The following is a 115818-nucleotide window of genomic DNA, read 5'->3' as shown; positions in this document are numbered from 1 at the left end:
TCTCTCTGACTCAACACGTAGGGAGAACATCTTATCTGAGCTCTCTCTCTCTGACTCAACACGTAGGGAGAACATCTTATCTGAGCTCTCTCTCTCTGACTCAACACGTAGGGAGAACATCTTATCTGAGCTCTCTCTCTCTCTCTCTCTGACTCAACACGTAGGGAGAACATCTTATCTGAGCTCTCTCTCTCTCTCTCTGGCTCAACACGTAGGGAGAACATCTTATCTGAGCTCTCTCTCTCTGGCTCAACACGTAGGGAGAACATCTTATCTGAGCTCTCTCTCTCTGGCTCAACACGTAGGGAGAACATCTTATCTGAGCTCTCTCTCTCTGACTCAACACGTAGGGAGAACATCTTATCTGAGCTCTCTCTCTCTGACAACACGTAGGGAGAACATCTTATCTGAGCTCTCTCTCTCTCTCTGACTCAACACGTAGGGAGAACATCTTATCTGAGCTCTCTCTCTCTCTCTGACTCAACATGTAGGGAGAACATCTTATCTGAGCTATCTCTCTCTGACTCAACACGTAGGGAGAACATCTTATCTGAGCTCTCTCTCTCTGACTCAACACGTAGGGAGAACATCTTATCTGAGCTCTCTCTCTCTCTGGCTCAACACGTAGGGAGAACATCTTATCTGAGCTCTCTCTCTCTCTGGCTCAACATGTAGGGAGAACATCTTATCTGAGCTCTCTCTCTCTGACTCAACACGTAGGGAGAACATCTTATCTGAGCTCTCTCTCTCTGGCTCAACACATAGGGAGAACATCTTATCTGAGCTCTCTCTCTCTCTCTCTGGCTCAACACGTAGGGAGAACATCTTATCTGAGCTCTCTCTCTCTGACTCAACACGTAGGGAGAACATCTTATCTGAGCTCTCTCTCTCTCTCTGGCTCAACACGTAGGGAGAACATCTTATCTGAGCTCTCTCTCTCTCTGACTCAACACGTAGGGAGAACATCTTATCTGAGCTCTCTCTCTCTCTCTCTGGCTCAACACGTAGGGAGAACATCTTATCTGAGCTCTCTCTCTCTCTCTCTGGCTCAACACATAGGGAGAACATCTTATCTGAGCTCTCTCTCTCTGGCTCAACACGTAGGGAGAACATCTTATCTGAGCTCTCTCTCTCTCTCTCTGACTCAACACGTAGGGAGAACATCTTATCTGAGCTCTCTCTCTCTGACTCAACACGTAGGGAGAACATCTTATCTGAGCTCTCTCTCTGACTCAACACGTAGGGAGAACATCTTATCTGAGCTCTCTCTCTCTCTGACTCAACATGTAGGGAGAACATCTTATCTGAGCTCTCTCTCTCTGACTCAACATGTAGGGAGAACATCTTATCTGAGCTCTCTCTCTCTCTGACAACACGTAGGGAGAACATTTTATCTGAGCTCTCTCTCTCTCTCTCTGGCTCAACACGTAGGGAGAACATCTTATCTGAGCTCTCTCTCTCTGACTCAACACGTAGGGAGAACATCTTATCTGAGCTCTCTCTCTCTGACTCAACACGTAGGGAGAACATCTTATCTGAGCTCTCTCTCTCTGACTCAACACGTAGGGAGAACATCTTATCTGAGCTCTCTCTCTCTCTGACTCAACACATAGGGAGAACATCTTATCTGAGCTCTCTCTCTCTCTGACTCAACACGTAGGGAGAACATCTTATCTGAGCTCTCTCTCTCTGACTCAACACGTAGGGAGAACATCTTATCTGAGCTCTCTCTCTCTCTGACTCAACACATAGGGAGAACATCTTATCTGAGCTCTCTCTCTCTCTGACTCAACACGTAGGGAGAACATCTTATCTGAGCTCTCTCTCTCTCTGACTCAACACGTAGGGAGAACATCTTATCTGAGCTCTCTCTCTCTGACTCAACACGTAGGGAGAACATCTTATCTGAGCTCTCTCTCTGGCTCAACATGTAGGGAGAACATCTTATCTGAGCTCTCTCTCTCTGACTCAACATATAGGGAGAACATCTTATCTGAGCTCTCTCTCTCTGACTCAACACGTAGGGAGAACATCTTATCTGAGCTCTCTCTCTCTGGCTCAACACGTAGGGAGAACATCTTATCTGAGCTCTCTCTCTCTGACTCAACACGTAGGGAGAACATCTTATCTGAGCTCTCTCTCTCTGACTCAACACGTAGGGAGAACATCTTATCTGAGCTCTCTCTCTCTGACTCAACACGTAGGGAGAACATCTTATCTGAGCTCTCTCTCTCTCTCTGGCTCAACACGTAGGGAGAACATCTTATCTGAGCTCTCTCTCTCTGACTCAACACGTAGGGAGAACATCTTATTTGAGCTCTCTCTCTCTGACTCAACACGTAGGGAGAACATCTTATCTGAGCTCTCTTTCTCTGGCTCAACATGTAGGGAGAACATCTTATCTGAGCTCTCTCTCTCTGACTCAACACGTAGGGAGAACATCTTATCTGAGCTCTCTCTCTCTGACTCAACACGTAGGGAGAACATCTTATCTGAGCTCTCTCTCTCTGACTCAACACGTAGGGAGAACATCTTATCTGAGCTCTCTCTCTCTCTCTCTCTGACTCAACACGTAGGGAGAACATCTTATCTGAGCTCTCTCTCTCTCTCTCTGGCTCAACACGTAGGGAGAACATCTTATCTGAGCTCTCTCTCTCTGGCTCAACACGTAGGGAGAACATCTTATCTGAGCTCTCTCTCTCTGGCTCAACACGTAGGGAGAACATCTTATCTGAGCTCTCTCTCTCTGACTCAACACGTAGGGAGAACATCTTATCTGAGCTCTCTCTCTCTGACAACACGTAGGGAGAACATCTTATCTGAGCTCTCTCTCTCTCTCTGACTCAACACGTAGGGAGAACATCTTATCTGAGCTCTCTCTCTCTCTCTGACTCAACATGTAGGGAGAACATCTTATCTGAGCTATCTCTCTCTGACTCAACACGTAGGGAGAACATCTTATCTGAGCTCTCTCTCTCTCTGACAACACGTAGGGAGAACATCTTATCTGAGCTCTCTCTCTCTGACTCAACACGTAGGGAGAACATCTTATCTGAGCTCTCTCTCTCTCTGGCTCAACACGTAGGGAGAACATCTTATCTGAGCTCTCTCTCTCTCTGGCTCAACATGTAGGGAGAACATCTTATCTGAGCTCTCTCTCTCTGACTCAACACGTAGGGAGAACATCTTATCTGAGCTCTCTCTCTCTGGCTCAACACATAGGGAGAACATCTTATCTGAGCTCTCTCTCTCTCTCTCTGGCTCAACACGTAGGGAGAACATCTTATCTGAGCTCTCTCTCTCTGACTCAACACGTAGGGAGAACATCTTATCTGAGCTCTCTCTCTCTCTCTGGCTCAACACGTAGGGAGAACATCTTATCTGAGCTCTCTCTCTCTCTGACTCAACACGTAGGGAGAACATCTTATCTGAGCTCTCTCTCTCTCTCTCTGGCTCAACACGTAGGGAGAACATCTTATCTGAGCTCTCTCTCTCTCTCTCTGGCTCAACACATAGGGAGAACATCTTATCTGAGCTCTCTCTCTCTGGCTCAACACGTAGGGAGAACATCTTATCTGAGCTCTCTCTCTCTCTCTCTGACTCAACACGTAGGGAGAACATCTTATCTGAGCTCTCTCTCTCTGACTCAACACGTAGGGAGAACATCTTATCTGAGCTCTCTCTCTGACTCAACACGTAGGGAGAACATCTTATCTGAGCTCTCTCTCTCTCTGACTCAACATGTAGGGAGAACATCTTATCTGAGCTCTCTCTCTCTGACTCAACATGTAGGGAGAACATCTTATCTGAGCTCTCTCTCTCTCTGACAACACGTAGGGAGAACATTTTATCTGAGCTCTCTCTCTCTCTCTCTGGCTCAACACGTAGGGAGAACATCTTATCTGAGCTCTCTCTCTCTGACTCAACACGTAGGGAGAACATCTTATCTGAGCTCTCTCTCTCTGACTCAACACGTAGGGAGAACATCTTATCTGAGCTCTCTCTCTCTGACTCAACACGTAGGGAGAACATCTTATCTGAGCTCTCTCTCTCTCTGACTCAACACATAGGGAGAACATCTTATCTGAGCTCTCTCTCTCTCTGACTCAACACGTAGGGAGAACATCTTATCTGAGCTCTCTCTCTCTCTGACTCAACACGTAGGGAGAACATCTTATCTGAGCTCTCTCTCTCTGACTCAACACGTAGGGAGAACATCTTATCTGAGCTCTCTCTCTCTCTCTCTCTGACTCAACACGTAGGGAGAACATCTTATCTGAGCTCTCTCTCTCTCTCTCTGGCTCAACACGTAGGGAGAACATCTTATCTGAGCTCTCTCTCTCTGGCTCAACACGTAGGGAGAACATCTTATCTGAGCTCTCTCTCTCTGGCTCAACACGTAGGGAGAACATCTTATCTGAGCTCTCTCTCTCTGACTCAACACGTAGGGAGAACATCTTATCTGAGCTCTCTCTCTCTGACAACACGTAGGGAGAACATCTTATCTGAGCTCTCTCTCTCTCTCTGACTCAACACGTAGGGAGAACATCTTATCTGAGCTCTCTCTCTCTCTCTGACTCAACATGTAGGGAGAACATCTTATCTGAGCTATCTCTCTCTGACTCAACACGTAGGGAGAACATCTTATCTGAGCTCTCTCTCTCTCTGACAACACGTAGGGAGAACATCTTATCTGAGCTCTCTCTCTCTGACTCAACACGTAGGGAGAACATCTTATCTGAGCTCTCTCTCTCTCTGGCTCAACACGTAGGGAGAACATCTTATCTGAGCTCTCTCTCTCTCTGGCTCAACATGTAGGGAGAACATCTTATCTGAGCTCTCTCTCTCTGACTCAACACGTAGGGAGAACATCTTATCTGAGCTCTCTCTCTCTGGCTCAACACATAGGGAGAACATCTTATCTGAGCTCTCTCTCTCTCTCTCTGGCTCAACACGTAGGGAGAACATCTTATCTGAGCTCTCTCTCTCTGACTCAACACGTAGGGAGAACATCTTATCTGAGCTCTCTCTCTCTCTCTGGCTCAACACGTAGGGAGAACATCTTATCTGAGCTCTCTCTCTCTCTGACTCAACACGTAGGGAGAACATCTTATCTGAGCTCTCTCTCTCTCTCTCTGGCTCAACACGTAGGGAGAACATCTTATCTGAGCTCTCTCTCTCTCTCTCTGGCTCAACACATAGGGAGAACATCTTATCTGAGCTCTCTCTCTCTGGCTCAACACGTAGGGAGAACATCTTATCTGAGCTCTCTCTCTCTCTCTCTGACTCAACACGTAGGGAGAACATCTTATCTGAGCTCTCTCTCTCTGACTCAACACGTAGGGAGAACATCTTATCTGAGCTCTCTCTCTGACTCAACACGTAGGGAGAACATCTTATCTGAGCTCTCTCTCTCTCTGACTCAACATGTAGGGAGAACATCTTATCTGAGCTCTCTCTCTCTGACTCAACATGTAGGGAGAACATCTTATCTGAGCTCTCTCTCTCTCTGACAACACGTAGGGAGAACATTTTATCTGAGCTCTCTCTCTCTCTCTCTGGCTCAACACGTAGGGAGAACATCTTATCTGAGCTCTCTCTCTCTGACTCAACACGTAGGGAGAACATCTTATCTGAGCTCTCTCTCTCTGACTCAACACGTAGGGAGAACATCTTATCTGAGCTCTCTCTCTCTGACTCAACACGTAGGGAGAACATCTTATCTGAGCTCTCTCTCTCTCTGACTCAACACATAGGGAGAACATCTTATCTGAGCTCTCTCTCTCTCTGACTCAACACGTAGGGAGAACATCTTATCTGAGCTCTCTCTCTCTGACTCAACACGTAGGGAGAACATCTTATCTGAGCTCTCTCTCTCTCTGACTCAACACATAGGGAGAACATCTTATCTGAGCTCTCTCTCTCTCTGACTCAACACGTAGGGAGAACATCTTATCTGAGCTCTCTCTCTCTCTGACTCAACACGTAGGGAGAACATCTTATCTGAGCTCTCTCTCTCTGACTCAACACGTAGGGAGAACATCTTATCTGAGCTCTCTCTCTGGCTCAACATGTAGGGAGAACATCTTATCTGAGCTCTCTCTCTCTGACTCAACATATAGGGAGAACATCTTATCTGAGCTCTCTCTCTCTGACTCAACACGTAGGGAGAACATCTTATCTGAGCTCTCTCTCTCTGGCTCAACACGTAGGGAGAACATCTTATCTGAGCTCTCTCTCTCTGACTCAACACGTAGGGAGAACATCTTATCTGAGCTCTCTCTCTCTGACTCAACACGTAGGGAGAACATCTTATCTGAGCTCTCTCTCTCTGACTCAACACGTAGGGAGAACATCTTATCTGAGCTCTCTCTCTCTCTCTGGCTCAACACGTAGGGAGAACATCTTATCTGAGCTCTCTCTCTCTGACTCAACACGTAGGGAGAACATCTTATTTGAGCTCTCTCTCTCTGACTCAACACGTAGGGAGAACATCTTATCTGAGCTCTCTTTCTCTGGCTCAACATGTAGGGAGAACATCTTATCTGAGCTCTCTCTCTCTGACTCAACACGTAGGGAGAACATCTTATCTGAGCTCTCTCTCTCTGACTCAACACGTAGGGAGAACATCTTATCTGAGCTCTCTCTCTCTGACTCAACACGTAGGGAGAACATCTTATCTGAGCTCTCTCTCTCTCTCTCTCTGACTCAACACGTAGGGAGAACATCTTATCTGAGCTCTCTCTCTCTCTCTCTGGCTCAACACGTAGGGAGAACATCTTATCTGAGCTCTCTCTCTCTGGCTCAACACGTAGGGAGAACATCTTATCTGAGCTCTCTCTCTCTGGCTCAACACGTAGGGAGAACATCTTATCTGAGCTCTCTCTCTCTGACTCAACACGTAGGGAGAACATCTTATCTGAGCTCTCTCTCTCTGACAACACGTAGGGAGAACATCTTATCTGAGCTCTCTCTCTCTCTCTGACTCAACACGTAGGGAGAACATCTTATCTGAGCTCTCTCTCTCTCTCTGACTCAACATGTAGGGAGAACATCTTATCTGAGCTATCTCTCTCTGACTCAACACGTAGGGAGAACATCTTATCTGAGCTGTCTCTCTCTCTGACAACACGTAGGGAGAACATCTTATCTGAGCTCTCTCTCTCTGACTCAACACGTAGGGAGAACATCTTATCTGAGCTCTCTCTCTCTCTGGCTCAACACGTAGGGAGAACATCTTATCTGAGCTCTCTCTCTCTCTGACTCAACACGTAGGGAGAACATCTTATCTGAGCTCTCTCTCTCTCTGACTCAACACGTAGGGAGAACATCTTATCTGAGCTCTCTCTCTCTGACTCAACACGTAGGGAGAACATCTTATCTGAGCTCTCTCTCTGGCTCAACATGTAGGGAGAACATCTTATCTGAGCTCTCTCTCTCTGACTCAACATATAGGGAGAACATCTTATCTGAGCTCTCTCTCTCTGACTCAACACGTAGGGAGAACATCTTATCTGAGCTCTCTCTCTCTGGCTCAACACGTAGGGAGAACATCTTATCTGAGCTCTCTCTCTCTGACTCAACACGTAGGGAGAACATCTTATCTGAGCTCTCTCTCTCTGACTCAACACGTAGGGAGAACATCTTATCTGAGCTCTCTCTCTCTGACTCAACACGTAGGGAGAACATCTTATCTGAGCTCTCTCTCTCTCTCTGGCTCAACACGTAGGGAGAACATCTTATCTGAGCTCTCTCTCTCTGACTCAACACGTAGGGAGAACATCTTATCTGAGCTCTCTCTCTCTGACTCAACACGTAGGGAGAACATCTTATCTGAGCTCTCTCTCTCTGACTCAACACGTAGGGAGAACATCTTATCTGAGCTCTCTCTCTCTGACTCAACACGTAGGGAGAACATCTTATCTGAGCTCTCTCTCTCTCTCTCTGACTCAACACGTAGGGAGAACATCTTATCTGAGCTCTCTCTCTCTCTCTCTGGCTCAACACGTAGGGAGAACATCTTATCTGAGCTCTCTCTCTCTGGCTCAACACGTAGGGAGAACATCTTATCTGAGCTCTCTCTCTCTGGCTCAACACGTAGGGAGAACATCTTATCTGAGCTCTCTCTCTCTGACTCAACACGTAGGGAGAACATCTTATCTGAGCTCTCTCTCTCTGACTCAACACGTAGGGAGAACATCTTATCTGAGCTCTCTCTCTCTGACTCAACACGTAGGGAGAACATCTTATCTGAGCTCTCTCTCTCTGACTCAACACGTAGGGAGAACATCTTATCTGAGCTCTCTCTCTCTCTCTCTGACTCAACACGTAGGGAGAACATCTTATCTGAGCTCTCTCTCTCTCTCTCTGGCTCAACACGTAGGGAGAACATCTTATCTGAGCTCTCTCTCTCTGGCTCAACACGTAGGGAGAACATCTTATCTGAGCTCTCTCTCTCTGGCTCAACACGTAGGGAGAACATCTTATCTGAGCTCTCTCTCTCTGACTCAACACGTAGGGAGAACATCTTATCTGAGCTCTCTCTCTCTGACAACACGTAGGGAGAACATCTTATCTGAGCTCTCTCTCTCTCTCTGACTCAACACGTAGGGAGAACATCTTATCTGAGCTCTCTCTCTCTCTCTGACTCAACATGTAGGGAGAACATCTTATCTGAGCTATCTCTCTCTGACTCAACACGTAGGGAGAACATCTTATCTGAGCTCTCTCTCTCTCTGACAACACGTAGGGAGAACATCTTATCTGAGCTCTCTCTCTCTGACTCAACACGTAGGGAGAACATCTTATCTGAGCTCTCTCTCTCTCTGGCTCAACACGTAGGGAGAACATCTTATCTGAGCTCTCTCTCTCTCTGACTCAACACGTAGGGAGAACATCTTATCTGAGCTCTCTCTCTCTCTGACTCAACACGTAGGGAGAACATCTTATCTGAGCTCTCTCTCTCTGACTCAACACGTAGGGAGAACATCTTATCTGAGCTCTCTCTCTGGCTCAACATGTAGGGAGAACATCTTATCTGAGCTCTCTCTCTCTGACTCAACATATAGGGAGAACATCTTATCTGAGCTCTCTCTCTCTGACTCAACACGTAGGGAGAACATCTTATCTGAGCTCTCTCTCTCTGGCTCAACACGTAGGGAGAACATCTTATCTGAGCTCTCTCTCTCTGACTCAACACGTAGGGAGAACATCTTATCTGAGCTCTCTCTCTCTGACTCAACACGTAGGGAGAACATCTTATCTGAGCTCTCTCTCTCTGACTCAACACGTAGGGAGAACATCTTATCTGAGCTCTCTCTCTCTCTCTGGCTCAACACGTAGGGAGAACATCTTATCTGAGCTCTCTCTCTCTGACTCAACACGTAGGGAGAACATCTTATTTGAGCTCTCTCTCTCTGACTCAACACGTAGGGAGAACTTCTTATCTGAGCTCTCTTTCTCTGGCTCAACATGTAGGGAGAACATCTTATCTGAGCTCTCTCTCTCTGACTCAACACGTAGGGAGAACATCTTATCTGAGCTCTCTCTCTCTGACTCAACACGTAGGGAGAACATCTTATCTGAGCTCTCTCTCTCTGACTCAACACGTAGGGAGAACATCTTATCTGAGCTCTCTCTCTCTCTCTCTGACTCAACACGTAGGGAGAACATCTTATCTGAGCTCTCTCTCTCTCTCTCTGGCTCAACACGTAGGGAGAACATCTTATCTGAGCTCTCTCTCTCTGGCTCAACACGTAGGGAGAACATCTTATCTGAGCTCTCTCTCTCTGGCTCAACACGTAGGGAGAACATCTTATCTGAGCTCTCTCTCTCTGACTCAACACGTAGGGAGAACATCTTATCTGAGCTCTCTCTCTCTGACAACACGTAGGGAGAACATCTTATCTGAGCTCTCTCTCTCTCTCTGACTCAACACGTAGGGAGAACATCTTATCTGAGCTCTCTCTCTCTCTCTGACTCAACATGTAGGGAGAACATCTTATCTGAGCTATCTCTCTCTGACTCAACACGTAGGGAGAACATCTTATCTGAGCTCTCTCTCTCTCTGACAACACGTAGGGAGAACATCTTATCTGAGCTCTCTCTCTCTCTGACTCAACACGTAGGGAGAACATCTTATCTGAGCTCTCTCTCTCTCTGGCTCAACACGTAGGGAGAACATCTTATCTGAGCTCTCTCTCTCTCTGGCTCAACATGTAGGGAGAACATCTTATCTGAGCTCTCTCTCTCTGACTCAACACGTAGGGAGAACATCTTATCTGAGCTCTCTCTCTCTGGCTCAACACATAGGGAGAACATCTTATCTGAGCTCTCTCTCTCTCTCTCTGGCTCAACACGTAGGGAGAACATCTTATCTGAGCTCTCTCTCTCTGACTCAACACGTAGGGAGAACATCTTATCTGAGCTCTCTCTCTCTCTCTCTGGCTCAACACGTAGGGAGAACATCTTATCTGAGCTCTCTCTCTCTCTCTGGCTCAACACGTAGGGAGAACATCTTATCTGAGCTCTCTCTCTCTCTGACTCAACACGTAGGGAGAACATCTTATCTGAGCTCTCTCTCTCTCTCTCTGGCTCAACACGTAGGGAGAACATCTTATCTGAGCTCTCTCTCTCTCTCTCTGGCTCAACACATAGGGAGAACATCTTATCTGAGCTCTCTCTCTCTGGCTCAACACGTAGGGAGAACATCTTATCTGAGCTCTCTCTCTCTCTGACTCAACACGTAGGGAGAACATCTTATCTGAGCTCTCTCTCTCTCTGACTCAACACATAGGGAGAACATCTTATCTGAGCTCTCTCTCTCTCTGACTCAACACGTAGGGAGAACATCTTATCTGAGCTCTCTCTCTCTCTGACTCAACACGTAGGGAGAACATCTTATCTGAGCTCTCTCTCTGGCTCAACATGTAGGGAGAACATCTTATCTGAGCTCTCTCTCTCTGACTCAACATATAGGGAGAACATCTTATCTGAGCTCTCTCTCTCTGACTCAACACGTAGGGAGAACATCTTATCTGAGCTCTCTCTCTCTGGCTCAAAACGTAGGGAGAACATCTTATCTGAGCTCTCTCTCTCTGACTCAACACGTAGGGAGAACATCTTATCTGAGCTCTCTCTCTCTGACTCAACACGTAGGGAGAACATCTTATCTGAGCTCTCTCTCTCTGACTCAACACGTAGGGAGAACATCTTATCTGAGCTCTCTCTCTCTCTCTGGCTCAACACGTAGGGAGAACATCTTATCTGAGCTCTCTCTCTCTGACTCAACACGTAGGGAGAACATCTTATTTGAGCTCTCTCTCTCTGACTCAACACGTAGGGAGAACATCTTATCTGAGCTCTCTTTCTCTGGCTCAACATGTAGGGAGAACATCTTATCTGAGCTCTCTCTCTCTGACTCAACACGTAGGGAGAACATCTTATCTGAGCTCTCTCTCTCTAACTCAACACGTAGGGAGAACATCTTATCTGAGCTCTCTCTCTCTGACTCAACACGTAGGGAGAACATCTTATCTGAGCTCTCTCTCTCTCTCTCTGACTCAACACGTAGGGAGAACATCTTATCTGAGCTCTCTCTCTCTCTCTCTGGCTCAACACGTAGGGAGAACATCTTATCTGAGCTCTCTCTCTCTGGCTCAACACGTAGGGAGAACATCTTATCTGAGCTCTCTCTCTCTGACTCAACACGTAGGGAGAACATCTTATCTGAGCTCTCTCTCTCTGACAACACGTAGGGAGAACATCTTATCTGAGCTCTCTCTCTCTCTCTGACTCAACACGTAGGGAGAACATCTTATCTGAGCTCTCTCTCTCTCTCTGACTCAACATGTAGGGAGAACATCTTATCTGAGCTATCTCTCTCTGACTCAACACGTAGGGAGAACATCTTATCTGAGCTCTCTCTCTCTCTGACAACACGTAGGGAGAACATCTTATCTGAGCTCTCTCTCTCTGACTCAACACGTAGGGAGAACATCTTATCTGAGCTCTCTCTCTCTCTGGCTCAACACGTAGGGAGAACATCTTATCTGAGCTCTCTCTCTCTGGCTCAACACATAGGGAGAACATCTTATCTGAGCTCTCTCTCTCTCTCTCTGGCTCAACACGTAGGGAGAACATCTTATCTGAGCTCTCTCTCTCTGACTCAACACGTAGGGAGAACATCTTATCTGAGCTCTCTCTCTCTCTCTCTGGCTCAACACGTAGGGAGAACATCTTATCTGAGCTCTCTCTCTCTCTCTGGCTCAACACGTAGGGAGAACATCTTATCTGAGCTCTCTCTCTCTCTGACTCAACACCTAGGGAGAACATCTTATCTGAGCTCTCTCTCTCTCTCTCTGGCTCAACACGTAGGGAGAACATCTTATCTGAGCTCTCTCTCTCTCTCTCTGGCTCAACACATAGGGAGAACATCTTATCTGAGCTCTCTCTCTCTGGCTCAACACGTAGGGAGAACATCTTATCTGAGCTCTCTCTCTCTCTGACTCAACACGTAGGGAGAACATCTTATCTGAGCTCTCTCTCTCTCTCTCTGACTCAACACGTAGGGAGAACATCTTATCTGAGCTCTCTCTCTCTGACTCAACACGTAGGGAGAACATCTTATCTGAGCTCTCTCTCTCTGACTCAACACGTAGGGAGAACATCTTATCTGAGCTCTCTCTCTCTCTCTCTGGCTCAACACGTAGGGAGAACATCTTATCTGAGCTCTCTCTCTCTGACTCAACACGTAGGGAGAACATCTTATCTGAGCTCTCTCTCTCTGACTCAACACGTAGGGAGAACATCTTATCTGAGCTCTCTCTCTCTCTGACTCAACACGTAGGGAGAACATCTTATCTGAGCTCTCTCTCTCTCTGACAACACGTAGGGAGAACATCTTATCTGAGCTCTCTCTCTCTGGCTCAACATGTAGGGAGAACATCTTATCTGAGCTCTCTCTCTCTGACTCAACACGTAGGGAGAACATCTTATCTGAGCTCTCTCTCTCTGACAACACGTAGGGAGAACATCTTATCTGAGCTCTCTCTCTCTGACTCAACACGTAGGGAGAACATCTTATCTGAGCTCTCTCTCTCTGACTCAACATGTAGGGAGAACATCTTATCTGAGCTCTCTCTCTCTGACAACACGTAGGGAGAACATCTTATCTGAGCTCTCTCTCTCTGACTCAACACGTAGGGAGAACATCTTATCTGAGCTCTCTCTCTCTGACAACACGTAGGGAGAACATCTTATCTGAGCTCTCTCTCTCTGACTCAACACGTAGGGAGAACATCTTATCTGAGCTCTCTCTCTCTCTCTCTGGCTCAACACGTAGGGAGAACATCTTATCTGAGCTCTCTCTCTCTCTCTCTGGCTCAACACATAGGGAGAACATCTTATCTGAGCTCTCTCTCTCTGGCTCAACACGTAGGGAGAACATCTTATCTGAGCTCTCTCTCTCTCTGACTCAACACGTAGGGAGAACATCTTATCTGAGCTCTCTCTCTCTCTCTCTGACTCAACACGTAGGGAGAACATCTTATCTGAGCTCTCTCTCTCTGACTCAACACGTAGGGAGAACATCTTATCTGAGCTCTCTCTCTCTGACTCAAGACGTAGGGAGAACATCTTATCTGAGCTCTCTCTCTCTCTCTCTCTGGCTCAACACGTAGGGAGAACATCTTATCTGAGCTCTCTCTCTCCGACTCAACACGTAGGGAGAACATCTTATCTGAGCTCTCTCTCTCTGACTCAACACGTAGGGAGAACATCTTATCTGAGCTCTCTCTCTCTCTGACTCAACACGTAGGGAGAACATCTTATCTGAGCTCTCTCTCTCTCTCTCTGGCTCAACACGTAGGGAGAACATCTTATCTGAGCTCTCTCTCTCTCTCTCTGGCTCAACACATAGGGAGAACATCTTATCTGAGCTCTCTCTCTCTGGCTCAACACGTAGGGAGAACATCTTATCTGAGCTCTCTCTCTCTCTGACTCAACACGTAGGGAGAACATCTTATCTGAGCTCTCTCTCTCTCTCTCTGACTCAACACGTAGGGAGAACATCTTATCTGAGCTCTCTCTCTCTGACTCAACACGTAGGGAGAACATCTTATCTGAGCTCTCTCTCTCTGACTCAACACGTAGGGAGAACATCTTATCTGAGCTCTCTCTCTCTCTCTCTGGCTCAACACGTAGGGAGAACATCTTATCTGAGCTCTCTCTCTCTGACTCAACACGTAGGGAGAACATCTTATCTGAGCTCTCTCTCTCTGACTCAACACGTAGGGAGAACATCTTATCTGAGCTCTCTCTCTCTCTGACTCAACACGTAGGGAAAACATCTTATCTGAGCTCTCTCTCTCTCTGACAACACGTAGGGAGAACATCTTATCTGAGCTCTCTCTCTCTGGCTCAACATGTAGGGAGAACATCTTATCTGAGCTCTCTCTCTCTGACTCAACACGTAGGGAGAACATCTTATCTGAGCTCTCTCTCTCTGACAACACGTAGGGAGAACATCTTATCTGAGCTCTCTCTCTCTGACTCAACACGTAGGGAGAACATCTTATCTGAGCTCTCTCTCTCTGACTCAACATGTAGGGAGAACATCTTATCTGAGCTCTCTCTCTCTGACAACACGTAGGGAGAACATCTTATCTGAGCTCTCTCTCTCTGACTCAACACGTAGGGAGAACATCTTATCTGAGCTCTCTCTCTCTGACAACACGTAGGGAGAACATCTTATCTGAGCTCTCTCTCTCTGACTCAACACGTAGGGAGAACATCTTATCTGAGCTCTCTCTCTCTGACTCAACACGTAGGGAGAACATCTTATCTGAGCTCTCTCTCTCTGACAACATGTAGGGAGAACATCTTATATGAGCTCTCTCTCTCTCTCTCTGGCTCAACACGTAGGGAGAACATCTTATCTGAGCTCTCTCTCTCTCTCTCTGGCTCAACACATAGGGAGAACATCTTATCTGAGCTCTCTCTCTCTGGCTCAACACGTAGGGAAAACATCTTATCTGAGCTCTCTCTCTCTCTGACTCAACACGTAGGGAGAACATCTTATCTGAGCTCTCTCTCTCTCTCTCTGACTCAACACGTAGGGAGAACATCTTATCTGAGCTCTCTCTCTCTGACTCAACACGTAGGGAGAACATCTTATCTGAGCTCTCTCTCTCTGACTCAACACGTAGGGAGAACATCTTATCTGAGCTCTCTCTCTCTCTCTCTCTGGCTCAACACGTAGGGAGAACATCTTATCTGAGCTCTCTCTCTCCGACTCAACACGTAGGGAGAACATCTTATCTGAGCTCTCTCTCTCTGACTCAACACGTAGGGAGAACATCTTATCTGAGCTCTCTCTCTCTCTGACTCAACACGTAGGGAGAACATCTTATCTGAGCTCTCTCTCTCTCTGACAACACGTAGGGAGAACATCTTATCTGAGCTCTCTCTCTCTGGCTCAACATGTAGGGAGAACATCTTATCTGAGCTCTCTCTCTCTGACTCAACACGTAGGGAGAACATCTTATCTGAGCTCTCTCTCTCTGACTCAACACGTAGGGAGAACATCTTATCTGAGCTCTCTCTCTCTGACTCAACACGTAGGGAGAACATCTTATCTGAGCTCTCTCTCTCTGACAACACGTAGGGAGAACATCTTATCTGAGCTCTCTCTCTCTGACTCAACACGTAGGGAGAACATCTTATCTGAGCTCTCTCTCTCTGACTCAACATGTAGGGAGAACATCTTATCTGAGCTCTCTCTCTCTGACAACACGTAGGGAGAACATCTTATCTGAGCTCTCTCTCTCTGACTCAACACGTAGGGAGAACATCTTATCTGAGCTCTCTCTCTCTGACAACACGTAGGGAGAACATCTTATCTGAGCTCTCTCTCTCTGACTCAACACGTAGGGAGAACATCTTATCTGAGCTCTCTCTCTCTGACTCAACACGTAGGGAGAACATCTTATCTGAGCTCTCTCTCTCTGACAACATGTAGGGAGAACATCTTATATGAGCTCTCTCTCTCTGGCTCAACACGTAGAGAGAGAGAGATGTGGAGAGGGAGAGGTGTAGAGAGGAGGTAGAGAGAAAGAGACTGTGTGGTTACGTGTGTGCATGCGTGTGTTTGTCTGTGTCTCTGTGTCTGTGAGAGAGAAAAAGAGAGACAGAGAGAGAGTGAGACAGAGTGAGAGCTGAACGAGTCAAATGGATAAATGTCAGTCAGTGCTTCATCAGCTCACAGCGTGCTCTCCCTCCCCAAATGCCATGTGTAAGTCACACATCCAGGGACGTCAGCCAGCCTCCCAGAACACTGTAATAAGATTACGGCTCTGCTGCATGCCACCGTGTGTGTGTGTGTGTGTGTGTGTGTGTGTGTGTGTGTGTGTGTGTGTGTGTGTGTGTGTGTGTGTGTGTAAGGTAACTCAGTATAAACTAGACTGACACAAATCCAGGCAAATAAGCTCTGTTACTCACATAAAAACAGATGAGGTGAAAGTAGGCATCAGAATAGTTTTCGTCTACCTGTTTTTAGTCTCCTGAGTCAATATATATTAAGACAGCCTCTATACACTACCGGTCAAAAGTTTTAGAACACCTACTCATTCAAGGGTTTTTCTTCATTTTTACTATTTTCTACATTGTAGAATAATAGTGAAATACATCAAAATTACAAAATAAGACATATGGAATCATGTAGTAACCAAAAAAGTGTTAAACAAATCCAAATATTTTTTATTTGAGATTCTTCAAATAGCAACCCTTTGCCTTGATGACAGCTTTGCACACTCTTGGCATTCTCTCAACCAGCTTCATGAGGTAGTCACCTGGAATGCATTTCAATTAACATTTCAATTGTGCCTTCTTAAAAGTTCATTTGTGGAATGTATTTCCTTCTTAATGTGTTTGAGCCAATCAGTTGTGTTGTGACAAGGTAGGGGTGGTATACAGAAGATAGCCCTATTTGGTAAAAGACAGAGTCCATATTATGGCAAGAACAGCTCAAATAAGCAAAGAGAAATGACAGTCCATCATTACTTTAAGACATGAAGGTCAGTCAATGCGGAACATTTCAAGAACTCTTAAAGTTTCTTCAAGTGCAGTCGCAAAAACCATCAAGCGCCATGATGAAACTGGCTCTCATGAGGACCGCCACAGGAAAGGAAGACCCAGAGTTACCTCTGCTGCAGAGGATAAGTTCATTAGAGTTATTAGCCTCAGAAATTACAGCCCAAATACAGTCGGGCAAAAAAGTATTTAGTCAGCCACCAATTGCGAAAGTTCTCCCACTTAAAAAGATTAGAGAGGCCTGTAATTTTCATCATAGGTACACTTCAACTATGACAGACAAAATGAGAAAAAAAAATCCAGAAAATCACATTGTAGAATTATTTATGAATTTATTTGCAAATTATGGTGGAAAATAAGTATTTGGTCACCTACAAACAAGCAAGATTTCTGGCTCTCACAGACCTGTAACTTCTTCTTTAAGAGGCTCCTCTGTCCTCCACTCGTTACCTGTATTAATGGCACCTGTTTGAACTTGTTATCAGTATAAAAAGACACCTGTCCACAACCTCAAACAGTCACACTCCAAACTCCACTATGGCCAAGACCAAAGAGCTGCCAAAGGACACCAGAAACAAAATTGTAGACCTGCACCAGGCTGGGAAGACTGAAAATGCAATAGGTAAGCAGCTTGGTTTGAAGAAATCAACTGTAGGAGCAATTATTAGCAAAATGATAACAAGGGGTCAAAATGGGGGTCAGAATGATCACAAGAACGGTGAGCAAAAATCCCAGAACCACACGGGAGGACCTAGTGAATGACCTGCAGAGAGCTGGGACCAAAGTAATAAAGCCTACCATCAGTAACACACTACGCCGCCAGAGACTCAAATCCTGCAGTGCCAGACGTGTCCCCCTGCTTAAGCCAGTACATGTCCAGGCCCGTCTGAAGTTTGCTAGAGAGCATTTGGATGATCCAGAAGAAGATTGGGAGAATGTCATATGGTCAGATGAAACCAAAATATAACTTTTTGGTAAAAACTCAACTCGACATGTTTGGAGGACAAAGAATGCTGAGTTGCATCCAAAGAACCTTACCTACTGTAAAGCATGGGGGTGGAAACATCATGCTTTGGGGCTGTTTTTCTGCAAAGGGACCAGGACGACTGATCCGTGTAAAGGAATGAATGAATGGGGCCATGTATCGTGAGATTTTGAGTGAAAACCTCCTTCCATCAGCAAGGGCATTGAAGATGAAACGTGGCTGGGTCTTTCAGCATGACAATGATCCCAAACACAACGCCCGGGCAACGAAGGAGTGGCTTCGTAAGAAGCATTTCAAGGTCCTGGAGTGGCCTAGCCAGTCTCCAGATCTCAACCCCATAGAAAATCTTTGGAGGGAGTTGAAAGTCCGTGTTGCCCAGCAACAGCCCCAAAACATCACTGCTCTAGGGGAGATCTGCATGGAGGAATGGGACAAAATTCCAGCAACAGTGTTTGAAAACCTTGTGACTTACAGAAAATGTTTGACCTCTGTCATTGCCAACAAAGGGTATACAGTGCCTTGCGAAAGTATTCGGCCCCCTTGAACTTTGCGACCTATTGCCACATTTCAGGCTTCAAACAAAGATATTGGATATTTCAAACTTTTTTAACAAATCAAAAACTGAAAAATTGGGCGTGCAAAATTATTCAGCCCCTTTACTTTCAGTGCAGCAAACTCTCTCCAGAAGTTCAGTGAGGATCTCTGAATGATCCAATGTTGACCTAAATGACTAATGATGATAAATACAATCCACCTGTGTGTAATCAAGTCTCCGTATAAATGCACCTGCACTGTGATAGTCTCAGAGGTCCGTTAAAAGCGCAGAGAGCATCATGAAGAACAAGGAACACACCAGGCAGGTCCGAGATACTGTTGTGAAGAAGTTTAAAGCCGGATTTGGATACAAAAAGATTTCCCAAGCTTTAAACATCCCAAGGAGCACTGTGCAAGCGATAATATTGAAATGGAAGGAGTATCAGACCACTGCAAATCTACCAAGACCTGGCCGTCCCTCTAAACTTTCAGCTCATACAAGGAGAAGACTGATCAGAGATGCAGCCAAGAGGCCCATGATCACTCTGGATGAACTGCAGAGATCTACAGCTGAGGTGGGAGACTGTTCATAGGACAACAATCAGTCGTATATTGCACAAATCTGACCTTTATGGAAGAGTGGCAAGAAGAAAGCCATTTCTTAAAGATATCCATAAAAAGTGTTGTTTAAAGTTTGCCACAAGCCACCTGGGAGACACACCAAACATGTGGAAGAAGGTGCTCTGGTCAGATGAAACCAAAATTGAACTTTTTGGCAACAATGCAAAACGTTATGTTTGGCGTAAAAGCAACACAGCTCATCACCATGGACACACCATCCCCACTGTCAAACATGGTGGTGGCAGCATCATGGTTTGGGCCTGCTTTTCTTCAGCAGGGACAGGGAAGATGGTTAAAATTGATGGGAAGATGGATGGAGCCAAATACAGGACCATTCTGGAAGAAAACCTGATGGAGTCTGCAAAAGACCTGAGACTGGGACGGAGATTTGTCTTCCAACAAGACAATGACCCAAAACATAAAGCAAAATCTACAATGGAATGGTTCAAAAATAAACATATCCAGGTGTTAGAATGGCCAAGTCAAAGTCCAGACCTGAATCCAATCGAGAATCTGTGGAAAGAACTGAAAACTGCTGTTCACAAATGCTCTCCATCCAACCTCACTGAGCTCGAGCTGTTTTGCAAGGAGGAATGGGAAAAAAATTCAGTCTCTCGATGTGCAAAACTGATAGAGACATACCCCAAGCGACTTACAGCTGTAATCGCAGCAAAAGGTGGCGCTACAAAGTATTAACTTAAGGGGGCTGAATAATTTTGCACGCCCAATTTTTCAGTTTTTGATTTGTTAAAAAAGTTTGAAATATCCAATAAATGTTGTTCCACTTCATGATTGTGTCCCACTTGTTGTTGATTCTTCACAAAAAAATACAGTTTTATATCTTTATGTTTGAAGCCTGAAATGTGGCAAAAGGTCGCAAAGTTCAAGGGGGCCGAATACTTTCGCAAGGCACTGTATAACAAAGTATTGAGATAAACTTTTGTTATTGACCAAATACTTATTTTCCACCATAATTTGCAAATAAATTCATAAAAAATCATACAATGTGATTTTCTGGATTTTTTTTCTCATTTTGTCTGTCATAGTTGAAGTGTACCTATGATGAAAATTACAGGCCTCTCTCATCTTTTTAAGTGGGAGAACTTGCACAATTGGTGGCTGACTAAATACTTTTTTGCCCCACTGTAGATACTTCACAGAGTTCAAGTTACAGACACATCTCAACATGAACTGTTCAGAGGAGACTGTGTGAATCAGGCCTTCATGGTCGAATTGCTGCAAAGAAACCACTACTAAAGGACACCAATAAGAAGAAGCGACGTGATTGGGCCAAGAAACATGAGCAATGGACATTAGACCGGTGGAAATCTGTCCTTTGGTCTGGAGTCCAAATTTGAGATTTTTTTGTTTCAACCGCCGTGTCTTTGTGAGACGTGGTGTGGGTGAACGGATGATCTCTGCATGTGTATTTCCCACCGTAAAGCATGGAGGAGGAGGTGTTATGGTGTGGGGGTGAACGGATGATCTCCACATGTGTATTTCCCACCATAAAGCATGGAGGAAGGAGGAGGTGTTATAGTGTGGGGGTGCTTTGCTGGTGACACTGTCTGTGATTTATTTAGAATTCCAGGCACACTTAACCAGCATGGCTACCACAGCATTCTGCAGCAATACACCATCCCATCTGGTTTGGGCTTAGTGGGACTATCATTTGTTTTTCAACAGGACAATGACCCAACACACCTCCAGGCTGTGTAAGGGCTATTTTACCAAGAAGGAGAGTGATGGAGTGCTGCATCAGATGACCTAGCCTCCACAATCACCCGACCTCAACCCAATTGAGAAGGTTTGGGATGAGTTGGACAGCAGAGTGAAGGAAAAGCAGCCAACAAGTGCTCAGCATATGACTGTTGGAAAAGCATTTCAGGTGAAGCTGGTTGAGAGAATGTCAAGAGTGCAAAGCTGTCATCAAGGCAAAGGGTGGCTAAAATGTATTTTGATAACACATGATTCAATATGTGTTATTTCATAGTTTTTATGTCTTCACTATTACTCTACAATGTAGAAAATAGTCAAAATAAAGAAAACCCCCTGGATGAGTAGGTGTGTCCAAACTTTTGATTGGTACTGTATGTTTGTATTACGGTGTCCATATTAGGGCAGCCTCAGTCTCAGCAGTACTTTTAAGTAAGATGCCAACAATCTTGTCTACATAGACTAAGAAAATCTAGGGTCTGGGGATGAAAGGTTGAGTTAATTCTCACATGGGGAGTCTTCCTTCACGTCCTCTTTCAGAAGAGGTCATAGTGACAAGCACCCCTAACACACAATGGTAGTCTATTGTCAAACGAGAGTTATGTTCCATTCACAAACTTTGAGGCGTATTCCAACAACATCGTTGCACTGAAGAATACTGTTATATACACTATATCCTGTTTACTTCACATAATGGGCCTTGTGTAAATTGGTGACCCCAAATGAGAAAGACACAGGGTATATCCTACATGTACTGCTGCTACATGTTGGTTCCTTCAACAAACTCTCACAGTCTCACGTCACAATTAGACTTTCATCATTTTGAAGTTGTTCCAAACGCACAATGTTGAAGTGGTTAAGGTTAGACATGAACTTTGAATGATTAAGGGTAAAGGTTTGAGATAGGCTTAAAACAAAAATCTCAAAAACAACTTTCTATCATTGGATTCGAACATGCAACCTGTTGCACTAGAGGGAGGTTAGTCATTAACTCCAAACGGTTAACGTAAGGGTTAAGGTTTGGGACAGGCTTAAAACAAAAGTCTCAAAAATTACTTTTATCACTGGGATCAACTTTCTGCAACAGTATCAGATGCTTACACCCCCATTCACCATCCCCAACACCCAAACAAAACGAAACCTACTTAAAAGGTAACAGCGCTCACAATTGCCCCTAGTGGCCTTTTCCACGTCATTTCCAGACTTCCTCAGACATGGATGGATGTCGAATGCTGACTTGTATCAAGGGTGACCTGGTACCTTCAAAGCAACTCCAAGGTCTGTGTTTGTCTTTCTAAATTCTTTGGTCTACTACTTTAGTCACACGTAGAGTATATGGTTAATGTGTAGGCCTATAACCGAATATAGCCTGGTTTCCCTGTCTATTCGAGGAGCCCACGAAAACGACTAGACGTTTATGCTCTAACTTATTTTAGTAGACAGTCCGAGATGAGCCGATTACCATATTTATTTAGCCTCGAATAAATAGCTCACCTTTCCAACGTATATATGGCTTGAGTGACAGGGAGGGAGAGCCTATTGTGGTCCAATGATTTGCATATCTCCTCCTCTTACACACCTTAACCTGTCAAATCGCCCCTTTGGCGGGATCGTCAAAGCCATTTACCTTATATAGCCACGCACGAAGTTGATTGACAGTATGTACACGCCCCTCCACTCGCTACTCTCCTTCCCGTTTGTCTTGCGATGCCTGTAGCCTACTACCATCCTGCCCGAACATTTTCCTACGGAAGCGGAGCGCTGGGGAAAAGCCTAGTGGGGATGAGCAAGGTTACTACCTAGCAATATCCTACGGATACACATGGAGCCTCCATCATCTCTGCAAGTTTGCGTGTATCACCAAGTCTAAACTCGTTCATTAGAGTCTCCAGCAAATAGTGAAACTATATATTTCATTCTTTCGGATCTGTTTATGTTTCTTTCTATGCATTATATTTCCTGAAAGGACTGGCATGAACGTGGATTTGGACATTTGATTAGGCGCAGCCGGATTCCTTTTTTTCGTGGAACAGTCTCCTTTCTGCGCTCCGCATACAGAGCATCACCATGGACGTTTTGGCGAATCACGGTATTTTTCAGGAACTCCAGCTCGTGCATGACACAGGCTACTTCTCTGCGATGCCTTCGCTGGAGGAGAACTGGCAGCAGGTGACTCGAGTTTCGATCGTTAGCTATATTAATCGTTAACTGTAGCTATATTGCTGATGGTGGTTTGGCAAAGCCACCGAAGTGCGCCCGAATCACTGACATAGGCGTCAACTTTCCTCCAATATCTTGCATCACAAGTTCAGAGAGAGAGGTACTATAGCCTAAATATAATAGTAACTTGTAAAATAGATGAGTTTATGAAAGGAAACCGCTGCGCTATTGCAATTAAATCTTCATACTAGGCAATTAAATGTGCACGATGTATTGTTACGCTATTGTTAAGAATATTACCCTGTGTGATTAACTTGAAGCATGTAGTCTAATATTAACAGTGTCGCAATGTAAACTTGTACTAAGTATGATTGTGTTATGATATTAGATCATACCAGCGGAGTGCTGTTCTGTGTTGAGCCGAGCGCAGGTTGTTATTCGCTGCCGCTAATGTATCCTTCACCCGTGCGCATGGTCTCAGCTGTCAACAGCAATTAGGGAAAAGCGGTCATAATTTCGACAGGGATGATGTAGATCTCTGAATAATAAAACCAGTGCTTTGTACATAAATAATACATCTGCTTCCGTCGGATTACTTGTTTTGAAACCCTCGGCGGCATGAGGCGAGGAGGTTCCCCATTCAAATGCATAATGTATTAACGCAGATGTATAGGGTTGCCGTTCGAGATAAGCAAGTGGTCTTTTTACAAGATGCTGTGGAAATGGGGAATAGGAAGAGGGGGATTATAATGGGGGAATGATGTGGTCCAGGAGTCAAGCCTCGAGGTTTCCGAGTCACATTGTGTCATAGTTTTTATAAGCACAGGCTCTATGGTGAAATGTCACGCCGGGGGACACATGGTGAAACCAACCTACTCTCCGTAGGGCTGCAGGCGTTATTCAACTCTGGTCTGCTGGGAAGTAAACTGTTTCACTTACTATGCAAGAAAGACAACATATACACGTTCAGTTTTCTCTGTATGCATAAAGTCTCGATGTTTCTTGTTTTACGCGGTGCGTGTAAAGGCATTTAAAGAACCACGCGGTTTCCATGCAGCATGCCATCCACCTGCGCTGATGGAAGCAGTTTTGGATGATCGATTTCGCCACCAGCATCGCTGGGCTGCAGACAACAGCAGTGCGTGGTCATTTGATGCTGGCTACTTGTGCCAGTAGAGTTCTTGTGTGTAAATGAAGGCTAGTGGTCCATGACCATGGCTTTACCCTCTCTAGTCACCTTCTTATTTGGCTTCCTGCTGTCAGCCACTCAAACATCCAGACTTAACTCAAGATCACTGTCCAATCACACACCAGATATTACTGCAGGCATTTGAAACACTATGTAACCATTGATAAATGTCATGTTACTGTATTACTGACATGGCTCTGCTCTGGTCTGGAGAATACAACCTGTCATCAATCTGAATCCTGGTCTGGAGAATACAACCTGTCATCAATCTGAATCCTGGTCTGGAGAATACAACCTGTCATCAATCTGAATCCTGGTCTGGAGAATACAACCTGTCATCAATCTGAATCCTGGTCTGGAGAATACAACCTGTCATCAATCTGAATCCTGGTCTGGAGAATACAACCTGGCATCAATCTGAATCCTGGTCTGGAGAATACAACCTGGCATCAATCTGAATCCTGGCCTGGAGAATACAACCTGTCATCAATCTGAATCCTGGTCTGGAGAATACAACCTGGCATCAATCTGAATCCTGGTCTGGAGAATAAAACCTCTCATCAATCTGGTAGAATCCTGGTCTGGAGAATACAACCTGTCATCAATCTGGTAGAATCCTGGTCTGGAGAATACAACCTGTCATCAATCTGGTAGAATCCTGGTCTGGAGAATACAACCTGTCATCAATCTGGTAGAATCCTGGTCTGGAGAATACAGCCTCTCATCAATCTGGTAGAATCCTGGCGTAGGGGAATAAAGCCTCTCATCAATCTGGTAGAATCCTGGTCTGGAGAATACAACCTGTCATCAATCTGGTAGAATCCTGGTCTGGAGAATACAACCTGTCATCAATCTGGTAGAATCCTGGTCTGGAGAATACAACCTGTCATCAATCTGGTAGAATCCTGGCCTGGAGAATAAAACCTCTCATCGATCTGGTAGAATCCTGGTCTGGAGAATACAGCCTCTCATCGATCTGGTAGAATCCTGGTCTGGAGAATACAGCCTCTCATCAATCTGGTAGAATCCTGGCCTAGGGGAATAAAACCTCTCATCAATCTGGTAGAATCCTGGCCTGGAGAATACAACCTGTCATCAATCTGAATCCTGGTCTGGAGAATACAACCTGTCATCAATCTGGTAGAATCCTGGTCTGGAGAATACAACCTGTCATCAATCTGGTAGAATCCTGGTCTGGAGAATACAACCTGTCATCAATCTGGTAGAATCCTGGTCTGGAGAATACAACCTGCCATCAATCTGGTAGAATCCTGGTCTGGAGAATACAACCTGTCATCAATCTGAATCCTGGTCTGGAGAATACAACCTGTCATCAATCTGAATCCTGGTCTGGAGAATACAACCTGTCATCAATCTGGTAGAATCCTGGTCTGGTCTGGAGAATACTACCTCTCATCAATCTGGTAGAATCCTGGTCTGGAGAATAAAACCTCTCATCAATCTGGTAGAATCCTGGCCTGGAGAATACAACCTGTCATCAATCTGAATCCTGGTCTGGAGAATACAACCTGTCATCAATCTGGTAGAATCCTGGTCTGGAGAATACAACCTGTCATCAATCTGGTAGAATCCTGGTCTGGAGAATACAACCTCTCATCAATCTGAATCCTGGTCTGGAGAATACAACCTGTCATCAATCTGAATCCTGGTCTGGAGAATACAACCTGTCATCAATCTGGTAGAATTCTGGTCTGGAGAATACAACCTGTCATCAATCTGGTAGAATCCTGGTCTGGAGAATACAACCTCTCATCAATCTGAATCCTGGTCTGGAGAATACAACCTGTCATCAATCTGAATCCTGGTCTGGAGAATACAACCTGTCATCAATCTGGTAGAATCCTGGTCTGGAGAATACAACCTGTCATCAATCTGAATCCTGGTCTGGAGAATAAAACCTCTCATCAATCTGGTAGAATCCTGGTCTGGAGAATACAACCTGTCATCAATCTGGTAGAATCCTGGTCTGGAGAATACAACCTGTCATCAATCTGGTAGAATCCTGGTCTGGAGAATACAACCTGTCATCAATCTGGTAGAATCCTGGTCTGGAGAATACAGCCTCTCATCAATCTGGTAGAATCCTGGCGTAGGGGAATAAAGCCTCTCATCAATCTGGTAGAATCCTGGTCTGGAGAATACAACCTGTCATCAATCTGGTAGAATCCTGGTCTGGAGAATACAACCTGTCATCAATCTGGTAGAATCCTGGCCTGGAGAATAAAACCTCTCATCGATCTGGTAGAATCCTGGTCTGGAGAATACAGCCTCTCATCGATCTGGTAGAATCCTGGTCTGGAGAATACAGCCTCTCATCAATCTGGTAGAATCCTGGCCTAGGGGAATAAAACCTCTCATCAATCTGGTAGAATCCTGGCCTAGGGGAATACAACCTGTCATCAATCTGAATCCTGGTCTGGAGAATACAACCTCTCATCAATCTGGTAGAATCCTGGCCTGGAGAATACAACCTGTCATCAATCTGAATCCTGGTCTGGAGAATACAACCTCTCATCAATCTGGTAGAATCCTGGTCTGGAGAATACAACCTGTCATCAATCTGGTAGAATCCTGGCCTGGAGAATAAAACCTCTCATCGATCTGGTAGAATCCTGGTCTGGAGAATACAGCCTCTCATCGATCTGGTAGAATCCTGGTCTGGAGAATACAGCCTCTCATCAATCTGGTAGAATCCTGGCCTAGGGGAATAAAACCTCTCATCAATCTGGTAGAATCCTGGCCTAGGGGAATACAACCTGTCATCAATCTGAATCCTGGTCTGGAGAATACAACCTCTCATCAATCTGGTAGAATCCTGGCCTGGAGAATACAACCTGTCATCAATCTGAATCCTGGTCTGGAGAATACAACCTCTCATCAATCTGGTAGAATCCTGGTCTGGAGAATACAACCTGTCATCAATCTGGTAGAATCCTGGCCTGGAGAATAAAACCTCTCATCGATCTGGTAGAATCCTGGTCTGGAGAATACAGCCTCTCATCGATCTGGTAGAATCCTGGTCTGGAGAATACAGCCTCTCATCAATCTGGTAGAATCCTGGCCTAGGGGAATAAAACCTCTCATCAATCTGGTAGAATCCTGGCCTAGGGGAATACAACCTGTCATCAATCTGAATCCTGGTCTGGAGAATACAACCTCTCATCAATCTGGTAGAATCCTGGCCTGGAGAATACAACCTGTCATCAATCTGAATCCTGGTCTGGAGAATACAACCTCTCATCAATCTGGTAGAATCCTGGTCTGGAGAATACAACCTGTCATCAATCTGAATCCTGGTCTGGAGAATACAACCTCTCATCAATCTGGTAGAATCCTGGTCTGGAGAATAAAACCTGTCATCAATCTGGTAGAATCCTGGTCTGGAGAATACAACCTGTCATCAATCTGAATCCTGGTCTGGAGAATACAACCTGTCATCAATCTGAATCCTGGTCTGGAGAATACAACTTGTCATCAATCTGGTAGAATCCTGGTCTGGAGAATAAAACCTCTCATCAATCTGGTAGAATGAGTGTTAAATCCAGGCTGACATAGGCCTGGTGTAGTTTCAAAATGTTGTACTCTAGAGACACAGCCTATTGTACTTACAATGTATATGCTTTCAATATTTCCTAGATGTTTGTGTGAGTAAATGAAAAATGTCTCAAGGTCTGGAGTTGACATCCCCAGACCAGATAAGTCATTATAACAGACCTGTCTACCTGACGGCAGCCACTCAGGGACAAGCGACTGGCATTGTCCACCTCCATGGAGAAATATTGCCTGTATAAAACACATCAAACTCTGCCTGGCACATGGAACAATGTTGTCTTAATGCTGTGGCCCACAGTAGACATGTGATGCTTTAAGTGATGCTGTGATAGAACCTTGGTTTTAAAGGGCACTGCATGTTAGTCACCACTGGCATTGTGGTGGTGTTCCCTACTCCCTGTCTACAGGGCATAAATCAGGTGGTTATGGCATCAGCTGCTAGGCCTACACGAGGTGAGACTGCCCGACCATAGAACATGAATAGGACGTGCAATACAATACACAGATTCAGTACCCAACCATAACCTGAATAGGAGCACATTGCCTATTTTGTCACATGACTGACCAGCTGTCTTGATAGAATTTTTAGAGTGTTTTGTTATTCCCTGTCTACCCAGTTGGTAGATGTAGAATTATCACTGGCCACATCACATGGACCTCATGGCTACACTGTAATACTACAGCCACAACACAAGGGCTGGCTGACATTGACCTACAGACAGTCTGTCTGCCCTCCAACACACTCACTTTGTCCTTCAGGGTTCACTCACAATAAGGGATGTCTAGTCAGTACTCAGGCAACATGGCCGAATATCACTCTACTGTATCAGAGATGTGCTTGGTTTCTAAATGTAGTGAAAGGGATATAGCATGTCTTTATAGAGGAGCTGTGTGTGTGTGTGTGCATGTGTGTGGAGATCTCCAGCAACCTGGCAGGTAGCAGTGGTGGTTGATGATAATGAGAGGAGGGAGAGAGAGAGAGCGCAAGAGGAGAGGAGATGAGGAGAGGGCAGGAGAAGAAAGCGGAGAGGAGAGGAGAAACGAGAATAGAACAGGAGAGGAGAGGAGAAGAGGAGAAACGAGAAGAGAACAGGAGAGGAGAGGAGAGGAGAGGAGAAACGAGAAGAGAACAGGAGTGGAGTGGAGTGGAGAGGAGAGGAGAGGAGAGGAGAAACGAGAAGAGAACAGGAGAGGAGAGGATGGGAGAAGAGAGGAGAGGAGAAAATTGGAGGAGAGAGGGAGAGAGAGTAGAAGAAAGAGGAGTGAGGATAGGAGAAGAGGGTAGGAGAATAAAGCAGAGGAGAGGAGAGGGAAGGAGAGGAGAGGAGAGGAGAGGGGAGAAACGAGAGGAGAAACAAGAAGAGAACAGGACAGGAGAGGAGGAGGGGATAGGAGAGAGTAGAAGCAAGGAGAGAGAGTAGAGGCAAGAAGAGGAGAGAAGGGAAAAGGTAGAGAGGAAAAATGAGAAGAGGAAAGGAGAGGAGAGAAGACGAGGGGAGGAGAGGACTGGAGAGGAGAGGAGGAGAGAGTAGGAGGAGAGGAGGAGAGAGTAGGAGGAGAGGGAGTACAGGCAAGGAGGAGAGGAGGAGAGGAGAGGAGGAGAGTAGAAGCAAGGAGATGAGGAGAGAGAGTAGAGGCAAGAAGAGGCTGGGAGTGGAGAGAGTAGAGGCAAGGAGATGAGGAGAGGGAGTAGAGGCAAGAAGAGGCTGGGAGAGGAGAGAAGGAAAGGAGAGAAGAGGAGAGGAGGACAGTGAGATAAAGGAGAGAAGTGCCAAGCATGCACATTTGCTACTGCAGGGTTTCACATTTCACAGTCCACTGGGCCAAGCCTGCAGGAGCAGATAGATGTAGAGATGTAGAGATGTAGAGATGTAGAGATGTAGAGATATAGAGAGTCAAAGAAAAAGAAAAGCATGAAGAGACAGACATGGAGCTGGACTGACTGACCGGCTTTCCCTTTGACTGACCAGGGAATCTGCCCCGGAGTGTCTCTTGTGTTATCCTGACCCTGTCTGCAGCCAGCCGGCTGCGTGCGTGAGTGAGTGTGTGTTGTAATCCTCAGTAGGGCCCCAGCTGCTTTCTCACAGCATGCAGACTGGAGGAGGAGAGCACTTACACTCTCCCTCTCTCCCTCCTTCCCTCTCTCCTTCTCTCCTTCCCTCCCTCCCTCCGTCTCTCCCTCTCTCCTTCCCTTCCTCCTTTTCTCCCTCCTTCCCACCTCCTTAGCTCGTTCATATGAAATGAAGAATCAACTCCCAATGGGATTGTCAGACGGCAGCACTCTGGTTAGTGTGTAAGAGGACGTGTACGCACACACATAAACACACAAAAACGCAAACACAAAAACACACACACACACAAACACACACACAAAAACACACACTCGTGTGAGGACATGACCTCTGAGACTGTGTTTCTGATAAGCTCCAGTGTGTTGTGAGTGCATGTTCTGTATGGGGAGATACAGGATATATCTAGCTTATTCTATTTCTGTCTTCACCACCAAGCCAGCAGTCCTCTCTAGCTTATTCTATATCTGCCTTCACCACCAAGCCTGCAGTCCTCTCTAGCTTATTCTATGTCTGCCTTCACCACCAAGCCTGCAGTCCTCTCTAGCTTATTCTATTTCTGTCTTCACCACCAAGCCTGCAGTCCTCTCTAGCTTATTCTATGTCTGCCTTCACCACCAAGCCTGCAGTCCTCTCTAGCTTATTCTATGTCTGCCTTCACCACCAAGCCTGCAGTCCTCTCTAGCTTATTCTATGTCTGCCTTCACCACCAAGCCTGCAGTCCTCTCTAGCTTATTCTATGTCTGCCTTCACCACCAAGCCTGCAGTCCTCTCTAGAATGGCCATGTTTCCTTGCTGATGCTGATTGGTTACTGGTATAGGAGCAGTCTTCAATTCAGCCGTTCACTTATGGAGGGATTCATTCAATTCAATTCTAGTATTTTTCCATACATTTTTCCTTCATTTCTCAATTCGTAGTGAGAAAACCCTGAAATGTTGTCAGACGTGCAGTAACTTGTATGATAAATCACTATCGTCATCTGATATGATGCAGATCTCTACATTTCAAAGTAATGAAGCGACGTAATAGCAATTCTATGAATCCACCTCAAAGGAATCGGCCAGAAGAAAGAGGTTGGTGAGCAAAGCTTTGTCCCAGGAATCCAATAGATCATCAGCATGTGGAGGAGAGGACAGAGATTGTCCTGAGATGACATCACTCATGACACACTCTTTATGAAAGGAGCTTCATGTGGTTGAGCGTCATTTCTCAGGAGGGCGTTACGCAGCGCTCAGGAGCCACTATCTTATGACTGAGCGTCATTTCTCAGGAGGGCGTTACGCAGCGCTCAGGACACACTATCTTATGACTGAGCGTCATTTCTCAGGAGGGCGTTACGCAGCGCTCAGGAGACACTATCTTATGACTGAGCGTCATTTCTCAGGAGGGCGTTACGCAGCGCTCAGGAGACACTATCTTATGACTGAGCGTCATTTCTCAGGAGGGCGTTACGCAGCGCTCAGGAGCCACTATCTTATGACTGAGCGTCATTTCTCAGGAGGGCGTTACGCAGCGCTCAGGAGACACTATCTTATGACTGAGCGTCATTTCTCAGGAGGGCGTTACGCAGCGCTCAGGAGACACTATCTTATGACTGAGCGTCATTTCTCAGGAGGGCGTTACGCAGCGCTCAGGAGACACTATCTTATGACTGAGCGTCATTTCTCAGGAGGGCGTTACGCAGCGCTCAGGAGACACTATCTTATGACTGAGCGGCCATTTCTTAGAAAACAGGAGGACAGAATTCAAGAGGAAATAGGCTTTGGTGACCTGGAGCAGAATAAAATAAGAATTTCCATCTCAGATGGACTAATGAAGTTCTATTCTAGTTGCTGTATCTAAGTCTAATACAGTTATTCTAGTTGCTGTATCTAAGTCTAATAGAGTTATATTCTAGTTGCTGTATCTAAGTCTAATACAGTTCTATTCTAGTTGTTGTATCTAAGTCTAATACAGTTCTATTCTAGTTGCTGTATCTAAGTCTAATACAGTTCTATTCTAGTTGTTGTATCTAAGTCTAATACAGTTCTATTCTAGTGGCTGTATCTAAGTCTAATACAGTTCTATTCTAGTTGCTGTATCTAAGTCTAATACAGTTCTATTCTAGTTGCTGTATCTAAGTCTAATACAGTTCTATTCTAGTTGCTGTATCTAAGTCTAATACAGTTCTATTCTAGTTGTTGTATCTAAGTCTAATACAGTTCTATTCTAGTTGTTGTATCAAAGTCTAATACAGTTATATTCTATTCTAGTTGTTGTATCTAAGTCTAATACAGTTATATTCTATTCTAGTTGTTGTATCTAAGTCTAATACAGTTATATTCTGTTCTAGTTGCTGTAGCTAACTCTTGTATCATCGTCGTCAGACACTTGCATGACAATGAATTGACAGAGAGGAGCTGGTTAAATCTAACACAGACTGGACCACTAGGCTAATCTAATGTATATAAACTAACACAGACTGGACCACCAGGCTAATCTAATGTATATAAACTAACACAGACTGGACCACCAGGCTAATCTAATGTATATAAACTAACACAGACTGGACCACCAGGCTAATATAATGTATATAAACTAACACAGACTGGACCACCAGGCTAATCTAATGTATATAAACTAACATAGACTGGACCACCAGGCTAATATAATGTATATAAACTAACACAGACTGGACCACCAGGCTAATCTAATGTATATAAACTAACACAGACTGGACCACCAGGCTAATCTAATGTATATAAACTAACATAGACTGGACCACCAGGCTAATATAATGTATATAAACTAACACAGACTGGACCACCAGGCTAATCTAATGTATATAAACTAACACAGACTGGACCACCAGGCTAATATAATGTATATAAACTAACACAGACTGGACCACCAGGCTAATATAATGTATATAAACTAACATAGACTGGACCACCAGGCTAATATAATGTATATAAACTAACACAGACTGGACCACCAGGCTAATATAATGTATATAAACTAACACAGACTGGACCACCAGGCTAAAATAATGTATATAAACTAACACAGACTGGACCACCAGGCTAATCTAATGTATATAAACTAACACAGACTGGACCACCAGGCTAATCTAATGTATATAAACTAACACAGACTGGACCACCAGGCTAATCTAATGTATATAAACTAACACAGACTGGACCACCAGGCTAATCTAATGTATATAAACTAACATAGACTGGACCACCAGGCTAATCTAATGTATATAAACTAACATAGACTGGACCACCAGGCTAATCTAATGTATATAAACTAACATAGACTGGACCACCAGGCGAACTAACACAGACTGGACCACCAGGCTAATCTAATGTATATAAACTAACACAGACTGGACCACCAGGCTAATATAATGTATATAAACTAACACAGACTGGACCACCAGGCGAACTAACACAGACTGGACCACCAGGCTAATCTAATGTATATAAACTAACACAGACTGGACCACCAGGCTAATCTAATGTATATAAACTAACACAGACTGGACCACCAGGCTAATCTAATGTATATAAACTAACACAGACTGGACCACCAGGCTAATCTAATGTATATAAACTAACACAGACTGGACCACCAGGCTAATCTAATGTATATAAACTAACATAGACTGGACCACCAGGCTAATCTAATGTCTATAAACTAACATAGACTGGACCACCAGGCTAATCTAATGTATATAAACTAACACAGACTGGACCACCAGGCTAATCTAATGTATATAAACTAACACAGACTGGACCACCAGGCTAATATAATGTATATAAACTAACACAGACTGGACCACCAGGCTAATATAATGTATATAAACTAACATAGACTGGACCACCAGGCTAATATAATGTATATAAACTAACACAGACTGGACCACCAGGCTAATCTAATGTATATAAACTAACACAGACTGGACCACCAGGCTAATATAATGTATATAAACTAACACAGACTGGACCACCAGGCTAATCTAATGTATATAAACTAACACAGACTGGACCACCATGCTAATCTAATGTATATAAACTAACACAGACTGGACCACCAGGCTAATCTAACGTATCTAACACTGAACAATAGAGTTCAGAGTGCAATTCAGACCCGATACAAAGACTGACAGCAAGGAGATTCTTAATGAGATTCCTATTGCACTGTCAGGGAGAAAAATGACATTCATACAAGCATTAGAAGGCTGTTGCCAAAAGCAAGCCCTCATTATTCAACTGGCATTCAAGCACTCCACTGTGAATCACTTCATAATCATCATTTTGTGTGTGTCTGTCTGTGTCACCCTCTGACCTCAGAACACATCTTTTAAGTGATCGGACCACAATGCACTCTGCCTGCTCCTCCAAGAGGTGAGCTCGTCATTCAACAAGCGAGAAGATGATTGCGAGTGATGGGTGGGTGATGCATTGAAAAGGAGGCGACGGAGAGGTGGAGTGTTGATGAAGTAAAGAAGAGGATGGAGGGAGGAGACGATGCGTTCATTTGTCTGGCTCGTCTCATTCAGAGGAGTGACTGTCACGTCAGTAGCACCCTCTTGGAGAGACGATGAGAGGAGAGGGGGGAAGAGGGGATGAGGAGGAGGAGGAGGAGAAAAGGGGAGGGAAAGCACATCTTTATGTATGGATTCTGTCATCTCCGCGCTGGACGAGCACGTCGAGCATATCTGGCAACCCTGCCCTGGGGGGATTTGATTAACAGTGGGGAGAGGGAGCCAGTCATTTATTCTCACACCAGACTCACACATGGCCAGGCAATGACTTTCACATCATTTGAGTGGAGATGGGAAGCTGTTACAGTGCTTTAGAGTGATCCGACATGCCTCGTCGCAATTCATCCTGACATTGCAACCAGAGCGAGAGAGAGGGCTCAGACATTTCCGACATGTCCTTAAAATTTGGCATTTTGGCAATTCTTATATCCTCTCTCGGTCTCAGTCTGTCTTCCTGCCTGTCTGTCTTCCTGCCTGCCTGTCTGACTGCCTGTCTCTGTTTCGTTCTCTCTCCCTGTCTGTCTCTCACACTCAGCATCGGTGAGGAACTGGAAGACTGAGAAGGTTCATCATTGTTGTTATCTAAGACCATGGAGTTTTGTTCCAACTGAACACAGTGTACCAAGGATACATGGTACTTTACTTGTCTGCCCTATTCTTCTATAACCTTTTACCCCAGACAAACGTCAGTGGAAGGTGTCCTAGCATGCCAAATCAATGATCAACCACTGTTGACAACCACACATAAAATCAACCTCAGATCTCTCTAGTCTAGCAACACCTGTTGCTAAGCAGCCGGCACCGAGCACCAGGCAGGCTTAGGATCATTTGTTTGTTTAGTCTGGAACAATAATCCCACCTACCCATGGAACATCGAGGTCTAGAGAAGGGAGATGTCAAATCTGTTTTCTCCATCCTCGTTTATTCCATTCCTCACCTTTCTGGTAGTGGATTGGAGGAGAGGATCCCAGGACCCTGCCCTCTAACCTCCTCCTCCTATGCTCTTTGAGAGAGAGGAGAAGAATGGAGGAAACAAGGACAGAGGAAGCAAGGATTGACATCTAGTAACAGCCAAAGAGTCCTTTACTGTGACGTGGAAGGAGAGAGTTAAACAGTAGTGCACTTTAGATCAGAAGTAGTGCACTAGATATGAAAAAGGATGCCCTTTCAGATTCCCCCAGAGACAGAATGGGGAAGCCTTACAGACAGGAGCATAGTGCAGGATAAACGTCTGTGGCTTAGGCACGGTTCAGCCTCTGTCATATTGGTAGTTACCCATGGATGACGGTGAGGGAGATTGGGATATAGAGTTACCCATGGATGATGGTGAGGGAGATTGGGATATAGAGTTACCCATGGATGAGGGAGATTGGGATATAGAGTTACCCATGGATGAGGGAGATTGGGATATAGAGTTACCCATGGATGACAGTGAGGGAGATTGGGATATAGAGTTACCCATGGATGATGGTGAGGGAGATTGGGATATAGAGTTACCCATGGATGACGGTGAGGGAGATTGGGATATAGAGTTACGCATTGTTGACGGTGAGGGAGATTGGGATATAGAGTTACCCATGGATGAGGGAGATTGGGATATAGAGTTACCCATGGATGAGGGAGATTGGGATATAGAGTTACCCATGGATGATGGTGAGGGAGATTGGGATATAGAGTTACCCATGGATGACGGTGAGGGAGATTGGGATATAGAGTTACCCATGGATGATGGTGAGGGAGATTGGGATATAGAGTTACAAATGGATGACGGTGAGGGAGATTGGGATATAGAGTTACCCATGGATGATGGTGAGGGAGATTGGGATATAGAGTTACCCATGGATGATGGTGAGGGAGATTGGGATATAGAGTTACCCATGGATGACGGTGAGGGAGATTGGGATATAGAGTTACCCATTGATGATGGTGAGGGAGATTGGGATATAGAGTCACCCATGGATGAGGGAGATTGGGATATAGAGTTACCCATTGATGATGGTGAGGGAGATTGGGATATAGAGTTACCCATGGATGAGGGAGATTGGGATATAGAGTTACCCATGGATGAGGGAGATTGGGATATAGAGTTACCCATGGATGAGGGAGATTGGGATATAGAGTTACCCATGGATGAGGGAGATTGGGATATAGAGTTACCCATTGATGATGGTGAGGGAGATTGGGATATAGAATTACCCATGGATGAGGGAGATTGGGATATAGAGTTACCCATGGATGAGGGAGATTGGGATATAGAGTTACCCATTGATGATGGTGAGGGAGATTGGGATATAGAGTTACCCATGGATGACGGTGAGGGAGATTGGGATATAGAGTTACCCATTGATGATGGTGAGGGAGATTGGGATATAGAGTTACCCATTGATGATGGTGAGGGAGATTGGGATATAGAATTACCCATGGATGAGGGAGATTGGGATATAGAGTTACCCATGGATGATGGTGAGGGAGATTGGGATGAATGAGAGAGTGAGGGACTGATCACATGAGAGTACAGTGCAGTAATGGGAACAAGGAGGCATGTGGTTAGGTTCAGAATGTTAAGTGACCTTGGCTTCCTTTACTGAGAAGAGGTAGGATGCTGAAGATGTGGTGGTTTTGAGTTGCCCAATAAGAGGTGTGTGTGTGTGTGTGTGTGTGTGTGTGTGTGTGTGTGTGTGTGTGTGTGTCTTCAGCTCTGTGGCCCAATATGCAAACCCAGCGGTATTTCCATATGCTCTGAGTAATCATTTCCTCAGTTCCAACACGACCTGGCCACTCTCCAGTCAGCCAGTGTGTGTCAGGACCTCGATGTAATGTCCTCCCCCCTCCCTCCCTCTGCTGTCTCTCACTCAGAGCAACGCAGGCTGCTGGCTGGACCCGGCTACTGGAATACAATATGCACCATCAGCTGTAGTGCATCAGTGGTGGTTAGGCTACGGCTATACTATAGACAGTAATGCCAAGGCTTTAGCTCAGAGGGCTAAGTTCAGACCTAGATTCGAACCCTGGTCAGTTACATTGTGGTTCACCACAATAGCAGCTACAGGCTAACTCTGCTGGGATTGGAGGAGAGGAGGGTGGCTGGTTTTACAGAAACTAATGCTAGGCTGCTGAACTGGCAAATGGTCTCTATTTAGTCTGGAGACTATCTTCTCCCCCGGTGATTTGATGAATCCTAGGGCATTTCATTCCTCACTGTCTTCTTCTGACATCAGTGGCCTGGTTTTGATCAGTACTATTGGTCTGTCTCATTGCACTACCAGTATAGACCTATAGAAGGCCTATATTTGGCCAAAGAGGACCCCATTCAAGCAGTTGATCCTATTTACTGTAATCTTGTGACCCCAGTCCCTGTCCTGCAGCCATTGTAGAGCAAATGTATGTCTATGATGTTCTGTCTCCCAGGCAATATACAGTAGACTGCATCCCCCACCTCTCCCTGGCCCACTACTGTAGACTCTTGGCCTAGATAGGCCATAAACACTTGGTTATAAAAAGGAGGAAATTAATTACCCAGTCAAACAAATGGCTTCGGTGTAACGTTGGGCGCCTCAGACAGTTCCAACAGGGGGAAGTTATTTGGGTCGCTAGATATTTTAGTCCCGGTGATGTTGCCGGGAATACCTTAGGGAACAGACTGGGTTTTATAAGAGAGACCATCAATAATTTTGGACTGTGTTTGTGTGTGTGTGTGTGTGTGTCTGTGTGTCTGTGTGTCTGGAGGGGGAGGCGGTGTGTGTGTGTCTGTGTGTCTGGAGGGAGAGGCGGTGTGTGTGTGTGTGTGTGAGAGAGAGTGAATGAGAGAGGGAGCTATAGCAAGGCAGTGATCTGTGTACATTATTACCTGTATGCTTCTACATGCCCTACTGTATAATGATGTGTTCTTGTCGTAGCCGGCTGGGACCACTCTGTCTATGAGGTTCAGTGGAGCAGGTCCCAGGTGTCTGCTGGGACCACTCTGTCTATGAGGTTCAGTAGAGCAGGTCCCATGTGTTCACTTAAATCGCAACTAGTCGTATTTATTTAAGCCTGAACTGGTGCAACCAGTGAACCCATAGCCAAGGGACTGTGGGCCGGTGTTTTCCTTCCAAACAGTCCCCCATAGCTCCAACCAACCAGGCAACATCAAGCACAACTCTGCACACAGTCCATTATGGGAAGCGTTCATTCAAACACTACCTCAAGCACATGTGACTGATCTCTGTGTGCAAAGTGAATGGCGCTCTCTCGGTGAGTGGTGAACAAACACAGGTAATACTAGCCCAGATATGGCTCGTAGAAAGGTGAGTTGGGGAAAGGTTGTGTTTGGGTTGAGATGAGGTCGTGTGCTACATGACTAATGTGGGTAACAAAAGATCCCTGTACCATGAAAGAGTTGTTTTGTCTTGAGATGGTTTAGATTGGATGGGGCTCTGGGACGGATTATTCTACCTATATGATTGTATTAATGGATAGATCCAATCCAAATCAGATCAGATTGTATTTGTCAAATGCGCCTGATACAGGTGTAGACCTTACCGTGAAACTCTTACAGACAAGCCCGTAACCAACTATGCAGTTCAAGAAATAGAGTTAAGAATATATTAGCTAAATAAACTAAAGTAACTAAATAAAATAACAATAACGAGGCTATATACCGAGTCAATGTGCGGGGGTACAGGTTAGTTGAGGTACTATGTACATGTAGGTGGGGGTAAAGTGACTTTGCATAGATAATAAACAGCGAGTAGCACCAATGTAAAAACAGGGGTGGGGGGGGGGGGGGGGGGGGGGTCAGGACGGTGCAGCTGTAGAAATTATCTTTATAATCTGGGGACCCATGCCAAATATTTTTTGCCGCCTGATGGGGAAAAGGTTTTGTTGTGCCCTCTTCACGACTGTCTTGGTGTGTTTGGACCATGATAGTTTGTTGGTGATGTGGACACCAAGGGGCTTGAAACTCTCGACCCGCTCCACATACGGCCCTGTTGATGTTAATGGGGGTGTGTTCGGCCCTTCTTTTCCTGTAGTCCACAATCGGCTCCTTTGTCTTGCTCACGTTAAGGGAGAGGTTGTTGTCCTTGCACCACACTGCCAGGTCTCTGACCTCCTCCCTATAGGCTGTCTCATCGCTGTCGGCGATCAGGCTTACTGTTGTGTTGTCAGCAAACTTAATGATGGTGTTGGAGTCGTGCTTGGCCACGCAGTCGTGGGTGAACAGGGAGTACAGGAGGGGACTAAGCACGCACCCCTGAGGGGCCCCTGTGTTGATGATCAGTGTGGCAGATGTGTTGTTGCCCTTATCAGATAAACTTCAGTCTCACCTTTCATACTATACTGGACTAATTTCCTTTTAAATGGGACCTGCCTGCCAAGCTTGAACCAATCAAATACGAGCTTACAAAACAGGCTTCCAGGCCTGAACCAATCAAACACCGGCTTACAAAATAGACTTCCAAGCCTGAACCAATCAAATAGAGGCTTACAAAACCGAAATCCAGTCTCTTGTTTATTATTACAGTGTCTGACTCATACTATGCCCTTCGTCCATGTGACAGACAGCTCACGCGTGCACACACACACTCACTCACACAACACACACACACAGAAGCAAAAGTCTGGTTGTAGTGCTTCTATCTTCACTAAAAAGATACTCAGCTATTATGAAGAGGCTCGGCTATTAGGAAGAGGCTCGGCTATTAGGAAGAGGCTCGGCTATTAGGAAGAGGCTCGGCTATTAGGAAGAGGCTCGGCTATTAGGAAGAGGCTCGGCTATTAGGAAGAGGCTCGGCTATTAGGAAGAGCCTCTGTTATAAAAACAGGTTTAGTTATAGGGAGGAAATTGGGATTAAAGTGCTTGCACTCTGTTTCAGTATTTCACTGAGGAGGCAGACTCTGGGCAGAGAGGGGTTAGCAGGTTCAAGCAGAGTAGCGTGCTTCCTTCCACGGCACAGTCCTCAATCAGCACAGAACACTAAACAGGCTTTTCTTCCATTCTATCTCTGGAGGAAAGCCCACTGCAGTGGCAACAGAGAGGTATGTTGTTCAATATTTAAGCAGCTTGGCTAATCTGTGTTCCTGAGGTTTGTTTTAAAAGCGTTCCTGTGTGAATGAAGACGGGGGAGAACGACACATTATCTCTTCCTTCTGGCTCATACACCCTCCCAGTTAATTCTGGGGGAGGGAAGTTGCGCTCACACACACACACACGTGTAAACAATTTTGACCTCATGAACTTTAACCCCGTCACCTGAGGCCCTAGCAGGGTAGGGTTACCTGCTTTCGAAAGATCCCGCCTTTTTTCCCTATTGAACCTTAAAACCTCTTAAGTCTACCCCTTCCTTTTTCGAACATTCTGTTAAAAATCGCGCAACTTTTCAGCGTCCTGCTACTCATGCCAGGAATATAGTATATGCATATGATTAGTATGTGTGTATAGAAAACACTCTGAAGTTTCTAAAACTGGTTAAATCACGGCTGTGACTATAACAGATTGTGTGTTTCATTGAAAAACGCAAGAAAAACTGCTCTCTGAAAGCTAAAAATAATTTCCATAAGTCACTTTCATGGGTTGTTAAAAGGGGACAAAATTTAATATCGACCTGCATGCAATTCATACAAATTCCACACGATGTCGCCATTGTCGTCATTTTCAATGGAATTTTTTGTTGGAAAATCCAACTATCTGGATTCCGTTTCTTCCGGTCTCCACCAGGATGTTTTCAATGTGGACATTGGCAGCCATTGATTTGCAGACGAGGAGCTATTGAATATACATCGCCCTGTAATCATTTTGATAGATTATAAACGTTTACTAATACCTAAAGTTGGATTACAAAAGGATTTCGAAGTGTTTTGTGAAAGTTTATCGTCTACTTTTTTAATTAAAAAAAATGACGCAGCGTTTAAAAACAATGTTTTTTTCTGAATGACACAGCTTCCATAGAAAGCTATTTTGGGTATATATGGACCGATTTAAACGAAAAAAAGACCCAATAGTGATGTTTATGGGGCATATAGGAGTGCCAAGAAAGAAGCTCGTCAAAGGTAATGAATGTTTTATATTTTATTTCTGCGTTTTGTGCAGCGCCGGATAAGCAAAGTCTTTGTTTACGTCGCATTCAGGCATTTTGAGGTGTTGCATGCTATCAGATAATAGCTTCTCATGCTTTCGCCGAAAAGCATTTTAAAAATCTGACTTGTTGGCTAGGTTCACAACGAGTGTAGCTTTAATTCAATACCCTGCTTGTGAATTTTGATCAAGGTTTGAGTTTTAACGAGTACATTTAGCATTTAGCGTAGCGCATTTGCATTTCCAGGTGCCTAGTTGAGACATCTGCGTCTCAAGTAGGATCAAGAAGTTAATTAACTTCATTGGAAGCTTATCTCAATGCTGTAATCAGTGGTTGGTGGAGTTGACCCTCTTGACCCCTAGTTAACCTCAGTGGGGGCATATCTCAATGCTGTGGTTGGTGGAGTTCACCTTCTTGACCCCCAGTTAACCCCATTGGGGGCATATCTCAGTTATAATCAGTGGTTGGTGGAGTTGACCCTCTTGACCCCTAGTTAACCTCAGTGGGGGCATATCTCAATGCTGTGGTTGGTGGAGTTCACCTTCTTGACCCCCAGTTAACCCCAGTGGGGGCATATCTCAGTTATAATCAGTGGTTGGTGGAGTTGACCAAATGCCGCCACTGAGGTTAACTAGGGGTCAAGAGGGTCATCTCCACTGATTACAGCATTGAGATATGCCCCCACTGAGGTTAACTAGGGGTATATATATCTCAATGCTGTAATCAGTGGAGATTACCCTCTTGACCCCTAGTGAACCTCAGTGGTTGGCAATAATCAGTCCCATGACTGGCTGTAAAATAACCTTTCACAACCCCTTTCTTCAAACACTGCACATCTGTAGACATCACACCTCAGCCCTCACTACCAGACTGTGTTTGACCTTGGCAAATCGTTTACATGTTAGTCCTTTAGCAGATGCTCTTATCCAGAGCCACTTACAGGAGCAATCAGGGTTAAGTGCCTTGCACAAGGGCACATCTACAGATTTTTTAACTAGTCTGCTCGGGATTTGAACCAGTGACCTTTCTGTTACTGTCCCAATGTTCTTAACTGCTAAGTGCCTTGCCGCCCGTAGCACCGTGCAGCAAACAGAAACAAAACCTAACAGGTCCTATCTGTACAGACCCAGTTTAGCCTGTTCTCCATTCTGGACGACGTGACTTGGGTGCCCATTCTGTATCTGCACCAAGCCTGTATGAAGAGGAAGCTGACTTTTTCCAGTTCGCTGTTCCCTTTATCTCTCCCCTCTCTCTCCTCTGCCTCTGTTATCCCCCCCCCTTTCTCTCCCTCACAGCTCTTTTGTTTCGCCAAACTCATTTCCAGCCGAGTGCCATTCTCTCTGCCCTGTCATTGTGTGTGGTAATGAAGATTAGCTAGCTTGTGGCTCACAATGGGGTACCCAAATCCAGCATACAGACGACTCCAAATCCCCCCGCTAACTGTTAACCCTGGTGTAAAACGCTTGTCTCCCACCCAACCCCTATCCTAACCCACTCCAACCCTTTCTGTGAGCGTGGGGGGGGGGGGGGGGGGGGGTGTAATACTTTCGGCCGGTTCACTGGTTGAATGGGAATGGCTGTTTCCTGATTAGATTAGCGTGGATTTGGCCGCTGAGAGGGGACCTCTTGGCGAGTCACTACACCGATAAACAGCAGCTCAACCAAAGCCAGTTAAAGAGACAAGGATCCTCTCCCCAGTGAGCTCCACTACCGTCACGCTAGTCTCTCCAGTCACTGGGATAATCCACTGGGCTTGGCTCCTCTCCCCACAACTTCTCTATTTCCCCAAAACTATCTCCTCTCCCTCTACTCTTTTCTCCTCTCCCCCTTTCTCTCTCTTGTCTCCCTCCTCCTCTCCTCTTTCTCCTATTTCGCTCTTCCTCTCCTGTCTTCTAATCTCTCCTCTTCTCTCATGTCTTCCCCTTCTCCTCTCCTCTCATTGTCACCTTTGCCTCTCGTCTCATCTCCTCTCAAGTCCTGACACTCTTCCCCCTATCCTCTCTCTTCCTCTCCTCTCATTTCCACCCTCTGTTCTCACTCGTCTGCTCCTCCCTTCCTCTCATCTCCCCTGTCCTCTCCATCCTCTCCTCTCATTTCCACCCTCTGTTCTCACTCGTCTGCTCCTCCCTTCCTCTCATCTCCCCTGTACTCTCTCTTCCTCTCCTCTCATTTCCACCCTCTGTTCTCACTCATCTGCTCCTCCCTTCCTCTCATCTCCCCTGTCCTCTCTCTTCCCCTCCTCTCATTTCCACCCTCTGTTCTCACTCGTTTGCTCCTCCCTTCCTCTCATCTCCCCTGTCCTCTCCATCCTATCCTCTCATTTCCACCCTCTGTTCTCACTCCTCTGCTCCTCCCTTCCTCTCATCTCCCCTGTCCTCTCCATCCTCTCCTCTCATTTCCACCCTCTGTTCTCACTCGTCTGCTCCTCCCTTCCTCTCATCTCCCCTGTCCTCTCCATCTTCTCCTCTCATTTCCACCCTCTGTTCTCACTCGTCTGCTCCTCCCTTCCTCTCATCTCCCCTGTCCTCTCCATCCTCTCCTCTCATTTCCACCCTCTGTTCTCACTCCTCTGCTCCTCCCTTCCTCTCATCTCCCCTGTCCTCTCCATCCTCTCCTCTCATTTCCACCCTCTGTTCTCACTCGTCTGCTCCTCCCTTCCTCTCATCTCCCCTGTCCTCTCCATCCTCTCATTTCCACCCTCTGTTCTCACTCGTCTGCTCCTCCCTTCCTCTCATCTCCCCTGTCCTCTCCATCCTCTCCTCTCATTTCCACCCTCTGTTCTCACTCGTCTGCTCCTCCCTTCCTCTCATCTCCCCTGTCCTCTCCATCCTCTCCTCTCATTTCCACCCTCTGTTCTCACTCCTCTGCTCCTCCCTTCCTCTCATCTCCCCTGTCCTCTCCATCCTCTCCTCTCATTTCCACCCTCTGTTCTCACTCCTCTGCTCCTCCCTTCCTCTCATCTCCCCTCTCCTCTCCATCCTCTCCTCTCATTTCCACCCTCTGTTCTCACTCCTCTGCTCCTCCCTTCCTCTCATCTCCCCTGTCCTCTCCATCCTCTCCTCTCATTTCCACCCTCTGTTCTCACTCGTCTGCTCCTCCCTTCCTCTCATCTCCCCTGTCCTCTCCATCCTCTCATTTCCACCCTCTGTTCTCACTCGTCTGCTCCTCCCTTCCTCTCATCTCCCCTGTCCTCTCCATCCTCTCCTCTCATTTCCACCCTCTGTTCTCACTCGTCTGCTCCTCCCTTCCTCTCATCTCCCCTGTCCTCTCCATCCTCTCCTCTCATTTCCACCCTCTGTTCTCACTCCTCTGCTCCTCCCTTCCTCTCATCTCCCCTCTCCTCTCCATCCTCTCCTCTCATTTCCACCCTCTGTTCTCACTCCTCTGCTCCTCCCTTCCTCTCATCTCCCCTGTCCTCTCTATCCTCTCCTCTCATTTCCACCCTCTGTTCTCACTCGTCTGCTCCTCCCTTCCTCTCCTCTCCCCTGTCCTCTCCATCCTCTCCTCTCATTTCCACCCTCTGTTCTCACTCGTCTGCTCCTCCCTTCCTCTCATCTCCCCTGTCCTCTCTTCCTCTCATCTCCCCTGTCCTCTGCTCCTCCCTTCCTCTCATCTCCCCTGTCCTCTCCATCCTCTCATCTCCCCTGTCCTCTCCATCCTCTCATCTCCCCTGTCCTCTGCTCCTCCCTTCCTCTCATCTCCCCTGTCCTCTCCATCCTCTCTTCATTGCCAGGACACACAGGCATTTTCACAGCACGTCACAACCAAATTAGACTGCTGATCAGAAGAATACATTTGGTTTGCTTTTCTGAGGCACTGCATGATGTTGCCTCAGTAATTCTCCTAAACTTTAATTACTTTTCTTCTAGAAGGATTTACATCTCGAAGCAGTCTGTCCATTTACTGTAGAATGTGTCAGAATGTATACTGAGTTGTTTACTGACAGTTGTATACTGACAATCGGTTGTTTACTGACAATAGGTTGTATACTGACAATAGGTTGTATACTGACAATAGGTTGTTTACTGACAATCGGTTATACAGTGAGGGAAAAAAGTATTTGATCCCCTGCTGATTTTGTACGTTTGCCCACTGACAAATAAATTATCAGTCTATAATTTTAATGGTAGGTTTCTTTGAACAGTGAGAGACAGAATAACAACAACAAAATCCAGAAAAACACATGTCAAAAGTGTTATAAATTGATTTGCATTTTAATGAGGGAAATAAGTATTTGACCCCCTCTCAATCAGAAAGATTTCTGTCTCCCAGGTGTCTTTTATACAGGCAACGAGCTGAGATTAGCACACACTCTTAAAGGGAGTGCTCCTAATCTCAGCTTGTTACCTATATAAAAGACACCTGTCCACAGAAGCAATCAATCAATCAGATTCCAAACTCTCCACTGTGGCCAATACCAAAGAGCTCTCCAAGGATGTCAGGGACAAGATTGTAGACCTACACAAGGCTGGAATGGGCTACAAGACCATCGTCAAGCAGCTTGGTGAGAAGGTGACAACAGTTGGTGCGATTATTCGCAAATGGAAGAAACACAAAAGAACTGTCAATCTCCCTCGGCCTGGGGCTCCATGCAAGATCTCACCTTGTGGAGTTGCATTGATCATGAGAACGGTGAGGAATCAGCCCAGAACTACACGGGAGGATCTTGTCAATGATCTCAAGGCAGCTGGGACCATAGTCACCAAGAAAACAATTGGTAACACACTACGCCATGAAGGACTGAAATCCTGCAGCGCCCGCAAGGTCCCCCTGCTCAAGAAGCACATATACATGCCCATCTGAAGTTTGCCAATGAACATCTGAATGATTCAGAGGACAACTGGGTGAAAGTGTTGTGGTCAGATGAGACCAAAATGGAGCTCTTTGGCATCAACTCAACTCGCCGTGTTTGGAGGAGGAGGAATGCTGCCTATGACCCCAAGACCACCATCCCCACCATCAAAAATGGAGGTGGAAACATTATGCTTTGGGGGTGTTTTTCTGCTAAGGGGACAGGACAACTTCACCGCATCAAAGGGACGATGGACGGGGACATGTACCGTCAAATCTTGGGTGAGAACCTCCTTCCCTCAGCCAGGGCATTGAAAATGGGTCGTGGATAGGTATTCCAGCATGACAATCACCCAAAACACACGGCCAAGGCAACAAAGGAGTGGCTCAAGAAGAAGCACATTAAGGTCCTGGAGTGGCCTAGCCAGTCTCCAGACCTTAATCCCATAGAAAATCTGTGGAGGGAGCTGAAGGTTCGAGTTGCCAAACGTCAGCCTCGAAACCTTAATGACTTGGAGAAGATCTGCAAAGAGGAGTGGGACAAAATCCCTCCTGAGATGTGTGCAAACCTGGTGGCCAACTACAAGAAACATCTGACCTCTGTGATTGCCAACAAGGGTTTTGCCACAAGTACTAAGTCATGTTTTGCACAGGGGTCAAATACTAATTTCCTTCATTAAAATGCAAATCAATTTATAACATTTTTGACATGCGTTTCTCTGGAGTTTTTTGTTGTTATTCTGTCTCTCACTGTTCAAATAAACCTACCATTAAAATTATAGACTGATCATTTCTTTGTCAGTGGGCAAATGTAGAAAATCAGCAGGGGATCAAATACTTTGTTCCCTCACTATATACTGACAAACGGATGTATAATGACAAACGGATATATACTGACAAACGGATGTATACTGACAAACGGATGTATACTGACAGTTGGTTGTATACTGACAGTTGGTTGTATACTGACAGTTGGTTGTATACTGACAGTTGGTTGTATACTGACAGTTGTATACTGACAATCGGTTGTATACTGACAGTTGGCTGTATACTGACAATCTGTTGTATAATGACAGTTGGTTGTATACTGACAATCGGTTGTATAATGACAGTTGGCTATATACTGATAATCTGTTGTATAATGACAGTTGGTTGTATACTGACAATCGGCTGTATACTGACAGTTGGCTGTATACTGACAATCGGTTGTATACTGACAGTTGGCTGTATACTGACAATCGGTTGTATACTGACAATCGGTTGTATACTGACAGTTGGTTGTATACTGACAGTTGGCTGTATACTGACAATCTGTTGTATAATGACAGTTGGTTGTATACTGACAGTTGGCTGTATACTGACAATCGGTTGTATACTGACAGTTGGCTGTATACTGACAGTTGGTTGTATACTGACAATCTGTTGTATAATGACAGTTGGTTGTATACTGACAATCGGTTGTATAATGACAGTTGGTTGTATACTGACAGTTGGCTGTATACTGACAGTTGGTTGTATACTGACAGTTGGTTGTATACTGACAGTTGGTTGTATACTGACAGTTGTATAATGACAAACGGATGAATACTGACAGTTGTATACTGACAGTTGGCTGTATACTGACAGTTGGTTGTATACTGACAGTTGGTTGTATACTGACAGTTGGTTGTATACTGACAATCGGTTGTATAATGACAGTTGGCTGTATACTGACAATCTGTTGTATAATGACAGTTGGCTGTATACTGATAATCTGTTGTATAATGACAGTTGGTTGTATACTGACAGTTGGCTGTATACTGACAGTTGTATACTGACAATCTGTTGTATAATGACAGCATGTGTCAAGTGGAAGTGTATAACTCCCTGTTGTTTTTATTGGCATTGAATTATGATGTAAGCCTAACTGTGAGATGGGGTTGTGGCAGTCAGAGCACACCGCCCTGTCCCAAATGGCACCCGATTTCCTATATAGTGCACTAGTTTTGACCAGAACCCTATTCCCTATGTAGTGCACTACTTTAGACCAGAGCCATATTCCCTATGTAGTGCACTACTTTAGACCAGGGCCCTATTCCCTATGTAGTGCACTACTTTAGACCAGGGCCCTATTCCCTATGTAGTGCACTACTTTAGACCAGGGCCCTATTCCCTATGTAGTGCACTACTTTAGACCAGAGCCCTATTCCCTATGTAGTGCACTACTTTAGACCAGGGCCCCATTCCCTATTTAGTGCACTACTTTAGACCAGGGCCCTATTCCCTATATAGTGCACTACTTTAGACCAGGGCCCTATTCCCTATATAGTGCACTACTTTAGACCCTGGCCCAAAGAGAATAGGGTGCCATTTGGGACATAAGCCAGGTTTGCAGCCACCTGAAATGAGCTGCCATGCTGGATCATTGACTGAAGAAAGATGTGTGGGGGTAGTAGGGTGAGCAGCTCACGCTCCTGCGTCAGAAAAGCAATGGGAAATGTCTTTCCACTCCGTTGAGACCAGGTCACCAGGTCACCAGGTCTGACATCTCTCTGCACCCTGTGAGCGGTGGCCTTTCCCTGGCGGCGAATGGGTTTGTACTTCCCTGTTCCTTCCCTCCATGACTGGTTGTCATAGTTTAGAGGTGTTTGGCGGGGTCGTCTCTTTGTGTGCTTCATAAGAGGGCTGGAGTTAGTCTCTGACATCCAAACTGGCCAGAAAATGTGGGGTCTGTCGAGTATAGCAGGAAGCAGTATAGCAGGAAGCAGTATAGCAGGAAGCAGTATAGCAGGAAGCTTGACCTCAGCTCCTTCTTTGATTGAAGCTCCCCTTTCTTTACTCAGTGCTGACGGCACTTCACTGTCAACGTTTTGGATTGGCTGCACCAGGAAGAGAAGGCCAGGTCACAGGTTAACTCCTGTTGGTCCCTGTCTGACTGGTGGTATAACTCCTGTTAACTCCACATGTTGGTCCCTGTCAGACTGGTGGTATAACTCCTGTTAACTCCACATGTTGGTCCCTGTCTGACTGGTGGTATAACTCCTGTTAACTCCACACGTTGGTCCCTGTCTGACTGGTGGTATAACTCCTGTTAACTCCACATGTTGGTCCCTGTCTGACTGGTGGTATAACTCCTGTTAACTCCACACGTTGGTCCCTGTCTGACTGGTGGTATAACTCCTGTTAACTCCACATGTTGGTCCCTGTCTGACTGGTGGTATAACTCCTGTTAACTCCACACGTTGGTCCCTGTCTGACTGGTGGTATAACTCCTGGTGGTATAACTCCTGTTAACTCCACATGTTGGTCCCTGTCTGACTGGTGGTATAACTCTTGTTAACTCCACACGTTGGTCCCTGTCTGACTGGTGGTATAACTCCTGGTGGTATAACTCCTGTTAACTCCACACGTTGGTCCCTGTCAGACTGGTGGTATAACTTCTGTTAACTCCACACGTTGGTCCCTGTCTGACTGGTGGTATAACTCCTGTTAACTCCACATGTTGGTCCCTGTCTGACTGGTGGTATAACTCCTGGTGGTATAACTCCTGTTAACTCCACACGTTGGTCCCTGTCTGACTGGTGGTATAACTCCTGTTAACTCCACACGTTGGTCCCTGTCTGACTGGTGGTATAACTCTGTCTGAAATAGGGAGCATACGTGTGGGATATGATTGGTTCTTGTCTTGTGTTCCTCTGTCTGTGAGCTTCTCTGTGCAGACGTATGATTTCTTGATTAGCACTGAAGTGTCTATGGACATTATTCAGACCTTCCTGGTAAGCAGGTTTCAGGGAGAGGCCACAAATCGACATTTTAATTCCACCAAATGAATGTGTAATGTTGTTGAATGATCCTGGTACATGGGGTGAGCGCTTTGGCTTGAACAGCCGGCTGAAGTGTGTCATCATCAGGAACCATGCTTGCCAAGCCCTTTAAACCTGCCCTGAATGATCTGGGAGCCAAGCCCTTTAAAACTGCCCTGAATGATCTGGGAGCCAAGCCCTTTATACCTGCCCTGAATGATCTGGGAGCAAAGCCCTTTATACCTGCCCTGAATGATCTGGGAGCCAAGCCCTTTATACCTGCCCTGAAGGATCTGGGAGCAAAGCTCTTTAAACCTGCCCTGAAGGATCTGGGAGCCAAGCCCTTTATACCTGCCCTGAAGGATCTGGAAGCAAAGCTCTTTAATCCTGCCATGAAGGATCTGGGAGCAAAGCTCTTTAATCCTGCCATGAAGGATCTGGGAGCAAAGCTCTTTAATCCTGCCATGAAGGATCTGGGAGCAAAGCTCTTTAATCCTGCCATGAAGGATCTGGGAGCAAAGCCCTTTAATCCTGCCATGAAGGATCTGGGAGCAAAGCTCTTTAATCCTGCCATGAAGGATCTGGGAGCAAAGCTCTTTAATCCTGCCATGAAGGATCTGGGAGCAAAGCTCTTTAATCCTGCCATGAAGGATCTGGGAGCAAAGCTTTTTAAACCTGCTCTGAAGGATCTGGGAGATTATATTGTGAGGGTAATGTCGTCTGAGAAGGGCTGTGTGTGTGTAATTATCTCACATCTCTGCTCTGCTTGGCTGCACCGGTCTCTAACGCCTCTTAAGTGGTGGCAGAAGGTGTTAGATCTCGCTGAACCCAACCTCTACCACCCCATGGATCCAGAGTGGCACAGCGGTCTAAGGCACTGCATCTCAGTGCTAGAGGCATCACTACAGACACCCTTGTTCAAATCCAGGCTGTATCACAACTAGGGTTTGCACATTTTGGGGAATATTCAGAGGTGGAAACTTTCCGTGGGAATTAATGGGAATATATGGGAAATAATGGAAATATATGCTAATTAATACCATTTAAATATAGATGTTTTCGCATTGGATATATTTACCATATCATATGGAGACAGAAACATAAACCTTTTACCTTATCATAAGTAGACATGATTGCAAATGATTAAATCCTTCCAATAGAAATATTAAAAACTGTTTAGTTAAGAATTTAACTTTAATTAAATGAGTTGACTCTTCACATGGGATGATTTCACTTAACAAAAGAAAGGGAATATTGAATGATCCCCAATGATCCTTCGCATCTCCCTAAAAAAATGATAGTCTAGAAACTAAAGCTTTGGTTGTTTTCTTCTCAGGCTTCCATGTCTTCTCCCTGGACCTCCTCAATGTCCACCTCTTGAAAATCAGACTCTGAGGCCTCATCTTCACTGTCACTTTCCAACCTTGTTGAGGATGGCTCGTTGTCAGGCTCAAAAAGCCTCAAATTTGCCCGGATGGCCACCAATTTTTCAACCCTTGTATTGGTCAGCCTGTTGCGTGCTTTGGTTTGTGTTCCCAAACAAGGACCAGTTGAGCTCTGAGGTGGATGATGTTTGTGGGATTTGGAGGATGATGGAGGCAACAGGGGAAAGAGCCTCAGATCCACAAAGTCCCTTCCACCAGGTAGCTGATGAGATATGTTGGCACGACTGTCATATTGCTTATGGCATATCTCCATCCCAAAGCCCTTGCTTGAAAGTGTACTTCGCCAGACTGCCAATAACCTTTCCCTCATCCAGGCCAAGGTGGCGAGATATGGTAGTGATGACACCATAGGCCTTGTTGAGCTCTGCACTAGACAGGATGCTCTTGCCAGCATACTTGGGGTCCAACATCTACGCTGCAGCGTGTATGGGTTTCAGGCAGAAGTCTTCATGCTTTTGATGTATTTCAGAACTGCAGTTTCCTCTGCTTGGAGCAACAGTGAAGTGGGCAGGGCAGTACAGATTTATTCTCTTACATCTGCAAGCAGAGTCTGAACATCAGACAGGTTGGCATTGTCTCCCTCAATCCATGCAATGGCTACTGCTATAGTTTTCAGGAGTTTCAGGCTACTTACCACTCTCTCCCAAAATACATCATCCACGAGGATCCTCTTGATGGGGCTGTCCATATCGGCAGACTGTGATATGGCCATTTCTTGGAGAGACTCCTTCCCCTCCAGGAGACTGTCAAACATGATGACAACACCACCCAAATGGGTGTTGCTGGGAAGCTTCAATGTGGTGCTCTTATTCTTCTCACTTTGCTTGGTGAGCTAGATTGCTGCTATAACTTGATGACCCTTCAAATACCTAACCATTTCCTTGGCTCTCTTGTAGAGTGTATCCATTGTTTTCAGTGCCATGATGTCCTTGAGGAGCAGATTCAATGCATGAGCAGCACAGCCAATGGGTGTGATGTGAGGGTAGGACTTCTACACTTTAGACCAAGCAGTCTTCATGTTCGCAGCATTGTCTGTCACCAATGCAAATATACCTTCTGTGGTCCAAGGTCATTGATGACTGCCCATCTCAGCCCATCTGCAATGAAGAGACCGATGTGTCTGTTGTCCCTTGTGTCTGTGCTCTTGTAGAATACTGGTTGAGGGGTGGAGATGATGTAGTTAATTATTCCTTGCCCATGAACATTCGACCACTTCTCAGAGATGATTGCAATATAAGCTGCTTTCTCTATGATTTGCTTGACCTTCACTTGAACTCTGCATCCAGCAAATTAGTAGATAAAGCATGTCTGGTTGGAGGGGTGTATGCTGGGCCAAGAACATTCAGAAATCTCTTCCAATACACATTTCCTGTGAGCATCAGAGGTGAACCAGTTGCATACACAGCTCGAGCAAGACATTCATTAGCATTTCTCTGACTACGTTCCTCCATTGAGTAAAGAAACGTATGATTCCAGGAGGACATGAGCTGTTGTTATCGATAAGGTGTCTGATTCCAGGAGGACATGAGCTGTTGTTATCGATAAGGTGTCTGATTCCAGGAGGACATGAGCTGTTGTTATCGATAAGGTGTCTGATTCCAGGAGGGCATGAGCTGTTGCTATCGATAAGGTGTCTGATCCATAATTTTCACCTCGAATAGAAGTAGAGGGACTTCTGTCAGACGTTGCTTGTTGTGAGCGCTGAGGGAACTTTATGCACTTGGCCAGATGATTCTGCATCTTTGTTGCATTCTTCACCTATGATTTGGCACAGTATTTGCAAATATACATAGCTTTTCCTTCTACATTAGCTGCAGTGAAATGTCTCCACACATCAGATAGTACCGTGGCATTTTCCTGTAAAGATTAGGAAAAAATGAGTTTAAAAAAACCATACAATTCCATGTACAGATAAATAGTTAAACAGTTAGATTAAACAACTCCTTTGTAAGATAAATGTTTTAAATGAAGCATGTATGGAAACAGGTGAATTAACACTCCTCAGTTAGCAGGCTCAAACAAGCTAAAACCCACATGGTAGCAAAAACTAATTAGCAGAAATTGTTAACAAGTTAGAAATGATTTAAACACACTTTGCTGTAGGCTACTATATACTAGTTAACTAAAAATGATGTATGTCATATAAAATATATTCACCCCACCCAGTATTGTAATCACAATGTACCAGAAAGCATGTAGTCCTTGGCTCTGACAAGGTAGTAGTGTGGGCTCAATAGCATCTCATTAGTGTGCAAGATCTTGAGAATCAGCTGTACATGTGATGGAAGAATGCAATTCCATTGAATTGTAGCATATTTTGGTTAAACTATCCCCAAGAATTTTCCGACCCTTTGCAACCCTAACCGCCATCGGGCGGCACATAATTTTCCCAGCGTCGTCTGGGTTTGGCCGGTGTAGGCCGTCATTGTAAATATACATTTGTTCTTAACTGACTTTCCTAGTTAAATAAAGGTTAAATAAAATGTAAAAAATGAATGTGAAATATTTGTTTAGGCTTGGCTCAGTAGTTTAAAAATTGTAATAAACAGAGGCTATAGTCTAAGTGTTCTCTCACTCAGATCAGTACGGAAAATGGAGTACTGTCTTCTTTCCTGTGAACAGTCAAGTCAGTCAAGCCTGTGCTGCTGCTAGCAAACTATATTTACAAAAGTATGTGGACACCACCTCAAATTAGTGGATTCAGCTATTTCAGCCACACCTGTTGTTGACAGGTGTATAAAATCGAGCACATCGCCATGCAATCTACATAGACAAACATTGTCAGTAGAATGGCCTTAATGAAGAAATCAGTGAATTCCAACGTGGAACCTTCATTGGATGCCACCTCTCCATGAAGTCAGTTTGTCAAATCCTGGCCCTGCTATAGCTGCCCCAGGCAACTGTAAATGCTGTTATTCTAGAAATGTTTAAGAGCAACGTCTAGGAGTAGAAACATCTAGGAGAAACGTCTAGGAGCAACAACGGCTCTGCCACGAAGTGGTAGGCCACACATGCTCACAGAACAGGACTGCCGAGTGCTGAAGCGTGTAGTGCATAAGAATCGTCTGTCCTCAGTTGCAACACTCACTACCAAGTTCCAAACTGCCTCTGGAAGCAACGTCAGCACAATAACTGTTCGTCGGGAGCTTCATGAAATGGGTTTCCATGGCCGAGCAGTCCCACACAAGCCTAAGATTACCATGCACAATGGCAAGCGTCGGCTGCCATTGGAGTGATGAATCACGCTTCACCATCTGGCAATCCGACAGATGAATCTGGGTTTGGCAACCTGTCCCAATGTATAGTGCCAACTGCAAAGTTTGGTGGAAGGCCTTTTCCTGTTTCAGCATGACAATGCCCCCATGTAAAAAGCGAGGTCCATACAGAAAGAGTTGAGATCCGTGTGGAGCCCTGACCTCAACCCCATCAAACACCTTTGGGATGAATTTGAACGCTGACTGCGAGCCGGGCCTAATCGCCCAACATCAGTGCCCGACCTCACTAATGCTCTTGTGGTTGAATGGAAGCAAGTCCCAGCAGCAATGTTCCAACACCTAGTGGAAAGCCCTCCCAGAAGAGTGGAGGCTGTTATAGCAGAAAAGGGGGGGGACCAAGTCCATATTAATGCCAATGATTTTGGAATGAGATGTTCGACGAGCAGGTGTCCACATGCTTTTGGTTATGCAGTGTATCTCTCTGTTCTCTACAGCTTCTTAGATCTTCACCTGGCTGAGGTGGCATTCAGTGCAGGTGCAGGCAGGAGGAGAGGGGCTGAGGAGCATGGGGAAGGTGATAGGATGTGGGGAGGCAGGAGGGACATTTCTAAGTATTGCTCAGCGAAGTCATAAATCACCCTCTGGGAGGGTCACACACACACCCACACCCAGGGATGGAGCCAGGCGACCAAACGATTCTGCTTGAGTCAGGCTGCTGGAGAATAGTCATTTGGCTGGTGTCACATCAGAGTGAGGCAGCACATCAAAGCTTCTCATTGGTAGACAGAACAGGCACCTGACTTGACAGATGACCCATGTCGTTGCAGATTTCATGGAGCTAATAGTGATGCCACTATACACTCAGTTTATTAGGTACACCACCCTGTTCACGAAAATGGTTCTCTCCCACGGACTCTCTAGGGTTCACCGAAAATGGTTCTCTCCCACGGACTCTCTAGGGTTCACCGAAAATGGTTCTCTCCCACGGACTCTCTAGGGTTCACCGAAAATGGTTATCTCCCACGGACTCTCTAGGGTTCACCGAAAATTGTGCGACAAACAAAAAACATTCAGTCAGCGGCAGTCCTGTGGGTGAAAACAGCTCGTTGATGAGAGGTCGAAGGAGAATGGCAAGAATCATGCAAGCTGACAGGCTGGCCACTAACAGGCAAATAATTGAAGCAACAGGATTAAATCTTCACAACATTAATGACCCATATCCACCTTATCTCACTTAAGTGTCTTGTGTTCTGGCCTCAAGTCAGGGGTCTATGAAATCTGTGTGTTTTTATAGGCTAACCTGTGTTTTTACCAGCCTCTCCAGCAGTTAGCCAGGCAGCCAACTGTGGGTGGTAGCTTAGCTAGCACTTTGATACTAATGACATGCTGTGTGCTGGGCTGAGGGGAGGGATGCTAAAGGGGGCGAGAGGAGGGATAGCCTGTGTTGGCAGGCTTGCTATCTGCAGGGAGGGCACTAGTGGTGCCCATGTGGGTGGGAATTAATATTGGGGGAAGGCTGTGTTGAGATAGATGAGGTAACAGTTGTACTGCAGTGGTAGAGGCTAAGACAGAGGCAGGATTCGCTACTATATGTATCAGTTAGATAGGATATATATAGGGGAACAACGTTGTTATCTGTATCGTTCACCCCAGCCTGACGATTGGCTCTGTGGTGTTTTGTTCTCGCTGCCTATTTCACTCTGCTATTCTGAGCTGCTCTCACTTCAGCGTGCGACACATGACTCACTCTGTCTGGGTAAACCACTGACTAGCTTGGTGTGAGAAAGGAAACAAAAACTAGTATTGGAGAGAGCCTCTGTCAAGCATAAGAATACTGGATTGCCATTGAGGGGTTTGTTCAACACATTTTGCCATGGGGCAGAGAGAAACAGGTCAGTTCTCCAGCCATAAATAATATCCCTGGTGGCTTGGTGACTAACTCACTAACACACAGCTCAGCTCCGCCCAAAGGCTTTGTTATCATGGCAGCAAAATATCATATCACGGAACGTTTGTTTGCCCAACATGCTGACTCAGACAGGGTCATGGCTGAATCCAACTGTTGGCTGTGGGCATGTCTTCACTGATAGCACTAAATGGACCGCCAGGTTGGAGTGGAAAGATCCGTCTTTGGACAACTTTGCTTGTGCAGCAGGTCATTGGATAACTTCTCCTCAGTTCTGCTCCAACTTGGCGGTCCAAAGAGGGTTTCTCTTTTCTTTTAAGTCATGCATAGAAAAGGAGTCTGCTTTAAACCTGAGAGACTTAAAGACATCTTTGTGTGGAGACGATCCATGTTGACTTTTCAGATCCGTGTCAGTCAGTTACTCTGTCAGTCCAAGTGGCCTGTTAAGTCCTCTATCTTTTGTTTTACCTTTATTTAACTAGGCAAGTCAGTTAAGAACAAATTCTTATTTTCAATGACGGCCTAGGAACAGTGAGTTAACTGCCTTGTTCAGGGGCAGAACAACAGATTTTTACCTTGTCAGCTCAGGGATTCGATCTTCCAACCTTTCGGTTACTAGTCCAACACTCTAACCACTAGGCTACCTGCCGCCCCATCTTGCCCTTTGGGAGGAATCAGCCTCCGAGGGATGCCAGAGCACTGCTTTTAAACCTGACAAAGAGAGGAAAACCACACACATTGCAGAGAAAGATACACAGACAAGTGAAGACAATTCTGAATAACTCCTCTTGAACAACATTCCTTTAGTGAGAGAGAGAGTCTGCTGTCTCTCCCAGCCCTCCATCTTCTCTCCATCTTCTACCTTCCAATAAACTCCTCAGACACCCTGTCTGCATCCCAATTCTCTAACCCCTTGACTAAAGTGTGCACTGTTCACTTCCCTTCCTGGGTTTAAAAGGAAAGTTGTAAGAAATGTGGTGGAAAGTCCTTCTAGCCCACGCTTATCTCACACCAATCATAATGCTTTTAAACCTCTCCACTGGCATACAGTCTCCTCCTCAACACTGATCACCTGACATCACTGACCTACACTCAATACATCGAATGTGTTTCATAAAGGCCTTTTTACATCAGCATACCAGGTAGAGAGAAATCAGTCTGAGGGGAGACCAGTCCTCTTCTGGCTGTACCGGGTAGAGAGGAACCAGTCTCAGAGGGGAGACCAGTCCTCTTCTGGCTGTACCAGGTAGAGAGAAATCAGTCTGAGGGGAGACCAGTCCTCTTCTGGCTGTACCAGGTAGAGAGAAATCAGTCTGAGGGGAGACCAGTCCTCTTCTGGCTGTACCAGGTAGAGAGAAACCAGTCTGAGGGGAGACCAGTCCTCTTCTGGCTGTACCAGGTAGAGAGGAACCAGTCTGAGGGGAGACCAGTCCTCTTCTGGCTGTACCAGGTAGAGAGAAATCAGTCTCAGAGGGGAGATCAGTCCTCTTCTGGCTGTACCAGGTAGAGAGAAACCAGTCTGAGGGGAGACCAGTCCTCTTCTGGCTGTACCAGGTAGAGAGGAACCAGTCTCAGAGGGGAGACCAGTCCTCTTCTGGCTGTACCAGGTAGAGAGAAATCAGTCTGAATGGAGATCAGTCCTCTTCTGTCTGTACCAGGTAGAGAGGAACCAGTCTCAGAGGGGAGATCAGTCCTCTTCTGGCTGTACTGGGTAGAGAGGAACCAGTCTCAGACGGAAGACCAGTCCTCTTCTGGCTGTACCGGGTAGAGAGAAATCAGTCTGAGGGGAGACCAGTCCTCTTCTGGCTGTACCAGGTAGAGAGAAACCAGTCTCAGAGGGGAGACCAGTCCTCTTCTGGCTGTACTGGGTAGAGAGGAACCAGTCTCAGAAGGGTGGCCAGTTCTCTTCTGGCTGTACCAGGTAGAGAGGAACCAGTCTCAGAGGGGAGACCAGTCCTCTTCTGGCTGTACCGGGTAGAGAGGAACCAGTCTCAGAGGGGAGACCAGTCCTCTTCTGGCTGTACTGGGTAGAGAGGAACCAGTCTCAGAAGGGTGGCCAGTTCTCTTCTGGCTGTACCAGGTAGAGAGGAACCAGTCTCAGAGGGGAGACCAGTCCTCTTCTGGCTGTACCGGGTAGAGAGGAACCAGTCTCAGAGGGAAGACCAGTCCTCTTCTGGCTGTACTGGTTAGAGACCTACACTTACTGATACTGAACCGCTACAGTGCAGTCTCATCCCACCTTTCCCTGAGGTGGGTATTCAGAGTACAGTCTCATCCCACCTTTCCCTGAGGTGGGTATTCAGAGTACAGTCTCATCTCTCCTTTCCCTGAGGTGGGTATTCAGAGTACAGTCTCATCCCACCTTTCCCTGAGGTGGGTATTCAGAGTACAGTCTCATCTCTCCTTTCCCTGAGATGGGTATTCAGAGTACAGTCTCATCCCACCTTTCCCTGAGGTGGGTATTCAGAGTACAGTCTCATCTCTCCTTTCCCTGAGATGGGTATTCAGAGTACAGTCTCATCCCACCTTTCCCTGAGGTGGGTATTCAGAGTACAGTCTCATCTCTCCTTTCCCTGAGATGGGTATTCAGAGTACAGTCTCATCTCTCCTTTCCCTGAGGTGGGTATTCAGAGTGCAGTCTCATCTCTCCTTTCCCTGAGGTGGGTATTCAGAGTGCAGTCTCATCTCTCCTTTCCCTGAGGTGGGTATTCAGAGTACAGTCTCATCTCTCCTTTCCCTGAGATGGGTATTCAGAGTGCAGTCTCATCTCTCCTTTCCCCGAGGTGGGTATTCAGAGTGCAGTCTCATCTCTCCTTTCCCTGAGGTGGGTATTCAGAGTGCAGTCTCATCTCTCCTTTCCCTGAGGTGGGTATTCAGAGTGCAGTCTCATCTCTCCTTTCCCTGAGGTGGGTATTCAGAGTGCAGTCTCATCTCTCCTTTCCCTGAGGTGGGTATTCAGAATGCAGTCTCATCTCTCCTTTCCCTGAGGTGGGTATTCAGAGTACAGTCTCATCTCACCTTTCCCTGAGATGGGTATTCAGAGTGCAAGGCTCCTGGACGTATGTTAGTTAGCCTGCTGTGAGGATACCGTTACGGTGAATGTCACAGGCCCAGGATTGGTTTTACTTCCCACTGTGAGAGCCAAGGCAAGCCCTCGCTCTCGGCCTCCCCTTTTTTCACACCCTCGCTCCCTCTCTCGCTCTCGGTTTCCCCTTTTTTCACACCCTCGCTCCCTCTCTCGCTCCCTGTCTCCCCTTTTTTCACACCCTCGCTCCCTCTCTCGCTCTCGGTCTCCCCTTTTTTCACACCTTCGCACCCCCGGTTATTCTCGGTTTTCCTCAGCCACTCCTTCATCCATCTGTTTCTCTTCCATACCTAATTTCTGTCCCTCATGTCTCTCTCTCCATCTCTTTTCCCCTCCTCCCTCTTCAGCCATCTCTCTTCCTCATCCATTTTTACTTCCCCCTCTTTCTTTCTTTACTCATAACCCCATGATTAGGGAGGGAGGGGGGGGGGGGGGGGGGGAGGGGGAGGGAGGGAGGGAGGGGGGGAGGGAGGGAGAGAGGGGGAGGGAGGGAGAGAGAGAGAGAGGGAGGGAGGGAGGAGAGAGGGGGAGGGAAATAGCTTGAAATGAATCATGAAAGCTGAACATGTCCACATCATGAACTATACACTGCATGAGCATATTGAGCTCACTAGTGTTAGCAGACTCAGACAGTGACCAATGGCTGTATGGATGATTGTTCTCCCTTTTGAATTCAGTGAAGATTGAAACCATTTTCTTATCACTTCTTAATGTCGCCAACACTTAAATTGCCTCTCTCGTAAATTCAGTTCATTCCAATTACATTTTACAATGACCGCAGCAATCAAGGGAGCAGTAAACCCACGGAAAAGGTTATTTTTTAAAGCATCTTAAAATAAGTCCCCATTATAACAGGTAAGAGAGACATTTCCGCAGCATTTCTCTATTGACACACTCTTGGGGGTGCTTACAATTTTACGTGAATATGCTAATTAGTTTAACAGCAAAAAAGTATCACCTAGCAACAGATACAAATAATAAAGAACTGTAGTATTTTTAGAGTGCAGAACACAGAAACAAGAGTTATATGAACTTCATCTGTCAGATGGATGCCGTCTGTACACCCTCCACCTCCATAATGGAGCTGTCTGTCATTCTCCTCTGGCTCAGTTGAAATGGTTAGTATAAGGCCCGGCGGCAGGGCTGTTTTCTCCCATTGCCACTGTCAGAGTACTTTAGCCTCTACATGCCAAACACAACTCACAGCTATCAGAGAGAAAGAGAGAGGAGGAGGAGGGAGGGGGGGCCTGCCGTCAGACAAAACGCCTTTATGGTTTTGTGTGGAAAGCACCGCTGTGCTGAACAGCGTCTGAACAGCGTCCCTACATCTCCAACCCAACACGTCCCCTCTTGAACAGAGAGCCAAGCTTTGTCTGATGGAGTTGGTCTACTAGGTATATGCAGGTGGTTCATGATGGAATATTCCGTTATTTTAGCATACGGCCAAACCAGAAGGAAATCCCTAGACTGATGACTTAATAAATCTGTCCTCCCCCCTATCTGAGGGTTGTAAAACTGCACGTGTGGTTTATCTGTGCTGAGAGAGAGAGAGAGAGAGAGAGAGAGAGAGAGAGAGAGAGAGAGAGAGAGAGAGAGGGAGAGAGAGAAAGAGAAAGAGAGGGGGAGAGAGAGAGAGAGAGAGAGAGAGAGAGAGAGGTTAGTCGGTTCAGGGCTCCTCTCCCCACTCCAGCCATTGTAATCAATCTGTGTGTAATGAGCCATCTCTGCAGAGCTGCCAGGCCTGGTAATGTGGGGCTGGTTCCACCATCTACTATCCTCCCTGGGGTTCTAAAAATACAGCAGCAGTCTTTCTCCATATATATAAAAAGGTATGATGGGTCCACACTCAAAAAGATGTCGCATAAAATGTGTTTTTTTTAAAGGATTTTCACTGCATCAGGGGACAGCGTACACAGACGTTTCGGCTCGGCAGCCTTCAGTGTGTAGGTACAAATCATTTTCATTCACAACAGCATTTGGAGGGAACACAGGTGAACAACCAATGAGCAGCAGGTGCTTCTAATCAGGGTGGTCACTCATCTGCCAATCAGGGATGTGCCTTCTCTGATCTACCTGTATACAGTCACAAAGACATACAGAATGATAGGGAATGGGAGTGGGCTCCACAGGAGGCTGCTGAGGGGAGGACGGCATCAAACGGAATGGCATCCATGTGTTTGATGTATTTAATACCATTCCTCTGATTCCGCTCCAGTCATTACCACGAGCCCGTCCTCCCCAATTATGGTGCTACCAACCTCCTGTGGTGGGCACGAAGGGAAATTGAGGGCATCAGGGGTGAGCTATTCATCAATCAATTGCCTTAGTTGCCCGCTCACTTGGATACATTATATCAGTTGATGAGAGAGCTCCACATATCACCCAGCTCTGACTGGTGTAGTAATTATGGGAGTTGTCAGGTTGTTTTAATTGAATGATGTGATCTAGTGAACAAATCCGAACAGGAAATATCCACTCAGCTTTAGAGGGATGTTCACCATCAGCAGCACAGTATTCCATTATTCCACTGAAATCTGCACTGTAGTGATTCTATGTAGCATGTGCTTCAGCCAAGGTTATGAGTACACCAGTCTGGGAATAGCAGTACCACTATACGAGTACCTGTATATCAGTGTTAAGACATAGGGTTTATGTGTGAGTCTGACCCCTGTCTCTCCCTTCTCCCTTCAGACATGCCTGGAGTTGGAGCGTTATCTACAGACGGAGCCCAAGAGGCTGTCGGACCTCTTTGACGAGGAGCTTGACTGCCTGCTCACCCCGGCCTACCTGAAGGAGGACAGTGAAGAAGAACTACTAGACCCCCTCCTCCCCAGCCTCCCGGACCCCCCCAGCCCTCCTCTACCGCCCCTGCTCTGCCCGTCTCGGAAGCACCTCTCTGGGGCCTTGAAGTCTGCCAAACTTAGAGACGGGATGGTGTTAGGGTCTGGAGGGGGAGGGGTACACCCAGCCCAGTTGAGCGCCGTCACCTCCCTGACGCCGCCCTCGTCCCCGGAGCTGGGACGCCACCTGGTCAAGCCCGACCCCCACCAGACTCTGACAGCGTCCGCGGACGGCACGCTCACTCTCAAACTGGTGGCGAGGAAGGTAGGGCTGAGCTCCGCCATGCTGGCAGCGACAGACGCGCCACCGCTGCCCACAAGGCGTGACACCACAGGCGGGCACAGCGACGGCGAGCAGGGGGGCACGTGTGTGATGGGCGTGGGGGGTATCTCTGAGAACAAGAAGAGGGTCCACCGTTGCCAGTTTAACGGCTGCAGGAAGGTCTACACCAAGAGCTCCCATCTCAAGGCACACCAGAGGACACACACAGGTGACACTCATCAGCACTACTCTGCAGTCTACAGCACAGTCGAAATTGCATTGGTTTTTATTTCAGATACTTTGAGCATCAGATTGAGCCTGCCTTGAATACCAAATGGACGGCACTTTTGGGACTCTTCTGTTCCATCCCACTGCACTAGGCAAGCTTAATTAAGTATGTGATAGGAAATAAATATTAGGGAAATACTGCTCACTTTTGCTCAGGGAAATACTGTTCACTTTTGCTCAGGGAAATACTGTTCACTTTTGCTCAGGAAAATACTGCTCACTTTTGCTCAGGGAAATACTGTTCACTTTTGCTCAGGGAAATACTGCTCACTTTTGCTCAGGGAAATACTGCTCACTTTTTCTCAGGGAAATATCAAATAAAATCAAATGTATTTATATAGCACTTCGTACATCAGCTGATATCTCAAAGTGCTGTACAGAAACCCAGCCTAAAACCCCAAACAGCAAGCAATGCAGGTGTTGAAGCACGTTGGCTAGGAAAAACTCCCTAGAAAGGCCAAAACCTAGGAAGAAACCGAGAGAGGAACCAGGCTATGAGGGGTGGCCAGTCCTCTTCTGGCTGTGCCGGGTGGAGATTATAACAGAACATGACCAAGATGTTCAAATGTTCATAAATGACCAGCATGGTCAAATAATAGGTCTGGGACAGGTAGCACGTCCGGTGAACAGGTCAGGATTCCATAGCCGCAGGCAGAACAGTTGAAACTGGAGCAGCAGCACGGCCAGGTGGACTGGGGACAGCAAGGAGTCATCATGCCAGGTAGTCCTGAGACATGTTCCTATGGCTCAGGTCCTCCGAGAGAGAGAAAGAAAGAGAGAATTAGAGAGAGCATACTTAAATTCACACAGGACACCGGATAAGACAGGAGAAGTACTCCAGATATAACAAACTGATCCTAGCCCCCCGACACATAAACTACTGCAGCATAAATACTGGAGGCTGAGACAGGAGGGGTCTGCTCAATTTTTCTCAGGGAAATACTGCTCACTTTTTCTCAGGGAAATACTGCTCAATTTTTCTCAGTGAAATACTGCTCAATTTTTCTCAGGGAAATACTGCTCAATTTTTCTCAGGGAAATACTGCTCAATTTTTCTCAGGGAAATACTGCTCAATTTTTCTCAGGGAAATACTGCTCAATTTTTCTCAGGGAAATACTGCTCACTTTTTCTCAGGGAAATACTGCTCACTTTTTCTCAGGGAAATACTGCTCACTTTTTCTCAGGGAAATACTGCTCACTTTTTCTCAGGGAAATACTGCTCACTTTTTCTCAGGGAAATACTGCTCACTTTTTCTCAGGGAAATACTGCTCACTTCATCCCAGGGAAATACTGCTCACTTCATCCCAGGGAAATACTGCTCACTTCATCCCAGGGAAATACTGCTCACTTCATCCCAGGGAAAGTCACTTAATCTGAAAACATAAGTATCATTTATCAAAGAGGTAGATCATCTGAGTCGTTAACAGGCAGGGCGAGCTCTCAGACAGACTAGACCACCAGACCAACACCATCAGAACTACTACACATAATACATTACCTTCTTAGACATCCCTCATCCATCCATGTTTCCTGTTTCTTACTTTTAGCTCAGGTTCTCTTTAATCATACCTGGTACTCATCATGGCCTTTTCTGTTAATGGAGCCTCATTTATCAGTTAAAGAACAGATCTTCTTTATCATCCTCTACCTCCTACTCAGCCTCTTCATCCTATTCCTCGTCTAACCCTGACCCTAACCCTAACCCTAACCCTGACCCTAACCCTACTCAGCCTCTTCATCCTCTTCCTCATCTAACCCTGACCCTCACCCTAACCCTCTTCATCCTCTTCCTCGTCTAACCCTGACCCTCACCCTAACCCTAATCCTACTCAGCCTCTTCATCCTCTTCCTCGTCTAACCCTAAACCTAACCCTGACCCTAACCCTACTCAGCCTCTTCATCCTCTTCCCCGTCTAACCCTGACCCTAACCCTGACCCTCACCCTGACCCTGACCCTGACCCTAACCCTGACCCTGACCCTCACCCTGATCCTGACCCTAACCCTAACCCTGACCTTCACCCTAAACCCTCACCCTAACCCTCACCCTGACCCTGGGCCAGTGCTCACTGGCTCCTCAAATGTTTAACTGCTAGTATAGTACCAATTACAGAATATTGGCCCTAAAATATAATTACCACCTAAACGTAGAGTGCTGGCACCAGCAGCCAAAATGAGTACTTCAGTACTGTTCAGCGCTGCCAGGGCCCTCAGTATACTCTGCTATCAGTATTCTTTCTCAAGGTTACCACACTACTTCCTCAGCAGATTTCCAGAGGGGGAAATGGCCATAATTCTCACTCTCCTCAATCTCAATCCCAAACCACTCACACCTCTGTCAGGAAACTGTCCGCTGAGTGACTAACTGCCCTGTGATTGATGGATTGACCTGGATAAGCCGTGGTTTCCCAGTTTATTTTAGTCTGCCGCCCCATATCCCTCTACGTACTCTTTCTATAGGCTAAATCTGCCACTTCTCAAACACCTGTATTATAACCAGGTTTGTGGTCAATTCCATTTCAATTCTAGTCAATTCAAAAAGTAAACCAAACCAAAAAAAAATCTTATTGAATGGCATTGAGGAGAATTAGAATTTTAGTTCACTTCCTGAATTGAAATGGATCCCGACTCTAATGCTCCATGTCAGTTCTACAGCCTCAACTGGTCTGCTCCAATATCCACACTAGCTTCCCATTTAGAATGAAGCTATGCATCGGCCATGCATTTTGAGTAGTATGTGGTCAATGAAACACATAAAATAGAGTGAGGGATATAGCTGAAACACGTGAAAGAGAGTGAGGGATATAGCTGGAACACGTGAACGAGCGTGAGGGATATAGCTGGAACACGTGAACGAGCGTGAGGGATATAGCTGGAACACGTGAACGAGCGTGAGGGATATAGCTGGAACACGTGAACGAGCGTGAGGGATATAGCTGGAACACGTGAACGAGCGTGAGGGATATAGCTGGAACACGTGAACGAGCGTGAGGGATATAGCTGGAACACGTGAACGAGCGTGAGGGATATAGCTGGAACACGTGAACGAGCGTGAGGGATATAGCTGGAACACGTGAACGAGCGTGAGGGGTATAACTGGAACACGTGAACGAGCGTGAGGGATATAGCTGGAACAGGTGAACGAGAGTGAGGGATATAGCTGGAACACGTGAACGAGCGTGAGGGATATAGCTGGAACACGTGAAAGAGAGTGAGGGATATAGCTGGAACACGTGAAAGAGAGTGAGGGATATAGCTGGAACACGTGAACGAGCGTGAGGGATATAGCTGGAACACGTGAAAGAGAGTGAGGGATATAGCTGGAACACGTGAAAGAGAGTGAGGGATATAGCTGGAACACGTGAACGAGCGTGAGGGATATAGCTGGAACACGTGAAAGAGAGTGAGGGATATAGCTGGAACACGTGAAAGAGAGTGAGGGATATAGCTGGAACACGTGAAAGAGAGTGAGGGATATAGCTGGAACACGTGAAAGAGAGTGAGGGATATAGCTGGAACACGTGAACGAGCGTGAGAGATATAGCTGGAACACGTGAACGAGCGTGAGGGATATAGCTGGAACACGTGAAAGAGAGTGAGGGATATAGCTGGAACACGTGAAAGAGAGTGAGGGATATAGCTGGAACACGTGAACGAGCGTGAGGGATATAGCTGGAACACGTGAACGAGCGTGAGGGATATAGCTGGAACAGGTGAACGAGAGTGAGGGATATAGCTGGAACACGTGAACGAGCGTGAGGGATATAGCTGGAACACGTGTTTTAGTCACTCAGAGACATAAAGCACCAAGACAGGGACCGAGCACTGAGGAGGAGAGGTAGAAACATCTCAGTCCACCTGTACTGTTACGTGACATGCTGGCTCTAAAAGCACAGGGTCACTGTTATAGCTAGCTGAAATAGTTACTTTAGTGACAGCACCAAGACAGGGACCGAGCACTGAAGAGGAGAGGTAGGAACATCTCAGTCCACCTGTACTGTTACGTGACATGCTGACTCTAAAAGCACAGGGTCACTGTTATAGCTAGCTGAAATAGTTACTTTAGTGACAGCACCAAGACAGGGACCGAGCACTGAGGAGGAGAGGTAGGAACACTTCAGTCTGAGACATAGTGCCATGGGCCTCCACTCGTTTAATCATCAGGGCATGACTTAAGAGACGGTGTTACTCAAACCCCTCTTTTCTTCACTTGTTATTCCCATAAATGACTGACAGAGAAGAGATTCACAGTAGAGCTGGAATCAAGCAGACTTTGTGTAAATTACACGTCCCTGCAGTGAGTTTTATGAATGGAGGTTTCAACGCAGATAAGGAATTGTGCAATTCGATTTTGAAGAGGGGAAGAGTCAAACACGTCCCTCTCTGTCCTACCTCCTCCCCTCCTCTCTCTGTCTCCTCCATCTCTCCCTTTCTCTCACACACACCCACACACACTCCCTCTCTGTCCTGCCTCCTCCCCTCCTCTCTCTGTCTCCTCCATCTCTACCTTTCTCTCACACACACCCACACACTCTCCCTCTCTGTCCTGCCTCCTCCCTTCCTCTCTGTCTCCTCCATCTCTCCCTTTCTCTCACACACATGCACACACATCCACACACTCTCCCTCTCTGCTCATATAAAGGGAGCCAGCATTGACTAGTGTAACAGTAAACGTGTAGGAGTGAGTAGTACTGGTCTGTAAAGTGCTTTCCCAGTGCCCCCATAATGACCTCAGAGACCACGATACCCCGGTCCATCTCCAGCTAATGGAGAAAATGCAGTTAACCACAACTCAGCCACCTGAGAGGCTGGGTTGTGTGTATGTGTGTGTGTTGCTAGGCAACCATAGCCTATCAATGGAGGAGTGTGTAGCTGGAGTGGTTATCTGCTGTGTTCTAGGCACTGGTCTCAGCCTGTATCGATGCTGTCTCCACTATGCCTCCCCCCTCACAACCACCACACCCCCTACCCCCATCAAGAATGTACAGCGTAACAGTGCAGGTTGCTAGGCAACTGCATTCTCCTCTGCCAGCGTGAGTGGTAATTGGCTGGTGGCACAGCGGCATGTGCTGCCAATGCCAGATCCAGCCAGCTGCACTAGCTGCCTCCTCCTCGTGTTTCATCCCTTACCCGGTTGCTAGGAGACTGAGTCAGGCATCCATGCCTCCCGGGACTATAATTGGCCGGTGTGAGGGAGGGAGGGAGTGGGCCAGACCTAAATCTGCCTCTCTTGTTTTTAAGGTTAGAGGAGAGGAGACGGGAGGATATGGCTAGAGGAGAGGAAAGGACAGAGGAGAGGAGAGGAGAGGGGAGGATGGGGCTACAGGAGAGGAAATGACAGAGGGGAGGATGGGGCTAGAGGAGAGGAAAGGACAGAGGAAAGGAGAGGGGATGATGGGGCTAGAGGAGAGGAAAGGACAGAGGAAAGGAGAGGGGAGGATGGGGCTACAGGAGAGGAAATGACAGAGGAGAGGAGAGGGGAGAATGGGGTTACAGGAGAGGAAAGGACAGAGGAGAGGAGAGGGGAGGATTGGGCTACAGGAGAGGAAATGGGAGAGGAGAGGGGAGGATGGGGTCACAGGAGAGGAAGGGACAGAGGAGAGGAGAGGATGGGCTAGAGGAGAGGAAAGGACAGAGGAGAGGGGAGGATGGGGCTAGAGGAGAGGAAAGGACAGAGGGGAGGATGGGGCTAAAGGAGAGGAAAGGACAGAGGAGAGGGGAGGATGGGGCTAGAGGAGAGGAAAGGACAGAGGGGGGGATGGGGCTAAAGGAGAGGAAATGACAGAGGGGAGGATGGGGCTAGAGGAGAGGAAAGGACAGAGGAAAGAGGAGGATGGGGCTAGAGGAAAGGACAGAGGGGAGGAGAGGAAAGGACAGAGGAGAGGAGAGGATGGGGCTAGAGGAGAGGAAATGACAGAGGAGAGGATGGGGCTAGAGGAGAGGAAAGGACAGAGGAGAGGAAATGACAGAGGAGAGGAGAGGGGAGGATGGGGCTAGAGGAGAGGAAAGGACAGAGGAGAGGAAAGGACAGAGGAGGGGAGAGGAGAGGATGGGGCTAGAGGAGAGGAAAGGCTTGGGCTAGAGGAGAGGAGAGGGAAGGATGGGGCTAGAGGAGAGGAAAGGCTTGGGCTAGAGGAAAGGACAGAGGAGAGGATGGGGCTAGAGGAGAGGAAAGGACAGAGGAGGGGAGAGGAGAGGAGAGGATGGGGCTAGAGGAGAGGAAAGGACAGAGGAGAGGAGAGGGAAGGATGGGGCTAGAGGAGAGGAAAGGCTTGGGCTAGAGGAAAGGACAGAGGATAGGATGGGGCTAGAGGAGTGGAAAGGACAGAGAAGAGGAGAGGAGAGGAGAGGATGGGGCTAGAGGAGAGGAAAGGTCAGAGGGGAGGATGGGGCTAGAGGAGAGGAAAGGACAGAGGGGAGGAGAGGAGAGGGGAGGATGGGGCTACAGGAGAGGAAGGGACAGAGGAGAGGAGAGGATGGGGATAGAGGAGAGGAAAGGACAGAGGGGAGGATGGGGCTAGAGGAGAGGAAAGGACAGAGGAGAGGATAGGATGCGGCTAGAGGAGAGGAAAGGACAGAGGGGAGGATGGGGCTAGAGGAGAGGAAAGGACAAAGGAGAGGAGAGGATGGGGCTAGAGGAGAGGAGAGGAGAGGAGAGGGGGGGATGGGGCTACAGGAGAGGAAATGACAGAGGGTAGGATGGGGCTAGCGGAGAGGAGAGGACAGAGGAGATGGGAGGATGGGGCTACAGGAGAGGAAGGGACAGAGGAGAGGATGGGGCTAGAGGAGAGGAAAGGACAGAGGGGAGAATGGGGCTAGAGGAGAGGAAATGACAGAGGGGAGGATGGGCTAGATGAGAGGAAAGGACAGAGGAGAGGATGGGGTTAGAGGAGAGGAGAGGAAGGGGCTAGAGGAGAGGAAAGGACAGAGGAGAGGAGAGGAAAGGAAATGACAGAGGAGAGGGGAGGATGGGGCTAGAGGAGAGGAGAGGAAGGGGCTAGAAGAGAGTAAAGGACAGAGGAGAGGAGAGGAAAGGACAGAGGAGAGGGGAGGATGGGGCTAGAGGAGAGGAAAGGTCAGAGGGGAGGATGGGGCTAGAGGAGAGGAGAGGAAATGACAGAAGAGAGGGGAGGATGGAACTAGAGGAGAGGAAAGGACCGATAAGAGCGGAGGATGGGGCTAGAGGAGAGGACAGAGGAGGAGAGGAAAGGACAGAGGAGGATGGGGCTAGAGGAGAGAGGAGGATGGGGCTAGAGGAGAGGACAGAGGAGGAGAGGAAAGGACAGAGGAGGATGGGGCTAGAGGAGAGGAAAGGACAGATGAGAGCGGAGGATGGGGCTAGAGAAAAGGACAGAGGAAGAGAGGAGAGGAGAGGACAGAGGAGGAGAGGAGAGGACAGAGGAGGATGGGGCTAGAGGAGAGAGGAGGATGGGGCTAGAGGAGAGGGGAGGATGGGGCTAGAGGAGAGGGGAGGATGGAGCTAGAAAGGGGAGGGGAGGATGGGGCTAGAGGAGAGGGGAGGATGGGGCTAGAGGACAGAGGAGGTTGGGGCTAGAGGAGAGGGGAGGATGGGGCTAGAGGAGAGGGGAGGATGGGGCTAGAGGAGAGGGGAGGATGGGGCTAGAGGAGAGGGGAGGATGGGGCTAGAGGAGAGGGGAGGATGGGCTAGAGGAGAGGGGAGGATGGGGCTAGAGGAGAGAGGAGGATGGGGCTAGAGGAGAGGGGAGGATAGGGGAAATGTGAACCTGTTTTGGGGAATGAGTTGGATGTGAGTGATAAGTACTCTGTTACACACCTTGTACCTCTGTTACCTACCACAAAGCTAGCCTCTAAAGATAAGAATGGCCTCTGTTACCAACCACTCAGCTAGCCTCTAAAGATAAGAATGGCCTCTGTTACCAACCACTCAGCTAGCCTCTAAAGATAAGAATGGCCTCTTTTACCAACCACTCAGCTAGCCTCTAAAGATAAGAATGGTCTCTGTTACCAACCACTCAGCTAGCCTCTAAAGATAAGAATGGCCTCTGTTACCTACCACTCAGCTAGCCTCTAAAGATAAGAATGGCCTCTGTTACATACCACTCAGCTAGCCTCTAAAGATAAGAATGGCCTCTGTTACCAACCACTCAGCTAGCCTCTAAAGATAAGAATGGCCTCTTTTACCAACCACTCAGCTAGCCTCTAAAGATAAGAATGGTCTCTGTTACCAACCACTCAGCTAGCCTCTAAAGATAAGAATGGCCTCTGTTACCTACCACTCAGCTAGCCTCTAAAGATAAGAATGGCCTCTGTTACCTACCACTCAGCTAGCCTCTAAAGATAAGAATGGCCTCTATTACCAACCACTCAGCTAGCCTCTAAAGATAAGAATGGCCTCTATTACCAACCACTCAGCTAGCCTCTAAAGATAAGAATGGCCTCTTTTACCAACCACTCAGCTAGCCTCTAAAGATAAGAATGGTCTCTGTTACTAACCACTCAGCTAGCCTCTAAAGATATCAATGGCCTCTGTTACCTACCACTCAGCTAGCCTCTAAATCTAAGGATGGCCTCTGTTGCCAACCACTCAGCTACCCTCTAAAGATAAGAATGTCCTCTGTTACCTACCACTCAGCTAGCCTCTGAATTTAAGAATGGCCTCTGGTATTTTAAGTAGTTGAGTAGTGAATTCCTTATGGACAACATCAGAGTAACACCAAAGAAGGCTGGCCCCAGGAGGAAGAGGGGGCTAGTCCTCCTAAATATATCTTCACCTGCCGACACACGTCATCCCATTTGCTTTATTATGGTAATGTACCTTTCCGTTCTTCAGCAGCTCGGTTGGGGAGATAGCAGGCAGGTCATTATAAAAGCACTGCAAACCACAAAATGCTTCCTTCCTTTCTTAATTGCATTCTGAAAGCTGATGAAGCAAGTGTTATGTGGATTGGATGGAGCTCTTGAAGAGAGATATAAAACGTGTGACACCTGCTGGAACAAACCGTGCCTCATTAAACCATCCAAACACCCGGGGAGCTATTATATAGGCTATATTATATAAGTTATATTATAGTATATATATTATATAGGCTATATTATATAAGTTATATTATAGTATACTGTATATATATTAAATAGGTTAGATTATATTATATATATTATATAGGTTATATTATATAAGTTATATTATAGTATATATATACTATATAGGTTATATTATATTATATATATTATATAGGTTATATTATATAAGTTATATTATAGTATATATATTATATAGGTTATATTATATAAGTTATATTATAGTATATATATTAAATAGGTTAGATTATATTATTTATATTATATAGGTTATATTATATAAGTTATATTATAGTATATATATACTATATAGGTTATATTATATTATATATATTATATAGGTTATATTATATAAGTTATACTATAGTATATATATTATATAGGTTATATTATATTTTGAATATTATATAGGTTATATTATATAAGTTATATTATAGTATATATATTATATAGGTTATATTATATAAGTTATATTATAGTATATATATATTATATAGGCTATATTATATAAGTTATATTATAGTATATATATTATATAAGTTATATTATAGTATATATATTATATAGGCTATATTATATAAGTTATATTATAGTATATATATTATATAGGTTATATTATAAAAGTGATATTATAGTATATATATTATATAGGTTATATTATAAAAGTTATATTATAGTATATATATATTATATAGGTTATATTATATAGGTTATATTATATAGGTTATATTATAGTATATAGGTTATAGTAATATATAAATATATATATATATTCTATAGGTTATATTATAGTATATATATTATAGTATATAGATTTTGATATATAGGTTATATTATATGTTATATTATAGTATATAGATGATTCTATATAAGTTATATAATATAAGTTAATATAATATCTATATACTATAATTTATGTAGGTTATATTATAGTATATATATTATATAGGTTATATAATATAAGTTATACTATAGTATATAGATGATATTATATTATGTAGGTTATATTATAGTATATATATTATATAGGTTATATTATAGTATGTAGATGATACTATATAGGTTATATTATACTATATATATATTATATTATAAAGGTTATGTTATATAAGTTATATTATAGTATATAGATTATATTATATAGGTTATGTTATAGTATAAAGGTTATAGTGTATATATATATATATATATATATATATATATATATATATATTATTGTATATCTATTATACAGGTTGTTTTATAGTATATATATATATATATATATATATATCTATTATATAGGTTATATTATAATATATATATTATATAGGTTATATTATAGTATTTATATTATAGTGTATATATATATATATATATATATATTATATAGGTTATATTATAGTATTTATATTATAGTGTATATATATATATCTATTATATAGGTTATATTATAATATATATATTATATAGGTTATATTATAGTATTTATATTATAGTGTATATATATATATATTATATAGGTTATATTATAGTATATAGATTATATATAGTGCTGTAGACTAGTACAAACCAACAAACACTGACACACATGTCATCAACTACTTAAAAGCATTGCCCTCCTGAGTGGCACAGCGGTCTAAGGCACTGCATCGCGGTGCTAGAGGTGTCACTACAGATCCGGGTTCGATCCCAGGCTGATGCACAGCCGGCACACAATTGGCCCAGCGTCGTCCGGGTTAGGGGAGGGTTTTTTCTTGTCCCATAGTGTGATGTCTCTATGAGACTGTGTTTAGTCTGATGTCTCTATGAGACTGTATTTAGTCTGATGTCTCTATGAGACTGTATTTAGTCTGATGTCTCTATGAGACTGTATTTAGTCTGATGTCTCTATGAGACTGTGTTTAGTCTGATGTCTCTATGAGACTGTATTTAGTCTGATGTCTCTATGAGACTGTGTTTAGTCTGATGTCTCTATGAGACTGTATTTAGTCTGATGTCTCTATGAGACTGTGTTTAGTCTGATGTCTCTATGAGACTGTGTTTAGTCTGATGTCTCTATGAGACTGTATTTAGTCTGATGTCTCTATGAGACTGTATTTAGTCTGATGTCTCTATGAGACTGTATTTAGTCTGATGTCTCTATGAGACTGTATTTAGTCTGATGTCTCTATGAGACTGTATTTAGTCTGATGTCTATGTTATGCGGTCTAGTTGGGATGATTGGTGGATGTGTGTGACATCTCCTTAGAGAGGCATGCAGCTGGCAGATTGTAAATATAGAGTAACTCCCATTAAGCAACACCATTGGCCTAATTACTACACACCTCCCACCAGTATCTCTGCCCTTCTCCTCCTCCTCTTCTCCTCCTTTTCATTTCTGCCCGTTCAGCAGGATAAGAGACCACTGGGAACCCCTCCGCATCCATGAAAACACACTACACACACACACCTAACATGTGTGTGTGTCTCTCTCTCACACACACACACACACACACACACACACACAGGGGCAGACTGGCACCAGAATCAGCCATGGCGTTTCTAACACAGCGGCTCATGTTTTCCTTAAGACGCCCATTATTTGACAAATTATAATTTTGCGCAAAAAACCCCCCAAGTCAGACAGGCCCAATGGGCAAAAAATGAACCAGCCCTTCTGGCATTTGCCCGAAATGCCAGATGGCCAGTCTGCTCCTACAGACACACACACTCACTCCTAAATGGAAGTCTCCTATCAACTCAGCTGCATGTGAAACACAGTACGGTGGGAATATGCCCCCATCTAGTTGACTGAGCCCAACGTCGATCCTGTTTATCATAAACTCTAATGGTTATATCAGTTTACCGAGGTGGTAATAATCAGACTCTAATACGTGAGATGGGGGCGGTGGGATTGGTGGATGCTTGCTGTAACCATCCGTATGATTGGTGGATAAGTGTTAAACATGCGTGTGATTGGTGGATGAGTACTGAACAGGAGTGTTTGTTTCTGTCCTCAGGTGAGAAGCCCTACAAGTGCTCATGGGAGGGCTGTGAGTGGCGGTTCGCCCGGAGCGATGAGCTGACGAGACACTACCGCAAACACACGGGCGCAAAGCCTTTTAAGTGTGACCACTGTGACAGGTATGTCAAAACACAAACGCATCACACACACAGACACAGACACAGACACAGACACACACACACACACACACACACACACACACAGACACAGACACAGACACAGACACACACACAGACAGACACAGACACAGACACAGACACACACACACAGAGACACACACACACAGACACACACACACACACACACACACACACACACAGACACACACACACACACACATACACACACAGCAACACAAGCCTGTTAAGTGTATCGACTCTGAAGGCGAGGCATGCGTTACTCAAGCCCAGTGTTTGGCAAGGCAGTTACAGTACTTAACAGACTGATGCAGCCAGCCCTAGTAAGCAACACTGTAGAACAGGGCATATAGTAGTGATGTTAAGTCCAGACCATAAAGATCAGAAAGACACCCGTCAAGTTGGGAGGACTTGAACGCCTTAAAAGAGGCCTAAAAAAAAGATTACAAAAATGAACTTTACTAACAAATTCATTGCAGGGTCCCGTCTAGATTCCAATGTGTTTGCATTTTGCTCCCAACTGTTTGATTTGTTTTGATAAGGATGTATTTTAGCCCACCAGGAGCTGGTCTTCCAGTCCTTAAGAAATGTAAAGACTTACAGAAATGTAGAAAAACATCAGAAGTGTAGTAAAAACACAGAGATCCACTGTCCAACTGTTCTGAGACCTCAAGTTATACTGTTGTCTCAAGGAGCCTATATTACCATGACAACTGTTCAGAACCCTCAGGTTATACTGTTGTCTCAAGGAGCCTATATTACCATGACAACTGTTCAGAACCCTCAGGTTATACTGTTGTCTCAAGGAGCCTATATTACCATGACAACTGTTCAGAACCCTCAAGTTATACTGTTGTCTCAAGGAGCCTATATTACCATGACAACTGTTCAGAACCCTCAGGTTATACTGTTGTCTCAAGGAGCCTATATTACCATGACAACTGTTCAGAACCCTCAGGTTATACTGTTGTCTCAAGGAGCCTATATTACCATGACAACTGTTCAGAACCCTCAGGTTATACTGTTGTCTCAAGGAGCCTATATTACCATGACAACTGTTCAGAACCCTCAGGTTATACTGGTGTCTATAGGAGACTATATTACCATGACAACTGTTCTGAACCTTTAGGTTCTACATTTGTCTATAGGAGACTATATTACCATGACAACTGTTCAGAACCCTCAGGTTATACTGTTGTCTCAAGGAGCCTATATTACCATGACAACTGTTCAGAATCCTCAGGTTATACTGGTGTCTATAGGAGACTATATTACCATGACAACTGTTCAGAGCCCTCAGGTTATTCTTTTTTTATAGGAGACTATATTACCATGACAACGTGTGAGGAGCTTGGGGCACCAGTGTTTACCTCATCTTGTCTTAGCTGTACAGTAATACAGTATGTTGATTTTCACAACAACACCTCATCTGTGTGTCACCTCACCTCCCTGTCCTGTGTGTGTCCAACATCTCCATTCATCCAGACGTATGAGTCAGACAGGGACCTGTGTGTCCAACATCTCCATTCATCCAGACGTATGAGTCAGACAGGGACCAGTGTGTCCAACATCTCCATTCATCCAGACGTATGAGTCAGACAGGGACCAGTGTGTCCAACATCTCCATTCATCCAGACGTATGAGTCAGACAGGGACCAGTGTGTCCAACATCTCCATTCATCCAGACGTAGAAGTCAGACAGGGACCTGTGTTTCCAACATCTCCATTCATCCAGACGTATGAGTCAGACAGGACCTGTGTTTCCAACATCTCCATTCATCCAGACGTAGGAGTCAGACAGGGACCTGTGTGTCACCTCACCTCCCTGTCCTGTGTGTGTCCAACATCTCCATTCATCCAGACGTATGAGTCAGACAGGGACCTGTGTGTCCAACATCTCCATTCATCCAGACGTAGGAGTCAGACAGGACCTGTGTTTCCAACATCTCCATTCATCCAGACGTAGGAGTCAGACAGGGACCTGTGTGTCACCTCACCTCCCTGTCCTGTGTGTGTCCAACATCTCCATTCATCCAGACGTATGAGTCAGACAGGGACCTGTGTGTCCAACATCTCCATTCATCCAGACGTAGGAGTCAGACAGGACCTGTGTTTCCAACATCTCCATTCATCCAGACGTAGGAGTCAGACAGGGACCTGTGTGTCACCTCACCTCCCTGTCCTGTGTGTGTCCAACAACTCCATTCATCCAGACGTAGGAGTCAGACAGGGACCTGTGTGTCACCTCACCTCCATTCATCCAGACGAATGAGTCAGACAGGACCTGTGTGTCACCTCACCTCCCTGTCCTGTGTGTGTCCAACATCTCCATTCATCCAGACGAATGAGTCAGACAGGACCTGTGTGTCCAACATCTCCATTCATCCAGACGAATGAGTCAGACAGGACCTGTGTGTCACCTCACCTCCCTGTCCTGTGTGTGTCCAACAACTCCATTCATCCAGACGTAGGAGTCAGACAGGGACCTGTGTGTCACCTCACCTCCCTGTCCTGTGTGTGTCCAACAACTCCATTCATCCAGACGTAGGAGTCAGACAGGGACCTGTGTGTCACCTCACCTCCCTGTCCTGTGTGTGTCTAACCTCTCCATTCATCCAGACGTATGAGTCAGACAGGACCTGTGTGTCACCTCACCTCCCTGTCCTGTGTGTGTCCAACATCTCCATTCATCCAGACGTATGAGTCAGACAGGGACCAGTGTGTCCAACATCTCCATTCATCCAGACGTATGAGTCAGACAGGGACCAGTGTGTCCAACATCTCCATTCATCCAGACGTATGAGTCAGACAGGGACCAGTGTGTCCAACATCTCCATTCATCCAGACGTATGAGTCAGACAGGGACCAGTGTGTCCAACATCTCCATTCATCCAGACGTAGGAGTCAGACAGGGACCTGTGTTTCCAACATCTCCATTCATCCAGACGTAAGAGTCAGACAGGACCTGTGTTTCCAACATCTCCATTCATCCAGACGTAGGAGTCAGACAGTGACCTGTGTGTCACCTCACCTCCCTGTCCTGTGTGTGTCCAACATCTCCATTCATCCAGATGAATGAGTCAGACAGGACCTGTGTTTCCAACATCTCCATTCATCCAGACGTAGGAGTCAGACAGGACCTGTGTGTCACCTCACCTCCCTGTCCTGTGTGTGTCCAACATCTCCATTCATCCAGACATAGGAGTCAGACAGGACCTGTGTTTCCAACATCTCCATTCATCCAGACGTAGGAGTCAGACAGGGACCTGTGTGTCACCTCACCTCCCTGTCCTGTGTGTGTCCAACAACTCCATTCATCCAGACGTAGGAGTCAGACAGGGACCTGTGTGTCACCTCACCTCCCTGTCCTGTGTGTGTCCAACATCTCCATTCATCCAGATGAATGAGTCAGACATAAATATTACCTTATTTGTAGCAATGAGGAAAGTAAAGAAGAAAAAGTGATGAATATGATTGAATAAAATATACAGATTTAGTACATAATGTGATTTCATGTTTTACTCTGTTGACGTTGGCCTCGAACAAATGTATGAGTCCAATTTCAATATGTTGTACTGATTTAGTTCTAATGTTTGTGTGTTTGTGTTGCATTTCTTATACAGGCAGACAGCTCAACTAATTGTGCCTTAATGGTAGAACAAACGTTGTTTGTGTTGCTTCTCCACCACTGGTTGAACAGATCCATGTACAGATTCCAGTCCTATTCAGAATGCAGCTGCAGTCATTACCGGCCCTGTTGAAAACGTGGATTGAAATGTTGATTATGAATTCGTCACACATGTTTAATTGCATGTGCATTAGAATTGCCTTGACGCACTAGCGACTAGCTAACAGCAGCAGTTAGACTGTTGACTCAACAATAGTTCCTCCTACTATTGCAACAAGCTAACGACATCATTTCTGTCCGTTCCGCAGGTGTTTCTCACGGTCGGACCATTTGGCGCTACACATGAAAAGGCATATCTGAGGAGGTGGAGGGAGAAGAGAGGGAGAAGAGAGGGAGAGGAGGAGAGGTGAAGATGGAGGTGAACGTCACGCCTGTCTCCGTTGTGTTGAAAAGGGTACTGAGAGAGAGAGTTCAATCAAAATCTTGGTTGCATCAGATCAAGGATCGGATCAGCCTTGGGAGACATGGGAGAGCAAGACAAACGGACAGGGTCTGTGGGGCTGCATTGGGCACGGAATCATGGTGTTTGTGTACAGACAGATAAACAGACAGTCTGGTCTAATGTTGTTCCCAAAGCAGCTCTGCCTCACCCGAGTCCTGGAAATCTGATACTGCCAGATGGGGATTCTGCCTGGAGACAGTAACACAATACCGGCTGACGCTTGTGTCGTATAAAGAGTAGAAGAGTTGTCGTCCCATTTTCTGCAAACAACCACAGGACAAGGCTACTTTGCAAAGCCAACCCAGTCAAACTCCTCTTGTAAGGAGTCAAAGGTCAACTGGAAGACATTGACCCAGTCCCTGGTCAGACAACTGATGACCACATTGAACTATAATATTCATACTCCTATTCTCCAGATGCACTCCTCTCTGCCTCCTCTCTGCCTCCTCTCTGTCTCCTCTCTGTCTCCTCTCTGTCTCCTCTCTGCCTCCTCTCTGCCTCTTCTGTCTCCTCTCTGCCTCCTCTCTGCCTCCTCTCTGCCTCCTCTCTGTCTCCTCTCTGCCTCCTCTCTGCCTCCTCTCTGTCTCCTCTCTGTCTCCTCTCTGCCTCCTCTCTGCCTCCTCTCTGTCTCCTCTCTGTCTCCTCTCTGCCTCCTCTCTGCCTCCTCTCTGTCTCCTCTCTGTCTCCTCTCTGCCTCCTCTCTGCCTCCTCTCTGTCTCCTCTCTGCCTCCTCTCTGTCTCCTCTCTGTCTCCTCTCTGCCTCCTCTCTGTCTCCTCTCTGTCTCCTCTCTGCCTCCTCTCTGTCTCCTCTCTGCCTCCTCTCTGTCTCCTCTCTGCCTCCTCTCTGCCTCCTCTCTGTCTCCTCTCTGCCTCCTCTCTGTCTCCTCTCTGTCTCCTCTCTGTCTCCTCTCTGCCTCCTCTCTGCCTCCTCTCTGAGTTCCCCTCCACAGCTGCGCAGCGACACTTTTGAAACTTTTGTAAAAAATGTCATTTGTAAACCCTTCGGTCTTGAACAGGAAAGTCTTGAAACTCAGCAAACGTTGGCTTGGACACATACTGTTCTTGTGTGGACTGCCATATGCACACGCGAAAGACAAGTAGCAAAACAGCTACCGAAGCACAGACTGCAAAGGATATCGTAAATGATGTGTACAGGTTACTTAATTTATTTTCTAAAATCTCTTCTCTTTCCCTATATGTTTTGCTGAGAACAGTTCATTTCGGAGCGCACAGATCCTGAACATCAAAGTACCAAGCCTATGAACTCTTCAACATGCTTGAAATGACACATTGGTCTATGAGAGTACTTGGCCAACCCCCCTACAGAACTACAGAGGGCAACTACCAGACAAAAGACCAAACTAGAGCCAGAGTCAAAAGCATACAGACAGAGACTTTGTCGGCCCTCACATTTCTAACAGAATTCTGCTCATGTCTACAGTTCATTTCAATAGGCCGAGATGCTTCTAGTCAAGGTGGGATGTGGGAAATGTATTTTATGTGGAGGGAGGATTCTTCTTCTTACGGTTAAAGGTTTTTTGGAGGGTGAGTGAGTGAGTTATTGTGATTGTACTGTTGTCTGTCTGCATGGCATTAGCACCCAGAAAGGTCAGTGGGATTGTTGTGCAGTCATATCGGTGGTACTGGTAAGCACAAGCCAGGCAGTGGGATTCACTTTCATTTTGTCTTCTCTTCATTATTATCATCACTGTCATCTTTCCTCACCCTGAACTGTGTAAGAATTGGAAGGTGCAGAAACGCACACATCACTTGGCGAGAAGACAGACAAACATTAGCTCGCTGTTGACATTTTTTTGCTAGCCCCTTGCCATTTGCCATATAGACATCTGCTCCGTTAGCTGTTAGCATCATCCAGCGCTAGCCTCTCAGAGCTGCCCACTGAATTGGCTGACATTGGCCAATGGGAGGGCACGTTGACAGCAGGGTCATCGAGGTAATGTGGAGTGAATTCTGCTCCCTTAGCAGTGCTGGTCAGCGCCGGTCAGCCCTCTAACGGGACTCAATGGAGTGAGACTTCCCAACTTCTCTCTCTCCTCTCCTCTCCTCTCAATGGAGTGAGACTTCCCAACTTCTCTCTCTCTCTCCTCTCTCCTCTCCTCTCCTCTCCTCTCCTCTCCTCGGAGTGAGACTTCCCAACTACTCTAGTTTGCCAGAAAGTGTCAGCCTCCTGTCCTGCTACTCGCAAACTCCAGGGTCATGTTCAGTAGGGAGGAAATGAATGTGTGAAACAAGCTACCGTATTGACGTTTTAAAACCTTTTGCTACAGTGGTCCTGGATGAACACAACCCAGACCTCCAGGCCCATCTAGATTAACTGTGCACAAACACACGCAGGGAGGTTGAATGCATTGCACACGACATCTCAATGATTTGTATAAACTACTAGGAAGAGACCAAAAGAGGAACCCGGTAATAATGTTCTGTGTATATCAAACCTTTACCACAATCTCCCTTGAGGCCTACTGTCCAATATCCATGTGTCTGATTGGTTCCAATAAACCAGCATGAAAGACCAAAAAATGCACCGTTGTGGTGGTTGATCAGAATCAAAACCCGTTTTATTGTAGGAAACACAGCAAGAAACAAGCAACAAAGGTTTTAGAGTAGTTGGGACTGTGATTTAATGTTTCCTCTATTGGCAGCTCGCTGTGTTCAGACCTTTCAGTATTCCAGGGTGAAACCGTCAAGACAACAACTTAACTAAATGGTCTCATGTAAGTTCTCTCTGTAAATGCTAGCTACCAGTTGATTACTGAGATGTTGATTGTGATATAATCTTTTTTTCTTATTGTACAACAAGATTCACTGTGTTCTTGAACAGAGTTCACATTTGGGGAGGCTCATCCAAAGCAGAGTCAAAATGAAGCTTCATTCTGGCCTGCCGAGTGGCGCTGCAAGAGGTGTTACTACAGACCCGGGTTCGTTCCCAGGCTGTGCCCGGGAGTCTCATAATTGCACAATTGGCTCAGCATTGCCCGGTTTAGGGGAGGGTTTGGTTTAGGGAAGGGTTTGGCCGGGGGATCTTTACTTGGCTCATCGTGCTCTAGCGACTCCTTGTGACAGGCCGGATGCCTGCAGGCTGACCTTGGTCACCAGTTGAATGGTGTTTCCTCTGACACATTATTGCGGATGTTAAGGAGCGCGGTTAGGTGGGTCATGTTTCGGAGGACACATGACTCCACCTTTGCCTCCCGAGCCTGTTGGGAAGATGCAGCGATGAGATAATATCAAAATTGTAGAGAAAAAAGGGAGGTAAAATTAGAAAAATAATGAATCACCTCACATTCAGTCGGTATAATTCAGCACTACAATTTGTTACGACATTTAAAAGAAAGACAGGCATTTGGATTGTTTTACAGTTGTGGGTAGCTATACACTGCATCTTGATGTACTGTATGACAGGTGTTTGCTGTGCACTCGGTCCTCATCTTCAAGCCCACTCCTATGTCAGCTGTCTGACCACCACATGAACTTTGGATGTTACGTCCCAAATTCGTCTCCCTGAAACATCATTATGCACACACCAGTGTTGATGTATTTCCTGTTTCCAGGTTCCTGTCAGAGACGCATCACGTTTCCTGTTTGTGATCAGAGACACGTCAGTAAGTTAGTAAGAACATTCAAAGAACTACTGAAACAGAGAAAACATTTCACATTTACTTTGTGTCTGCAGTCGACACGTCATTTTTAACTTGTCTTTGTGCATCAGAACTTGGTTATACAACAATGGCTTTCACTGCTTTGTGTGGGAGTAAATGACTGCTTTGTGTGGGAGTAAATGACTGCTTTGTGTTGGAGTAAATGAAAATGTATTGTAGACCATCCTTAGTGAAACAGCACCTTTTCCTACCAGCGCCCCCCACCCATATTCCTAACTGTACTCTCGTTCTCACTCCTTTTCTTTGCTGTACAAAGTGTTTTCAAAATTATTATTTCTATGATGTTAGTATGACAATGTTCTTTATTATGGAAAAAGGAAAGATTTATTTTTGTTACTGGTTTGTTTCATAATTCTTTTTTAAATTGGTATTGTAATATCTCTATGCAAGAACTGTTGAGTGAATCATTTGTATTTAAGAATGTAATATGTGTAATAAATAGTAGAATCACACTGGCCAGTGGTCTCTCTTTTCTTGGCCAGTCCCTGTAAATACATTGGGGATTTCTTTTTTCATAGAAGAAAGGTTGCACCCTGTTGGAGTCATGTCTAACCGGGACATCAGGAGGGATCAGCCAATCGAGAAGAAGAAAATGTACTGTCACAGATGTCATAATGGCACAGATACAAAGATGAATCTTCTCTCTATGCTCACACCTTGGCGGCCATTTTGGTTCCTTTTCCTAATCACGTTCTCTCACCTGCTTACAGTGACAGGTTCATTATTTGACCAATCAACCATCAATATGGGAGTAGGCCTACAAGCACTCTTTCATCAGTTCATTTAATTTCACATTCAATGTGGAGACGTTGCATTCCATTGTCTTGTTGAGGCAATGGAAATTAATTTTGTTCTACTTTCAACCCAAGACCCATGATGGATGAATTACAACTGTTAGTAACCAAGGTGATGACATACCTGCCATTTCTTCTCCTTTTGACTGTGACTAAATGATAAAAGGGTACTCAAATAACTAAATGGTTAATTAGGGTGCAATTAACATGCTAGTTAATGAGCCTGTGCAGTGTATTAATTCTGCTTATGTCTGGCAGGGAGCTACTCTATAAGGTTTTCTCATTTAATGTCCTTAATTGAAATGGGCACCCTCATCAAGCAGCCTCCATGTATCTGTCAGACTTAATGTGCCTCTGCGTGTAATTACAGACAATCACCACACACACCCCTCGTACCTACTGCCCATTGTACCTACACGAGATCAATCTATCGGACAGGTTATGAAATTAGAAATGAGTCATTTTTCACCCACCGTCCCTTATAGCCCATGAGTAGTTTTTAATATTGAGGGATACCCCGATCACGTCATAAGATTCCCAGTGATGAAATGGGAATGACAATGAGTGTGTTCATGTTAATGACAATGAGTGTGTTCATGTTAATGACAATGAGTGTGTTCATGTTAATGACAATGAGTGTGTTCATGTTAATGACAATGAGTGTGTTTATGTTAATGACAATGAGTGTGTTTATGTTAATGACAATGAGTGTGTTTATGTTAATGACAATGAGTGTGTTTATGTTAATGACAATGAGTGTGTTTATGTTAATGACAATGAGTGCGTTCATGTTAATGACAATGAGTGCGTTCATGTTAATGACAATGAGTGCGTTCATGTTAATGACAATGAGTGTGTTCATGTTAATGACAATGAGTGTGTTCATGTTGATGACAATGAGTGTGTTCATGTTAATGACAATGAGTGTGTTCATGTTAATGACAATGAGTGTGTTCATGTTAATGACAATGAGTGCGTTCATGTTAATAACAATGAGTGTGTTCATGTTAATGACAATGAGTGTGTTCATGTTAAAAAAGAGGGGAAAAGATATGTAGTCGCTGGTGAAAGTCTACACACCCCTTTCACATTCTGCTGCCTTAAAATGACATCTAAAAAGGGATTCAAATGTACATTTTTCCTACAGATCTGCACAACCTGCTCCACATTTCCAAAGTTAAAGAAACTTATAGAAAATGTTCCTAAATTAATACACATTAAAATAACATTTATATTAATTTATTTAACTAGGAAAGTCAGTCATTAATAACAAATTGTTATTTACAATGACGGCCTACCCCGGCCAACCCCCGGCCAACCCCTAATGACGCTGGGCCAATTGTGCGCTTCCCTTTGGGCCTCCCAATCACAGCCATTTGTAAATACAGCCTGGAATCGAACCAGGGTCTGTAGTGATGCCTCTAGCACTGAGATGCAGTGCCTTAGACTGCTGCGCCATTCGTCTCTGGTCTCGGATTGCATATGTCTTCATACTCCAGACGTAATACTTGATGGAAGCACCTTTAGCAGCCATTACAGCTGTGGATCATTCTGAATAACATTCTACCAACCTTGTACAACTCTTATGTCAACACACATGTATCCAAGAGGTGTTGAGTGTTCCTGAGGGGTCCAGTCTCAATCCTGACTTAAATTTGCTTGAAAATCTGAAACAAAATTTGAATATTGCTTCCATCAATGACTCCCAACCAAATGTAATGAGCTTGAGCAATTTTGACAAAAACAATGGATGTATGTTGCCATAAGAGTTTGGTAGAATCTTATTCAGAATGATTTCCCAGCTGTAATGGCTGCCTAAAAGACTTTCAACAAGAAGTAACTCTGGGCTGTGAAGACATACGTAATCAAGAGTGGCGCCTCCCGAGTGACGCAGCGGTAGAGATGTCACTACCGATCCGGGTTCGATCCCGGGCTGTGTCGCAGCTGACTGCACTGCACAATTGGCCCAGCATCGTCCAGGTTAGGGGAGGGTTTGCCCGGCTGGGATGTCCTTGTTCCAGCGTGCTCTAGCGACTCCTTATGGCGGCCGGGGGCATGCACTCTGACTTCGGTCGCCAGCTGTACGGTGTTTCCTTTGACTGGTGCGGCTGGCTTCCGGGTTAAGCGATCAGTGTGTCAAGAAGCGGTGCGGTTTTGCTGGGTCGTGTTTCGGAGGACGCATGGCTTTCGACCTTCGCCTCTCCCGAGTCCGTGCAGGAGTTGCAGCCATGGGACAAGACTAACTACCAATTGTATATCCCGAAATTGGGGAGAAAAAGGGGTAAAAAATAATTATAAAAATAATAATAATTTCTAAATAAAATATGGAGTAGGTTGTGTAGATCTGTAGGAAAAATATAAAATCCCCCAAAATGTGAAGACAAGGTGCAAGGGGTGTGTAGACTTTCACTCGGCCCTGTAGATGTGTGAGATATCCCAAGAAGTAACAAACATTTCCCTGGGCTGGACAAGACAACCCGTGAGATAAAACAGTTTGTTCCAGTTGAGAACGCATCAATGTCATTTTCCCACCAACATACATATTCCCTCCCTGCCTCACAGAACAGTCAGATCCTCAACAACAAACACAGAAGCTCCAAATAAGTGTTTTTCACCCCCCAGTTTACCCTGCAGTCCTTCTGCAGTTCTCTAATGGTGTCTGGCAGCTTGGAGAAACAAGCTAATGCATCGAGGCATGGAAAGAAACAGAGGTGGATTCCATCTTCAGCTCATTGAATTCGAAGCTGGGGATTCCTAATTGGCATTATCTATACGTACACTACCGTTCAAAAGTTTGTGGTCACATAGAAATGTCCTTGTTTTTGAAAGAAAAGCACATTTTTTGTGTCCATTAAAACAACATCAAATTGATCAGAGAATCAGTGTAGACATTGTTCATGTTGTAAATGACTATTGTAGCTGGAAACTGCAGATTTTTCTATGGAATATCTACATAGGCGTACAGAGGCCCATTATCAGCAACCATCACTCCTGTGTTCCAATGGCATGTTGTGTTAGTTAATCCAAGTTTATCATTTTAAAAGGCTAATTGATCATTAAAAAAAATATTTTGCAATTATGTTATCACAGCTGAAAACTGTTGTCCTGATTAAAGAAGCAATAAAACTGGCCTTCTTTAGACTAGTTGAGTATCTGGAGCATCAGCATTTGTTGTTTCGAATACAGGCTCAAAACGGCCAGAAACAAATAACTTTCTTCTGAAACTCATCAGTCTATTCTTGTTCTGAGAAATTAAGGCTATTCCATGCGAGAAATTGCCAAGAAACTGAAGATCTCGTACAACGCTGTGTACTACTCCCTTCACAGAACAGCGCAAATTGGCTCTAACCAGAATAGAAAGAGGAGTGGGAGGCTCCGGTGCACAACTGAGCAAGAGGACAAGTACATTAGAGTGTCTAGTTTGAGAAACAGACGCCTCACAAGTCCTCAACTGGCAGCTTCATTAAATAGTACCCGCAAAACACCAGTCTCAAAGTCAACAGTGAAGAGGTGACTCCGGGATGCAGGCCTTCTAGGCAGAGTTGCAAAGAAAAAGCCATATCTCAGACTGGCCAATAAAATAAAAAAAATTAGATGGGCAAAAGAACACAGACACTGGACAGAGAAAGATTGGAAAAAAGTGTTATGGACAGACAAATCTAACTTTGAGGTGTTCAGATCACACAGAAGACCATTCGTGAGATGCAGAAAAAAATGAAAAGATGCTGGAGGAGTGCTTGACGCCATCTGTCAAGCATGGTGGAGGCAATGGGATGGTCTGGGGGTGCTTTGATGGTGGTAAAGTGGGAGATTTGTACAGGGTAAAAGGGATCTTGAAGAAGGAAGGCTATCATTCCATTTTGAAACGCCGTGCCATACCCTGTGGATGGCACTTAATTGGAACCAATTTCCTCCTACAACTGGACAATGACCCAAAGCACAGCTCCAAACTATGCAATAACTATTTAGGGAAGAAGCAGTCAGCTGGTATTCTTTCTATAATGGAGTGGCCAGCACAGTCACCGGATCTCAACCCTATTGAGCTGTTGTGGGAGCAGCTTGATTATATGGTACGTAAGAAGTGCCCATCAAGCCAATCCAACTTGTGGGAGGTGCTTCAGGAAGCATGGGGTGAAATCTCTTCAGGTTTCCTCAACAAATTGACAACTAGAATGCCAAAAGGTCTGCAAACCTGTAATTGCTGCAATTATTTGACAAAAGCAAAGTTTGAAGGACACAATTATTATTTTAATAAAAAAAACATTATTTATAACATTGTCAACGTCTTGACTATATCTCCTATTCATTTTGCAACTCATTTCATATATGTTTTCATGGAAAACAAGGACATTTCTAAGTGACCCTAAACTTTTGAACAGTAGTGTAGCTACATTACATTGTGTCCCTAATGCTTTGGTGTTCTTGTAAAGATGGCTGTAGCATAACATTGTCCGAAGCGAGCAGTCAGTATGATGTCAGAGCTGTACATCAGGTAATGCCCACCTTTAACCAAGAACACCAGACCAGGGACGTTATTCAGATTGGTCAATAGGCTACATGATGAATATTTCCTAGTTTGATCCAAGTGAAGAGTCGATTGAAGAAGTGTTTAATTGATGAAGTGTTTTTCACATGGACCCAGGTGTGTGTTCTTCCTTTTCTCTTGTCTCTCTGCCAGGCTGTATAAAATGTGACAGGGAAAAAAAGCTAGCTAGCTAGTGTTTACCTCTCCCAGTCGTTCCTTACCTGCGGGCATGTTGGCTCGTCTAGACCAGACTATTCAACACACCAACACCCCAGGACTGTATTGGAAATGTTGACATCGATTCAAAACAGGCTGCCTAATTACAGTTCTCAGCCACAGCCATGTGACAAATTAAACTATTCTCTACATAGTGCACTACTTTGGGTGAAAAGGATGCCATTTGGGATGCAGATATAGAAATCTGCAATGTGCATTGTGGGAAATTGTGAATGATCAGAATGAGTAGTGTGACCGTGCTAGAGACAAGCTACAGAAAGAGTCAAATAATACACTACAAATCTACAAAGACATCCCTGGTAAAAACAGTAACAACTGCCCTGATACAAACCCTATTGCCTGTGCAACAGAACAATCATTGAGCGGTGCCAGGTGTCTGCAGGATGTTGGCAGCGCCAGCGGTTTAGGGGACATTATTGTCACATCTGGCAGTGTTGATCAGCCAACCAAGTGGGAGGTGGAGTTGAGATTTCCCCTCCCTGTAGCTCCTTCCAGGTCACAGCTTCATTATGTCCTGACACTGGTGTCTGGTGTTCATTATGTCCTGACACTGGTGTCTGGTGTTCATTATGCTCTGACACTGGTGTCTGGTGTTCATTATGCTCTAACACTGGTGTCTGGTGTTCATTATGTCCTGACACTGGTGTCTGGTGTTCATTATGCTCTGACACTGGTGTCTGGTGTTCATTATGTCCTGACACTGGTGTCTGGTGTTCATTATGTCCTGACACTGGTGTCTGGTGTTCATTATGTCCTGACACTGGTGTCTGGTGTTCATTATGCTCTGACACTGGTGTCTGGTGTTCATTATGCTCTAACACTGGTGTCTGGTGTTCATTATGCTCTGACACTGGTGTCTGGTGTTCATTATGTCCTGACACTGGTGTCTGGTGTTCATTATGCTCTGACACTGGTGTCTGGTGTTCATTATGCTCTGACACTGGTGTCTGGTGTTCATTATGCTCTGACACTGGTGTCTGGTGTTCATTATGTCCTGACACTGGTGTCTGGTGTTCATTATGCTCTGACACTGGTGTCTGGTGTTCATTATGTCCTGACACTGGTGTCTGGTGTTCATTATGCTCTAACACTGGTGTCTGGTGTTCATTATGTCCTGACACTGGTGTCTGGTGTTCATTATGTCCTGACACTGGTGTCTGGTGTTCATTATGCTCTGACACTGGTGTCTGGTGTTCATTATGCTCTGACACTGGTGTCTGGTGTTCATTATGTCCTGACACTGGTGTCTGGTGTTCATTATGCTCTGACACTGGTGTCTGGTGTTCATTATGTCCTGACACTGGTGTCTGGTGTTCATTATGTCCTGACACTGGTGTCTGGTGTTCATTATGCTCTGACACTGGTGTCTGGTGTTCATTATGTCCTGACACTGGTGTCTGGTGTTCATTATGTCCTGACACTGGTGTCTGGTGTTCATTATGCTCTGACACTGGTGTCTGGTGTTCATTATGCTCTAACACTGGTGTCTGGTGTTCATTATGCTCTGACACTGGTGTCTGGTGTTCATTATGTCCTGACACTGGTGTCTGGTGTTCATTATGTCCTGACACTGGTGTCTGGTGTTCATTATGCTCTGACACTGGTGTCTGGTGTTCATTATGCTCTGACACTGGTGTCTGGTGTTCATTATGCTCTAACACTGGTGTCTGGTGTTCATTATGCTCTGACACTGGTGTCTGGTGTTCATTATGCTCTGACACTGGTGTCTGGTGTTCATTATGCTCTGACACTGGTGTCTGGTGTTCATTATGCTCTGACACTGGTGTCTGGTGTTCATTATGCTCTGACACTGGTGTCTGGTGTTCATTATGTCCTGACACTGGTGTCTGGTGTTCATTATGTCCTGACACTGGTGTCTGGTGTTCATTATGCTCTGACACTGGTGTCTGGTGTTCATTATGCTCTAACACTGGTGTCTGGTGCCGAGATGATTCACTGGTGAAAAGTACCATTAGGCATGTAGGGAACCATAAAGATAGCATTATTGAAAAGGATGATGTGCATGAGCTGTCTAATAAATGCATTGCATTAAAAACATGCAACAAACATACGTACAAGAATAAACTTATTGGCATTCGCATTGTATTGAGTATCGGTAGTCTATTCAGTGGTTGCTTTGCTAGAAGGGTGGATTTTGCCTGTCTGTGACCCCCGCTTAGGAAGTCTGTGAGACGGTCATCCTCCTCACCTCACAGCTTTGGATTTCATCACCGACTCCAATGGATTATTTTGTGCCCCGCTCGGGGCAACGGGAGCTCTTAGACATATCCAGTTATTGGGAATATGTCAGCGTGGCCCTCGGTAATTAAAGCCTAATCATCCCGGTGAATTCTGAGCGTGATCCTCATCAACGTTTGATTAGTCTCCACCTGGCTCTCTGACGCCCCTCGCCAGCCCTCCTCATTCTGCTGCTTTAAACCTGCAATATGTCACTTTCTGGGCGATCTGACTAAATTCACATAGAAATGTGAGTTCTAGATTTATCATTCTCATTGACAGTAAGCCTAATAAGCGATAGGTCTGTTCTATCTGCACTATTTCTATGCTTCTGTACACCAGGTTTAAACAGCTGAAAATACAATATTTTTGGTTATTGAAAAGATATTTCACAGTGGTTTATCAATCAAATGTATTTATAAAGCCCTTTTTACAACAGCCGATGTCACAAAGTGCTGTACAGAAGCCCAGCCTAAAACCCCAAACAGCAAGCAATGCAGATGTAGAAGCACGGTGGCTAGGAAAAACTCCCTAGAAAGGCAGGAACCTAGGAAAAACCCTAGAGAGGAACCAGGCTCTGAAGGGTAGTCAGTCCTCTTCTGGCTGTGCCGGGTGGAGATTATAACAGTACATGGCCAAGATGTTCAAACATTCATAGATGACCAGCAGGGTCAAGTAATAATCACAGTAGTTGTAGAGGATGCAACAGGTCAGCACCTAAGGAGTAAATGTCAGTTGGCTTTTCATAGCCGATCATTCAGACTTAGTGACAGCAGGTGCGGTAGAGAAAGAGTGTCAGAAACAGCAGGTCTGGGACAGATAGCACGACCGGTGAACAGGTCAGGGTTCCATAGCCGCAGGCAGAACAGTTGAAACTGGAGCAGCAGCACAACCAGGTGGACTGGGGACAGCAAGGAGTCATCAGGCCAGGTAGTCCTGAGGCATGGTCCTAGGGCTCAGGTCCTCGGGGAGGGAAGGGAGAGAATTAGAGGGAGCATACTTAAATTCACACAGGACACCGGATAAGACAGGAGAAATACTCCAGATATAACAGACTGACCCTAGCCCCTGACACAAACTATTGGAGCATAGATACTGGAGGCTGAGACAGGAGGGCTAGGGAGACACTGAACGTGCAGTAGGAGATGGTAGCCACCTGCATATGCAGTAGGAGATGGTAGCCAGCTGGATGTGCAGTAGAGGATGGTAGCCAACTGGATGTGCAGTAGGAGATGGTATCCAGCTGGATGTGCAGCAGAAGATGGTATCCTGGGTATGCAGTAGGAGATGGTAGCCAGCTGGATGTGCAGTAGGAGATGGTAGCCACCTGGCTCTGCAGTAGGAGATGGTAGCCACCTGGCTCTGCAGTAGGAGAAGGTAGCGACCTGGCTCTGCAGTAGGAGATGGTAGCCACCTGGATATGCAGGAGGATATCGTAGCCAGATTAATGTGCAGTAGGAGATGGTAGCCACTTGGATGTACAGTAGGAGATGGTAGCCACCTGGATGTGCAGTAGGAGTTGGTAGCCAGCTGGATGTGCAGTAAGACATGGTATCCTGGATGTGCAGTAGGAGATGGTAGCCACCTGGATGTGCAGTAGGGGATGGTATCCTAGATGTGCAGTAGGAGATGGTATCCTGGATGTGCAGTAGGAGATGGTAGCCATCTGGCTCTGCAGTAGGAGAATGTGGCCACATGGATGTGCAGTAGGAGATGGTAGCCAGCTGGATGTGCAGTAGGGGATGGTAGCCAGCAGGATGTGCAGTAGGAGATGGTAGCCACCTGGCTCTGCAGTAGGAGATGGTAGCCAGCTGGATGTGCAGTAGGAGATGGTAGCCACCTGGATGCGCAGTAGGAGGTGGTAGCCAGCTGGATGTGCAGTAGGAGGTGGTAGCCAGCTGGATGTGCAGTAGGAGGTGGTAGCCAGCTGGATGTGCAATAGGAGATGGTAGCCAGCTGGATGTGCAGTAGGAGGTGGTAGCCAGCTGGATGTGCAGTAGGAGGTGGTAGCCAGCTGGATGTGCAATAGGAGATGGTAGCGAGCTGGATGTACAGTAGGAGGTGGTAGCCAGCTGGATGTGCAGTAGGAGTGGTAGCCAGATGGATGTGCAGTATGAGGTGGTAGCCAGATGGATGTGCAGTAGGAGGTGGTAGCCAGATGGATGTGCAGTAGGAGATGGTAGCCAGATGGATGTGCAGTAGGAAGTGGTAGCCAGATGGATGTGCAGTATGAGGTGGTAGCCAGCTGGATGTGCAGTAGGAGGTGGTAGCCAGATGGATGTGCAGTAGGAGGTGGTAGCCAGATGGATGTGCAGTAGGAGGTGGTAGCCAGATGGATGTGCAGTAGGACGTGGTAGCCAGATGAATGTGCAGTATGAGGTGGTAGCCAGATGGATGTGCAGTATGAGGTGGTAGCCAGATGGATGTGCAGTATGAGGTGGTAGCCAGATGGATGTGCAGTAGGAGATGGTAGCCTGATGGATGTGCTGTATGTGGTAGCCAGATGGGTGTGCAGTATGAGATGGTAGCCAGATGAATGTGCAGTAGGAGATGGTAGCCAAATGTATGTGCAGTAGGAGATGGTAGCCAGATGGATGTGCAGTAGAAGAGCTGGTGGGTTGGTGGATGAAGACAAGGCAGTGCTGCTGCACTGAGGGGCCGCCTGGCCTTCATGCATTATGTAGGACCCTGTCACCATCTCACCACCTCTCCCTCTGTCTCTCTGCAGTAAATATAGATCAGCGACTGTCTTTTTCTCCCACCACCTCTGTGTTGACTCTTTCCAAGGTGTAGCAGGCTATGGTTATTAAGCCTACCTCAAGAGCTAGGTGATTATGGTCATTTCTCCTCTGCATTCTTGTAGCGTTATTAGGTAAAGCATGCACACGTTTATGTGTGTGAGTGTGTTCCAAATGCAGCAGATGTGGAAAATTTGACAACAATTTATGGATTTAAGATTTCAAGCATCATCCAAACAATGAAGTTAAGTTATTTTTTAAGGTAAACGTTTAATTTCCTGTAGGCTCCTCTTTTTACAAAGAGTGTACTTTGTGCAATAGGCAAAGTCTATAACAGCACAGATTAGAAGAGCAGACTGGCTTCATGCTGAAGGATACAGTATTGCTGAGTGTTGGAGTGAAGGCTAGAGGGAGTTCACACACGAACACAAACACGCCCTCCTGGAGGAGTTGCACAGTGGGGGGCTCGTCGGAGAAACACTCCAGTCTTCCACTCACTGACAGCTCAAGGTCAGTCACTGTTTGCTGAATGCGTGTGGGGGTGTATAGACTAAATGGTTTGATCAATAAAAAATATATATATATTTTAAAGCTAATAAAGATGATTGTCATAAATTGGTTTGAAGTGTAAGTTTCCCTTAGGATTTGCAACAGCTGCCAAAGCCGAGGGTTAATTTATTTTAAAACACAGCTAATTTTGTGTCTGCAATAAAGGGATGTTTTTTATGGCTTGTGTAAAATGGAGAGGAATACTAGACAGATAAAGCAAATGAAATGGGCATCTTGAGCATTATAAAACGAACAGAAACTCAATAACCCCAACACAGCATTTCCCACAATACAAGATCAGGGTTTTCTCTGTTGGAACACCAAAACATGCCTCCTTTCTCCCTCAACGTGATCACTAATCAGAGATTAAATAAGTGAAAGTACCTAGCCAATAATCACAATAACACTATATTGGGTATTGCTTTAGTGGAGACCTTAATCAAAAACCTATCCCTGTCTTTCAAAAGGGAAGATGGAAGTATGTATTTCAACAGGGCCCAGATTGTAGAAGCTTCTTATTGCTGATTTGCAGCTTGAGTGTGGCAGCAGATCTATACAGCATGCTCACAGACAGTGTTCTACTGCCCCCACCTGGGACTCCCTAAAAACACGCCCCTTCGATACAGCTACGACCGGAAGTGACTTCTCGTAGCAGGTTAGGATGAAAAGTCCTAACCTTAACCTAATTCTCCTAACCTGCTGCGTACGTTCTCTTAATCTGCAATAGCACCCTCATAGATATCATCCTAACCAACCTGCGCTCCAAATACACCTCTGCTGTCTTCAACCAGGATCTCAGCGATCACTGCCACATTACCTGCGTCCGTAACGGGTCTTCGGGCCAAACGACCACTCCTCATCACTGTCAAACGCTCCATAAAACACTTCAGCGAGCAGGCCTTTCGAATCGACCTGGCCCGGGTAACCTGGAAAGATATTGACCTCATCCCATCAGTAGAGGATGCCTGGTTGTTCTATAAAAGTGCTTTCCTCACCATCTTAAATAAACATGCCCCATTCAAAAAATGTAGAACCAGGAACAGATATTGACCCGACTGCCCTCGACCAGCACAAAAACATCCTGTGGCGTACAGCATTAGCATCGAATAGCCCCCGCGATATGCAACTTTTCAGGGAAGTTAGGAACCAATATACACAGGCAGTTAGGAAAGGAAAGGCTAGCTTTTATATCCCTCACAATGATACTAAAATATATCTAGCCCATGAGCAAATTGGTTAGGGAACATTTGGAATATACATCTTGATTTATCACTAGTGACAATTATGTACAAAATAGTCTATTTAAGATTCTAGAATCAGTTCTACTGGCAGTACAATGCTGTTTTTAGCATACTGCTCATGCTTCCTAATATATAACAAAGATGTTATAGTTTCTGTTTTATAAGACGTCTTTGATTGACAGCTGTTCATGTTCTCGACTGACACATTTTGCACATGCGCACTTTTATTTAGGCCTACATTTCGTACACTTCCGCCAATGTTCGTCAATGTCGGTATTCTTCGTGTGGATTTCGTCATTTTCCGTTCGAATTCGAGCCCTGTCGATAGAACTGATTTTCGTCGTCTCCCTCGTTCTCCGTGTTGTTGTTCATCTCGGTGACGCGACAGAGGTGTAGCCTGACGCGGTCTCTTACGTGTCGGTCTGAATAAAAGTGGAGCTCGGAGGACCCGGGAGTGACGAAGCGAGTCTGTGTCGGGTAAGCATCCGATGCGGAGAGGGGGATAGAAGAAAGCCCTGGTGTGTTGGAGAAATCGCTCCAAATCTAACAAAGAGATCATGGCGGCGGTGTTGCAGAGCCACACGATGTTGAGTCAGTCTACAAAGCTAGCCAGCCAGCTATGTGAGAATGGTACTGGAAAAATGGGAGTGAGGCTTGAGTCCTCGAGTAAAGATTGCAACCACAGTAATTAATAGCATCAGCATGTTGGCTAACAGACCTAGTTTGGCCATCTAGCTACATAGCCAGCTGGCAATCACAAAAAAACATGTAGGTTCGAATGCCTAACTTGCTAAGCTAACTAGCGGTATAGAATGATAGCCCAGCCCAATAATATCTGGCTTAGCTACAGACATTTCCCTCCCAAAGAACTAGCTAACGTTAGCTTGCAAGATAGTCCGTCTGCAAACACAGCGTGGTTGTCTTGGATAAGCATACTACATTAGCACACTTAAATAAAGACACCAATTAAAGTGTCATAGCTAGCCAACGTTAAATGAACCATATGCAAATGAATTGATTAAGCTAAAACTTGATTTTTACCGCATGGGACACATTTGTATATTTACGTTAGCTAGCTAGCAGCTATAGCTAGTTAGCCAGGTTGTCGATATTAGCTAGCTATCACAAATATTTAATATAACGAGTAACAATATGAACATGGATACATTTCGTACCATTTGGTTGAAAATTTGTTTTTTCTTATCTATTAGTATAGCTAGGCACGTGTCAGCTAGCTACTGTTTTCTTTGTAGCTAACAATGCTATATACTTTGCTAGCTAACTACTTGGAAAAGGGCGGCAATAACAGGGTATAGTGTTAGGAAATGATGTACTGCATATTATACTGTAAATTGAAAATACACTTAACTAGTGTTGTCATAAAATCATTACGTTCATGCAATGTTGGAACTTATTACATAAACATTGAGCAACACATTTTTACCTTAGGAACGTTACTTATGGTTTGGGATAGTATCTCCCATACTTTCAGATAGTCACACGTAATACTGCATGTCTGGTGTAGCCTACAATCACTTAAACAAACCTGGTCTGGTATGAATAGACAGAGGCACAAAAGCCACGACCTGAAACATCAGTCAGTGCATAATATCACTTAATCAGGGCTCTCCAACCCTGTTCCTGGGGAGCTACCCATCCTGTAGGGTTTCACACCAACCTTCTTCCTGGAGAGCTACCATCCTGTAGGGTTTCACACCAACCTTCTTCCCGGGGAGCTACCATCCTGTAGGGTTTCACACCAACCTTCTTCCTGGGGAGCTACCATCCTGTAGGGTTTCACACCAACCTTCTTCCTGGGGAGCTACCATCCTGTAGGGTTTCACACCAACCTTCTTCCTGGGGAGCTACCATCCTGTAGGGTTTCACACCAACCTTCTTCCTGGAGAGCTACCATCCTGTAGGTTTTTAGCTCCAACTGTAATCCAATGCACCTGATTCTAATAGTTAGCTGGTTGATAAGCTAAATCAGGTTAGTTACAACTGGGGTTGGAGCGAAACCCTACAGGATGGCATCTCCAGGAACAGGATTGGCGTGAACCTACACAACTTTATCTCTCCAGAAACAGGGTTGGAGAGCCCTGAATTAAATCCACCCCCATACCAATATTTTACATTTTGTGTAAAAACGTACATTCACAGGCTCTCCAGAGTTCTCCACCCGCCATTCCAGCCAACTAAATGACCATGGAAGCGGGAGCCGATACACAGCAGGGTGGTGACACAGCTGTTTCTGAGTCTGAGGCCCAGCAGATCACACTGGCCCAGGTACAGTACCCTCATCAACGTTGCCAGACACTTGAATCAAATTAAACTTTATTGATCCTTTTGGTGTACATGTATGGTTGTGTTTACACTGGCAGCCCAATTCTGATGTTTTCCCCACCAATTTGTCTTGACCAATCACGTCATATCTTTTTAGAGCTGATATGATTGGTCAAAAGAAAGCTCAGAATTGGGCTGCCTGTGTAAATGCAGCCTATGCGTGTAGGGAGCCTCCATGTGTGGGCTGCATTCAGCAGGGCACAACATTGTAGAATGTTCATAAATAAATATGTTGTGTAGAAGAGCAGAACTGTTCACTGACATGAAGAATAATAAATCACTTCTATTCATGGTCTTTGATTGTAACCATTATGTGGATTTTGGGCTCCCGAGTGGCGCAGTGGTCTAAGGCATTGCATCTCAGTGCTAGAGGCGTCGCTACAGACCCAGATTCGATTCCAGGCTGTATCACAACCGGACATGATTGGGAGTCCCATAGGGCGGCGCACAATTGGCCCAGCGTCGTCCGGGTTAGGGTTTGGCTGGGGTAGGCTGTCATTGTAAATAAGAATTTGTTCTTAATGACTTGCCTAGTTAAATAAAGGTTAAAATGATGGACCAGTTTCCCAAAAGCATCTTAAGGCTAAGTCCATCGTTAGAGCCATAGGATCCTGTTGTGCTAAAATGGACTTGGCCTTAAGATGCTTTTGGGAAACCCGGGCCCTGGAACGAGCATGTATAGCCCACACTCATAAGCCGTTTCTAAATCTGCGTCCCTGCTGCAGGTGTCTATGGCAGCAGGACAGGTCTCCTCCAGCGGCCCCACAGTCACCCTGGTGCAACTCCCCAACGGTCAGACTGTTCAGGTCCACGGGGTCATCCAGGCCGCCCAGCCCTCGGTCATCCAGTCGCCTCAAGTACAGACTGTTCAGGTGAGCCCCATTCCTCCCTCCATTACAGTAGTCTATTGTGATATACATAGTAAGGTACATGCAATAGGCTTTGGTAGTAGGCAGCAACAGGTCTATATTTGACCTGCACTGTTGGAGCTTTAAGAATTTCACTGTACCCTTCAATTACATGTGTGACCCTGTGCATGTGACTAATGAACTGATCTAATCTATAGCAGAGAATCTCTCAGATGGCAGCTATTTGAGGGTTGGTGTGGGTCACATACAGTAGTATAACAGATCAATGGAACATTATTGGATGTTGTATAGGTATTACTGCATTTCCAATAAACTGCAGGGTGTCTATGTGCTTTGGTGATGAAATTTCACTTAATGTTATATCCCTGTAAAATGAATTACTGGGAGTTATATATATATTAGTGTCTCTCTATTTGACTCTCTATTTGACTCTCTATCTCTATCTCTAAGTGACTCTCTATTTTCATAGCTTATAGTTTATTTGCCGTTAGTCAGCACCTCCACACAAAATCATTTTCTCTGGGTGTGTGCCAGCTATGCTTTTTATTAGACTTGTGTTATAAAACCCATTTTACCAAGACAAGTATGATTATTCATGTTCTGAATGGTTCAGTTGGGTCTTTCTCTAACATATCATTAACATATCTAAAAGGTTGGATTTCATAACCTAATACATTTGATAATAAGCAGCAGTGCAAGTTTCCTGTAATGACTTTTGAGAATTTTTCGATTTGTGGTCAAAGTTGTTTCCGTGGGTCGCAAAAAAACTAAATTGGCATGAGACAAGCTGAAATAAATGTAAAAGGCTTTGGTAAAAAAAAAAAAAAATTGGGGTATATGCTTATTGCTCTGACATTTCAGAGCTACGCTTGTTTTTGTGAGGTATCTTGGGGAAATGACAGGAATTTTGAATGAATATGAAAAGTGGATATCCATCTTACCTCTGTTTCATGTCCTTTGGATTCTAGAAGAAAGATCAGTTCAACGGGAAAGTGATTTTCCAGATTTTTGGCCACTTTTTTTCTCTCTGGCCTCGATTGATTTAATCACCCTAATTCTGACCATCCTACAAGGGTAAAATCTTTCCAATGGATTATATTATTTTACCCATTGGTCAAAAAAAAGTGTTTTTGATTGGACACCCTATAAACTGCAACTCTTGTGTTTGACCTTGTCAGATTTCAACAGTTGCAGAGGATTCCCAGGACTCCCAGGAGTCGGTGGACAGTGTGACAGACTCTCAGAAGAGGAGGGAGATACTTTCCAGACGTCCTTCCTACAGGTACCGCTCCTCCACAGGGCCACTGTCTCAGCCTCAGGGTGGCAGGAAAAAATCCCAATCTGGCAACATGACTGTCATGTTGACTCAGTGTTGCCAAATTGGGATTCTTTTTTTAATGCAGATTGGGTGCCATTTTGGCTCTGTGCAGATTGGGTGCCATTTTGGATCTGATTGGGCTGTGAATGAAATCTGATGACACATTGTTGACTGAGTCCGAGACATTGATTGGGATTGTTTGTTATCCCTTGCAGGAAGATCCTGAACGACCTGTCGTCTGACGTGTCTGCGGTCCCGCCGATCGAGGAGGAGAAATCGGAGGACGACTCGACCCCCGCCATCACCACCGTTGCCATGCCCACATCATGCCCCATCTATCAGACGGCCAGCGGCCAGTACAGTACGTAACCCCTACCTATTCAATCGTCAGTTTTATCGCTCCGGGGGGGGATCCCGTAGGTACTTCCACCAATCCCCTCTACATGGGAAAATGCTTAACTGACCCAAGGTCAGCATCTAGGGGCAACTTCACCCGTACTCCAGTTTCATCATGGCCATATGTGAAGAGTGCCTGCTTGTTCTGGTTTGGACAAGCTTAGTTGGCTTTCTTACTTTATATTTGATGAGTCGTGTGTGGTCAATGACTATAGTGGAAATAGGGTCATGTTCAGTAGGGAGAAATGTTTGAATGAAACGGGAAGGTTCTACCTGAACATGTCCAATAATGACAATGTTAATTTTCTGTTTCGCTATGGTGTGCCTTGCTGAACGTGACCGAGCAGACCGTAGTAATGTTCCTAACCTGACGATCATCCATTAACCCCTTCCCCCTCTTCAGTTGCCATCACCCAGGGCGGCGCCATCCAACTGGCCAATAACGGTACAGATGGCATGCAGGGGATGCAGACCCTGACCATGACCAACGCGGCGGGCGCCCAGCAGGGCACCACCATCCTGCAGTATGCCCAGACCTCCGATGGACAGCAAATCCTGGTGCCCAGCAACCAGGTGGTAATGCAAGGTAAGAACCTCTTGGACCATGGGAGGCCGCAGCCTCAATCAAGTTTTAGTTGTTACTGGGTGCCCGTCAGTTGTTCTGCTCGTACATTCCAAACAGAACCGTTTTCCTGCATATGCAGTCACACAACAACACAAACAACTCCTGTATGCCCACAATTTCTTGACGTAAACACCAACACGTCCCTTCTGTTTCCCAGCTGCCTCTGGAGAAGTGCAGACCTACCAGATCCGTACGGCCAACACCAGCAGCATGACTCCTGGGATGGTGATGGCCTCCTCTCCCGCCTTGTCTGGCCAGGAAGGCCCAGAGGTTGTCGTCACCCGTAAGAGGGAGGTCAGACTGATGAAGAACAGGTAGGTGGAGTAGAGGGTATAAGATACTGTTAACTAGGGTTGTGTTGATCACTTTAATGAAGGCTGTTGGGTGAAATGGTAGACTACATTCTATAATGTAGGTGTACATTTAGCATGTTGTTGATATGGAACTCCTATGTCTATACCTACACAATAAAGCTGAGGTAATGTTAAGTGAAAACATGGTGATCGTGTTAAGATTTGCTTTGCTGAGCCAGACATACTGTACTGACTCCGTGTGTGTGTGTGACAGGGAGGCGGCCCGGGAGTGTCGCCGGAAGAAGAAGGAGTACGTCAAGTGTCTGGAGAACCGTGTGGCCGTTCTGGAGAACCAAAACAAAACCCTCATTGAGGAACTGAAGTCACTTAAAGACTTGTACTGCCACAAATCAGAGTAGTGCCCCCCCCCATGTACAGAGACTCACCACAGAGCCATGCATCTGGCACCACCCTCCCTCCCCCATTTATCCCTTTCTTTTTAAAAAGCTCTACCAGTCTATAAGACCTACAGAAAGAGGAAAAATAACAACACAATTTCTCCACTTTTTCACAAGTAACCCTTTAAAAGGATGAAATGAGTACCCCTAAAAAGGATGGCCTCATAGGTACCCCTTAAAAGGATGATGAGTACTTTCCATCATGAGTACCCCTAAAAGGATGAGGTGGAGCACACTGTTTCTCCACCAATAGAATGGAGCCCCTAGTGGAATCTTACAGTGGTAGGTATCGTGTCTATCCACGACACCACTGCTGCTAACTAACCAGTAGTCCCCAGTCTCAAGATGTCAGATACCAGGAAAACACCAGCCGTGGAGGACTAGGACCCCTCTGCCCACCATGAACTACCCTATACAACTATTGAGTTTGGATCGTCACCTGGCAACACACGTTGAAAATTATTTTGGAAAAATTGTCATCTTTTTGAGTTCTACACGATTCAGTATTTAGGCTGATGATTGCTTTAACTCTTCTGTTACTTACTAACACTTTATGTGGACTGTAGATCCCAACCACTGTCAGATGAAATGTATTATCTTTGAGCTTGAGTTGGGTTATCATGTATTGAATTTTTCTGCTTGCCAACTTTTGTTATTCAGCATTGCTAAGCCGGGTGTTTTGGGGGTAGGAGATGGATTGTGGGTGGATTGTCTGCAACAACTAACAGGCATTAAAAGGTAACCTCAGCGATATGACGTAGATGCAGAATGTAAACAGCATAGTGGGTCAATTTCCACAACTAAGAGTGTTGAAGCGAGAAGCTCAACTCCGCTGTTTTGGTGCCGTGGCTACCACTACAACGTGAAGCGATACTGGGTGATGGCAAAGTGTTGCATCTCGCTCATCTCAATATCTTCGGTGCTGCTCGGGGGGGAAAGTAATTTCGCTGAGTACCTTTTTAAATAGTTGTGCTACCACACAGCTGACAGGAGGAATTGTGAAATATGACTGAAGGGTAGACTATGGGTGTTGTATAGTGTGCTTTTAGGCATTCATGTAATGTATACGATGTCTGAGGCAGTGTGTGTGTTTGAGTCTCCTTGTTTGTTTCTCCATGGCCTGAACAGGCATAAGGCATAATCATATTGGAGGATATCCTAACTTCCACTTAATCATGCATTGACATCAATGGGATTGTAGAGTGAAAGTTAGGATTAGCCCCACAATCTCACTTTTTCATCTGTTGTGCCTCAAACACTTCTGATAGAACAAGGGAAGAAGCATTTTTCTATCATGTAGTTCGTTAAAAGGGATAGTTTGCTTGGATCTGCAGTGATGACGTAGACCTCGATTTTGGGATCCATCGCTGACATTTAGACTGACAACTCGGGTCAACAAACGTGGGATTTACACCAGGGACGCGTTCAGCAGCTCACAACAATGTGGAACAGATCCAAATGTTCAGCTAGAACTGTTTTGTAGAACAGACATGCCTTTCTGACATGTAAAATAAGGATTCATGTCAACTATATTTCTATCGGCAAAGTTCCATGACATTTGCTTACTGAACCCGGTCTTCTGTTTGATTGGATAACGGAATGCCATATTGTATTATTTTGTTTTTACGTAGCCATCTGTCATAACATATGCATCTTATTTTTAAAACACTTGCCATTTCTGTTCATATTTTGTAAACGTTGTATTTCTTAATGTCAGCATTCACTTGTATGAAAAAAGCAAAACAATTATATTACAGATTCTACTATTTGTTTTTGGCAGCTGTTAATAAATGTGTTTCTGGTATTATTTTTCACATGTCTTAATTTGTTTTCAAATCCATTTTATCAAAAAAGGATGAATGAAATTAAGACAATTACAATCACCCATAGTAGCTGGGTTGTAGCTCCATATTTTCTCCCTACTGGACACAACCCTGCATGAAACAAAACCATCCTCCATGAACCCATCTCACTGACTGTCCATTCATGAGTAGTAGCTCCCTGAACCATCAATGATTGACAGCACATTGATCCATCCACTGTGATTCAAACCCCTCACATCCCCCATCAGTCACTGGTTCCTACAGATCTCTCCTTGCTGGAAGCTTCACAGCCTTGTAGATGTGAATGTCTCTTTCCTTGTCATAGTGCACCTCGTGTACTGTGAAGCGCTGCTTCAGCATGCTCAGGAAGTTAGTGTCTCGCTCGTAGCGGATCTTGCAGGCCAGTAGCACTACACTACTCTCTGAGCTGAGGTGCTCCATTGTTTGCAGTAATGATGGAAATGTGTCTTCCAGGTAAACAATGTCTGCTCCCAGCACTATGTCAAAGCCTCCTGTGGGATAGCGCTCCAATCCCTGGCCCCAGGTCAGTTCTGAGACCTTCACTGCTCCTAGCTGATCCGGGGGAATGTTCTCTTTCACATTGGCTGCAAGGAAACCCAAGGCAGGCTCACGGTCTGTGATGGTCACTTTTTTGGCACCTTTGGACAGAAGGCTTGCATGGTTAGCACATGTAAAAATGTGACTAACAATTAGTAGTTCTAACAGTTGAGCCTGATCCACACTATAGGGCCAACCCAAACAGTTCTGGCTCTGATGGTTTATTTTCACATTGTCCTTTCCAGAATGGTTTCAGCTCAACTATATAGTAGTCAGGCCAGCCCACATCAGCTCAACTATATAGTAGTCAGGCCAGCCCACATCAGCTCAACTATATAGTAGTCAGGCCAACCCACTTCAGCTCAACTATATAGTAGTCAGGCCAGCCCACATCAGCTCAACTATATAGTAATCAGGCCAGCCCACATCAGCTCAACTATATAGTAGTCAGGCCAACCCACTTCAGCTCAACTATATAGTAATCAGGCCAACCCACTTCAGCTTGGTTTGGCCCTGTAATGCAAGTCTCCTATGTGAGTTCTTACCTAGAAGCGCTGCCACGATGCCCACCAGTCCAGTGCCTGCCCCCAGCTCGATGGCAACCTTCCCTGTCAGCTCGACCTGCCCCAGCTCCAGGTACATACACATCACTACCGCCTGACAGAGAAAGGAAAACAGATGTAAGGAGAGAACAGTATCGGTAAATTGTGGCAGAATCAATCGTTCCATAGTTGGCTACATCTTTGTCACACTCAAGAAGACGACCGTAATTCAACAGATGATTGAATAGTTCATATTGGAATAAAAAATATATTTAAAAAATGCTGCAAAGTATGTACAGTCGTACACCAACGATGGTCACTCACTGCATCCCAGACGACAGCAGCTACTCCGAGTTGATTCCAGTCCTGGGTTAGTCTGACATTGTGGTCAGCAAAATGGAACTCGGCAGACGAATTATGCAGTTTTGAGAGCACGGACAAATAATTCCCATCATATGGTACAAGCGCCATAGTCAAAAGAAGAACATGGAAATGTAATATAATATGTAACTTTTAGTAAGCTTGAAATTCATACCTCGCTGAACGATTTCTTATGAGGAAGTGGAAAAATCTATATTCTCGCGATAATAAAATCGTAGAGCTGACACTTGTCAAATGACAATGTTCACCAATCTCTGTCAAATAACAATTATTAATCTTGGTAAACAGCCAATGGTAATTGACGTGCGTCAAAATGGGCCGTTCTTGAGGGCGTTCCTTCCTAGTTGGCTTTGGCTGGAGTGGGAATCAGCTGTTAGCAGGCTAGCTTGTCGTCTCAAATCTGAGCATTATACATTTCTGTGTACGGTGAACGACCATACCTAGAACATTTGCTGAGACGATGGAATTCGGCATATTCTCTGACTGCAATGCATCGCAAGAATAGCTAGATCAAGTGGACCGGCATAAATAGCCAGTTAGCTGACGCCTGGATTAGCGTTAGCCGGGTGTAGGGCTAGCTAGCAAACTACGTCTGGTTTATGAAGACCAGATTAATGTTTTTAACGTATCAGCTGTCTACCAGCTTCAGCTAGGCATTTTAAAACCGAGTATAACGTGTTGCCATTACCGGTTAAACCGGTGTCCTAGCGTTGCCAGCCTTTGGATTAGTTTAGTGGTCAAGCCTGTATCTGGCCGACGTATCAATGCGCTACTCGCCATGCCTTTGCGCACACGCCCTGAAAAATATAGGGATTCAAGTGTTCAGTTTGAATTGTGTGTTGTAGATATGAACCCCGATATGTGGCTGCTACTCATGTATTTAAAATTGAATGTGTCATTTTGAGACCAGACATCACTGACAGTGGTTCTGTCTGATGTTATAGACGAGTGGACGGTTCTTTCAGATATCTGGGGTGTAGTCAGTAGTAGGACTTTAGCAAATTGTTCAATCATGGGGGCTACAGTGTCCTGCTGCATGTCCCCCGGCGGGAGTCCAAAGCTTGCAAGGAGAGCAGTCGAGCTCGACGACTACCCAATAACCACCACTGGCGACGACGTAAGCGAGGACACGGGCACCTATCTGCAGCACATCAGCGATAGAGAGGTCCCGGATGGTAGGTGTACTTTTCGGATAAGCTGGAGTGGAGGGGTATACGTCATGGTCACGCCTCTGAACAGCCAAGACATGCATGAAAGGGGAAAGGAAGATATCGCTTGCTGTTAATGCACAATGCATACATCACACATCAGTTTATGACCTGTTGCACTATTGATTGTTCAGTCATATTGGTTCAGCTATTTCAAGATATCCTGCAGAGTATCTAGCGTTGTTTTTGCTTCAGCTATAGCCTGCAGAGTATCTAGCACCTCTGAGTGAAATGCGGAAGACACATTTCAGTTGAATACATACAGTTAGACAACTGACTAGGTATCCCCCTTTCCCAGAGTATAGTGAGTGTCATGATGTCAAGTCACAAGGTGCACCCCCAGAAGTAATGATCTGTAATCAGTCAGTAGTATACTGTATCTCACTGTTTTCAGATACACATGGTGCATATAGTTGGGATACGTGTGCATTTATTGTGGTGTTGGTGATAAAATAGGTGTGTATTTCTTGTTTCTTTCAGAATTGGCGCAGGAGTCCAACCCATCCGATAATGCCAGAGCCAGCACAATCTTCCTCAACAAGTCTCAGACTGATGGTAAGTGTGTAGCGGTATTGTTAGATAGGTAAATAAAATCATTTTTGTTCTGGTGCCAGGCAGGTATTAACCCTGCTGAAAGGCAAATAATAGGATAGATAGTTCTGCTACCAGAAACGCACATCAGCAGAAGAGACTGTCTAGAGTGAAGACTGTTGGTCAGATAGCAAGTAGAAAGGATAAGACACACCATATAAAACACATGTCACAGCACAGCGGTAACCCAACCAATAATACCACCTACAATAATAATGGCAGAGCAATTTAAAAGGCAACTTCATAGAAACAATTGACAAGAAAGAACCCACTCATAACCCTTAGAGAATTTGCAATATTCAATATTACCTCCCGGGGAGGGGGGGGGGTTGTTCTACTCTTCTCGGCCAAATGTCAATAGTTCCCCACCAAATCAATACAGTTCAAACAACAAACTCCCTTTAACTACAATGTCAACCCAAACATGTCTGGCAGGTCAGTAGTAGTCCAGGCCACTGAACATCAAAGGGACTGCATTGGGGAGGAGTGCTGCAGTGTAAAGCACAGAGAGGAGGGGGTCTTAGCTGTTGCACGGATTGTCCGTCAGATACACCTGATGGTTGGTTTGTTTGTCAAAGCTTCGCAACAATGTTGCTACCACTCCATGTGATCAATGACAGGAGCGCTCCCAAAAGATACACCCCCCACCTAGAGAGCTCACACTGGCGTTCCACCCCCCACCTAGAGAGCTCACACTGGCGTTCCACCCCCCACCTAGAGAGCTCACACTGGCGTTCCACCCCCCACCTAGAGAGCTCACACTGGCGTTCCACCCCCCACCTAGAGAGCTCACACCGGCGTTCCACCCCCCACCTAGAGAGCTCACACCGGGGTTCCACCCCCCACCTAGAGAGCTCACACCGGGGTTCCACCCCCCACCTAGAGAGCTCACGCCGGCGTTCCACCCCCGACCTAGAGAGCTCACGCCGGGGTTCCACCCCCCACCTAGAGAGCTCACGCCGGGGTTCCACCCCCCACCTAGAGAGCTCACGCCGGGGTTCCACCCCCCACCTAGAGAGCTCACACCGGCGTTCCACCCCCCACCTAGAGAGCTCACACCACCCCCCACCTAGAGAGCTCACACCACCCCCCACCTAGAGAGCTCACACCACCCCCCACCTAGAGAACTCACACCACCCCCCACCTAGAGAGCTCACACCGGCGTTCCACCCCCCACCTAGAGAGCTCACACCGGCGTTCCACCCCCCACCTAGAGAGCTCACACCGGCGTTCCACCCCCACCTAGAGAGCTCACACCGGCGTTCCACCCCCCACCTAGAGAGCTCACACCGGCGTTCCACCCCCCACCTAGAGAGCTCACACCGGCGTTCCACCCCCCACCTAGAGAGCTCACACCGGGGTTCCACCCCCCACCTAGAGAGCTCACACCGGCGTTCCACTTCAACACTTTACAAAGCTGAACATAAACAAGAGTTCTGCAGAGTTGTACACCGTGTCAAACTGCCGCGCCAACCGAGAGCTCTCCACAGAGACGGAAGAGCTATCTTTATCTCCCCTTCCTGACTGCTGATGCGCTCTTAAAGTGGCAGTGCACAGTGAAGGCTCCGTGCAGCATGTTGCCACAAGTGGCATGGGGATCTTCTACTTCTCATGGCTGTATCCTCTGGTTATCATGGAACGGTGCAGATAGAAATTTCATGAATAGAGTTGACATGATTTCTTATTCTACATGTCAGAGGGGCACGCTTGTTCTACGTAATATATTTCTTTATCTGAACGTCCCACAACGTTGTGCCATGCAGATTACGTCCCAGGTCTGGACAACAGGAGAGTCTAATGGTCACAGTCAGATAGTTATTCAACACGTTCAGGGAACTACCTGACCTAAGATTTGTCTGACTTTTTTTCCCCCTCCAGTGCGGGAGAAAAGGAGAAGTAACTACTTAAGTAATCATCACGTGAGTAAATCCATCTGTCCAGTCGAGCGTTACTATGGCTACCCATGGACATCCACTGATCCTAACGCAGAGATGTCAGGAAGTGATGCTATGTTTTTCCCTGTTCCATGGACTAACAACTAGTCCCTTTTCCTAGACGTCTCCTGGGTTATGTAAAAAGTACAGCTCCTGCTCCACAATATTCCTTGACGACAGCACGGTCAGCCTGCCCAACCTGAAGAGTACGGTGAAATGGTAAGACCTCCTTACCTCACACACACGGCAGAGCAGAAAAGAGTACGGTGAAATGGTGAGACCTCCTTACCTCCACACACACGGCAGAGCAGAAAAGAGTACGGTGAAATGGTGAGACCTCCTTACCTCCACACACACGGCAGAGCAGAAAAGAGTACGGTGAAATGGTGAGACCTCCTTACCTCCACACACACGGCAGAGCAGAAAAGAGTACGGTGAAATGGTGAGACCTCCTTACCTCCACACACACGGCAGAGCAGAAAAGAGTACGGTGAAATGGTGAGACCTCCTTACCTCGTCACACACGGCAGAGCAGAAAAGAGGCGGTCATTGTAAGGACTCACCGTCTTGTCTCTCTCTGTTCCAGTGTCACGTTGGCGATATACTATCACATAAAAAACAGGTAGGTTCTATCTGTCATTCATTTCATGAGGAAAATGATATAGAGACGTGGTGAGGTAAATGGAGGAGTTTTGTGTTGATCATTTGTCATGACATCATGGTAATGAAGGTGTGGTGATGATTTGTCATGACATGGTATCATGGTAATGAAGGTGTGTTGATGATTTGTGTGACATGGCATCATGGTAATGAAGGTGTGATGATTTGTGTGACATGGTAATGAAGGTGTGGTGATTTGTGTGACATGGTATCATGGTAATGAAGGTGTGTTGATTTGTGTGACATGGTATCATGGTAATGAAGGTGTGGTGATTTTTGTGACATGGTATCATGGTAATGAAGGTGTGGTGATTTTTGTGACATGGTATCATGGTAATGAAGGTGTGGTGATTTGTGTGACATGGTATCATGGTAATGAAGGTGTGTTGATTTGTGTGACATGGTATCATGGTAATGAAGGTGTGTTGATGATTTGTGTGACATGGTATCATGGTAATGAAGGTGTGGTGATTTGTGTGACATGGTAATGAAGGTGTGATTTGTGTGACATGGTATCATGGTAATGAAGGTGTGGTGATTTGTGTGACATGGTATCATGGTAATGAAGGTGTGTTGATTTGTGACATGGTATCATGGTAATGAAGGTGTGGTGATTTTTGTGACATGGTATCATGGTAATGAAGGTGTGGTGATTTGTGTGACATGGTATCATGGTAATGAAGGTGTGGTGATTTGTGTGACATGGTATCATGGTAATGAAGGTGTGGTGATTTGTGTGACATGGTATCATGGTAATGAAGGTGTGGTGATTTGTGTGACATGGTATCGTGGTAATGAAGGTGTGGTGATTTGTGTGACATGGTATCATGGTAATGAAGGTGTGTTGATTTGTGACATGGTACAGTGCCTTGCGAAAGTATTCGGCCCCCTTGAACTTTGCGACCTTTTGCCACATTTCAGACTTCAAACATAAAGATATAAAACTGTATTTTTTTGTGAAGAATCAACAACAAGTGGGACACAATCATGAAGTGGAACGACATTTATTGGATATTTCAAACTTTTTTAACAAATCAAAAACTGAAAAATTGGGCGTGCAAAATTATTCAGCCCCCTTAAGTTAATACTTTGTAGTGCCACCTTTTGCTGCGATTACAGCTGTAAGTCGCTTGGGGTATGTCTCTATCAGTTTTGCACATCGAGAGACTGAATTTTTTTCCCATTCCTCCTTGCAAAACAGCTCGAGCTCAGTGAGGTTGGATGGAGAGCATTTGTGAACAGCAGTTTTCAGTTCTTTCCACAGATTCTCGATTGGATTCAGGTCTGGACTTTGACTTGGCCATTCTAACACCTGGATATGTTTATTTTTGAACCATTCCATTGTAGATTTTGCTTTATGTTTTGGATCATTGTCTTGTTGGAAGACAAATCTCCGTCCCAGTCTCAGGTCTTTTGCAGACTCCATCAGGTTTTCTTCCAGAATGGTCCTGTATTTGGCTCCATCCATCTTCCCATCAATTTTAACCATCTTCCCTGTCCCTGCTGAAGAAAAGCAGGCCCAAACCATGATGCTGCCACCACCATGTTTGACAGTGGGGATGGTGTGTTCAGCTGTGTTGCTTTTACGCCAAACATAACGTTTTGCATTGTTGCCAAAAAGTTCAATTTTGGTTTCATCTGACCAGAGCACCTTCTTCCACGTTAGGTGTGTCTCCCAGGTGGCTTGTGGCAAACTTTAAACAACACTTTTTATGGATATCTTTAAGAAATGGCTTTCTTCTTGCCACTCTTCCATAAAGGCCAGATTTGTGCAATATACGACTGATTGTTGTCCTATGGACAGAGTCTCCCACCTCAGCTGTAGATCTCTGCAGTTCATCCAGAGTGATCATGGGCCTCTTGGCTGCATCTCTGATCAGTCTTCTCCTTGTATGAGCTGAAAGTTTAGAGGGATGGCCAGGTCTTGGTAGATTTGCAGTGGTCTGATACTCCTTCCATTTCAATATTATCGCTTGCACAGTGCTCCTTGGGATGTTTAAAGCTTGGGAAATCTTTTTGTATCCAAATCCGGCTTTAAACTTCTTCACAACAGTATCTCGGACCTGCCTGGTGTGTTCCTTGTTCTTCATGATGCTCTCTGCGCTTTTAACGGACCTCTGAGACTATCACAGTGCAGGTGCATTTATACGGAGACTTGATTACACACAGGTGGATTGTATTTATCATCATTAGTCATTTAGGTCAACATTGGATCATTCAGAGATCCTCACTGAACTTCTGGAGAGAGTTTGCTGCACTGAAAGTAAAGGGGCTGAATAATTTTGCACGCCCAATTTTTCAGTTTTTGATTTGTTAAAAAAGTTAGAAATATCCAATAAATGTCGTTCCACTTCATGATTGTGTCCCACTTGTTGTTGATTCTTCACAAAAAAATACAGTTTTATATCTTTATGTTTGAAGTCTGAAATGTGGCAAAAGGTCGCAAAGTTCAAGGGGGCCGAATACTTTCGCAAGGCACTGTATCATGGTAATGAAGGTGTGGTGATTTGTGTGACATGGTATCATGGTAATGAAGGTGTGGTGATTTGTGTGACATGGTATCATGGTAATGAAGGTGTGGTGATTTGTGTGACATGGTATCGTGGTAATGAAGGTGTGGTGATTTGTGTGACATGGTATCATGGTAATGAAGGTGTGGTGATTTGTGTGACATGGTAATGAAGGTGTGGTGACATAGTAACATAGTATGGGAGTGGTCTTTCTCTGTGTGTGACATGGTAATGAAGGTGTGGTGACATAGTAACATAGTATGGGAGTGGTCTTTCTCTGTGTGTGACATGGTAATGAAGGTGTGGTGACATAGTAACATATTATGGGAGTGGTCTTTCTCTGTGTGTGGGCTTGTAGCAGTTCTTTTCAGTCTTTTTTCCCCCTCAGGGATTCAAACCGTTCTCTGGACATTTTCGATGAGAAGATCCACCCATTAACGGTGAGTAGGTGGAAGAAGATACTGTATGTCTGTGTGTGTGTGCACACCAAACCTCTTGTCAGACTGACTGGCCAGGCCTCCTCTTCCTCAGAGAGAGAAGGTTCCAGAAGACTACTACAGCGTGGACCCTGAACACAAGCTCATCTACCGCTTTGTCCGCACGCTCTTCAGCTCGGCCCAGCTGACTGCTGAGTGTGCCATCGTCACCCTGGTACGTATGCCACCGTCACCCTGGTACGTATGCCACCAGTCAGTTGCCCTACCAGTCAGTTGCCCTACCAGTCAGTTGCCCTACCAGTCAGTTGCCCTACCAGTCAGTTGCCCCACCTGTCAGTTGGCCCACCAGTCAGTTGGCCCACCAGTCAGTTGGCCCACCAGTCAGTTGGCCCACCAGTCAGTTGGCCCACCAGTCAGTTGGCCCACCAGTCAGTTGGCCCACCACAGGGAGTTTCACTTTGGGCATGTTTAGTAGTTAAGTGTTGTGGCGTGTTGAGACCTGACGTGAGTAAAAGAGACTCTTGTTCTGCATAATAATCTATTGTGTCCTGCTGAACACCTGGCCCTGGTAACGATGTTACTGTCTCCTGCTGAACACCTGGCCCTGGTAACGGTGTTACTGTGTCCTGCTGAACACCTGGCCCTGGTAACGATGTTACTGTCTCCTGCTGAACACCTGGCCCTGGTAACGATGTTACTGTGTCCTGCTGAACACCTGGCCCTGGTAACAGTGTTACTGTCTCCTGCTGAACACCTGGCCCTGGTGTTCCTGTGTCCAGCAGTGTCCGATGAGACTCATTTACTGTGTCCAGCAGTGTCCGATGAGACTCATTTACTGTGTGTCCAGCAGTGTCCGATGAGACTCATTTACTGTGTGTCCAGCAGTGTCCGATGAGACTCATTTACTGTGTGTCCAGCAGTGTCCGATGAGACTCATTTACTGTGTGTCCAGCAGTGTCCGATGAGACTCATTTACTGTGTGTCCAGCAGTGTCCGATGAGACTCATTTACTGTGTGTCCAGCAGTGTCCGATGAGACCGTCTCATTTACTGTGTCCATCCTTCCCCAAGGTGTACCTGGAGCGTCTGCTGACCTACGCTGAGATGGACATCTGTCCCTGCAACTGGAAGCGGATCGTACTGGGAGCCATCCTGCTGGCGTCCAAGGTGTGGGACGACCAGGCCGTGTGGAACGTAGACTACTGCCAGATCCTCAAGGACATCACCGTGGAGGACATGTCAGTGTCTCTCTGTCCTGTCCTCCTGACTGCTCACCTTCACAAGTCACCCCAACCTTTAGGCATTAGACCTGAGGGTTGGATAGGTGTAAGCAAGAGGGACGACTACCATCATCCTTACAGCTCTCCAATCCTCTCATATCTAAGTGCTTAGGGCAGGGGTATTGAACTCTGACCCTACGAGGTCTCGGAGCCTGCTGATATTCTGTTCTATCTGATCATTAATTGCACCCATCTGGTGTCCCAGGTGTCTCAGTCCCTGATTTAGAGAGAACAATATAAAAAAGCAGTGGGAAGTGGCTTGGAGGTCCAGTTGAATTTGAGGGGTGTCAGGGTAGTTTTAGGATTCTCAATATTATGAGGCGCATTGTTAAATTGGAACGTTGCCATGTGGGTCAAAACTCATCTTATGTAAATCAATAAAATTAGATTTTGATTTTGCCTTGCTGGCCAGGTACATCTCAAAAGTCTTCCCTCGATTCCTTGCGTCCTCAATCCTCTCCCCGAGAACTCACCTCCCTCTGACATTTTGAAAAGGAGGCTGGGAGAGTATGGAGGATAAGACTGCTGAGATTTATGCTCTACCCCTCTCTCTCTCTACCTGTACCCCTCTCTCTCTCTCTACCTGTACCCCTCTCTCGCGCTCTCTCTCTCTCTCTACCTGTACCCCTCTCTGTCTCTCTACCTGTACCTCTCTGTCTCTCTACCTGTACCTCTCTCTCTCTCTCTCTACCTGTACCTCTCTCTCTACCTCTCTCTCTCTCTCTCTCTCTCTCTCTCTCTCTCTCTCTCTCTCTCTCTCTCTCTCTCTCTCTACCTGTATCTCTCTCTACCTGTCTCTCTCTACCTGTATCTCTCTCTACCTGTCTCTCTCTACCTGTATCTCCCTCTCTCTCTCTCTCTCTCTACCTGTATCTCCCTCTCTCTCTCTCTCTCTACCTCTCACAGGAATGAGATGGAGAGGCACTTCCTGGAGCTGCTTCAGTTCAACATCAACGTGCCGGCCAGCGTCTACGCCAAGTACTACTTTGACCTGCGCTCCCTGGCCGACGACAACAACCTCAACTTCCCCCTGGAGCCACTTGACAACCAGCGAGCCACTAAACTGGAGGTGAGGAGAGCTTCTAGGACGGCAGAATGAAAACACTGCTACATGGCAAGAGGAGAGTTTAATGGTAGTCCTGGCTGACTTGGTCCTGTTCAGAAACAACCCCTACTCCCCTACTATCATGTAGTTACTAAAACATTGCATAGGTGTTAGAAATTAGGTAGTAGATCCACTCTGCCTTCTGATTGGCTAAGGAGAATGTACACCACCTATCTACACAAGTGCCTAGGTGGGAGGGGCCAATGTCTTGTCTTTATGTTTGAGTTACATAAGTGTTGTCCCAGGCTATCTCTGGGCTGTAATAAGTGTTGCGTTCCCAGGCTATCTCCAGACTGTGTGAGGACAGATACAAGGATCTGGGCAAGGTGACCATAAGGAGGTCCCTCAGCGCAGACAATCTGGTGGGTGTCCGAACCACCCACGCCGTGCTGTCCTAAAGCTGGACCTGCTACACACACAGGACAGGCTGAGGATGCACCGAAGGTCTTCCTAAACTAGACACTCACTGGAACCATCGACACACACAGCTGGTCCCAAATCACCCCCACCCCCAGATCTGTATGGTGGCAGCTCCACCACTGATACTTACTCATACACTCCAGATCTGCAAGAAGGGTTGGAGTGTCTGACACCACACACTGACCATGGTGAGAAAGCCTCTAACTACCCTGTGGTGTAGTTTGGCACACGGACGGACAGATGGTGATGTAGGACGGTTTTCTTTGCTTACTGTGTAGGCCCTTTAGCTGGGAAATGTATCGGTTTTTAATTGAACATATTTTCAGTTGCTGTTTATTTCAAATAAACCGTAATAAACTATCAAATCTGTGTATGGTGTCTCATTTCTAGATAAGATGCAGGATGTTATGGTGTCAGTCCTGGGTTTACCTGTCTGTGGTGTCAGCTGGGTGGGGTTGTCAGTTCTGGGTTTACTTTAGCCTTTCTGGAGTGCCAGCTGGGTGGGGTTGGCAGTTCTGGGTTTACTTTAGCCTGTCTGGAGTGTCAGCTGGGTGTGGTTGTCAATTCTGGGTTTACTTTAGCCTGTCTGGAGTGTCAGCTGGGTGGGGTTGGCAGTT

At 45.6% G+C, this 115818-nt stretch overlaps 4 protein-coding genes across 7 annotated transcripts; 3 read left to right on the top strand and 1 right to left on the bottom strand.

Moving 5' to 3' along the window:
* Positions 1-22810: 22810 nt before the first annotated feature.
* Positions 22811-79316, top strand: LOC139402681 (Krueppel-like factor 7). The gene is made up of 4 exons (XM_071146580.1): positions 22811-23113; positions 62438-63077; positions 75178-75301; positions 79256-79316. Exons 1-4 carry the CDS (start codon positions 23012-23014, stop codon positions 79305-79307), a joined length of 918 nt encoding a protein of 305 aa, XP_071002681.1. The 5' UTR covers positions 22811-23011; the 3' UTR covers positions 79308-79316.
* Positions 79317-95809: 16493 nt separating this feature from the next.
* On the top strand, positions 95810-103567 carry LOC139402679 (cyclic AMP-responsive element-binding protein 1-like). 4 transcript variants are annotated; one of them, XM_071146576.1, is made up of 8 exons: positions 95810-95928; positions 97612-97737; positions 98520-98666; positions 99842-99945; positions 100197-100342; positions 100781-100963; positions 101160-101316; positions 101570-103567. In XM_071146576.1, exons 2-8 carry the CDS (start codon positions 97651-97653, stop codon positions 101712-101714), a joined length of 969 nt encoding a protein of 322 aa, XP_071002677.1. In that variant the 5' UTR covers positions 95810-95928; positions 97612-97650; the 3' UTR covers positions 101715-103567. The 4 variants fall into 4 exon arrangements, with proteins under 4 accessions (XP_071002677.1, XP_071002678.1, XP_071002679.1 ...); XM_071146577.1 differs by having other exon boundaries at positions 95905-96081; positions 101570-103562; XM_071146578.1 differs by having other exon boundaries at positions 95908-96072; positions 101570-103566.
* Positions 103439-105273, bottom strand: LOC139402680 (protein N-lysine methyltransferase METTL21A-like). The gene is made up of 3 exons (XM_071146579.1): positions 105001-105273; positions 104680-104791; positions 103439-104235 (listed from the first exon to the last, which is right to left on the bottom strand). The coding sequence occupies exons 1-3, from the start codon at positions 105145-105147 to the stop codon at positions 103835-103837; spliced, it is 660 nt and encodes a 219-aa protein (XP_071002680.1). The 5' UTR covers positions 105148-105273; the 3' UTR covers positions 103439-103834.
* A 136-nt stretch (positions 105274-105409) lies between these two features.
* LOC139402678 (cyclin-Y-like protein 1) lies at positions 105410-115383 on the top strand. The gene is made up of 10 exons (XM_071146574.1): positions 105410-106232; positions 106746-106820; positions 108735-108775; positions 108912-109009; positions 109377-109412; positions 112349-112400; positions 112492-112611; positions 113468-113634; positions 114583-114745; positions 115063-115383. The coding sequence occupies exons 1-10, from the start codon at positions 106070-106072 to the stop codon at positions 115177-115179; spliced, it is 1032 nt and encodes a 343-aa protein (XP_071002675.1). The 5' UTR covers positions 105410-106069; the 3' UTR covers positions 115180-115383.
* Positions 115384-115818: the final 435 nt, after the last annotated feature.

Source organism: Oncorhynchus clarkii, unplaced genomic scaffold (assembly GCF_045791955.1).
Source record: "Oncorhynchus clarkii lewisi isolate Uvic-CL-2024 unplaced genomic scaffold, UVic_Ocla_1.0 unplaced_contig_13406_pilon_pilon, whole genome shotgun sequence".
In the NCBI taxonomy this organism is placed as follows: Eukaryota; Metazoa; Chordata; class Actinopteri; order Salmoniformes; family Salmonidae; genus Oncorhynchus; species Oncorhynchus clarkii.
This window is presented reverse-complemented; position numbering and strand designations above follow the sequence as displayed.

Excerpts from the sequence above, each read along its gene's own strand:
- LOC139402678 (XM_071146574.1), top strand. The coding sequence starts at position 106,070 with ATGGGGGCTACAGTGTCCTGCTGCATGTCCCCCGGCGGGAGTCCAAAG. Across the intron at positions 106,233-106,745 it reads CGATAGAGAGGTCCCGGATG|AATTGGCGCAGGAGTCCAAC; the intron begins GTAGGTGTACTT and ends TGTTTCTTTCAG. Across the intron at positions 108,776-108,911 it reads ACTACTTAAGTAATCATCAC|ACGTCTCCTGGGTTATGTAA; the intron begins GTGAGTAAATCC and ends CCCTTTTCCTAG.
- LOC139402681 (XM_071146580.1), top strand. The coding sequence starts at position 23,012 with ATGGACGTTTTGGCGAATCACGGTATTTTTCAGGAACTCCAGCTCGTG. Across the intron at positions 23,114-62,437 it reads TGGAGGAGAACTGGCAGCAG|ACATGCCTGGAGTTGGAGCG; the intron begins GTGACTCGAGTT and ends TTCTCCCTTCAG. Across the intron at positions 75,302-79,255 it reads AAGTGTGACCACTGTGACAG|GTGTTTCTCACGGTCGGACC; the intron begins GTATGTCAAAAC and ends TCCGTTCCGCAG.
- LOC139402680 (XM_071146579.1), bottom strand. The coding sequence starts at position 105,147 with ATGGCGCTTGTACCATATGATGGGAATTATTTGTCCGTGCTCTCAAAA. Across the intron at positions 104,792-105,000 it reads CTGCTGTCGTCTGGGATGCA|GCGGTAGTGATGTGTATGTA; the intron begins GTGAGTGACCAT and ends TTTCTCTGTCAG. Across the intron at positions 104,236-104,679 it reads CATCGTGGCAGCGCTTCTAG|GTGCCAAAAAAGTGACCATC; the intron begins GTAAGAACTCAC and ends TTCTGTCCAAAG.
- LOC139402679 (XM_071146576.1), top strand. The coding sequence starts at position 97,651 with ATGACCATGGAAGCGGGAGCCGATACACAGCAGGGTGGTGACACAGCT. Across the intron at positions 98,667-99,841 it reads CTCAAGTACAGACTGTTCAG|ATTTCAACAGTTGCAGAGGA; the intron begins GTGAGCCCCATT and ends TGACCTTGTCAG. Across the intron at positions 100,964-101,159 it reads CAACCAGGTGGTAATGCAAG|CTGCCTCTGGAGAAGTGCAG; the intron begins GTAAGAACCTCT and ends TCTGTTTCCCAG.